This window comes from Chaetodon trifascialis, chromosome 1 (genome assembly GCF_039877785.1).
Source record: "Chaetodon trifascialis isolate fChaTrf1 chromosome 1, fChaTrf1.hap1, whole genome shotgun sequence".
Lineage (NCBI taxonomy): Eukaryota > Metazoa > Chordata > Actinopteri > Chaetodontiformes > Chaetodontidae > Chaetodon > Chaetodon trifascialis.
In genome coordinates this window covers 27,964,362-28,108,052 of record NC_092056.1, presented here as the reverse complement: position 1 = coordinate 28,108,052, position 143,691 = coordinate 27,964,362, and the positions used below count along the sequence as shown (strand labels likewise).

General features: G+C 42.2%; 9 protein-coding genes across 10 annotated transcripts in view; 5 read left to right on the top strand and 4 right to left on the bottom strand.

The window, feature by feature from the left end:
- Positions 1 to 42,787: 42,787 nt before the first annotated feature.
- LOC139331661 (matrix metalloproteinase-15-like) lies at positions 42,788 to 69,738 on the bottom strand. Its single transcript, XM_070963276.1, has 10 exons — positions 68,720 to 69,738; positions 59,117 to 59,265; positions 58,629 to 58,751; positions 57,972 to 58,279; positions 54,225 to 54,386; positions 53,413 to 53,609; positions 49,454 to 49,592; positions 45,056 to 45,206; positions 43,939 to 44,057; positions 42,788 to 43,622 (listed from the first exon to the last, which is right to left on the bottom strand). The coding sequence occupies exons 1-10, from the start codon at positions 68,837 to 68,839 to the stop codon at positions 43,108 to 43,110; spliced, it is 1,983 nt and encodes a 660-aa protein (XP_070819377.1). The 5' UTR covers positions 68,840 to 69,738; the 3' UTR covers positions 42,788 to 43,107.
- Positions 69,422 to 79,147, top strand: LOC139331831 (adhesion G-protein coupled receptor G6-like; the record flags this gene model as incomplete). Its single annotated transcript, XM_070963469.1, has 11 exons — positions 69,422 to 69,438; positions 70,213 to 70,353; positions 74,209 to 74,534; positions 74,638 to 74,713; positions 74,955 to 75,096; positions 75,894 to 76,013; positions 77,265 to 77,390; positions 77,541 to 77,586; positions 77,682 to 77,776; positions 78,415 to 78,530; positions 78,907 to 79,147. Coding segments are annotated over exons 1-11 (1,446 nt in total), but the record flags the coding sequence as incomplete, so codon positions are not given.
- Positions 79,148 to 79,152: 5 nt separating this feature from the next.
- LOC139349476 (adhesion G-protein coupled receptor G5-like) lies at positions 79,153 to 81,261 on the top strand. The gene is made up of 5 exons (XM_070957569.1): positions 79,153 to 79,175; positions 79,284 to 79,380; positions 79,721 to 79,850; positions 80,239 to 80,395; positions 81,089 to 81,261. Exons 1-5 carry the CDS (start codon positions 79,163 to 79,165, stop codon positions 81,181 to 81,183), a joined length of 492 nt encoding a protein of 163 aa, XP_070813670.1. The 5' UTR covers positions 79,153 to 79,162; the 3' UTR covers positions 81,184 to 81,261.
- A 6,093-nt stretch (positions 81,262 to 87,354) lies between these two features.
- Positions 87,355 to 90,158, top strand: LOC139331822 (adhesion G-protein coupled receptor G2-like). The gene is made up of 6 exons (XM_070963458.1): positions 87,355 to 87,471; positions 87,668 to 87,783; positions 88,079 to 88,347; positions 88,653 to 88,758; positions 89,545 to 89,861; positions 89,991 to 90,158. The coding sequence occupies exons 1-6, from the start codon at positions 87,355 to 87,357 to the stop codon at positions 90,146 to 90,148; spliced, it is 1,083 nt and encodes a 360-aa protein (XP_070819559.1). The 3' UTR covers positions 90,149 to 90,158.
- A 762-nt stretch (positions 90,159 to 90,920) lies between these two features.
- LOC139332654 (adhesion G-protein coupled receptor G1-like) lies at positions 90,921 to 100,397 on the top strand. The gene is made up of 12 exons (XM_070964715.1): positions 90,921 to 91,055; positions 91,297 to 91,351; positions 92,520 to 92,607; positions 94,595 to 94,723; positions 95,143 to 95,301; positions 95,397 to 95,451; positions 95,554 to 95,645; positions 96,470 to 96,588; positions 97,483 to 97,763; positions 99,260 to 99,362; positions 99,483 to 99,787; positions 99,877 to 100,397. Exons 1-12 carry the CDS (start codon positions 90,998 to 91,000, stop codon positions 99,990 to 99,992), a joined length of 1,560 nt encoding a protein of 519 aa, XP_070820816.1. The 5' UTR covers positions 90,921 to 90,997; the 3' UTR covers positions 99,993 to 100,397.
- Positions 100,398 to 102,602: 2,205 nt separating this feature from the next.
- Positions 102,603 to 108,242, top strand: slc7a6os (solute carrier family 7 member 6 opposite strand). Its single transcript, XM_070969948.1, has 5 exons — positions 102,603 to 102,876; positions 103,613 to 103,942; positions 105,233 to 105,439; positions 105,984 to 106,116; positions 107,260 to 108,242. The coding sequence occupies exons 1-5, from the start codon at positions 102,688 to 102,690 to the stop codon at positions 107,397 to 107,399; spliced, it is 999 nt and encodes a 332-aa protein (XP_070826049.1). The 5' UTR covers positions 102,603 to 102,687; the 3' UTR covers positions 107,400 to 108,242.
- An 822-nt stretch (positions 108,243 to 109,064) lies between these two features.
- slc7a6 (solute carrier family 7 member 6) lies at positions 109,065 to 116,235 on the bottom strand. 2 transcript variants are annotated; one of them, XM_070959192.1, is made up of 10 exons: positions 116,116 to 116,235; positions 112,743 to 113,329; positions 112,528 to 112,653; positions 112,138 to 112,282; positions 111,923 to 112,046; positions 111,737 to 111,840; positions 111,532 to 111,628; positions 111,145 to 111,294; positions 110,127 to 110,310; positions 109,065 to 110,035 (listed from the first exon to the last, which is right to left on the bottom strand). In XM_070959192.1, the coding sequence occupies exons 2-10, from the start codon at positions 113,233 to 113,235 to the stop codon at positions 109,968 to 109,970; spliced, it is 1,491 nt and encodes a 496-aa protein (XP_070815293.1). In that variant the 5' UTR covers positions 113,236 to 113,329; positions 116,116 to 116,235; the 3' UTR covers positions 109,065 to 109,967. The 2 variants fall into 2 exon arrangements, with proteins under 2 accessions (XP_070815293.1, XP_070815302.1); XM_070959201.1 differs by having other exon boundaries at positions 109,066 to 110,035; positions 112,743 to 113,317; positions 116,116 to 116,225.
- Positions 116,236 to 118,231: 1,996 nt separating this feature from the next.
- LOC139336423 (adhesion G-protein coupled receptor G5-like) lies at positions 118,232 to 135,759 on the bottom strand. Its single transcript, XM_070970540.1, has 15 exons — positions 135,369 to 135,759; positions 128,090 to 128,162; positions 127,249 to 127,511; positions 126,486 to 126,672; positions 126,125 to 126,170; positions 125,780 to 125,873; positions 124,391 to 124,513; positions 124,103 to 124,219; positions 123,229 to 123,271; positions 123,017 to 123,123; positions 122,779 to 122,894; positions 122,417 to 122,679; positions 122,220 to 122,319; positions 121,724 to 121,998; positions 118,232 to 119,825 (listed from the first exon to the last, which is right to left on the bottom strand). The coding sequence occupies exons 2-15, from the start codon at positions 128,127 to 128,129 to the stop codon at positions 119,698 to 119,700; spliced, it is 1,902 nt and encodes a 633-aa protein (XP_070826641.1). The 5' UTR covers positions 128,130 to 128,162; positions 135,369 to 135,759; the 3' UTR covers positions 118,232 to 119,697.
- Positions 135,760 to 143,301: 7,542 nt separating this feature from the next.
- LOC139335599 (synapse-associated protein 1-like) overlaps positions 143,302 to 143,691 on the bottom strand; it is an 8,127-nt gene continuing 7,737 nt past the window's right edge. The window contains exon 9 of the mRNA XM_070969274.1: positions 143,302 to 143,691. This exon is cut by the window's right edge and continues 213 nt beyond it. The gene's annotated coding sequence lies outside the window, so the exon portion shown is untranslated.

Sequence of the window (143,691 nt, the reverse complement as noted above, 5' to 3'; positions counted from 1 at the left end):
GAGACGCCAGCCACCCTCCTGAGGAAACCCATTTCAGCCACTTGTATCCACGATCTAGTTCTTTTGGTCATGATCCAGCCCTCATGACCATAAGTGAGAGTCAGAACGAAGACTGACCGGTAGATCGAGAGCTTTGCCTTCTGGCTCAGCTCTCTTTCCTCACAATGGTGCGGTTCTCAGCAGGAAACCGATGGATTGCCTACTCCGGGTAGGGAATGAGTCCTTGCCCCAAGTGAAGGAGTTCAAGTACCTCGGGGTCTTGTTCACGAGTGAGGGGACAATTGAACGTGAGATTGGTCGGAGAATCGGAGCAGCGGGGGCGGTTTTACGCGATCATTAATTTGACCTTTATCGACGACCCTGTTAGGCCAGCCAAGTGCTGAAACACAGAGGCGCACTGTGTTTGGATGAAATTGGATCATAATTTTGACTTTAAATTAATACCCTTTTTTTAGGCCAATCAGTGATCTTTTTTTTAAATGTCAGAGTCCAACAGTTCAATTTTTGTTGGCAATAGTACATTAGTTAAAAGCACACGTTCTGACATTTCAATAATTGCTACGGTTTTCTAGTCTAGTTTTATTCAACACAAGCCAAAGCTCTTCTTTTCTTTTCTTTTCTTTTCTTTTCTTTTCTTTTCTTTTCTTTTCTTTTCTTTTCTTTTCTTTTCTTTTCTAATTTTGAAGTCTTCTAGGCACTCAGAGGAAACAGCTGTCGCCATCTTGGATGTACAGTTAGGCCCAAAAATATTTGGACAGTGACATAAGTTTTGTTATTTTAGCTGTTTACGAAAACATATTCAAGATACAATTATATAATCAATATGGGCTTAAAGTGCAGACTCTCAGCTGTAATTTGAGAGTATTCACATCCAAATTGGAGCAAGGGTTTAGGAATTACAGCTCTGTAACATATAGCCGCCTCTTTTTCAAGGGACCAAAAGTAATTGGACAATTGACTCAGAAGGCTGCAAAAAAAATTAACAAGGCTGCATGGGCTCTTCCCTCATTAACCTGTCATCAATTAAGCAGTTAAAAGGTCTGGAGTTGATTCCAGGTGTGGCGTTTGCATTTGGAAGCTGTTGCTCTGAACACACAACATGCGGTCAAAGGAGCTCTCAATGGAGGTGAAACAGACCATCCTGAGGCTGAAAAACAAGAAGAAATCCATCAGAGAGATAGCAGAAATGTTAGGATTGGCCAAATCAACAGTTTGGTACATTCTAAGAAAAAAAGAGTGCACTGGTGAGCTTGGGAACTCAAAAAGGCCTGGACGTCCACGGAAGACAACAGTGGTGGATGATCGCAGAATCCTTTCAATGGTGAAGAAAAACCCATTCACAACATCCACTTATGTCAAGAACACTCTCCAGGAAGTAGGTGTATAAGTATCTAAGTCTACCATAAAGAGAAGACTTCATGAGAGTAAATACAAAGGATTCACCACAAGGTGCAAACCATTAATCATCCTCAAAAATAAAAAGGCCAGAATTGACTTTGCCAAAAAACACCTGAAGAAGCCAGCCCAGTTCTGGAACAGCATTCTTTGGACAGATGAGACTAAGATCAACCTGTACTGTACCAGAATGATGGAAAGAAGAAAGTTTGGAGAAGAATTGGAACAGCTCATGATCCAAAGCACACCACATCTTCTGTAAAACATGGTGGAGGCAGTGTGATGGCATGAGCATGCATGGCTTCCAATGGCACTGGGTCACTTGTGTTTATTGATGATGTGACAAAAGACAGAAGCAGTCGGATGAATTCTTAAGTGTATAGGGATATACTTTCTGCTCAGATTCAGCCAAATGCAGCAAAGTTGATTGGATGGCGCTTCACAGTACAGATGGACAATGATCCAAAACATACTGCAAAAGCAACCCAGGAGTTTTTTAAAGTAAAGTGGAATATTCTGCAATGGCCGAGTCAATCACCAGATCTCAACCCAATCGAGCATGCATTTCACTTGCTCAAGACAAAACTTAAGGCAGAAAGACCCACAAACAAGCAACAACTGAAGACAGCTGCAGTAAAGGCCTGGCAAAACATCACAGAGAAGGAAACCCAGCGTTTGGTGATGTCCATGGGTTCCAGACTTCAGGCAGTCATTGCCTGCAAAGGATTCTCAACAAAATATTGAAAAGTAACATTTTACTTAGGGTTATGTTTATTTGTCTAATTACTTTTGAGCCCCTGAAATGAGGAGTGTTTGTATAAAAATAGCTACAATTTCTAAATGTTTAATCATATATTTTTGTTCAACCCCTTGAATTAAACCGTAAAGTCTGCACTTCAATTCCGTTGTATATCCGTTCATATCAAATCCAATGTGGTGGCATGCAGAGGCCAAATCATGAAGGTTGTGTCACTGTCCAAATATTTCTGGGCCTAACTGTGGACTGCACGGTTGCAGAGATTACAGGTGTTGTTCTCGTCTATCACAAGGTTAGTGGCCATGGGAATGTTTCAACTAGACTGCCACAGATTAATTCATGCACGCACGCACGTGCACACACACACACACACACACACACACACACACACACACACACACACACACACACACACACAATGCCAATGCCACTCTGCCTGAAAAACCCAATTTAACTCTGCACTAATGCAGTAAACATGAAGGATAGCTGACTGAAAGTAACATGAGGGCTACCTCCACAGCCCTCCATAATGTTATATTAACCTTTTCTTTTTTCTGTGTGACACATCAGTGCACTGGCCTCCCTATTGTTCCAGATTTTGCTGCAGCTCCTTGTCTAATTTTCAGTGGGATTGCAGATGAGGTTAGGCCACATATGCTACTGGCAGAGACATCACCTTACTGAAACACATGTTGCTCCTCATTCAAAAGGTTAAGCAGCCATATCAGCTTCTGAGTAGTGGATGATACTGCTGAAGCAATGACATACATCCACAGATGCTTTGATGACCTCCTGACTGTTTATGTAGCGTCCATTCCATCGTTTCAATGACCTCCTGAGCTTGACACCAGTTTTACCAACAGACAGTTACTGGATTATACTAAATGTGTATTGTAATGTTTACAAAATGGACAGACAGATGGGGAAAGCCTGTGCCTTCTGGGAAAAGAGTTTTTTTTTTTTTTTCTTTAGATTAGTGTTAAAAGTGGCCACTTACATCCACTGTGGAGTTTGTATAAACACCCAAATCAAATGTCAGGCTGCTTAGCTATTCTAGGCCAGCTGTCTAATGCATTTTTTATTGTTGCACGAAAACTTCAGACATGAGTCTATTCAAGTCTCGTCTCAAGGCTTCAGTTTTGTGACTTAAGTCTGACTCAAGCCTGAATTCTACATCCCAGTCAATTCCTCAACATTAACCTGGAGGTTTTAACTGCTTTAACCTCAAAGGAATCACTTGATAGATGTAATTCTTCCTCCTAGAAAAGCAAGGGAAATATGTTTCATGCTACCTAATTTGTTTTTATGTGGATTGTTGAGTCTTGATTAGAGATGGCAAGAAATAAAGCTGAAAGATTATTTGGTGGTATAAAATAAAGACATTGATTGCATCCGGATCATTTGCTGCTCACGCTGATTTCCGTTGTAGTTTGTAGAGGGTTACTCAGACTTTGATAATTTGTCTCATTACAGTCACAAACTGGAGGAAACGGGATGACAGGGAAGCATGTGCAGAACAATCTATCGTATTTTCAGGAACGGGGATGTCTGTAAGGAAGCAGGAGAAGAAAAGAGGGAGAACAGGAGAGAGCGAGAGGAGTAAGAGCCATACAGCCCAAGGACATGTCCTCTTTGTACTTTTTGTCACTTGTCCAAATTTCCGCACTTGAGAGTGTAAGTGGAAATAAATCAGCTGACAGGCCTGTATGAGAATGAGAATCAGTAGTGTTTGTGTGTAGGAGATAGCTGGAGAAGAAGTACATACTCATTTATTTCTGTTGTGCCAGACAGATTGTGAGTGAAAACCCATCCATCAACCCCCACCCCCCCACCCCCCTCAACCTGACTCCACCTCCTCAGTCTCCATTCACGTTGTCCCAGCCTCAACAAGGACCAAAAGCCTGCCCAGCCATAATTGGCGAACTGTCTGCACTGGGTGACGGTCACATCAGTCGTCTGTCCGCCTCGCTTTGTGCTTTGTTCCCTCTAATTTGGAGGCCTGTTTGTTTTTCTTCTAACATCTATCTTAAAGTATCATTTCATTTTTCTTCTCCACCAGTCCATCTATCACATTCATTGGTTTATCCTCCTCTTTCAACCTCTCATGTCCCCTCTCTTCATTTAACTCTGTGGCCCGATGTATTGTGGTGAATGCTAATAGGTTCCCACGCTCACAAGGTACAATATAGTGAAGAGTAAATGACTGTGTGCGTGTGTGTGTGTGTGTGTGTGTGTGTGTGTGTGTGTGTGTGTGTGTGTGTGTGTGTGTGTGTGTGTGTGTGTGTGGGAAGCTGGGCGGTCACTCCACAGTTCCATTAGCCTGATGGAGTTTCTATTAAATTAGAAACTCTCTCTCTCTTCCTTTATCTCTCTCTCCCCCTCTCTCTCTCCCTCTCTGTGTCTCTGCCTCTCTCTCCCAATCACATTAGGGCTCTTATCTCATTTGTGGAAGCTCTGCAGGTAGTGAGGGGTGGGGGGAGTGAAGGGGTGGAGTTATGATCGAGAAGCAGACAGGAAAAAGGACAAGCCCTCATGAATAGACAGAGAAGCAGGGAGGGCAATTGATGTGTATCTACAGTATGCATGTGCATAGAATGACACTGTGTGTGTGCGTGTGTGTGTGTGATTGGTACATGTGGAATCATTTGTAATAAGTCTGATTTTTCAATTGTCAGGGATGTTTAAAATGAAATTGGTCCATCAACAATTCTGGCAGACAGAGCAGCCTTTAATGCGGCCCGATGACAAAATGCAGAGAGGGTGGGACGACGACTGTGTGTGTGACCGTCATTCTAAAGAGCAGATGTGAAACAGTAAGACACACAATGTGGACACTTTGTTGAGTCTTTCTTCTGTGGTGAGATTGAGTTTGGGATTGAGGTTAGAATGGATGAGATCAGACAAGTTTGGGGTCAGGAACAACAACATTTTCAGGAATATGTGTGTTTGTTTTCTCACCAAGAGTTAGATGAGAAAATCGATAGCAATCGATAGAGAGAGAGAGAGAGAGAGAGAGAGAGAGAGGCATCAGTTGATCTAACTCTCAGCAAGAAACAAAGGGAAAGCCATTAAAGACAGATTATTTCCCAAAATGTCAAACTATTCCTTCAAAGAAAATATTATTTTTCACCTAAATTAGCCTACTATTCCCCTATTTGTGCAATGCATGATGGTTGTAGTGGTCAGTGGGTGAATGATGCATTATGGGATTATTTCCATTATAAGTCCATTATAAAGGGTATAAACATTCTCAGTCCACATTGGGACGAAACTAAGAAAGAGCGAACACACCATGTAGTGGACTGTATACTGTGAACTATTTAAGACACAGCCAGTGTGTGTCTGTAAGACAAATCCCAAAACAGTGGAGAGAACAAGATATCCCAAAAACATGGACACACAAAGGTCAGAGTAAGCGTATGGTTAGTGTTGAGGCAATGGGTGTAATCTGATACTGTCATTAGAAAGTACAGTATTTTATACATGCGTGTGTGTGTGTGTGTGTGTGCGCACGCACGCATATTCACCATCTAGGGGAGCCGAGCCCAGATAAAAGAAGCAACGGCTTTGTGGAAACTTAACGAGAGATGTAGTGAGACAGGATGGATGGACACATGGAGACAGACTGGCATGGAGACCCGCCGTGCTGAGACAATGTGTCCCTGGAATGTATAATTATCAGTGTGTAAGTGTGCGTATATGTGGGTGTGCACAGGCGACAGTGAGCCATTAGCCCTGTTTAAATGAAGGTCTGCATCAACAGCCACTATTCTAATAATGACGGCCTTGGTCACAGACAAACTAATGTAGTGGTGGCGTCTGCTATGTCCTGTGTGTGTGTGTGTGTGTGTGTGTGTGTGTGTGTGTGTGTGCACGCGCGCGCGTGCGCGCACCTGTATATGACTGAGTAAGGAACCATACCTCTTAAATTGTCCAAGGTGACACTTGGTGTCTATGTGCAGACATCTCTCATAATGCACTTCTGGCAGCGGTTGGGTTTCTCTGTTTTGCTGAGCGCTACGTTACACACACATTTAAGACAAACAGCATCGGTCACAAAGTAACTGACTTAATACATGTCAAACGCTGACTGCGTCATTTTCTATACATAATTATATGTTGTGCTGTCAGACTTTCAAAGAAGAACTTTGATATTTCTGATAAATGGCTCCTCGTTAAAGTAATGCCTCCCTACAAACATATGAGTCAAGCATACACACACTCTTGCACTTATGCAAACACACACACACACACACACACACACACACACACACACACACACACACACACACACACACACACACACACACACACACACACTTGCACATGGTTTCAGGGAACAGTCCCTCGCCTCTAAATCACTCAAGCACAGAGATTAAATTCCAAACTGAAGAGGTTACAGGTAGTGACCTTGCTGCTTACCTCATTTTAACCTCTGTGATTGGTTAATGGTTAACGTGTGCCATTTGGTGCCATCTGTCTCAGTAATTAACCTGCTTTCTTTGTTCCCCCTTTTCCTAAAGCCCTTTATTTGTTGTTTAACAGCCGTCATCTTCTCCAGCCTTTCTTCTTGTCACCTGTTTTTGATCATTTTCCCTGTTATTATATTCAGAATGCCTTCTCTTTTACAGCAGATACAGATACAATGTTCAGAGGCCAGTTTCATTCAACATGCCATAAGGAGGGAGCAGTTTTAGTTTTAAGGTCCAATTGTGTTTGTCCACTATGCACTAATAGCGTAATTTAGTGAGATTTTCTTCTGGCCTCTTCGTGGATGACAGTTATTTAGGTGCTAGGTCTGTCAATTCGATGTTATAACAATTAACAAGTAAAGCAACAGAGGCAGAGCTCTCCTCAGGTGGTTCATTTCAGTGCAGCAGTTTATGCTCTTTTGCTTTCTGTGGCACCACATTTCCTCCTTTAATTGATTTCTATTGTGTTTGTGTGTTTATACTTTATCTTTAATTCATCCTGAACATCCTCTCACGCTTCTGCTGCACTAGTCTAAATTTCAAATGAGAATTATTTATAACTAATCTAATCTAATCTGCAATGTTTGCTCTGTACATGACGCATTTCTCGTCCCCGCCCCAAGCAGTTTGTGAAATTGATGCTGAGGAGAAAAGCAATACCACGGGGTGGCAGCTTGAGAAACGTCTGGCTTACAGGCAGGAACAGAGTCTGATGAAGATAAAACACAAGTTGTCTGTCACAAGACCGTCATACTCTGTTTTTACTTGCACATTTTGGAAACACATTTTAAAATGGAAACAGGCTAAAACATTTGTTTTTAATAAACATGCTGGCTTTTCTTTCATTATGCTTATGGGCAGAGGGAGATCTGTTCCTCAGATGTCACCAAATAATCCATCGCTCTCTTCCCGGAAGCACAAAGACTTTATTATCACAACTACTGTGCAGATCGATTGGCCCTATCTGTCCTGGCCTCCGGTCATCCATCCATCCATCCAGACTGTAATGTGTGTGTGTGTGTGTGTGTGTGTGTGTGTGTGTGTGTGTGTGTGTGTGTGTGTGTGTGTGTGTGTGTGTGTGTGTGTGTGTGTGTTTTGTTTCTCCCAGGATCTCCTGTCTGTAGGTCCTGGGAATCAAGCACAGTAGCAGTCAGTAAACACAGCTGGGCTCACGTGGGAGGGGGGATATATAGATTTTATGTGGTCAGATGAGCTGAGAGTGACTTCACCGTGAGATCCAGACAGAAGAAAGTTCCATAGGGTGTATCACTCACAGAGGACATCAGTGGAGACTAAACCTGTGATGCAAAATTGGCTTTGTTCCTACATATTCACCTGGCTTCAGGCTGACCACCGTTAAATATCACACTCATGATGGCCTTTTATTACACGTCAACTATTCAGCAGTTTTTGTTGCCAACCAAAACTGTAAACTTAAGTCGTATTAATTTACATTCCATTCATTTTGAACCTGTCTCCTAGAAATTACATTACCTTACCTCATACATTCAGTGAGACACATTATGTATCAACACAATGAAGAAACATCTTTAGCAAGCGACTGAAGCATGACTGAAGTTTTCTATGGCTTTGTTGACACATTCACAACAAGGATTTGATGCATGACAAACACACTTATTGGCTTTCTGCAGAAGAATTAGACGTGAAGATTGATATCACTGTCACATCTTTGCATCAAATATAAGGCTATACATAACAACTGAGCCAGAGCCAAGCTATTTTCTTTGTGCAAGGCTAAGCCAACTGCCTCCTGGCTGCTGTGGCAGGCTACAGGTCAACAATGTCATGTCCACGTCCTAAACTGATGGAGTCTGAGCGGTCTGCTGTTTGTTATCTGCTCTTCAAAAACATATGTATTCTTCTGAGAGAATTGTATCAGTCTTGGAAACACGTGAGACTTGTGCCTGTTTTTTGTACTAGGGCCTGTGTCATGTGTGTGGATGCATATTTGCCTTGAACAAGAGCTGCTGGGAAGAGACCGTGAATCTATAGACTGTTTCAGATTGGACAGCCTCATATTGAAAAGACATTTATGAAAATGTTTTATCAGCAACAAGGATGGTAGATTCCTGAATGCTGAAGTTATGTAGTTCTAACATGTCAGCGATATCTGTCATGTTACCATCCGCTGTCTGTGGGGTTAAAGATCAAGGACCTGCGAGTGAATATGATGAGTTGTCCTCTGAAGCAGATATGTTTGACAGACCAAACTGTCTCTCTGATGGATGCCTCCTCATTACACTCTCCAGCACAGGCCATGGATATGTGCTTCACATAAAAGCAGCAGCTCGCTCTCTGCCTCGCGTCATGTCCCAAAACACATGTCAAAACAGCATTAACTATATCTATACCATCTGGATTCGCTGAGCAAGCGAAAACACCAGGAACACAGAGACGGCAATAATTCAGTTAAAGTGAAATTAATGAGGAGTAAAAATGGAAAACGCAGTTCCAGTTCATTCTACTTCGGACCAATAAAATGACATGCTGGGGAAAATTATAGGAAAATAAAAGTTTCAAATATTTCAAAGTCAACGTTTGCGCTGATGATGAATTTCATCAAAGACACCCATTTAGCAGATTTCTGAACTTGAGATGAAACACTTTATATTTGGAATTGTGGGCTCCCACTGCATTCAGTCACCAAAACACTTTAGTCATTATCTCCAGTATTCAGTTTGATAAAGCACACACACGGTTTCCAGCATGTGTGCCAGCAGCATTCAAAACCTTATCAAGTTCGCTGAATGTAGAGTTAATTCATTTGTGTTTGTACTGATTAGGTGTTTTGACTGGATCAAGCTAGTTTAACTGATATCCAGGTGGACCTTCACAGTCTTGTATTGTGAGCATGTTTTCCTCAACAAATGAAATTTCACATCACCACAAACTTTGATCAGAGCCAGGCTTGCTGATCTCCCTGCTGGCTCTGGCTTCATATTTAGCAAACAGACATGAGAGTAAGGTCCTAAACCTACAGTAGAAAAGTAAATAAGCCAATTTTCTAAAATGTTGCACTGTTCCTGAAAGTCTGCGAAATGTCACTTTTCTGAAAGAAAGTTTATCTAAATGAGTAAAACAGTGAGAGAGCAGCTCTCACAGATAAACTAATGATTCTGTCCTTTCCGTGTGGCTGCTGTTGCCAATCAGAAGTGCGGCCAAGAAAAAAAAACAAAAAAAAACTTGGTCACAGGCCACTTGGTTAACATTTCTGGTAAACTTGGTTTCATGGGAGTGGATATTTACTGGACATTGTGGTTATGTTTGACTGTGTTACAGTGTTTGGCGTCATCAAGGTGTGAGAAATGAGAGGCAGGGTGGTGACTCACGATTGTCACATATTATCCTGTCTCACCACAGCCCATCCTCAAGACACACACATACACACACAGGTACTGTACATGCTGATCCCTTTTAGCTCACAGTCATACAGAAAAAATATCCAAGTATATCACACACACACACACACACACACGCACACACACGCGCACACACACGCACACACACACGCACACACACACACACACACACACACACACACACACACACACACACACACACGCACACACACACACACACACGCACACAGATGCTATGCTTGCACCACTTCCCTCAGTTGCAGCACGTAGTCACAAACACAGTTGTAACAGGAAGGAGGTGATGTCACCTGAATCTCTTCCTCCTCTCCTCTGCTCCACCTCTCCACACTTCCACCACCGCTCTCCATCTTCCGACCAAAGCGTCGTAAAGGAAAAATACTTCTCCACCCAGAGCTTCACTTTAACAACCGCTAGAAAAGACAGCAACTTGTGTTTGGATTATTTGTGTCTCGACAGAGGAAAAAGGAAGGGAGGAATTAACTCCATGCTGAACGAACAAACAATTAAGAAAAGAAGAAAAGGGCGAGTGTGACAACATGAAAACCAGCTTCAGCTGTTAAGAGCATCTACCTCGGTGTGAACTCGTGGCGCTCACATTATTATAGAGTTAGCACAGGTTCCTTACTGAGCAAGCAAGCGTGACATTAAAGAGATACCGCTGTGTGTGTGCACATATGTGTATGTTTGCATGTGTGTGTGTTGCGCCATCATGTACCTCACTCCACCTGGCTATGATGAATTGGTATGACCAGTGACCCTCCATCTGAGTAAATGACAGAGGGAATCTCTGTAGGTGAAGCAACTGCTGGCAAAATACTACAGGAATGGCCTATATCATGGGGTAGAAATTAATGTGAATTTCCCTTGGGGAATAATAATAATAAATAAATAATGAATAAAGTATCTATCTATCTATCTATCTATCTATCTATCTATCTATCTATCTATCTATCTATCTATCTATCTATCTATCTATCTATCTATCTATCTAGCACTTTTCATACAAGCATCATTTTCAAAGACACAAAATCTAGATTGTGATCAGCAACTCACAGTTCACAGTTCAGTTTCATCAAAGAACAGTGAATAACATAACTGTTAAAGAAGCATGAAAATAACACATTTCGTTTGCTGTTTAAGAACATAAATCTTCTTTATTCATTGTCACAAAACCTTTTTTTAATATTTAGCTAAACTCAATAATATAATTTACACATAGTGATGACAACAGAATATTAACTACATACGTTATTGTTCTTATTGTTGCTCCATGGATTCTGGGGTTATATACCAAGTTTCCCAACATACTACCAAGAATAAATAAAGCCTTTGTTCTTGTTTTCAGGAGGTCCGCTCCTCACCTTTGTAGCTATGCTAGCAGTCATTAAACTTCACAATTTTTAAATGGAGTTTGGTGTGCAGTTCCCTTTGAATACAGCGGCTATATGGGGAAGGTAGCTGCTCACCCTCTTGGCATATTCTGTTGGTGCAATATGAGACACACATGTTTTAATAAGCACTGTAATGCATACAGTGTGACTTTCATACTGGCTCTACCCAGTGCTGTAAAAGAAAGAAAATAACCTTTTAAGGATTTGACTCAGCATAGAGATCTCTGCTTTGAACAGTAGATGACTACTACTGTCACAGATGTGACAGAAATATAGTACATGAAACATGTATATCATTGCAGGATAAAATGCCACTAAAGGTCCACAACACAAATACAGACTACAAATCTGACCTGTCTTTTGTACAAGCCCGGTCTCATTCAAAAGGTGTCAAATATTAAAGGCTCACAACCACTGAGTGCTACCAAAGTAGTAGAAAGAGCAAGTCTGTAGGGGAGTGGAGGTTGGGTGATGCCTCACACACAGGACCTTCATCCATTAGACTGGTGTTTATGTCCTGTGTGAGTGTGAAGCAAAAGGTGAAAAGTGAATGAATTTTTCCTAACCAACTAGTTTTGGGTCCAAAACTGAACCAAACGAGTGTTTCACAGCAGACTTTCTAGTAGAAAGGCTTTGTGTGTTGTACACAGACGCTAAAGGTTATTGCATGCTTCTTTATGAGTGTGACAAAGAGGCGTCGGTATTCGACGACCTGGGATGAGAGCACGTTTGCAGACATGCATCATTGTCACGAGAACAATTTTGTAAGCTCAGCAATATGTGCCCTTAAAGGGATATTCTAGCAATTTACTATGGTACTTTAGTGGGGTTAGGGGAGTTGTAAGAGTTGAAATTAAAGCACCTGACACCAAGACAGCCTGACTTCCATTTTGAAAGTAGAAATAAGACATTTTTGCTCTTAAAAAAAAGTTGAATAAAAATCAATAAAGAAAGACCTTTGCTCATTTAACAACAATCATTGTTACAATTTTGATGCTATGGCTTTACCTGGTCTGGTATGACCAGTAGTTTATGATGTTCATGTTTGCTAACAAGATAAATGATGTATAAGTAGCAGTACTGAGTCAGGCCATTGACCTTACAGCTTCTCTCTACTTTTGCTCTTATTACACTGCATTCTAGCGTTTGGTATTATCCCATAAATCCCATCCTGCTATCCATCAAAAGTTGCATAGTCTTGCTTTAACCTCCAACAACACTGAATCCTACACATGTCCACCTTCCCTGACCCTGACCTGCCTGTTTCAGACTGCATGCCACCAGTTCATAAGGCCGGCTTTCTGCTAAAAATCTCAAGCCCAGTGCAGAATGACTCTGATGACATCATCAAGGCTTTCTTTTCAGAAGTGACAAAGCTTCCAGAGCCACCAAAGTCCCGATGAAGCTGTTTTCACAGGCTGAGTGGTGCTCCTCATGATGAGTCAACTGATCTTTATGTGTAAAATGCGTGGAGTGCCCCTCCAATGCAGCAAGTCGGCTCCAGTTAGATCTGCACACTGGAAGTCGTATGTTTCACACCATATTTGTATTTTAGTGCAGTTAAATTCATCTCATCTATTTTGAACCTGTACTGACCCCAAGTCCTGTCAGAACTCATTTAGAAACTCATCAGAATCCAGTCTAGATTTGACTGATGTGGGGGCTGCAGAGACAGACAGACAGACAGACAGACAGACAGACAGACAGACAGACAGACAGACAGACAGACAGACAGACAGACAGACAGACAACTGTTGTTATTTGGGCTTGAATACAGGGGAGCTGATGAAAATGAAGGCCAAAACAGAACCAAGACAGGGACAGAGGTCATCGTCAGAGCACGTCGCCTAATCGGGATCATTAAAGTGGACTGGAACCATTATTCACTTTGCTTGGGGACCTCCACTTTGAGAGCTACTGGTCCGGAACCATGGTGGTCACATAATAAGCCACTGTTTCCCCCTCCTTTTTCTTCTGTCTCCCCCAGTTCCTCTCCTCCTTTTCTGCTCCAGGCTCTTCTCCTCTTTCTCACCCTCCAATCCATCATGGTTTTGCTCGTTGCCCTCGTGGCTATCAGGGGGGAAAGAATGGTCAAGGAGGGGGGTGGACTATGTTTCCTTATTCCGTACTAAAACACCCATAAAAACCTACCCAAATATACCAATTACAATACCCCTTGACAAAGACAGCAATAAACACACAGCAATGAAAATAGTCCAGCGAGGCTGGTTATTATATCTATTGAAGTGCCAAAGGTGATGAACATCAAAGTTAAAGCAATCAATAAGTAAATCAATGGGGCTTGTGATTTATGCATCCTGGCATCCCTGGAGTTCAATAAGTAATGCACTTCCTTTATGCTACTTGTTGTGATGAATCAAAGACATCCTGTCGTTGAAAGCGCTAACTGTTCTTCCAAAGGATGAGACAACATGCCAGAGAGAGAGAGGTGCTCATGGACGCCATCACATGCTTCGTACGGTGAACAAGTGTGTAATGCAAACTCAGACTATGCACTTCACCTCTGAGAATTCGCCCGTCAGTCAAAGAGTGCAGCCGCTATTGCTTATTTTATCTTTTTGTGCGTTTTTGTCCCAGTTTTCACTCCATTTGGAACAACAACTTGTCTTTGTGCTGCAGTTCTTGTCACTGCTGTCTCTACTGCAGGCCTGGATGTGGCTGCAGACAGTGTGTCACTGCCACAACTCGTAGTTTTGCTTGCTGCTTCTCAGCAGGGGTTGCAAGTGCAGCAGCATTGATAAGAAGCCAATCTGTCTTCCAACCTACTAATAAATATGAAATTGGATAAAATTAAATTACTGTATCAAACACAGTTGCATGTTCATTAAGCATACACAAATCAGTCCAATAGTCATGCAGTGACTATGCAAATCATTTTTGGTGTTGTAATAACTACAGTTGTTACTTTTGTATAATATAAAAAATATAACAACACACAGGGATAGAGTGGAAATAAATAGCAGCAGCAGAATTTGCTGTCAAGCAACCCCAATGTGATCAGCCAAATTCAAACCGTTATATTTGTCCAACCTTGACATAAGCTAATGCATCTGTGGTGTATAAAGCAACATACTTCATTAACATTCTATTTCTTGCAGTCCAACAATAAATAAATTGAATGAACTAGTCCAACCTGATCATATGAATTATGTATTGTGCTCTAATCTACTTCAAAAAAACATTCAATTATGCACCTCTAATTGGGTCTGTGCTGGTTCCTGCTGCCTCCTCCTCCATCCTTTGCCTTATTCTCTTGTTCAGAGCCATGTTCACCTGTACAGATTTTTTGATCTTTACCTTAAACTTCTCGAAAGCTTTGTGCACTGTTGAACTTTACAAAAGGTCAAACCTCCAGCGGGATTCTAGCAGTAGACCCAACGTGAACGAAAACACTTATTATATTTAATAATATATTATTTAGTTCATTCATTCAGCTAGTTCACAGTACAAAGCTTAAGAAAGCATCGACTCCCCGCTCACTCTTTGGTGTTTCTGCCTCTTCGCCACCTGCAGACATCTTCAATAAATTAGCTTAGCCCACTTTGTGGTGTTTTTTTGGCACACCACCACCCACAGGTTTTCTTTTTCTTGTTTCAACAATTGAATGAAACTTTTACGGCATGCTAGATAGTAACTTAAGTGCAAGACACTTTAAAGTTTCAGTTGTAATGGGAATTGCTACCTACTGTTAAACATTGCGCCAGCCATGTGGCTGCAGCAATAACCTATTGAATATATGTAGAGGCTATATAATCCCAGGGTCCATTGGGAAAAGTCCTGAACTCCCCAATGGCTAATGAACACCTGTCAATATGTATTTGTGACTCTATGTCACCATGGAGTCGAGTCCTTCAGCATCCACAAGTGAACATATTTATTGCAGGGCTGTAGAATTGGATTTCTTTTGATCAGTGGCTCCCAGTCTGGGGGTTAGGACTCCCTATGGAGTCCCAACATAATTCATAAAGATAGAATGATTGGTAAGACACCAAAACCTAGTATGATTAAACATAAAAGCAACATCTCTCAGTGATTGAACTGCTTACAGCTTATAGATGTTGAGCCTGTGACGAGGGGTCATGGCTGAGTGCTGCTGGTTACGAAGAGTGACAAGTTTAAAAAGCTGACAACCAGTACAGTAATTAATCGTACCAGTTTATGAACTGGTAACTCCATACATATCGATGTTTGTCACAGATAGAGTAAGCAAATAGGCAATTATTTGTATGAAAATGTCACAGTGTGCCTTATAGTGGTAACTGACTGGAGATCCCCCCGTGGTTTGCCCACGTTTTTATTTACCACTACATGAATAGCTGTAGCTGCTAAGTGATTACTGATTTTCCAGACAGATGTAAGTCTCCAGCAGGTCCTCTTCATCTAAAGCTCATGGTCCCAACCCCCTAGTATTTACCTGCAGTCCTCTCAAATGACAAAGTGACAAATAGTCCCTGAATTGTGGCATCGATCCCTTTAGAGGAAATAGCCATTGAATTATACTGTGAGGTCAGTAACAATGATGGTGACTCTCACTCTTCACTTAACTCATGGGAATTGACCAATTTTCTTAAAAGTGGCTCTGTATGGTTTAGTATGAAGCTCAGCTCTTCATGGCCACAGACACACAACGTACAGCAACGGACATGCTCATAAGCAGAGCAGGCAGCAGGAATGTATGAAACAAGATAGGCCTGTTTACTTGTTGACCTTTTAATGAACTGCGGTCGTTCTACCACCCATCGCGCAGTGTCCCTGTGCGTAGGCCGAATAGCTAGACGTAATTATCCGACTCATATGAAACACAAGAGAATCACAACAGTCAGGCAGGGTAGGCAGACTCAATCTGATGAAGCCCAGTAATTTACATAAATGGGGATGAGAGACATGAAAGGATAAAATGAAATGTGAAAAGCCTTGTGTTTATTGTCTCATTTGTGTGTGTTTGTGTGTGTGAACGTACATGTGCGTATGCGTGTGAGAGATGGAGTAGGAGAGAGTAATTACTGGAACGCCAACCCACACCACAGATGGAGATTGAGATGAAGGATGAATAAGAGATCAGAGAATAAGGGTAGGACCAAATAGGTGGGCTTCACAATTAGGTGTTACGAGTCATTTTTAGTACGTTTATTGTAGATGGCGGCCTCTAGTGGCAGTCGTAAAAAGAACGGGAGTCAAGGAGGATGAGAACTCTGGTACGACAAATGTCCGCCTTCGTTGTGCTAGCTTGTCGCTAGCTCTTCAACAGTGATACATGGAGTCATGTAGCAACGATGGTTTTAGTTGGGTTGCTGATGTTATTTTTATATGTTTATAATGTATAGAAACGTACACACACACACACACACACACACACACACACACACACACACACACACACACACATACACACACACACACACATACACATATAGATGCATTGTAAAAACCTTGGAAATCTGACCAGCACTTGCCATTTTGACTGATTCTGTCGTTTCATTTTGTATTTCTTGTTGCTTGTTTTGTAAACATGGGTTCACTTTTTATTGACGACCATGAATTTTTCACGTCAGTGTTTGTTTGGAACAGCACAGCCACAACTTGTTCAGTGTAAACAGGCTTTACTCTCACTTCTGTATTAAATATTGAAGCAGCTGTGTTGGGTTTACCTGACATTGCCAGCCAATTTAATCAACCAATTGCTATAAAGACATTTGTCTGACATTTACTTTAAATAGTTTAAGATATTGCTGACTGCCGTCACATCGCCCCCTCCATGTTGAAGCAGGTGCACTGAGACAGAAAATATAAAGAATTCAACTTTCTTCAGTTGTCACTCTCTTGTGTTACTAATATTTACGATCCTTGTTTATACACGTGTGTGTGTGTGTGTGTGTGTGTGTGTGTGTGTGTGTGTGTGTGTGTGTGTGTGTGTGTGTGTGTGTGTGTGTGTGTGTGTGTGTGTGTGTGTGTGTCTCTCTGCATGCTTCAGAGCAGTCCTCTGTGCCCCTGCATTTAGTGACCCTGGAAACCGGTCTCCTTGGTAACACTGACTCATTTCCTGATTAGTGTGAGTGGATGATGTGGGCCCACCGATGTTTCCTTTGGGATCTTCATAATGAACTCTGGCAATCTCTGACACTGTGGGACTAAACAGAATGAGAAAATGGCAGATATTAAATAAATAAACATGACAACACATGAACAATTATTGATATGTGAGTAATACAGTAAATATACAAAGAAATTCTGAAATGATTTAATAACTTTAAAGCCAACTCATGGTTATCAGCCTTATGTTTGCACTTATCTTGGTGTAGACGTGTATTTTTCGTCTAATTTTGTAGTGACACTTTTATTTTATAATGCCACTGTTCATAACACACTTGTTGTGGCCAATTTTCAGCCCCTCACCTTTCAACCAATCACATGCTGCATGCTGACATTTCAAAATAATGGGCTAACCTTTAATAATAAAGATCACTCACACGTCACCATGCACAGTCCTCATCAGATGCACAAATGGATTTCATGCTCTGTGGTTTTCGGCTGGTCTGAGATCATTCAATCAGTATTTCCACCGTTTTTTTGTTTCCTGAAATACAATAATTGAGGTCTGGTTTTAATGCGAACCCTTCTTTGTTATTCTGTGTGTATGGTAAACATGGCATGTACAGATTCATACCCACTCTCCCTCTATCCCCTCTGGATCAGCCGAGCTCACTTTAAACAAGTGTGTGTGCTCCGGGCTATGTGGTTTGACTAATTGGTCTCTAAATAATTAAAGAGTTTCATTCCAAAATGAAATATCCGCCTTTTGTACAAAAGTGACACCTACTTTTACAGAAAGATTGATAGGGCCATTTAAAACAAATTATGGCACTTTGCAAGTCCTTGACTGACAACATTACAATAGTTTCCCAGACTTCACATGGATACCATGTTAGATATACTAAATGATGAAAATGGATCAGTGTGGATTGAGGGGAGTCTGTGATGGCAGACGTTTGGACATGAAAAGAGAGCGCTCCAGTGACAGACAGACAGGTCAAGATCAAGCTTCCAGCTTCCCCACGAATCACATTCCACACTTCTTTCTGTTTGTTTTTATTGGATAGAGTGAAGCAAGGATCAAGGCACAAATATCTTTCCATTTAGCATGAAGGACGACTCTTTGGCTCACCTCCCACAATGCCCGGTGCCAGTGGAGAGGGGCAGTGGATCGGGTAACCTCATGACTTTCATTCTCTCTCACACACAAACATGCACTGGCAACCTCAGACAGCAGAGGCGCTAAAGTGGTGCTAAATCACACGTGCACGCTAATTAGCCTTCTAATGGAGTGGTCATATGAAATGTGGTAAAAGAGAGATGCACAGACTGCAGCTTGATCCAGTATTTCAGAAGTCAGACCAGTTTCTTCATTGGTCTGAACAAACTGTCAGTGATCTTTAGGATCAATCTGCGTACTTATGAACACAAACAATGTGACTCCCCAGTTTACTTCAACAAAAAGAGATGATTGTGATGACCAGGTGTAATTTCATCCACACAACTGGAGTGATAAATCCTCGTTGACAGGCCAGGCTGGAATTTCATAAGGTAACCAGGCTCATGCACTGACACACTGTGCTACTACTGTTACAGAGATGCATAGTTTTCTTGCTGATGCAACAAACAGTCAGGGGAATGTCAATTAAGGGCTGTACTGATATGAGGTCTAATCAGGCAATGACAATTAAAATCACTCATGTAGGGTTGCTATGTGTATGCGTGGCCTTTCAACCCGCATTTATTGCTTTTTTGCCTTTTGAAGGCAACACAACAAGCACACAACACTGATATTTTATCACTGTGAATAGTTGGTCTGGAAAACATAGTGACACACACTTTTATTTGAAGTTGTGTCTCAGGCGACTTAACAAATGTTAATCCAATATTCAGTCTCCTCTTATTTAAAACATGGTGAAGCTGGAGTCTGGTAGTCTTGGATAGTGTTCTGATCACCATTTAAAACAGCCAGGATTTTCCATTACACTGTGGTAAGGTGTCTAATGACTGCACTTAGGGTGCATGATTTATTTCATATCGCCTGTATATAATAAATCATCCTTCCTTGATATTACCATGTTACCACTGCATCGACTTGTTTAATCCTCTTTTGAAATATTCTTACTTATTCTTACTCCTGTAAACCTGCAGAGACCTGAGGTAGTAGCTCCATTGACAAAATTCTGAGTTTCCAGCATTAAATCTGCTCTTTGAGGGAAGACAGAAGAAGAAGAAATGGGAAATGTGAGGGAAATGTTTCTGTGTGTGTGGTCATGAGGTGGTCTGTGTAATGCTGTTTAAAAGGTGGCCAGATGGGTTTGGACCACAGAACGAAGTGTCCAGCAGCTGGTTGTCTGTAGCCACAGAAGGTGTTCAGATCAAATGGTCCTGACTGGTAATGTGGTTTCCCTTCCGAATGCCACCTGTGGTTAAAGCAGCCATGTGTCTAATTCAGAAAGCTTGATGGAATATCCAATTGCACGGAAGAGAATATTGCCACTGGCATGAGCCCCTCCATAAAAATACCTTACTGAAAACAGATCAGTCTGACATGAAGCTAATTGGTCTCTAAGATACACCAGGCACGATTCTTCTATAAAATACATCCACGTTGACTCCCTAAATCAGACAGGGTTGAAAATCAGGACAGCATCCAGTTTCCACTAAATCAATTCACTGTTTGCTCAAATTGAGTTGCTGTGTTTTAACATCGGAGGGATTCCTCAGGGGAAATGAGGAATCAAAAAGAACCTAGAAATGAATTTAAATTAATAATTCAAATTAATACCTAAATATAAATGAATAAGCTAATGACCTTAAAGCTTATGTTAAGCCTTAAAACAGGGGTGGGGAATATTCAAGGGCCATTTCCCTTCAAGGGACATGCTCAGTGACGCAGTTGTATCAGGGTGGTCTTGGTGCCCCTGGCAGCACCCCTGGCCATACTAAATTATTCAGCACATAAATCACACTAACCTCTGTGTTGACTGGAACTGCTTCTGTTTGATGATGATGATGATGATGATGACTTCTGTTCTTGCAGAGGAGGAAAATGTTCATTGTTTCCTCTCTCCAGTTGAGCTTCCACAGCTTTAATTTCACTTTCAATGATTTCACATTTGAAAGCAGAGAGCTGAGCAGCTGCTGGAGCTTGAGGTTCAGCTCTGAGAGCTTCTTCTAATGTCCACCATGAAGGTCAAATCACATACATGCTCGCTATCACTGAGTTTCCTCATCATGATTTCCTTCATCTCTCTGAATTATTCCAGACAAACACTTTGGAACAACTTGTCTTTGTCTGGTTCTAGCAGCCCCACAGAAACAACAAGGCCTCCACAGATTCTCCTTCTTGATGAGTTTTCAGCCTCTTAACTATTAGCTCGCTCACCACAAAACTTGTCTACATAACACTGTTTCTGTCAGCATGTGGCCTGGTAAAAGCTGCTTGTTGGGCACTCAAACTCCAGTAAAGACTGGACTTTATCCAAGCACATTTGTCCTTGCAGATTATGCAGTTTAGCCTGTTTGTAGCTGTAATGAGATTTGTCTTTTTCATCACTGCAAGTGCATCCTCATAAACTAACTTACACGCACTGGTTTGCCTTTTAGTTCAACAAAAAAATAGCCAGATGTGTGGTGGTTTGGGAAATTCAGTAATTTGTGAGTGCTGTGGAGAGGTGTGGGGTTTTGTTCCCTGTGTGCCGTTTTGTGGCAGAGGCTGGGCATGGTTCTCTAGGAGCTGGCTCCAACAGCTGGGACGCATCACAATCAAGCACAGCATAGACTGTGGACTGCAGAGGACTCACTGCCAGATTGTTTCCGCTGCCTGGTGATAGAGTTGGCTGCTTTACTCGGGCTACTTTGAGTTGAAGTCTATATTTAGTTTTTGTTTCTCTCGTGTTGATTACCAGTGCTTGATCTCTTGTGTCTTTTTCTCCTGTGCCAATCTCCAGCTCCAGCATCTCTGCCACCGCACCACCCAGCCTCTTGCCTTCACCTGCCTTCAGCCCTCAACCACAACCACCTTGCTTCACCTGTGCTTCCATCACCACATGCCCTCAACACTGTACTCACACCACCTGAGCTCTGTGTGCTCCAGTGTATCTCTGAGCTGCTCTCCACCTCAGTGCCTCGTACCTCATTATTCCCAGGACTTCCCAGCTATGGGTTTCCTGCATACCTGAGGCCTGTACCATAAAGCTTGATTAACCTAGCCGGGCTTCCTCTTACTTATCGGGCTTCACTTAACGAGACATCCGCCCTCCGGATTTTCGGTACCATAAAGCCGGCCATCAACTCACTAATTCAATTCAGGCTTGTCCAATCTAGATCTGTGCACGCTCACATAAAAAGGGCGGAGTTTGCTGCATGCGACCAATCGCAAACATGGAAAAATTAGCCCGAGCCGCATATTTCACTACGGAGGAGCAAAAAATAATGATTAATAAATACGAGGAATACAAATCAATAATCCAGGCAAAAAGCAACACAGTTGCAGCTGCCAAACGGCGCAAGGATTGCTGGCAAAAAATCGCCGACTGTGTCAATGCGTAAGTTAGTGCCATATAACAACATATAATATTACTTCCCCACTATGACTGCACTTGTATATCTGACTACAGTAACATTTGTGTGTTCCATAAATATATGTGTGTATGAAATTTTTCGTTATGGCATGGGATTGTAGCCTTATTATTTCAGATGCAACCCGAGTGGAGCAAATCAAACATAAGTATAAAAATATACTTCAAAGTGGTCAGTACGCTTGCTATATCTTATACATGTAGCATATGTATATGTAGGCCTACATGTTGGAGGCTATATACAATACAATATACAACGGCAAACATCCCAGGGCTTAGTCTACATTATGCAAATTACACATCAACCTTGCTTACCTGCGATGTCATAAAAGCCCTCTTTGATGCATTGCGTGGGCAGGTGGCCGGGAAACACCACGAATGCATCGACAAGCTCAGTCAGGGCCCCCGCGACTTTATGAATAGCTCTACATACTGTGTTTTCCCGAGGTTTTCGGCATCGCCAAACGGAATACATAAAAGTACCTATAAATGAATGAATCAATCCATGATTTACTTAAACAAATAATTGATTAATGGCATTTTATCTGTGGCTTGCTTGTAACCCATCCAACGAGGGATTTAAAGACATCATAATAATTACAAACATCACTAAGAAATATATTACCTGTGGCAAAAAACCTCAGTGCAATGCACACTGTCTGTGGGACTGTCAGCGCGTGGTTGTGGTGCGTTACATTACTGATGTAAGGCTCCAGCAGCTGACAGATGTATTGTAACCCCTCTCCCGAAAACCTGTACCTTTCGTACAGTGATTGTTCAGACAATTCGAACGGATTACAGCGATCTCTAAATATTCTCTCGCGCCTGAGTGCTCTTCGCACAAGCTGTGCACCAAGATCCACCGGGTTCTCATAAAACGGACAGGCCATTTTCCAAGAGAACTGATTGGTCAGTAGGTGGGGCTTTTATACCTGCTGAGCTCTTATCCTGAAATTATCCTGCTCCGGAGCAGGTTAGGTGTTCAGCATAGGTTACCACGGCAACGTAGCCCGATAGAAAGTAAGCCACCTTTATGGTACCGACAAGCCAGGGTTAAGCCTGAAGTTATCTCGCTAAGACGTAATCCAGCTTTATGGTACAGGCCTCTGGAGTCTCCCTTTATTATTCACTCAATGAATTCCTGTTTTACCCTTGCCTCCTGTCTGCACGTCTGCTATTGGGTCCAAATCCTGCCCAAACACAACAATTTGTCTGTTTCTTCTGGAAATTGTGACACTCTGCAACCACTTACATTTTGCTGGCAGGCACCATGATGCACTATCATGATATCAACATTCTGTGTGTTTCATTTAAAGAACTCAGGGGCCACTTGGAACAACGTGTTACTCTGCAAACCATGCTATCATCAACCTTGTTCTGTCAGCTTGAGAAAACAGTTTTCAGCAACAAACCAAAAAAAAGGGGCGACCCTCTGTTAAACCTTCTGTACTCTGCCAGCACCGTCTGTGACGAGTAAACACATTGTGGAGCATTTAGCAGCTGAAGATAGAAAGGAGTTGTTGGGGACTTCAACACATGTAAAAGGAGAGTGAATTTTTGAAAGAAACGTGATTTCAAATGAATGCTAATGTTTCTCCGTGTCTGTCGAATGTGTAAGTAGACAACTGGTTGGTAACATGATAACCATAAGAACTAAAGCTGAATTTTAGCATTTATTTTTACACAGAACCAGGACGAAGGATTTTGTCCTCCTTCTCTTTTACAGTGTAGTCAAACTGTGCTCAATGCTTTATGTATGTTTATGGTGATTAAGACAACAGCTATGGCCATGGTTGTGTTGGGCTTTGTGTTGCTTAAAAGCCTCCGCTCAGGGAACCAAAATTATTAATGCACAAATCCCTGAGTGTATCTTAAAAAGGGAAAGAAGTGTGAGCAAATATTGTCTTTGACAGTCTGTCTTCAAATCAGCCTCATTATTTTCTTATTAATGCCTGAATTGTGACAAATGAACAAATGAAGCTGAACAAGTATAATAAGAGCACTTAATTCACATTAGATCAATGTGACACCCAAGTCGTGTCTGTGACGCTCACCGAAACTGCAAAAAGCTACAGAACTACATTTCTGTGTCTTGTATTTGTCAGTGCAAGTTACCTTACACTGAGACACAGGAAAAAATCAGAGAGAATTATTCATATAGAGAACTCTTTAAAGTGGCAAGAGCGTCCTTCAGTCCCTTTTTGACTGAAGTCAGAGACACGATGTTGTACCGGCAGTTTCTGGTGCATGCAGTACGTATATGTGTCACTGTCAGACTGCAACTTGTAACCAGCAGGGAAAACATCACATGAGCTCAAAGCAAACATGCACACACTCACACAAACACAGACTCCCACACACACAAGTCATTGTCTAAAATGCACAATATCCCATGTCCTAAGGGATATAGGCTTCATTGTAATTCCCCTGATGAGGCAGAAGTATTATTTTCCTGCCTCCTCGCCCACCTCTTGTCTGCTTGTGGTTGAGGTTCATTACATCCTCAGGCTCATTTTTGACATTCTTAGGTCGCCTTCTCATTTTGTGCCTTATGTTGTTTTGATGTAGTTATTTTAAAACCACAAATGTGCTGGTTATGCATGTTATGGGGTAATGGGGGAGTATGAAGATGTAACAACATGACATACTGCAGCATCCCACTTGTTGCTTCTATTGCAAATTGCCATACCTACCACACCTGCCACACAATCTCCAGAGCTTGAAAACATACTATTTTTAGGTAGCTATTGCTTCACTGCGCCAGATCATACACAGAGGGAAGAAAACAAAGTGGTAGAGAAGTTGACACACGAGGAAGGTCATGAACCAGACAGTGCAATGTGCCTCTTATAGCCTGCTGTCCCCCGAGGGAACCCAAAAAAGACAATTTCCCATGAATTGTCTCCAGTTGCTTCAGCATGTGCAGTGGTTGCACCACACGGAACACGACACTCAGTTCCTAATATTTTCAGCCAGGTCTAGCCGCATAGCATTTAAATAGCATCTATTCTCATTAAGTGAGATGTAGGCTACTTGTGGTGCACATCATCCAGGAAGAGGTTTAATCCACACCTACACAGCTGCATGACAAGAATAGATGAGGACTAGACAGGCAGTCGACTGGCACGATAAATAGCCCTATAAATCTGCAGAGCTGCCGACTGTCTGTGTGTGCGTGTGAGTGTGTACGTGTGTGCATCACCCCAGGGATGTAAGTTAGCGGTCAAAACAGAGGTGGTTGCTAACTTACTATCTGTCTGCATTCCTGAGACAGATCAAATAACAAGACAGCACAATAGAAATACCAATGCAAGCACAGCCCATGCAACAGGGAGTAACTGGGGTGGCAGAGATGGCAAAGTGGCAGTAGCCTCATTGAATTTTCACCCAGCATGCTCTCTGTTGTCTCCTGGTGCTGATACTTCCTTTACTTATTGTCTCTCTGCTACATCTGATCCTATTCTGCATTCTTGAATGGGAATACAATGAAATTATAGTTTTTTTTTAAGAGCTGAGTATGATTTTAAGAGTATCATTCTACCACCATAACATTAGAATATCCATCCATCCATCCATTTTCTATACCGCCTATCCCTTTCAGGGTTGCGGGGGTGCTGGAGCCTATCCCAGCCCCAACGGGCGAGAGGCGGGGTACACCCCTGACCGGTCGCCAGCCGATTGCAGACATTAGAATATAATAGATGGTAATAGTTGTGTTTCTGCAGAGGTTCATAATGATGTTGCTGAATACTGAGACCTCAATAGTGAACTGCAAAAATTTCTGGCTTTTTAAACCTCTCTGAAAAAGTTTTATTCCTAAAGTAAAACAAACACTTAGATTAATGATTACCAGTGATGGGAATTCTCCTCAGTCCTCAGTGTGTGTGCGTGTGTGTGCACTGTGTCTGTAATGCCTGCCTTTCCCCCTCCTGCTCAGTGCGTACACACAGAAGCCAGCTCCGATCGTTCACTTCAAAGAGCCGGCTCTGAGAGCCGTTTCGTTCGCGACCGACACTTCACGACTGATTCCTGTGTAGCAACATCTACACTTGTTCTCATCTCACTTTCTGATAAATATCTTTTTCATGTTTCAGAAGCTTTGCAGAAGCATAGCTCATTTTTGAAGGAAGCTCCTGCACAGAGCAGTTTCTTAATGTATGAGGCTAAATCATGGATTAACATATGGAGTGCTGAGGTAACAAATGGGCCTTGCTATTCAGCCTGCTTAGCCCACAGACTTGTGGTATTGATCTTCTCATCTAACTCCTGGCACAAAACGAAAAAGCTTATTTCCCAAAATGTTGAACTTTTCCTTTAAGTACTACTTAAAGATAATTAGCATTGGAGCTCTCCATCAGCTCAATGGCTACAGCTACTTCAGTCTGGATTTAATGCACAATCAGTGTGATACCCGGTAAACTAATGGGCCTATGGACAGTGAATTCCACTTTTAAATGTTTCAAACATGCCCACACAGCTCCGTTCTACTTCATAGCTGAACTTTATATTGCTCTTCACTCATTTTTGGAGAGACTTGTTCATGTTTACATTCCAGCTGGACTGCGTCAGGTGTTTAATATACATATCATATGGGATGGTATTCCCCGACAGCTGTTCTCCAGCTCCGCTGCCAACATGGCCTGGCGATCTCAAGGATGCAATTTGGATAGGTCATAGTTCGTGGACAATGCTCCCATTCAACCAGGCAGCAGTCAGCGGGTCAGACAGACAGCCAGCAGGGCAAACAGCCAGCCAGCTAGTCGTCATCAAGGGCCTGATTCAGAATGTACCAAATCATGTATGCCCTCTGTGAGCTGAAATAAATAAATACAAACTGTTGTGGTGAAATAATAAGCTACAGCATTAAAAAAAAAAAAAAAAAAAAGATTTTGAACATGTCATAATCAGCTAGACGTACTAGTCGCCCTCCACAGCATGATACCGGCCATTTGTTCTGAGACTACCAGTTGGACACAGTGTTAACATTTGTAATTAAGAAGCCCACCCAAAGTAACTGTGGCCCACCCAAAACTGAAATCCTGGCCCCGTGCCTGTGTTATGGATATAAAATAAGATCAGTTTGACAATTAGGTTGATGACTTCAGCACATACAGCAGATAATAAAGTGGTTAGGGACATTCTACAGTCTGAAACAGGGGCCAAATATTGTTCGTACCTCCATACACTTGTGATGAAATGAATCTTGATTGTTGAGACATTTTGCTATCGTTGATTATATATATATATCTATATATATATGGCAATGTGTAATATCGAAGTTTGGAGCTCTAAGCAATATTAGGCCTGTATTTTAGGCTGTGCGATATCCCTTAACACTTTAGCTAGTACTGAAATGACAAATTATAAAATGCTGGCATTGGTCCACATCCTGGCTCTGCACAGCCGTGTAATGCTGACATTTTCTTCTGGAGACTGTGTTGCTCTCAGTGCGTCCTGGTAGGCCTGTCTCCTTAATTCATCACTACAAATAGCTGTTGAAAGCTGTTAAACAGCCTGACACGTCTGTACTGTTTCAAATAGTCATAGCAGTCATCTGCATTGCTCAGACAATTTCACTTTCTTCCATAATAGCCTGGTGAATGTGCTTTTCTTTATAGATATCGTGATTTTTTTTCATACCAAGTGGCAGCATGAGCTCCATCATTTCCTGTACACCAGACACTGGGTATGTCAAACATTAGAGTAGCACTCCAACCAAACTCTATTTTAAGTATCAAACATCGACTCTTGTTGGCTTGAAAGTCAAGTCCATTTATTTATATAAGCCAGACTGACAAATCACTATTTGCCTCAGGGGGCTTTACAGTCTGTCTAGCATACATCACCCTCTGTCCTCAGAGCCACCATTCAGATGAGGAAAAAAGGAAGAAACCTGAGGAAGAGCAACAGATGAAGGATCCCTCTCCCAGGACAGACAGGCATGCAATAGATGTCATTTGTGCAGAATACATTAACAAAGAAAGTCATAAAATATTGATATTGGTTGCATAAAGGCAGACATAGATTGGAAACATAAGTGAAGAGGATGGATCCAGGAGGACGTTGAGCAGACAGTCGAATGCTGACAAGGTTTCACCTTCAAGTAGCAAAAGCAGAGACTTGTCAGATCGCTCCAGCAGCATACTCCACTTCACCACTCTCTGTTTGATTTGCCAAACATCTAAATGCACTCACAGGAGCAAAGCAAAATCAGAAATTCTTCAACTCAGAAACGCAAGATGACACATAGCCCACCACAGGTCTTGTTTTTTCCATTAGCCGCCTTACATGCACATTTTGCTGAAGGCCGAACTCTGGGTTGGACTCAGAGGAGCTGGATGCATGTAAAACTCAGAGGCTGTGTACAATTGAGATGGGGCTGGTGTCAGACACTCAGCAAGCAGAAATCTGAACTCCATATAACACCCACTCTTAGCTGGCTATCAACCCCGTCATCCAGGCAGACTGCAGATAGACAAGAGCCCACCTCCTCAGCCCACTCAGCCAGCCAGGAGAGCATCAAGACTGAAGCCATTGCCCTGGGCTGAGATGAGACGGAGGCTGGAATGCATGTAGAGGCGAGAGCCAGGCCAGCCCGCTCTCGCTCTGCACAAGAATCCTTTCTTCTGAGGCAGACATGAGAGAAAGGCACAGTAGTTATTAGGGGGGAGAGGGTGAGAAGAGACTGATAACCAGGCAGAATATGAGTGAAGTTGCAAACATCAAAACAGCGAAGGACATCAGTGAGGCAGGGTTTGACTGTATTGCCTTCAATTAAAATTCAGGAAATGGAAATTCAAAAAGCCGACTACATTCCCAGACTTCTTTTTTTTCCCCTTTCCAATCTATAATTACATGACAAAAAAGAGAATCCTTTTCCATTACGATGCAATTTGCAGTTTTAAATCAAACAAATTGAAACTGAACTGCCAACAGGGACCTGACACTTCAAGTCTCTGTGCGTCAGACGTTGACTTTCCCAGGCTGACTTACAGCCTTTCCTCCTCTCTTTCATGTGTGCCAGTGTGCAGGCATATCTGAACTTTGATGACGCTATCACAGGAGTCCTTCTGGCCCCAGGCGGGATCTGACGGAGGAGCTGAAACGTAGACAGAACAGACTCGTCTCGACAGTGCGATGAATGAGCTGCAGCGATAGCGGGAGATGAAGCGAGAGGAGAAGTTACTCTGGCGTGAAAAAAGATGAAAATGGGGGAGAATGGGAGCTGAGATGTAGAGGACCAAGCTGAACAGATTTCTTGTCTCTGTCAGCATGATGGTGAGAGCCGTCAGACTATTGCATATGCAGCCCGAAGACGCCTTTCTTATAGAAGCTCTATTTCATTTGCTTTGGCATTAAACTTTCCTAATTAATTTAGATACCTCGGTGTCATCGCCATAAACAAATGGTCCAAATAATTCCTCTGTCATGGCAGGCAGCAGTGCTAATGCGAAAGTTTCTCTAAATAAAAGCATATTCTGTGAAAGCCATCCTTGTTAAAAACAGGATGTCTGCTCTTGGATCTATTTATGCAGAAAGTGCATTGCATCTTCCTGCTGCATGCCTTCAAGCATTCTTGCTCTGTGCCAGGCAGCAGTAGATACAGAGATCCACAATGTAAAATGAGTAGAATGGCATCTGATGACACTCCTCTGGTCTCTCTGTTCATTCACTGCACGACTAACTCTTGATGCAATGTGACACTTTGTTCCAGGAGATTTGGACTTAAGTTACAAGAGAGATTCGAATTTGATTGGATCATTCAAAGTAATGTTCTGGACCTGTAGATGACTGTTAGCCTGCATGAAACGAATACTTCAGAATATAAATATAAATATATTCATTTATAGCATAATCACACTTATTTGGAAATGTTAACGTTTTTGCCAACTGGCATCCAAACACCTGCTCTGCTAGCTAACCCAGTAAAGACTGGTTTTATGTGATGGTGGGGTTAGCTAGTCGCTCCTATACTCAGGTTTGATTGGATAAAGTTATGTGTATGTCCCTGAGTTCATATTAATATAATATGTGAGAGAAGATTTTTCTATACTCAGAAATGATGATTACTTTTACATATTTTTGCCATATAAGAAGTGATAACTGAAGAATTACCACAGGGAGAAGTGAATTTCTTATTTCACTGTGTCTTTATCAGGGAATTACGTAATTGAACTGTTTTGAGGGGAACAACATTTAGCTGCTTCTGGTCCTTATGCCAAGGTTGACTCCCTCCTGGCTCCATGCTTCGGCTTGGACCTGTGTGGATCTTCTTATCTAACTCTTGGTAATGACGTGAACAAGTGTATTTCCTAAATGTTCAACTATTCCTTTAAATAAAGGCAGATGTCTTTTTCATGTATATAAGGTGCTGTTGAGCTAAGGGAACTTTTCTTTTGTCCAAAAGTGTTTTGTTCCATCTTATTCCATTGAGCTGCTCTTCATGAAGGCTCCTCACCATCAGTGATCATTATTGATTTGTCAATTCTGGATATTTCTTATAACCAGCATTGGCAGATATCCAGTTTTTTTTTTCCCTAGAACAGAATTAGGGCAGTGGGAATCCACCTGGCGCATAAAAGTTTTTCCTTTCCTCACACACACAGACACACACATGCACTTGTGTGCCTTTCATTCCATTCTCTGTTTGGCATCTGTTTGTTTTCTGTTAGTTAGGCAGTAGCCCGCCTCACCATTCCTGCTCCAGCTGCCTGGAAAACATGACGGCATTTCCAGAGCCTCTCCATGACCAGGGGCTCCCCTCCTGCTGTGTGGCCCACTAAGGCTGCCTGTTGCTGGACTCTGCCAGCTCCAGATGTCCCTGCCCTGATGGAGGCAGAGTTTCTCCAGATGAAGGTATTGTGTGTCTGTAGATGTGTGTGCATGTGTGTGTGTGTGTGTGTGTGTGTGTGTGTGTGTGTGTGTGCAACCTTAACAGCTGTTAGACTGCCTGAATTCATGGGTAGAAAATGTTTGACTAATCTTGTATCCAGATGCTCAGTGTATCTGTGTGCATGTGTGCATGTGTGTGTGCGTGTGTGTGTGTGTGTGTGTGTGTGTGTGTGTGTGTGTGTGTGTGTGTGTGTGTGTGTGTGTGTGTGTGTGTGTGTGTGTGTGTGTGTTTCTGCAATATCAGCAGAATAACCTGCAATAAACGCAGTCATCACACATACCCCCACAATAAATGCATGCATCCAAATAAAGGAAAATACGTTCACAAGAGGTCATAACTAAGCAGATATAGGCCTGTAGATGAGATATTTTGGAGCAGGTCTTTGTATTTTCTTTTGCATAGCACATCTCATGTGGATGTAATCTATTTTGTGCCTGCATATACAGAACCTTGTCCTTTCTCATGTTGCCCATTAGCTTGATGAGGACCCAGGAGGGTTGGAACATCCTTTTTAGTCCAATAAAGTTTTAATAAGTTTCAACCCAATGTGAAGATATTCTCCATTTGTTCTGCAAGACAGTAAACAACCCAACCTACCAAACTGCTGAATTAACAAAGCGTTACTGGGATAACACTACACACCATTACGCCTCTGTTGCATGTCTCCGACACAAACAGAGCACATCTTCATGGCTTTTTCTCTCTGCACTCACACACATACACACACACACAGCTGCAGATGCACACGCCATGTGTCCCTTGTGATGTTTTGCTCATTAACTTTATTACATCCCATAATTTTATGAGCTTTCTTGCCGGTTGTTATAATAATAGCTTTAACATCAGCGTGAAACCAGACTTCACATTCTAATGCATGCACACAAGAGTGTAAACACATACTCATACAGATACAGGTTTTATTGTGCAGATGGGAAAAGCAGGTATCTTAATAAAACACTCGGACACAGCAGGTTTTTAAATTTGGGTTCTCTGAAATGTACATCAATGCACAGTGCATGACATCAAGCACTGTACAGAGTTGATGTAGGACGTAATAAAAGTTTAGGGACAGCAGTATAAAGACAGAAGAACACTCTGTGGTTTTTAATGTGTGAGCTGAGTGTGGAGTTTGAGTCCTCGTCTTTTCAGGCTGCAGATGTTGCCCACCGGCTGAGGGATGTTCTGAATGTTTTCATTCATCTAGGACGCAGTGATGTAAGGGTATAAAATAATAAAGACCTGTGAGAGAAGAAATAGATTTGCACCGCACAGTTTCATCAAAACAGAGCTAATCTGTTTTGATCCTGCAGTTATGTAGCGACTATGAAAAGAGTCATTTAAAAATGCTGACTTGCTAAATTGTAAATTGCACAACATTTCGTAATTTTGCTAATGCTAGACTAGAGGGGATTCATCTTGAGCGTACACCTCCCGCTATTGTGTCTTGTCTCTCCCGGGTCTGTGGAGGTCAGAGCTTCGTATTGCATGGGGTTGTGGGAAGTGAAGGGTTTGCTTGTCTTTGGGATTGAGCAGCTGTGGAGACGAGGTCAGGACTTTCTCTAAGGACAAGGAGGACAATTTGTGGGACACTTCCTGAGCAACTGGACCAACACAAATCCATACACTCCAACACTTAAACATGTACATGTGCAGTATCTGGAATGCTCTTTGTTTTCACTTTTTACAGATTTGTACCTGCATTTTATGTCTCCTCACAGCCTCTGGCTGTTATTTTTGCTGCTGTGAGATGACACTAATCATCATAATTTAGAGTAAACACTGTCCTTGTGCAATGTTGGCAGCTCATAAAATGCTTTTGATACTAGAAAGCGAAGCAAATGAGCAGTTAATTATGCAGCAGACTCAATTTAAGTAAGTACAAATAAATATGTTAACAGATGGTAAAAGCAATTTGTGCTGCAAATATTATATCATTGTCGCTCAGATCTTTGGACTTTCATACTTTGGGTTTGTTAATAAACAAAATAAACAGGTATGAGCACTCAGGGTCTGCTATCATTTATCATGCTGCGTTCTATCGACGCCACTTGTGCATGTGTGTATATCTAAGGTAATCATGCACATTTTAACTCAAGCATTCTTTGCATGTTTGTGTGTCCAGATGCAATGTGTGAGCACATCCAGGTGTTGTTTGTGCTTCCATGGAGTCAAGCTGGACCTCCTTAACTAGACTCCTCAACACAAGGTCAGGCAGGGATTTGATCTATAGTTTGAGCTTCAGTTTTGACTTACAAGTTACCTTTGGCTAAATGATTGTAATTACATAAATGAGCGCCAATGGGCCTCCCCATCAGGAGAATGACATAGAAACATGACGTTCAGGTGATCATCCATGTCTGTCTGATTGATTCCTTAACACATTAATGATCCACCTTGATGCGAGCATAATTATAAGTGGTGCAGCCATAAAACTGCAAGCAGGGCTTCTGACCTCTATGTTGCTCTCTACATTTAAGTACAATTCATTCTGATTTTTAAGCGACTTTTTCATCATAGAAATGTTCTTCATGTTTTGGAAGTGATTCCCTGTTGTTAACTTTATATGTAGCGGTATAATTCTGAAAGCTTCGTGTTGATTTTTAGCTTGAAATTACACTAAAGCAGGAAACAGATCTGCTTCCAAGATGTCTCTCTCTCTCCATCCTGGAAGGCAACACCCAACCTGGTTTTATTTGGTTTAATTGTGTTTAATTTATCCTTTGTTCATGCCACATGGACTCTCAGGCTAGCACCTGCAGTTTCATAGCACCCAACACCCAAACTTTATCCTGTAGTCATCCTTCATAAATTACTTGCTTAATGACACTGTTACCCTTCTTTATTATGGCCTGACCCAGTCAGGCATAACAAGTATCACTGTGTCGTAGCTATGACCTCCACATCTGCCCAGCCAGCATTTTACAAGCATCAGGAGTATCACAGCATTGACCAAAACACTGGTAATCCCACTACTAAACCTGCGCTGCCCTGCAGCAGTGTGTCCACACCCTCTGCTATGCTGATGTGTGCCAAAGTTTGCACCAAAACACACTGAATCAAGCTCTATTACAGCTCCAGATGTTACCTCAGCATTACCTCACTCTCAAACAGTAAAAGTGAAGCAGGGAAGGGGTGTGTGACAGAGAACATAAGAGGAAAAATGGCCACACACAATACCTGTCCAAGGACCCTCAGCTCATGGTGCATAGTTTCAAATGACAAATACTGTTCATGTTCTTATTTTCTATTATTTGTCTTTTGGTAATTCTCTACATCCCAGACTGCTTTGTTCTATTTAGATGTTGCACTGTGCTGAAATTGTTTTACTGAGTCGATGGACGCTCATCTGCTCTATTCTTATTTGCTGTATCCTCTTATGTGCTGCCTCAGATCACCTGCAGCACTCATTAAAGTTTCATCTCATCTAATCAACTCATCCAAATCAGTTATGTCACACGTAGAGAAAAGTGAGATAAAAGAACATCGGAGGCCTTTGTGTTCATTGCACTTTTCCTCTTGTCTACATCTCTTTCACATTTCTCCAAATTGCTTTATAATGCATGCTGTATGTTATCACATTTAGATGTTAAAAAAAAAAGGCAAATCAAACCAGAAAAGTTTCATCTGGCTCAGTTTTGCTGCATCCACCTGTGAAATGTCTGACATCCCTAAATACTCCCGTGACTCTGAGGAGAAACAGAGACACTGTGGTGTTTTGAGCTAAATGCTGAAATCACCGTGATGACATGCTCACAATAAACATGCCAAGATGCTGATAGGCAGGTATGATGTTTACCATATTCAGCATGGTTTGATATGTCAGCATGCTCACATTTGCTAAGTACCATTAAACACAAGATGCAGCTGTGGCTGACAGGAACAGTCATCCAGTCAACCTCTTGCTTGAGTTCATGTCCTGGTTTCTCTGAATAATCCACAGACCTGGTCATTTTCATGGAGATTATTTCTTTGATTTCTTTGAAGTTACAGTGAAAACAAACTAAATGTAAAATCTACCAGCCATTTACATGGAAATCCCTGCCTGTTTATAAAGAGGGCACAGGATGTCTAACAGGTGTATTAGCCCACTGGAAAAGTATCCTTTAATGAGGTTCAACTTAACCACATTCAGACATTTGCAGCTAGTGATTAACCTGCTCTCTCTCTCTTTCTGTGTGTGTGTGTGTGTGTGTGTGTGTGTGTGTGTGTGTGTGTGTGTGTGTGTGTGTGTGTGTGTGTGTGTGTGTTGTGGCGATAAAAGTGAGTTCATTTTCTACCCGGCAGAAAGATGACTGCAAGCCATTACTGCGCTCCACAGGGTGTACCTGGTGATAACTGTAGCAGATAGATTAACAAGCAATGATCCTGGCCAGACTCAGGCTTCACATAAACACACGTACACAGCAGGAAAGCATTAAAAGCATGTAAACACAGTGCAGAGCAGACCAACATGCTCAAGTAACGTGTACGCACGACACACACTGTTTAAGTTGTTTGTTTACAAAGTGCGTAGAGGTATGTCCAAGTTTTAACGGTCAAAAGTGCATCTTAAAGTAGGTCATTCCGGAGGACAGCTTATACTGGTTATGCATCCATCCTCCTGGACTATCATAACAGACTTGTCCCTGATTATAAAATCTGACACGGGATCAGCAAAGCACAATTTTCATATTGGTGGTTATCGATCGTTCTAAGAAGTTACAGAACAAATAGTATGTTTGTCAGATAGGCTAAAGTCTGTAGCAGCCCTCGAGGACAGGTCATGGACATTAAAACTGTTAGAAGCAATATTTTATATTAACAATGGTTGAAATTACATAACAGATAAAGACAACTATCACCCAACTCTGCACTTCCCACAGCTTTTACAGCGTTTTAGCAAAGCAAGCTGTTCTGTTGAATGGCTGTTTCCAGGTTGGCAGGGGATTGTGGTGAAAAAGCTCTGCACAGTGGAACCAGCTGGACGATGTAGCAGTTCACAACTAGCTGGTGAAGAAAGTGGAGCATTTAACAGCCAAAAAGCTGGAAATTCCCCTCAAGAGTTGGTGGAGACCAAAATAGAGAAAAAAGGAGTGTGAACATTAAAGTTACGTTGATCAGGTGACTAAAAAAACAGGTGAATGCTTACGATGCTGTGTGTTAGCTGGATGTGCAACTGTCTGCTGACATCATTTGTCAATGCTGTGTGTATGACCCACGTGGCCACAAATGAATGAATGAATGGAGATTTTGAGATCAAAACTGGCTTTGTCAAATTTTTGCACACAACTTGAGCAAGTTTAGTTATGCTGAAAGTTAATAGTTAATCACAGCAGATTCTGAAAACAGCCTTTCAGTGGAGTATTTCTTGAAGAGTTGGGATAGCTGGAACATGTGACCTGCTGGTGGCATCAGGAGCAAAGTAAGAAAATCATCAGTCGGAGGTGAAGAATACACCAAGTGCAATCCTACAGGTGCCTCTTTCAACATATCTCACTGGAACACCCAAATCAGAGCTGGATGGTCGCAGCCGTGGCTGGCTTGATTCCTTCATCAAATGTTAACCTTCACATCGCAGTTCATTGATTCCAGTGCCGTCTGTGGAAGCCTGAGCTGATTCCTCTGTGCCACATTGTCCAAAAACTATTCAAAACACATCAGTGAGCTGTACTGCTGCACTGGGTGCTCCATCTTATTATGAGTCAGGTCCACATAGCCACATATGTGTTACCTGGTTTTTAATATTTCTGTCTTCAGTAGGAACAAATTGGCAGGGTGGTGGTTGTGTGTGTGTGTGTGTGTGTGGGGGGGGGGGGGGGGGGGGGGGGGGGGGGCTTGTAAAGTATTGAGACATGGACTGATGTATGATTGGTTTTGGTATGTATGGAATCTCTTTACATTATGTATGTCGTGAGGTTCATATTCTGGGGTTCATTGTTATCTCTACGACATCTCAACTGTGCCTCAAACTGCTGGTGAGATGTTTCACTCTGGACTGATGTGTCAGACACTGTTAGCCCTCTGGCATGCCTTCTTTCTTTTTCCTCATCCCAGTGATAAATCGTTTTTATTTCTATTTCAAGCCTGCAGCCCTCAGCTAGGCTCCTCCATTAATTGATCAGGAGGACTCCGATGAAAACAAAATAACTATCATTTGGTGTCAGTTTTGGCCAATTACGCCTCCGACGGGATGTGAGATGGTGCCGTTTCATTTTTTTGGTCTTGGAAACATCTTACTCCGAGTCACAAAAACATCTCATTACAGTCTGCCATCAATCCCTGCTCTCTAATTTGGTGTTTGTATAAAATCCATCGCAAAAAAAAGCATTGTGGTGCTGTGAACAATGAACTTCCTCTCAGTGTGATGACACCATTGGCTGCTTGGTTTCTTACAGGCTCTACAAGCTGCCTGCTAACTTCCTCCCTGCTCATGTGCTTTCCTGGCAAACAGCCAGACCCCTCTCTCCCCACCTCTTGTGGCCCATAAAGCCGCTGCGCTGCCTGTCCCGTGTGAGACAGGAAGCAAGGCCCTATGGACAGTGACCTCACCGCAGGAAGAGAGTTGAGGGTGTGTGTTCTGTATGTGTGCATGGGTGTGTGGAATTGTGATTCTGTATTCTCTTCAGAAAGCACTGTGCTTCACCAGTCACTGTGAAACAAGCTTCAAAACACGGCATACTTTCGGAGCAATTTTTAATGTGTACATGTCCAGCATGGCTTGTTAACACACTCAACTAGAGGTGAACACACAACACAAACGTATAAAATCTTACATTTTCTACAGAGAAAAAACAAAACGCTAACAACCAATCAAAAAAACTAATTGGAATGTTATTAACCAAAAAAAATGTCATATCAAGTTTGGAGAGAAAAAAATGCACAGAATCAAAATAAGACAAAAGATCAAATACAAACAATAACCTCATCTGTCCGGATCGACTGCTGCTTTCTTCTTTATTTTTAACCCCATCTCATCCCAGCCGGGGACGTTTTTTTCAGAAACTGAAGAAACCATTACCGAAGAGAGAAGTTCAAGTGTGAGACGCCAAGTTCCTCTATTGATGGTCAGTGCAGAACCGACTGAATCCAACAACATCTACTCTCTACTGTAGCTGCAGTTAGTGGATGAAAGCAGCTTTCTTCAGCTCGACAGTCGACGGCAGTCTGAAGCTCGTCTGACAACACAGACGCTCAGTCATTTGTCAGCCATCTTTTCCGTTTCATCCCTGCGGTGAGTAGCTGAGTTAGTCAAGTGGTGATTTGAAATGAGTGGTTTCAGAGTGGATGGGCTCAGTGAGCAAGGTGAGATGCACTCTGGGAAAAGAGCAACTGGACAACCCACAATTGTCTGCCTTTCGAGGCATCGTGAGCCACAGAGCTGACCCGAGATTTACTGCTGCCTGTCACATCAGACAGGTTTGTTCCTTTCTGCTTTGATCTTCTCAGTTTGTTCTTTATTCATCTGCTTTTCCCCGGCAGTGTTCGGGCTTTGCGCAGGGTTGATGCAATGACTTTTGAAGCTAGTGGCTTTTAGGAAGTGCAGTGATACACAGTGACCGCAGGAAGCCAAAACACAAAGAGTGCTCAGAGTGGAGAACAAAGACACAGCTAGAGGAATACCTGCCTCCTGAAAGACTGTGGAGGTTTGAACAGAGGTGCTCATTGAAATAAAAGACCAAAAAAAGAAAGGTCTAAAGCCCAGAGCCAATCCAGCAGGGCTGCACGAGGAACGCTTAACATGCAGTGTTTACAGAAACACATCCTGAGAGAGATGAAAGCTCAGACAAGCTCAGCGATGTCCTCACCTTACCTAGACTTTGCATCAAGGCCCTGGGCTTCAAAACCAACACGGCATTAACATAAAAGACCTTCAGCCTTTGCAACTTTACATCTGAGTATGACATCCTGTTGCCAAGTCGGCATTCACCAAACTCAAGAGCTGACAGGTACGGTGCTTTTAAAGTGAGATCCTCCCCAGTGTTAAATGTTGCTGAACAAGGAGGTGGATCTAAAAACAGGCTCTGCTGTGTGAGGCTGGACCTTGGCCTGGACTACTTTCCTAAGGGGGGAGAGGAAGAGGGGAGGGGGGAGGAAGGTGAGGTTGGGGAAGACAATAATGTGTTTATGTGTGTGTATTAGGGAGAGAAAATAGGGGGAGGAGAGAGAGAGCGAGAGAGAGAAGGCCATTGTTGTTATTATGATTCCTCTGGGCTTCGAGGGTTGGGCTGAGTGTGCAGGGGGGAGTGTGGGAGATTTACAGTCAGAGAACAAGCCTCGCTTATGGAGAGCAGAGCTGATTAACTGAACACCTCGACACACACACAAACACAAACACATGCATCAATCAGCCTGGACAGAGTCTGCTTGGTGTCCTGAGACGGTTCCATCCCTGTCAGTGTCACTGCCCACAACCTCTCAAACTGCTGAGTCACCAGGACTGCGACGCGAACTCAGGTGCACTCGACTTTTTTTGACTTTGAAGTGCTTATTTTAGCTTTGAAGTGGTTCATTCCCTGTGGACTCTGTGTGGAGGTTACAGAGGAGAGAAAAGGAGGGTTGAGGCAGAAGAACTACGAACACAACGATGGGTCTGCCGCGATGATTCAGCGTTTTCAGAGCCTGTCCAGACGCTACGCTGTCTAAGCACTCACTGATGTTCCTGTAGAACCGATGGACAGGAGAGAGGAGAGGGGGTTGGGGTGCTTTTAACGCTGATTAGCCTCGCCTGCCTAAGCCCCCCACCCCCAACCCTGAGGATGAGGAGGTGAGCAATGGACACAGGGCACTGTTTCCTGGCAACCACTATCGACCGGCCACAATCAATCTCCAGACTTCTGGTGACGACTGACGATGCTCCTCCTGCTCTTCCTTTCAGTACAGGTGTCCTGTTAGCTTTCCGTCTGTCTGCGTGGGTGTCTCCCCTCAGCCTGTCTTCACCCAGCTGCAGGCCTACCACAGCAGCACTATTATGAATATGTGCCGTCAACGTACGGTCTGTGAGACAGACAGACAAAGACAACCTGCTACTGCTTGTGGAATTAAAGGAGTCAGGGGGCACATACACAACTATGAGCAAAGCACTTAGAGCAAGCTTTCCTAAAAAAGCCTGTCACCCACTGTAAGTTAAAGTTTCCTCTTTGGCCAGCGCTGCTTTCGAGCGAGCAGGAGAATTTGGGTCACATGAGCTGCTGCCAGTGGAATAGAGCCATCAAAGTCCTCTCTCTCTCTCTCTCTCTCTCTCTCTCTCTCTCTCCATTCCCACCCCTCCTTATTCCTGAGATCCAAACTTTGCAAGCTCAGGGAGACAAGGTCAGCCTCCCTCCCCCTCCCCCTTTCCTTGTCTCAGCTGCAGGAAGTCTCTCCTCACCCTCCCCGTCCACATCTGTGTAACCTGAGCCCCCTCTGGTCAGACAGGCAGCTCACTTCTTAATGCTACCTCAGATAAGCCTTCCTCCCATTCATTTTTTAAGTTGCACTCTGACGTCGTCCACTCCTACTCTCTCTAATTTTAGCCGGGCTTGTGGACTCAGAATCTTATTTTTCTGATAAAACTAGCTATGGCGAGATCATTTCACATTTTCCATTGCTGCTACACTTGCTGAAGATTTTGAAATAGGACAGCTCATTCTGCAAATATGATAGGAAATTCTTGATATTGTTTGATATCATATTGTTTCTCTTCTTGAAAGACAAAAGGGTGATTTTAAAGGACAACACCGCTGGTTTTGCACAACTTAGCACCTTCACCACTCTAACAATGTGATTTTACAAATCTTGCTGTTCCATGGCAGCCACTGGTTTCCATTCATTTCTGTACAATATAAAAATATAAAATCAGCAAGCAGAATCAAACAACCTTGCTTGAGTTGTACAATCGATCCAAGTGAACATCAAGCCTGCAAGTTTGGTCAAAGGTACATTCATTCTCACTTCACATAATCTGCTCGGTGATTCTCATCCTCTTTGAAAATAAATGGAAACCACTAGCTGTGAGGAACAGCATGAAAAATCCAAGCTCAAATGTAAAACGACATGGCTCTCTAATACAGGCATAGTGAGGATTTAAGATTTTCTGACATCTCTGTTGTTGCGAGCTGAAAGTGGGAGCTGTGTGTTTTGGTTCTGAGAGTTCAAAGTTTACTTTCGGGTCACATGAGGTCAACAGCATCTCCACACACCTGCTGTTTTTTAATGAAGAGGATTAGTCCGTGTTCACATGAGTCTGCATGGCCCGAGCCCACCCTGCTGCTTCCAGCTCCGCTATATTTGCAGCAGATAGACCACAGGGTCATCAGCGTTTCTAAAAGTGTCCTTTCAAAAGAGCACTAGCTGTAAAAAGTCCATCATAACCCGCACGGTTCATTAGCTGCACCCTGCCACTGCTGCGCTGCATTTGTGGTGTTCCATCCTGCTCTGGAGCTAAAGGCCGTGGCTTTGCTTTGTCTTTCCCTTGTTTTATGTCTCTCTCACACACACAAATGCTGTTATTTCACAGTGAACTGACTTTTTAACTTAACCATTAGTCTGTCTCCTCTGTTGCACAAAGACAGGGCCTTACTGTTGACAGAAAGGAGGCCACATACATGAAAGCTAGAGGAAGAGTCCCCTTTAAAGTCTGTTTACCCTTTCAGTCAAAGAGGTCTTTAAATGGTTTCCAAATAAGGAAGAGCAAGGTAAAGCTACGAGAGCTCAAGATAAAGAAGGAAAACAGAGCAGTAGTAGTTTGGATTAGGATTAAGGATAATTACTATTTATTACAACCTTGGTCTAATTCTCACAGCCATCACCTCTATCTGCTCCACATTTTGAGATACTCTCTAATTTTTATCCAAAGATTCAACAAGCTTAAACAAGCAATGTACAGTATAGTGTGTCAATTGAGAGAATTCAGAGGTGCTGGTGGAGCCAGACTAAATGATCTCCCCTTCTTTCAGTCCTGATGCTAACACAGGCTAATTCCCTGCTGCCTGTAGCTTCATGTTTAGCATATGGACATGAGATCTCACTGTTAAAAAAGGGGTATTTATTTCTCAAAATGTCAAGCCATTCCTTGAAACAAACCCCCTGTTAAACAGATCTAATCTGGAGGTGAAGCCTGGATGATCCACATCTTCTTAGCAACATGGCCACACGACGAGACCTCAGGGGTTAACCTGACAAGAATGGTGTTATTATTACTATTCAAGTTAAGATCAAAAACAACATCTAAATGGTAATAAACTGGAATTATCCTTTAAAACAAAAGCAGTGCCCAACCCATAAGCTCAACTCTGATCCAACCTCAGCCACAGAGGGAGTCAAAGGGAGGATGATACCTGGACTAAACACAGGCCTCTAAATACCTCTTAATGTAAACTACAGTGAAATGTTTCTCTCCGCCTCACCTCCACCCCACGACAGGCTGCACTGCAGGGAACAGGGGAAGAGATGGAGCAACATAAAGATGAGGATGATGAAGGGAGGAAGTAACACGACTAAACCCGACATGAAGCACAATGGCCTGTCATCAAATCGCTCTTTCTTTTCTAACCCTTTGCATTTTGTCCGTGTCTCGCGACTGTGATAGCATGAGCAGATGTCAAGTTATCAGTGAGGAAAAAGCTCCCACTGAGATTAGGGGAAGAGGGAGGGCGGTGCAGAGAGAGAATAGAAGGGCCTTCCTGGTTTAGAAATAATAATAAAAACAAAAAGTCACACAAAATGAACCAAAACAAAAATAACAAGAAAAAAAAACAATGTGCAAACTTCTCTCATATAAATAGACTGCAGTCACTGCATTGTAGAGCACCATGGGAGGCAGGAGGAGGTTAGGGTGGTGTGTGTGTGTGTGTGTGTGTGTGTGTGTGTGTGTGTGTGTGTGTGTGTGTGTGTGTGTGTGTGTGTGTGTGTGTTTGAGTTAGAGGGTATGTATATGTAAGACATAATTTGTGTTTACTTCTAGTTTGTTTGTGTGTGTGTGTGTGTGTGTGTGTGTGTGTGTGTGTGTGTGTGTGTGTGTGTGTGTGTGTGTGTGTGTGTGTGTCAGTACAATATTGGATCTACTACCACATGTACTACGAGTTGCAGGAGCCACTGAGCACAGAGACTTGAGACCGATGGATCACTGGGAAGAGGGTTTGATTAGAGGAGGGTGGTGTCTAAGACCCAATTGGAGTTCAAAGTTCAGTTTCCCCTCATGTCAAGGGTCAGACCCAGTCCTGCAGCGAGCGCTTGCAGTGCACCAGCAGCCGCGGTGCACCTTTGCTCTGCAGCGTGTTGATGATGGCGTAGATCAGCCCCAGGATGCACAGCACCAGGACCAGTGGGATGGTTACCATCAGGATGTTCATGGTCCGTTCCTCGCTGTCGTCCACCTTCAGCACCACGTCCACCTCGTTGGTGTCTTCTTCACGACCCTCACGGTAGTCTTCGTCTTTGTCGTTGTCTGACCCTCTGCCCGCGTCTTTGTCCGTTCCACTGCGATCCGTTCCATCCCGGTCTTTGCCCTTGTCGCCGTCACGTCCTGCATCCGGGTTGAACGGTGGGCGGTTCACGTCTGGGTACTTGCGTCCTGAGTCTGTGTCCGTGTCTCTGTCTGGGTCCAGGTCCACGCTGCAGCCCATGAAGTCTCTCAGAATGGACTTAGGGTAGCCGGGTTCGCTCTTCATGCGGTGGTTGTCAAACTTCCAGTACTTTGATCCTTTGTAGAAGAAGGTGTATGCTGAAGAAGGAAAGAGAGCAGAAGATGTCAGCCAACATAACAGTATGAAAATATGCTTATAAAATAAAGAATTAAATTTTGACTCAAAATTGTTTCATTTATTGAAAAATAACTTCCCCTCTCTCCTGATGGTTTCTTGACCACACCCTGAGTCTTTGTTTCATATGTGAACCTGTCTGTCCCAGCCCCTCCTTGCCCCCTTTCACACACACACACACACACACACACACACACACACACACACACACACACACACACACACACACACACACACACACACACACACACTCAGAAACCACTCTTCTTCTCAGCTCACCCCCATCATCGCTGAGGAAGGCCCCCTTGGGAGTAGAAGGCACTGACGAATCCCAGACGCTGATTGGTTTCGGGTAGCCTCTGTCAGCCAAGCGTGACTGCTCGTTGAAGCGCCAGTACCTGCAGACAGCAGTGGAGGAGAGGGTTGTTACTGTTTATCAAGTGTCCAAACAAGACAAGAACAGACTTCTCACACAGCACAGTACACGCTGGGCCTACAGGGTGTGTATAAAACAACACGCTTTCCACAGAACATTCAAATCTGTTCTGACTGTAAATTCACTGGTAAAGAGGAAGTCAGTTAGTCACACTGTGCCCACAGCCAGGGCTTATTGAATCTGTAGACCTACAGTGTCATTATTTTTCTAGGAGTGTTTTCATAAATGTGTTACCCTGGCATATACTTATGTTTGTTCTGTATGTTTTTATTGTTCACAGAACTTTCTAACTTTGTTATCAAGGAGCTGTGCAAGTACAGCTGCTGTCTACTCTTGCATAGCTTAATACTTCCAGGGCGATGATGGACATTCCTAACATGAATTATTCATGTGAGCTCAGTCTTTTAGTCCATACACTGGAAGCAAAAAGAGAAACCTCCAGGTGGATGGATGTTAAACCTTCATACTGTATTGTACTCATTATTTTCTGCCTCTATTTAATTAAAGCCATATTTGAAAAATACAAATTCTTTGAGGGTAAAATCACAAACCAATCACTCAATCAATCTGATATGTTAAGACTGGACCAGTTTGAGCAGCTTAAGGATAACGTTACACTTCCAAAGCAACAAAAATACAAGGAGAAGAGCTCCAGCTTGTATTGCATTTGCGGTGAAGTAATGTGACAAAAACACTTCTGAATCTGGTTCCTTCCAATCGTCAGATAGGTGTCACCCATTATTTATAAAAAAAGCATATATCTGAGCATTTACAAGTCATATTGATTTTATTTCATGGAATGACAGCAGCTGAGATCAAGCTCAGTCTGTAACATGCTAACTTGACGTTCATATCTAATTAATCTATTGACACAGTAATAGATAATATACTGATATAGTGGGAACTTAGATTAGACAGAAAAGGTTTCATGTGATGCTGACAGGTCATAGGACACGTTACCAATCTCCTTGAAAGATGTAAGTGTAGCCAGATGGCTCCCACCAGATAGCTGTGTCTATTCGGTCATAGGGAATATCGCGACCATAGTCAACCAGCTCCATAGGATAGCTTGGTTCCAGGTTAGCCTCCCTGAAAAGCCAAAATCTGTTTCCTGAGGAGAGGAGAGGAGAGGAGAGGAGAGGAGAGGAGAGGAGAGGAGAGGAGAGGAGAGGAGAGGAGAGGAGAGTGAAAAATCACTTAATGATCCTCTCTGGTGCATACATCTGCACATGCCCTATCCACTCCCACTCGTAACCCTTATGGATTTCGGAAAAAACAACTCACACAAGATCATACACACTTATGAAACTTACACACGTCCACATACATTACAAGAACAGACGTACCAACCCACATTCTGCTCACAGTTACTTTGCTGGCACAGAATATGCTAAATGACTGAAACTGAATGAGGTATAAAAAGAGCACAATCAGAGAAACCAAAACCAGCATTTACACACACTTGTGAATTATGTGAATGCAATAATGATGTGTTGGCAAGCAATCAAAAAACAGAGTACAACATCAGCGACTCAGGAGTTTGGGTTTTGCTTGTAATTATCCATTAGGAGCAGCTTGTCTTATGTCAGGCTGAAGGGAAGGTTTTATTGTTTTGACTGTGTAAGACTGGGGGACTCCAGTCCTCCTGGCACCATTACATATCTCCTCTTGGCTTCAATCTGCATTCACGCACACCCACCCGCCTACCCACCCATCCACCCACCCACCTCCGGCCCCTTTGCTCCTCATTTAAAATGAAAGTTCTACACTCAGCATCTGGAGAGAACGAGTGGTTGACGCAATGCTTCCCAGGGTTCCTGCAGAGCACGGCCCTGATGCAAAATCCCATGACTTGTTCCATGACTTTCCATAAGTACAGAGGAGTGCCTCCGTGACCGAAACATTTGATTCCTTCATGCTGTGCAATTGCTGTTATTCTGAAGAGATAAAAACTGTGGTTTTTACAGTTGGGCTTGTTTGGGCTAAAAACAGCTGTCAGACCTCTGGGTAATACAACAGCTGTGTAGTGGATTAATTTATTTTTGCATGTTAAAGTTTCTGATGTTGACCTGCTATCCATGTCCAATCCATCCATCCATTCATCCATTCATCCATTATATATATATATATTTTCCCCCCAGTACCTTTCTTAGTACTTGACAAGTTCCACAAGTTTGAGTTTGACCTCTCTTTCCTGGAGGTTGGTAAATTGAACTCAGGACTCCAAAGTTCCCAGAATACAACAATGCAGTCCACTCAATTTACAATAGATACAAGAGCTTTCTTGTTGACTTGACAGCTCACAACATGCTTCATGTCCTCACTCTTATGTACTGCATATTTGCAACAAAATGAAATCTGCTCACATAGCACTGCACTGCCTCTGCACGCTCACTGAGGACGCTGTTTTCAGTGGAAATAACTATGGATGTAGATGGTCATCTTAGGAGGTGGAGAGGCCTGCTCTCTAGAGCTAGATTGTCTTGCTAGCTAGCCCACAGAAGGCCATACAAAAACAATTTGACAATTTCACCACATTAGGACACATTTACCACACTAAATTAAATTATGGAAACAACAGTTCAGTCAACCAACATGCATGGAAAGGGTTATGTTGTCAATGTATAATATGTACAGTGTGGTGTCTGAACTTTGGCCTGGTCACAATTACTTCCTCAATAGGTTAACACAGGCTGTGATAGGTGTGGGTTTTGTTGTCCGTCACTGCTGATAGGATGTCATGTATACGCTGGGATACTTGTCTACCTCAAAATCTCAGCTCCCAAAGCCATGAAAACACAAGTGCATACAAAATCTCAGATACAGAAGGGCCTGCCGTCTTCAGGCTGACAGGAAGTCAGGTTGGCTACTAATCTGATTGGTCTATCAGACATTCAGACACTCAGGTCTGCCAGTCTTTCCTAACCTGACATGCCAGATGGTTTGTTACACAGAACCATCTGTGAAGTCATCCTTGGACACTGTTTGGAATAGGGCAAAAAATACTTGGCAAGTGATTGGATGAACCATCTGTCTATCGCGATCTATCACAGGCTAACTTTGACCAATCACATCAACAAAGCATATGATGTTGTAGTTGAACTCCTGCTGGTGCCAATTGGGAGAAGAGTGAAAACACATTTTCAGTGGAGGAAAGCCTTCAGTGCTTCTTTGCTTTTCAATGAAGAAATACTCTCCAGTTCTGATGTGACTGATGTTACAGCAGCATCTACGCCATTCTTCATTCTGAAATAATTCATAGAGATGAAGGAAACTTGATGTGGAAACTCAGTGATATCAAGTGCTTGTGTGTGTGTGATTTGGCCTTCATGGTGGACATTCTTTTCTTCATCCATCCATCCATTGTCTACACCCAACTATCCCTTTTGGGGTTGCGGGGGGGGTGGAGCCTATCCCAGCTGTCAACGGGCAAGAGGCGGGGTACACCCTGAACCGGTCGCCAGACGATCGCAGGGCATCATTCACGCTCACACTCACACCTAAGGACAATTTAAAGTCACCAATTAACCTAATGAGCATGTTTTTGGTCTTTGGGAGGAAGCCGGAGTGCCCGGAGAGAACCCACGCATGCACGGGAAGAACAAGCAAACTTCACATAGAAAGGCCCCGCCCGACCCGGGGATTGAACCGGCGACCTTCTTGCTGTGAGACATGCGCACTACCCGCTGCCCACCGTGCCGTCATTCTCTTTCTTTCAAATGTGGAATCATTTGAAGGCAAATTAAAGCTGTGGCAAGTTCAAATGCAATGAGGCAACACACCACTGAGCATGGCCATCGAAGGATGTTGTAAAAACTCAAATCGCCCTCAATATGAAAAAGGTTCCCCACCCCTGATCTATGCTAACTCTTCAGGAGCCACAACTGTTTCGAAATAGTCACTTCCCTCACTGTCGTCTAACCATGCCTGTAGCTGCCAGTAGCTCTTCATAGGATGCTGACTGTTACAAAACCAATGTGTGTTTGGTCACACGGATAACTCTAAGCCTGGTAAGATTTTCAGATTGCATGGTCTAGTGTGGTCTCGTGATCTCGTGAATCCAGCTGCCTCACAAGGTTAAATCTTTCCTTCCTTCCTTTTTTCTTTCTTTGCTAATGGCTTGCAGCCAAATTTCACACTGAGAGGCTTGCTGATGATATCATCCTCCTCCTCATCATCATCAACAGCTGCCCCAAAGCCTGGATCTCCCAGAGTCAAGCTGCATTATAGACAGAGTTCTTTCTTTTTCATTCAACATCTTTAAAGCTCCCCTCAGTGACTCACAGTATAAATAATGACCTGTGCTAACGCAGATTTATACTCTGCATGTAGAATACATTATGTATCCCTGCTTTCTCCAGGCTGGCGTTAGGAGTATGTACAGTAAATCTTCAACATTATCTGCAGAAGATGAAGGAAGTTCCAGAATCATTTTTACTGTTAAAATATGAAAGCATTAAGACATGGAGCAATCTAACAGTATTCAGGCTGTACAGGAGAAACCAGATGGTGGACTGTTTTCTATGCAGCAGAGTGTATGGTATACAGGGTAGAGTTATGTTCCATATGCTCCTGAAAACTGCACTTACATCCATCCTTATCCATAAAGATGAGGACAAAGGAATATTTTACCTTAAAGGGCAGGCATGACTTCTACATATGCAAGAACGACTGACTTCAGACTGAATCCAACTATGATTGTGTATTGGTCTGGCAGAGTACACTGCACTGCTTCACTGGAAACTGAATCCAAACACGAGTGTTGATGCCACTGAAGCACAGCAGTGTTGTGACACAAAGTTTCTGTCTTTTTTTTCTTGCATGCTGTAAGGCAGCTTGTACCCCAATTTCAAAATTGGGCATATTCTCAAAGGCTTTTGTTGCTCCTGGACATCTGTCATGCTCTAAGTGACAGCTAATAATACCAGAAGAAGTTTATTTAGAACAGGGTCGGGCCTTTTTTTATGGCAACAATAATCAGAAATGTAGATGGTTTGCTAATTCCTTAAAGGAGATGGAGTGGAGCAATTGCTATTCGCTGACAACAGAAAAGGATTATGGATGAATGAATGTGTGATGATCTTTTACGAAAAGTCCCCCCCCCATTGCCAAAAATACTGCAAAAAAAAATCATCTATGATTTCTTCATCACAGCAGCAGCCAGAAACATTTCTTGAATAAAGCATGTTGTTCTGGATAAGAGTTGTTAGGGGTGTTGTATACCCGCCATATTGCCTTAAAATGTAAATGTAGTTTTGGACCACTGTCAACTGTTGGTCCTTGTAAGGACTAATCACATACTGGGAGCTGTGTGTTGAGCAGCATGCATCCATCAGTATTTGTGTGTTCGCTGCTTACCTTTAAAGAAGACGAACCTGCCGTCGTGTCTCTCATAGGCAGCATCTATGTCTCCAGGCAGACCCCTCCAGAAGTGACTGATAGGCATGGGGTAGTTATCCAGAACCCTGTTCTTGCGCACCCGCCAGAACCAACGGCCCTGAGGGGGACAAAATTAAGAAGTGTGTTTGAGTGGGCGCCATTTCTTATTGTCAGTTAAACACAGTTTGAAAAATTCAATCGTTTCTCCTGTCCTCTGTCTTTCTAAACTCCTGGCTAAGACTCAAAGCCGACCAGCACATCCAAAGTAAACCAATGCCCAGATAAGTTCAAAAAATTCCTGTGTGCATACAGGACAGGAAGGATGCACAGCTAGTGCAAGACAGAAATTCATTTTCATTTGTCAACTGAGTTTAACTATTTGTCCCACTGAGGACAGACAGCACTGCCATAATGCTTAATGGTCCTTATGTCAAGCAAACCGAGCTCTGCAGGATAAGTAGACCAGAACGTACAATAAACTAACAACAGCGGAACCCTAGCAGGCTAATAATAGTCAGTCTCCGCTCTGGTGGCTTTATCACGTTCCCTTATTGCACTCTCCCTGTTGACCGCAGCCTGCTGCAAGATCACTTTTAGAAAGAACACTTTGATTTCACTGGCAAGGCAGCAAGACAAAACAATGGAAATCACAAGAAGACACATGGCTTGTGAACATTTTATCTACTGTATGCTGCACATACCACCCAGCAGACAGATTTACACCAGGAGCTCTCAGACTCATTCATAAGTGGTGAGTCAGTAGCCCTGCTCGTCCTGGATAATGTAACGGTAAAATGCTCAGTGCTGCTTCTTTCTGGCAAGCACACCTAGTTTCGTCCTTCACACAGGACACAGTGGTAGACAGGATGGCGCGGCACGCTATGGAACGGAACAGAATGGAGATGGGTTGGCCTGAGCTGAGAGAGAAGAACAGGGCTGGACTGCATGTTCTTCAATTTGTGTGGTCTGACAGCTCCTTGGGATTAAGACTGAACAGACCATATTAGTCCTCAGAAGAACAGACAAGATCTCAGTGTGAGAGCTTCGATACTGAAAGCGGCTCAACGTGCTCTGCTGGTTGTCTTTAAGCCCAGCCCTCTGCTGTGAACAAGTACAATTGAATCAGAGAAAGGAGAAATGTTCTTCCAAAATGACAGCTGCTTTCTTCTTTTAAAGCAAAAGACTCTGAGTGCTGCTGATGTGCTGCAGATTACTCCCACTCATTCACGACATACAGTAGGTAGTTTTGCCTATGCAGAATAATAGCAAGGGAGAATAATGTCTACCACTAATGACTATAATTTTTGACGAGTGGAGGCGTAACATGAGGACAAGTCGAATATGAACAGCATATTCAGTTGGAAATCAATCTGAAGCCAAGAGAGACAGTAATATCTGGCGAGAGCATGCAACTTGTCAATCTTTGTCCTTTTTGACCGCTGCATGGTGCCTACAATGAGAAGTTCAATGTTTACTGTACATGTGCTCATATAAAGCAAGCAATCTAGCTCTGAGAGCTTTAAGTTAAACGCTAACATGCAGATGTTTCGCAGATATAATGTTTACCATGTTCACCATCTTGGTTTAGCGTGTTAGCACTACGCACAAAGTACAGCTGAGGCTCATGGGACTGTCATTAGTTTTGCAGGTATTTGGTCACAAATAAAATTATTGGAGAAATGCTGACCCATGTAAAGAAATGATAACGACATAACAAAACGGCAAACCTTTGATTTAATCATGAATGTGGATTTTGCCATAGATGGTTGCTTTAATTTTTCACACAGTGAATTATGCTAATTATGTTCACAAAATTGATTGATCTGTAAAAGCACACTAATGGCTTCAGGTCAATGGTTTTAAAATGTTTGGACACTGGTTAACACTTGCTGTCCAGATGACTTTCATGACTGTGGATGAAACCCAAGAAGACAGACATTACTGTCTGAGATGAAACCCAAGAGCACAGATATAACTGTTTGACCATGTGCAGCACATGTCCAGGCAGCTAAAATCCAAGTCTTAAAATGACTGGTCAGTGTCAGACATTTACTGTCCTAGATAGGACATATTCATGGACTGACCTTTACACGTCTGGAATAGGGCTGTCAGCGAATTCTCTAATTTGAATATATAATTGATTTGTAAAAAAATCCAGAAATTCAATTGTGAAAATGAATTGATTATGGAAAAAAAGTCACAAGACCAGAGTTTCCTTTATCGGGGAATCAGAGAAATCAGTTCAAGTCTGAACGCTCTCCATGCTGTTTTCCTCTGCTGCTCGTCTGGTGACCTTTCTCTCGCTCCTCTCCTGATTCAGTGAATTAAGGGTTTATTTTGACCAGTTGTGCTGGTGATGATAACCATGAAAGATAAGACGGGTTTGGTGCGTTACATTTCATTTGAAAGTGTGTTTTACGATGAGAAAATGTTGTGTGAATGGAGTCTGGTGGCGCTGACATGAGCAATACAGCAGCTCTTTAACAAAAAGGTCTGCTTCTGTTGGGATCAGACACTTAGAACAACAATCTGAGCCTGTCAGTTGCAAAAGCAAACACTTTTCGTGGATGTACACTGATGGCGCACAGACATCCAGAGGCATTACACTGCAGCCTGTGTTGCAACTGACGGCTGCAGTTACAACCACGTTGAAAGTAAGGGAAAACAGGGTCGGTCATCACAGACGTCACACAAAGACACTTTGCTTGACTGAAAATGTAATGTAGGTCGAACTTATTTTCCTTGTTTATGTTGTCATGTGTAGGTATGCAGATCTTTTAAAAGTCATGTTTATGTTGAAATGATATAGTAGTATGTCTCTCATTGCACTGGCTTGCCCTTTTATGGATATAATGCATAAAAATGTATGCTCTGGCTTTTTGGCCACTTTTGACAGAGTAAACAAAAAGTCCATCCAGTAATGCTCCAGTTTTCATAATAAACATCTGCAACAGTTACTTTTTCAGCTCAAAGAAGTTTTATATTTCACCCTTGACGCAGTCAAAAGGTTTACTGGGATCCAGTTAAAGATGTGTTGATAGCTTGATACTGTTGGATACCTTCAGCTGTTTGACTGCCTACTGCTGCAGTTGACAATTTCAGACAGCATGACGACATCTCTGGAAGTGAAGCCGAGGCTCCTTTACAGTAACGCCTGGGTGTCCTCTGTCCAGCGCTGTCTAATATCTGCAAACCTCTTCAGTGTACAACGCTGCCAGCACCGGACGCCTCCTCTGACCTCTCCCACTGAAACACGTCTTACTTATCTTTGTACAGCTGTGCTATGCATAGAGTGTCAGGAAGAACAGGAGTCCTTTTTGCTGCTGAAGCTTCAGTTAATTTAAATCTGAGAATCAATTTCTTGCTTCATTGACACGATAGGTGGAAAGACAGATGGATAATAACTAATGACCACATGGCTGAGTTGCATAATACGAATATCAAGACTTCAAATCATTAAGTCAATAATAAAACCCAGCTGACAGCAAAATGACCGGTACTGCAGACAGTTTTCTACAACATATCTCTTAAAGGTAAAGTCCCAGCTAATGGCTCTCTGCTGCTTCAGCCCTTGTGAATATTTGTGTGGGTCCAGAGGCTCTTTAAGGCAAACACCTGACCACACCCCACCCTTTTAACAGTGGTCCGTCTCATAAAAAACACCGGCCCTGTTGTTTTACAATCCACAAGGACCTGAGTGAAAACAGACCCTTGTTGGGCGTGCACACGCCATTTGTCTCGAACTGAGTCTCCAGAAAGGAATAACTATTCATTGACAGAGCTAACTTGTCAGGACAGCTCCTCTGCTGGAAGCTGAATTTCCAAGCACGGACATGTAATAAACCACTGTGAAGGGAAGTATAGCTCTTTTTCTCTTTTATGCTCCTAACTTAAATCAAGCTAGCAGCAGGCTGTGGATCCTATTTAAGACCATTTACCTTGAAAACAAACATCTCTCCTCGGAGCATAGCAACCGTGTCAAAGTTCCCTTCACAGATATTGGGTCCATAGTGATCTGGTCTCTCCGTGGTCCTGGGGCGGTCTGGGTGCCGTGGAGGTGTTTGAGGGGGCCTGGGCTCCGGGCGACGGGGAGTCACAGTGGGCAGTGCCTGGGTGGGGCTGCTGTCTGGTAGACCTTCAGGCAGAAAGAAACAGAAAGCTTAAACCTATTTTACCACTTTCTGCATGATGACAACATTCAACATCATTTTCAAATGAGCTCTGCTGACCGACAACAGTTTCACAAAGTGTTCCTGAGCTCATGTAGTGATGTCCTTTATCCAATCATGTGTTCACAAAGTGGTGAACCTCCCTCCATCCTTGCTTGTGAATGACTGAGTCTTTCCAGGATGCCCCTTTCATACCCAACCATGATACTATCACCTGCTACCAATCAACCTGTTCACCTGTGGAATGATCTAAGCAGGTGTTTCTGGAGCGTTCCACAACAGTTGCTCCTGTCCAAACTTGTTTGGAATGTGATACTGCCATCAAATTCAGAATAAGCAGATATAAAACAATGAAGCTCATAACTCAAACATTAAATATATTGTCTTTGTACTGTTTTCAATTGACAGAATGTCAAAAAGGATCAGCAAGAGATCACGTTCTGTTTTATTTACGTTTTGCATACAGTCAAAACTTTTTTGGAATCTGGGCTGTAGGACAGCTGACTGAGAAATCAGAAGACACATTAAAGTACAATGTAAAGACAATACACAATAGACCACAAGAGCCATAAAAAACCTACCATAGATCTGTTGTATGCCCCGCCGGTCATCCTCGGGCAACTGGAAGTCGTCAGTCTCCATCCATTGGTAAAAGGGAGCCATGATGGCCAGGGGGTTGTTGGAGTGCTCTAAACCAAGGGCGTGGCCCAGCTCATGGACTGCCACCAGGAAGAGGTCATTACCTGAATGGATATGATAAAGGGAGGGAGGAAGGTTGGATGACGTGCACTTCATTGTTTACACATAATCGTGAGAGAGGGAGAGATAATACATGTGTCCTGCTGCATTCATACATGTGTGCCTTCTGAAAAACACACACAAACGGCTTCAGCTGCAAGCCACAGAGACCAGAAAGTCCAAATAAATGCATGCAGTCAATGTATAAGAATGGCTGTTCATTGTTCTCTCTCAATATTGATCTCCACAGACGAGACACATAAATCACACACTGGCAGGCGAATGACTGCTGATATCAATCAGGATACATTTCAAACATTTCTAACTCATCAAGGGACACTGCTGTCCACTGCCACTGAGACAATTACACACTGACAAGGCCACAACAAGGCTGTGACACTCTGACCACTGCATCAACTTCCTCTCTACACAAAAGACTTCTTACAGACTTTTTCAGGGAAGTAAAACCAAAGAAAACCTGGTTCAGAATAGACCAACAGATCTCTATAAGCTCATCACTGAAGTGAAGCCAGGACACATGTGGGCACTTCCCCTCTGTCAATACCTCTTTGTTGAGCGGCCATGCTCTCAGTGAACTTTGAACTTATTAGGTCTGGGCCGATGGGCCGTGCTGACTGATCACATTTGTGCCAGTGACATCATGCTGTGGGGGGACTGAGACTTGGTGATGTCACTGCTGTGCATGCAAGAGAAGGGGAGCTGCTGTGGATTCCTGTCCTTGTGCATTTCTTCATTTCCTCTTTGCAAAACACACACACACACACGCGCGCGCGCACACACACACACACACACACACACACAGAGTATACACAGTTCATCTCCCCCACGATCTATAATTTCAGAGTCACATGAATGTCCTCACGGCAAATTAAGCTGCAGCTAACACTCAAGGAGAGAAAACAGCAGAGGGCAAGACTAGAGTGGAAGAGAGAGCTGAGGATGAAAAGAGAGAGAGCGAGAGAGCGAGAAAGAGAAAGAGAGAGAGAGAGAGAGAGAGAGCACTGGGAGCAGATAAAGAGGCTTTTGTGAGGTAACTGTGACAACCATTCAGTTCGACAGAGAAAAGGAAGAGTAAACTTCACAAAGTCAGAAGTTCAGCCAACGCATCTATTGCTAATTCTGACTGTCCTCCACACACACACGCACATTTGTCATTCAATCTCAACACTCTTTACCGCATCTCACACCTCGTTCATCAGCAGTGAAGGGGACTCCCAGCAAAGAGAAGGCACACTAAAGCAGCACCCGGACAACCGAAATGCACTCTGCAAGTTTGCTCTGCCCTCTGCCAGAGCCTGCCTCACATTCGGCTCATCTGACCACAAAGAGCCACAAAAGCTTCTGACCTTTTCCCGCTACTAGCCTGCATGTTTCAGTGTGTGAGTCAGCAAGTGATTTGGATATAGCGTCAAATCTGTTTTTGTTAGGGCATCAGCGCCAGAATGGCTGATTAATCACAAGGTTTACGCCGAAAGTGTTTGGCCCCACAGAACTGTTTCTCACTGAAACATGAAACTGAGGTCCTGGCAAGTGAGAGAGAACATCATCACTGCAAAGAATGGAATGTTACCTGAGGCTTCAGCATGGCTCTCCAAACCTTACTTTGGTTTCAACCACCATAAAGACAGTGGTAGCTCTGCAGGAATATCCCTATTCTTCATCAGTCTAGAAAAAATACATTATTTAGAGGTTGGTATCTTAATGCTTTGGTTAAATCACATATTTTCCCGATTCATTGAGTAGTTGTTTTCTCTATAAAATGTCAGAGAACGCTAAAAAAAACTATTTTCTAGATCCCCAGGTGATATTTTCACATAGCTTTTGTGAGACATTTAACATATTTAATTTGCAATGATGTAAGACAGTGAAAAGCAGCAGATCTTTATGGAAGAGAGGCGAGAGTCAAAGAATGTTTGCCTGATTTCTGACTTAAATTGACTCAATTCACTGAATTAAGCAAAACTGTTGTCGTGGCAGCTCTGAATGCTGTGTAACAGGACACAAAAAAGATACTCTTCATTGTATTACACATGATCACACCAACAGCAATTTGATGGATCAACCCACATGAGTTTTGCCTCTTGAAAAATTTCAAATTTCGGGTGGTGGCTACGTTTCAGCACTGGTGCGACTGGGAGGCAGTAAAAATGCCGAAGCTAAATGAAGACTACATCTGTAATTGGACATGCGTCTGACTAAAGTCCGACAGGATTGCAATTTGTTTGTACTTTGCTTTTAAGCTGTGTAAGTAGCGTGGTGCAACAAAGGGCCCAGTCTACAGATCTCCCCGAGTGGAACACACTCCCACTTACTGTGGCATTCCACCATCCCTGTGATCTGTCCTGCAACACATCCCACACACAGCTGATCACACAGATACAGACGCACACGCACACGGTCAAACATGCACACACACAAAGTGGAGCCGCCTGTGCCTGCTGTGTGTATGTAGATAACAGGGCAGGGAAGTCCATTGTTACAAAAAATCCCTCTCTTGTCAGCAGGGTTAATGGGTGCACAGCAAGGAGAAGAGCTCTGAAGACTTCTCAAAGATTCTTAAAATGAACGTTAATCCTCACTGCTGCATGATTAGTTTGGTGCTCGACATGTGTGTCAAGAGTTGTTGAATTGGGTTAGGGTTCATCTTAAGGAAAGTGGAAAGGTTACACAAGAAGGGATGAGGTAAGGTTTAGGCAACGACTGCAGCAAACTGAAGCCCTCAAAAGCACAGAAGTACAAATATCTTGTGTGTGTGTATCTATGTGCACATGCCCATGTGTTACTCACATTGTGGGGACTTAAATCTGTTTACACAGTCACAATGTGGGGACTCGCCTTACTTATAGGGACAAAATGCAAGTCCTCATAATGTAAATCATTAAAATTTAGGGTGAAGACTTGGTTTAAGGTTATGGTTATGAATGTAAGTCTATGTAATGTCCCCGAATGTGTGGTTGTGTGTGTGTGTGCCTTGTGCAGCTTGTGCAGACCATGGTGCATAGATCACAGAGTTCATGGATTAGCGTATGGCAGCTACATAATTGGGGTTAAACTTGAGAACTATAAGGAGGCACAGTTGGGGCACAGACTGTGTTTCACCTTTGAACTTTTACCGAGGTAAACGGAGCAGCGGAGCCTGACAAATCAGAGATGATGTCGCTGCCGGAGCCGTGCTGACTCTCGTTAGATGTGGAGGAAAGTGATAGGACAGCTGTTTGCGATCTATTACATCCATAGATCCATTATGACCTATATAACGTGACGTGACTACAGTTCTGCAAACTGCTCATCAGCTGAGTGGTCACAGAAATGGTCAACAACCTGATAGCACCCCAATCCTCCATTTCCACCTGAAAGTTGAAAGCAGTGACTCCCTTGCATCATCCAAGCCTTCAAGAAAAAGCGTCACAACACAGCAAGCGGCAGCCTGCCGCACATACGCAAACACCACCATAGTACACATCACCTCAACTCAGCACCTGAAGCCACACAAGACTGTTGTTATTTATGCTTTAAGTATTTTCTCTAAGAGCATTCGGCTACAAATCACACTGAGAGTAAGCATTTACCTTGTACATTCTGGTTTCCTATGGTCCATGGCTCATCAGAATCAAAGTGTGTGTCCCCACCCATTCCAGGCCCAGGGAAGTAGGCATGAGCTAGGAAGCCTCCCTCCCCATCAAAAGGAGAGCTGTCTCCATGAAAACCTGAAGCAAAGAAGATCATGATGTCGGGCTCCTTGCGGCGTCCATATTTGATCTCCTGGTAGGGGATTTCATCAAAGGTCAATGGGGTCACTCCCTCCCAGACTTTAAATGCCCGCCGGATGGCTTCGTATGAGTTATACTCTCCAATCTTGGGAGTGTAGTTCTGGATACTATGGGAACAGCAAGGGGAAGAGGAAGGGAATCTTAGAAAGGCTTTTGTCTATACAAGTCTAAAGTAAAACTTATCCTTTGTTGATTCATGAGCAATAAAAGAAATGAAAAACATTAAAGCAGACCTCAATTCAAACGTTTTACAGCAGCCAAATGTTGGACCAGGTTACAAAAGATTACTTAAATCAGTTATCGCAAATGAATGTTTCTCCAAAGAAGTTCAAAGAAATTCTTTTGATCAAGCTTTATTAGAAAAAACTGGATTGATATGTGTATTCACAACAAAGTCAGACTTTTGTTCTTTTGTGGCAGGTTAGATTTTCTTCTCAAACAGTCTTTTTTTGTTACCTGTAAGTCAGGTGGCTCTTGTTCCATTTATGTCCAGTGAGGGCATAGCGTTTCCGCCGCACATTGGTTTTGATCTGCCCTCCAAACTTGTCAGGAACACCACAGCGGGGTCTCCTCATGGCGCTGAAGGAGTTGAAAGACGTCAGGAGCAGGCGAGAGATATGTGTGTGTTGAAAGGAAGGTGCACCCGAGAGAAGAGATGAAGGCGAGAATGATGATAAAACCCCTACGTAGGTTTTCCTCTTGATGTCTGTGTACTTTTCTGTTGTTTAATTTAAAGCATACCTCTGAGCTGCCAAGTGCAACCAGGAAACTGAGCAGAAGGTGCTCAACAGCAGTTACTGAGAAAGGCAAAACATTCCCCATTTGTAGGGAGGATCTGACCAGCAAATCATCCTTCCAAATCAGGTTTCAGAACACTGTTTCATGGGCTTGTCCATATTCAAGTGTGTGTAGGTGTACAAAAGCATCAAAAACACAGTGCTGACCTAATGGTTTGGGGGTCCATCTGTCCTGTGACCTCCAGGCCGTAGAATCTCTGCATGTCGCTGACGGCATTGGACAGGATCTGAGCTGATCGCATGGTTGACATCTGTCTGCTGGCCTGGGGCAGGTAACCGTACATCCTCAGCCATGACTGGACACGCACAGGAAGACAAACGTAAAGGAAACTGTTATAAAAAAGCAGAATCTATTCCTATAAAGCCGTGTCGACTGAATAAGTGCTCATTAGGTTTACATTACTGCAATTGCAGCGGCAACAAAATAAAGATTTAGCCTAAACCTAAAAAAGATCACATTAAGCTTTTAATCCTCCACTGCTTACTCTACACAGACATGATCACATCTCAGACGCAAGACGTTCAAAAGGTGAACTACGACAAGAGAAAGGAAACATGAATTATGGAAAGAGCAGCAGCTGTTTGGGCAATTTGTGTTGTTCAGAGCAATGAACTGTCTCTTCAGCTTCTGTAACATGATGACGTGACATTCTGCGTTGGTACCCAGATTTGCTATTTGATCTTGAATAAAAAGTGATATTATAATGCAACATTATTGTTGTGCATTGCATTCTGCTGTGCTCTGGGGCGGGCCTGAATGAGAACACTGTGAGGCCTTCGGGACCTGACTGTTCTAGGAGTATGTGACTGGGAGGGCTGGGGGGTGGGGGTTAATGACAGACTTGAGGGAGAAAACGTGATACTTGACCCAATCACAGATGACGCAAAGTCTGTCCCACCTGCTATGCAGAAACCTCACACCACACGCACACACTCACACACAAGCAAGCTGTGGCATATTGGGTAGTCTGAGATCCTAGATACAGTTACATGTGGACACACTCGGCATGGTGGTGTGGGGAACGTGGGAGGGTGTGTGTCTGATTGTGCCTGTGTGTTCATGAGCGTCTGTGTGTGCAGGTCTAAAGTCTGAGTGCATCTTTCACAACGTCCAACATTACTTAGTAATCTGTGTTTACTTACCCACCCCTGTACAGCCATAAAAAACCAACTCACCCCTTTCAGTCTTCCTCTGCCCCCCCCCCACACACATACAGTCCACACATAAATATGAAATGCAGTAAATAATAAGCCCTATGATAACATACATGTACTGCCCATCAAATCGGTTGGTGAAGGTGGTCACCACCCAACCAGAAGAGGGTTTATTTGCTGTACGTGTGTCCAATGAAAAACAGACCTTTACTGATTTACTGTTAACCCTGTGAGTGTCCTGCGTTTTCCACACAAATACAATATGACTAGATGTAATTAAAAGGTGTGTGTACCTGTGCTCCTCTTTGAAATCACCCTCTGATGAGAGGATACGATAACAAGAAGGATATCATGCCTGCATGTGTCCTTCCTTCACTGTTAGACCAGTCCTTACAGTGCCGCTGTGATGAATCGCCCTGAAGTGAATGCATATTGCTTGATCCATCAATCACTGTCCACTGCTGAGCTGAGTCTGACAGATCCTGACAGCATTTCAGCCTTGTGATCAGTTAAGGTAGCAGATGACTACAGTCGGCCCTTAAATACATGCCCTTTGTTGAGGCAGCACCTTTTCTCCTTTTCCCTGAAGGTTCCGCTTTTCTATCATGAAAGTGTATTAAGCTCTTCTGACAGCAGTAAAAAAACTGCAGGAAATCAATCAGCTGTCGCCAGAAAATACACAAAATTACAATATTATCAACTGTTAAAAGTAAAAGCAGATTCTCTGTATAAGTGAAATCATCTATGAAGCTGAACTGGTTGTTTCAGTGAGAGACGCTATCAGTTTACTGGCCTCCAGCAGAACAAGCCACTGGTCTTGTCATGCTTGCTCTTGCTCTCTTCTCTTAAAGTTCAGACACATATTCATAAAACATATATTCAAGCAAATTCAAACATCTGTAGTGATGTACACAAGTAACTGAAAAATAGAGTGAGAGCAGTGAGACAGAGTCCTTTGTTACACATGTCTTCAAAGGTCATCCACTGTCCATCAGCAGGTCTGCGGCCTCAGGCTTTAGAGCACTCGGTCTGAGGAGCTCAAACCTTCAAAACCATCTTTCATCTTTAGTTCACACCCCCAAACACATTTGTGGTCTGTTGTTCCATCAGTTTTTGCCATTTTCACTCACAGTAGTTTTGAACTCTTTCTGTGTTACTTGTATGTCTACTTGTGATCATGTACTGATGAGAGGACATCACACATCGTCCATACCTCAAGCATTACTGTGCAACAAGAGAGCATAATCCACCTCTTCTATGGAAACATGAAGGGGGCAAACAGCTCCTCTGCCCTTCCCCCATTCGGTGGATCAGACCACTACCATTAGCAGTAGCTGTTGTTGTGAAGCAACAGGTGGCCATAACAGACTGTAAGGGTTTTTTTATATCATGCTCTATTATACCAGTCCTTTCTCAGCAATAAGACAAGCTGCACTATGCACATATAGCTCACTATTGCACATTAAGAATACTTCTATACAATACAATGCTGTATACAGCCGTGTATTTCAGCTGTTCAGTTTGTTCTCAACTGACTGCATTTTATCTCCACCAGCCAGGCATAAGCCTGGAGGAGATCATACATTTGTGTCGTGTGTGAGTGTGTTGGGGTGTGTGTGTGTGTTGGTGTGCGTGTGTATCTGCAGCTAATCTCATACTACTGGACCCTTCAGCCTAATATTTTTGGAGCAAATTTATGAGTGTACGCTCCTGCAGTTTTGGTGATTTACAGTTGTAGAAAAACCTCCTTCACGTTTTTACATTTCAGCAGGATCTGCCACTTAACAATGTGTTATGACTGATTTCCTGCAATCAGCTAGGCTCAAAATTACACTTTGCTTGTCTGCTGCAGGTTACATTTTGGCCTCTGCTGTGGCTCAAAAACAAAGTTTGCCTCAACACTAAAGTATACAGATAAATTCCACATCTGTATGTCATGATCCACTAAACTAAGGCACCATGCAAGATGAATCTCTTTTGTCACCATCTTGACTACAAGGGACGGTGGGATAACTGACTTAGACTGTTCTTCTCTGAGTGCACTCCTCTAGTTCATTCATTATTAATTGAATTTTTATTTAAAGGTAGTTTTTGTCATTTTTATTAGGCTTAATACTTATTATGTTGAAGACTTCAAGTGTCTGTTATTTACACCTTATTATTTTCTTTTGTGGATGTGTAGCTACAAAAACAACTCGTCTACTATTTTACAATTACTCGCTCTCTGTGCTTCATCTTTATCCTTCTGTTTCGGGCAGTGGGTGTACTGGCTGTATCAGCTCTGTGAGTGTGTGTATGTGTGTGCATGTGTAGGACCAGGAAGAGATGTGGACAGGGCAGAAGTGGACGTGACCCTGACCCACCTCTGCCTCTAGATAAGAAAGCTTCAAACACATTGACACACAGTTGCCCTCCCACACACACAAACACACACTTCCTGAAACACTATCTAAACACTCTCTCAGTCACGGTCCAGGCGAGGGAAACAGGTGGCAGAGTTCAGATCACTCCTTTCATCTCAAATAACTTCAGCATACACTGCTTCACTGCTACACGATAACTAAGACACCGCAAACAACATCAGTATATCAGGTGAACATTAGTTCAGCACATTTAACACAATGCATCTCTAAGACCCGCCCTCCTTAGTGACTAAGATTTATGTTGCTAAAAAGTGAATGTTGGTTTCAGTAAAAAGACGGCGCCTTCCAAACTCTTTGGATGCACAGTATTGTCCTACAGCCACATGTTTGCCACTGTGGCATGCAGAGGAATCCACAGCTTGACAGGAAATTGCTAAGATACGATTGGACAATTGCCGTTTGGGGGTGGATTTTGGTAAAAGGCCAACTAGTCAGCATCAAATGCCCAGAGAGCACCTTACTGAAGCGTTTGATTTCATCACAACATCTGTATGTGCATTCAGCTTTTGAACAAAAGGGGGGGGGGGGGGGGGGGTAGCAAAATGCCAATTCCACTTGGTTCACTTCCACTGGGTGGGTTGAAGAAAATAAATGAATTTCCTAAATGACTAAAAACATGGCCACAAAAGACAGAAAGTCTTTCAAGAGCTGATTAGTAATGAGCAGTATTGATTGTTGTTCCATGTATGCTGTTCATAAAACAAAGCACTTGCTGTAATGTACCCACTAAAGCTTGTCTAACCACAGCAGACTCTGTGGGAGAAACAGTGGAGCAAAACGGCGACTCCCATCAAGATTCCAATAAAAGTCACCTAAAGAAAAACCCGAGCTCTTGTCCTGCATTATCTCCAGCATGTATACCCGCTCCCTGCTCCTCTGTGATCAGCCTCTCCACATGGCTGTCATTGCTGAAGTGATGGCACACGAGCAAAAAGGGAAATGCCTTCATGTCTGTTGACATTTGGATCTTTGTGGTGTGTGTTGGGATTTAATCCTGTGAAACGGGATTCCCGAGGATGCCCAACAACAGCAACAGCTGTGCCAGTGGTACACACTGAAAGCTTACTGTAATTAATAAACATCCTCAACAGTATGGCCAAATGCGCTTGTATCACTGCCACTAAACAATACACTACAGCAGTCAGGCTGGAAACCCATAGCTTTATACATATTTTATACCTACTGTGCAGTTCCAGGGTTCCCAGGCTATCATGTGTCAGGATAGAACAGGAAAGTACTGATAAGATACAAGAGCAGGTTAGAAAATGTCTAATTTTAGGGAAAGACATGAATCCCTTGTGTGTGTCTTTGTGGTGCATGTCGGTGTGTACATCCAGGCATGTGATGTTGTCTCTACACACTCTTTCTCTGTCTTTCCTAGCAAGTATTTACAACAGGCTGTAGTTGGGTACAAGGGCAGAGACGCAGTGCTGTTGGGAAGATGTATGGACGCATATGAACCCCTGGCACCCCTCACCCCATCATCTAAAACAGTAAAGTACTTCAGTCTGGCCACTCACCGTCCCTCATCAGCTGGGCTGAATACAAAACAAGCCTTAGACAACAGAAGGAATAAGGGAGTGCTTGTGTGCTGTGTGTGTGTGTGTGTGTGTGTGTGTGTGTGTGTGTGTGTGTGTGTGTGTGTGTGTGTGTGTGTGTGTGTGTGTGTGTCTGGGTACGTGCGCATGTACGCTTGGCCTCGTCAATTAAATGGTCTTTCAAAGAGTCCTTGAGGTTACCTGCCAAAACCAGACCCAGCAATATACAAGGAGTTGTAAAACCTGCCAGGAGTGTGTGTGTCTGTGTGTGTGTGTGTGTCCCACAATGTCAGCCAAGATACTAACAGAGCTTTTATTCCAAGGCTTGGTCTGCTGCCATCTCTTACCCCCCAAAGTCCTACCAAGAGGATGGATAAGTAAATGGAGTAGTGAGAAAGAAAGAGACGCGGACAGATAGGAGGAGGAGAATTTAAAGAGGCCATGTAATGATTTGGGGTTTTCTCTCTCCTTTAGTGTGTTATATAGCTTTGTTGTGCATGCCGCAAAACCCAAAGTCTGCGCCAAAGGGAGCTATTCTCTCCCACAGAAAGCACTGCTCCTGAATCACCTGGAACACCTTGTCTGTGGTCCAGCCTTTTCATCTGTCATCTGTCAGCTTGTCTACATCAGCCTGTAACGCAGCACCACCTGCAGCTCGGTGACCAGCCTCCCAGGTGGCCGTGCTGTTTGCCGTTGTTATACAAAGATGTAGAGGGTAACGTTACGGACAAAGCAGCCAATTTCTCTGCTGTTGGGTGCAAGAACTAACGCAAGTCTTCATTGGATTACTTTTTTAGCGTAATCTTTGGGAAGAATTTGTTTTTTTTGCTAGTGCACCTGATTCTTTCTTTTTGATCATCAAAGCATGTTAAATTCTAGTAGATACCTAAAATAAAAGTATGAGCTTGAAATTGAGCATAATATGGCCTCTTTAATGTGCTCAACATCTATGAAGCACATGTGGAGTTAGAGAGGCTCTTTTTCTGCACGTAATTCAATAATGCACACATCTGGACAGATGCGTGAAAGGACGCAAACGCAAGATTTTACGAAGCACAGGAAATACCCAAAAACATATGAATAGATGCACACTAAGAACTAGCTCCCATCTAACGGCATTCCCCTGCCTCTTAAGCAACGTGATTCTCTGAGGACATGGTGATAGCCAATCACAGGGAAGCAGGGGGGAAGTGGCTGGAATGTGAAGAGACGGCATGCTGCAGATTAAATAGATAGAAGGAGGATACGGAGTGCGGAAGTTGTTTAGTTACGTGCTGAAATAAGTCACTTATTTCGCCACTCCTCGCTACAATGACTCTGCCTTGGATACAACTTGCTGTTGCACACTTCTAACATTCTCTCTGTACAGCCTGTCTTCTCGTGTTCGTGATGCCTTCACTGCTCTCTCAGCCTCTTTCTCTCCTATTCACAAGTTTTCTCTCACAGCTCTCTCTCTTCAGACAAGAGGGTCCATTGTATTTCCTAAGATGCCTTGGAGTCCCAGCCCAGCATGCCTGTGCACAGTGTGTGTGTATGTGTGTGCATGTATGTGTGTGTGTCCCACTTAGAAAACAGCTGTCACATTCAGCCATCACATGCTGCACAGCTGAGACTGACCGCTACCGTCAACTTGCTCCATCTTTGTCCCTCTTTCATGAATACCTCCACACCAGATTTTTCTTGGCCATTGCTGTGACATTTTGGTACTTACCTTTTTCAATCAAACTTTCTCAGATTCTTGGACACTCCTAATCATCTCCTCCCACGTCATCCTTTTTGTCAAGACAGTGTAGGAGTTGAGGTCTCAGACCAACTGCTAAATACATGAATCAAACTACATCTGAAGAGTAAGATTCAACTGTATTTCAGTTACGTGAATAAACCATAGTGAAGGTGTTTAATGCAGTTTCAACACAACATGTGCCTAGTCCACACATACGCAGTTTTTTTTTTTTTTTTTAACATCGTTTTTTTTTTATGCATTTTGCACAGCTTTAGTTCACTGAAAGCGGACGTTTCGGAAAACTCCTTCCAGGGTGAAGATATTCAGATACTCCATTTGCAATGTTGACACAGAAAACAGAGTTTCGGGCTTGTGACATCAGAGTGTGCAGCGTTATCTTGTTTGTTAACACAAGGCATTTTTGAGCAGTGTTGTGAATGGCCCGGTGAGTAATGCTGTGTTTGGCATGGCCTGTCTTGAACTGGCTATTAAATTAAGTTGCAGACTTCCTCATTTAAAACTACATGCGATGTAGCAAATAAACAAACTCAAGTTTCCCAGCATCTCTGTCATCATGCTGGACATCAACAGGAGCACAAGCCTTCTCCCACTCTGGAAACAACGAACTAACCTGCTAGCTAACAATGAATGTTATGTGGTAAGCACAAGCAGCTCAACACAGTACAGTGTACATATTAACACACATGTGATTTGAAGTTTACACGCATATTGCTGCATAGTGTAGCACAGTACCGCTATGTGTACTACTAAGTTGCTGTGAGATCCGATCTTGCAACTTATCTGCATACGGCATTCAGTGATATTCACTTTCCTGTGATGTTGATAGGTGTGTATCTTGCGTTAAAATCTGAAAAGGTGGAGTAAACTCACTATGGTAGGTGCTGAGGTGGCAGAATCTGTAAAAGTTTGTATGGAAATGCAGTTTATCTTTATGGATTATATTGATGCTGAATTGACAAGAAGACTGTCGACATGGCGCTTTTTATCTTGTGTTTCTAAGTAATGTGTTTTAAGGAATTGTTAATATGTCATATAAAGGGAGTTTGGTATAATATTTTCCCTGTAGAGTGCAGAGAGCTTTCATTTAATTCAAGCACTGTATGTGTGTTTTTTAACGTTTTGTCACCTCAGCAGAGACAGCAGGTAACTGTTACAGTATGACATGGTTGTCTGACGTTAATTGGCTGCTGTTAGTTATTGGTTCGATGATGGTTTACAGTCTAATAATGCATGTTGGTATTGATTACTGATGATGGCTGATCAGGCTAATTATCAGCTAATTGTACTCAGCAGTATACACTCCTCTCCTTTGTGTGCGTATGTACATTTGTGTAACTACTTTCCTAAACATTGTGTGCTCGATGGTGACACTAATGACTCCTGATGAACTTCAAAAGCTCAGCATTCTTTTTGATTTTTAGCTTCCCTTCTGTAAATAGCATTAACATTTATTCACCCAGAAACAGATAATATTTCTCTGTATAATATGACCTCCTCTTTCTGTCGGCTGCTGTGTGCCTGCAGTGTATCTTGTGACAAAATAGACTAGCACTCTCGCCTTGAGAAGTTTCTCATCAGTGTCACCAGGTTTGCACATTACTTCTGTGAGAGCACTGCTGTTTCTATGCTTAGCAATCAGTGCACTGGGCATTTCACATATCCTCATATAAATGTTATGAAAAATGAGCTGAAAGCAGTTGTGACCCAAAAGTAAAAGTGAAGTCCTGAAACTCTTACACTGTTTCATAATTTAACTTTAAATGCAAACAGCAGTGTGCATACTGGTTTCCAAGACAATACTGAACTGTCAGAGATGTGTGCCTGTATGGATGCTGAATTTTAAAGATACGACATGAATTAACACCACAGCTACCATTTCAGCTGACACACACACACACACACACACACACACACACACACACAAACAAACAAACAAACAAACACACACACACACATTTTGCAACAAGTGCTTAGGAATTTCTCATCAGTTCACACATTGTGTAAAGCCTCTGTCTTTTGTCTTAGTAAGATACTTTTAGTACAGACCTGCACACACGTGCTCACATGTGAACCCACACACACACACACACACACACACACACACACACACACACACACACACACACACACACGCATGCATGCATGCACCCACCCACACACACAGCTATGTTAATACCCCATCAGGATGTGTTGTAACCTGACTAACAACCTGAACCCCTGGTCACTGAGTTTGGTAATGTAAGCTCACCTCAAATGACTAGGTGGTCTGTCTGTCTGTCTGTCTGTCTGTCTGTCTGTCTGTCTGTCTGTCTGTCTGTCTGTCAGTGTCTCCGTCTGTCTCTCTGTCTGTCTCTGACAATGAACACATGCACAGTGTTCCGAAATTCTATGTTTAATTTTTGTACACCTGCCACTCAAAATATTTTTGTACCCAAAATAACCACATGGGAAATAAAAGTGCGTTCAGAGTTTTATAATAATGTCTTAGTATAATAATGTAGTCAATATCAGTAACATAAACCTGGTTTTGTGCACTGAATAGTCATCGATCAGTTCTGTCTTACTGGGTCGTGTTTGAAGCTAGTACACAGCTAAATATCATGTCCTCATATTAGCTGATTAAAATGAGGCACACAAAAATAATCATCACTTGTAAATAATTAATAAACAAATCATGAACTTTTTTTTTATAAAGAATTGTCAAGGTATGTTGCTTACCAGAGGAGTAAGCTCAATAGCAGTGTTGGTGTGGTTATTTTATCTGACTTGAGAAAGAAATTAGTTTATAATTTAAGGCCGTCTCTAACCTCTTCTGCTTCTGGCCTCATCGCTTCAATGAAGCAGTATTACTCAGTGAGCCTTGTCAGTACTAACGCTGCTGTGTTCTTACCTCTGCGTTGAAGGTGTTGTCATCCTCCGCTCCACGAGCCCCAAGCGCACACATGGACAGCGCGAGGAGGGTCCGTCTCCAGAGCAACCAGAAGAAGCTGTTCCGCGAGGTGGAGGCCATGGTTGGGGCGCGATGAGAATCAGTCTGCGGTCGTCGTGGTGCTGTCTCGGCGGTGTGCTACGACGTTTTCGACGAGTTTTAGTCGGTTTATTGTTAGTTTATGCGGTTAAAGCCCCAATAGAGAAAGTGTAGCGAACTATTCCCTAGCAAGAATGCCACAGTAGTCTTCAACAGTGCACTTGCATGCTGGAAAAGAGCTCCATTCCAGATTCACAGTCAGAGCCGTATTACAATCTGACCCTCCATAAATGCCGATGAATCGTTCACTCATATGTGAGCTTGAGAGTCCATTCAGCTTTCTCCTTCAAGTTTTTTGCACCGCAAACAGGACAACTCACCTTTCTTTGAGTGCTGTGCTCTGTTTTTTGCTGGGGGAGTTGCCCACGAGAGCGCACGTCTCATTTAATTAACATCAAAGTCGTGGCCTAATCAGTAACCTTGAGAGTGCACTTCACAAAAGAGCCACAACGTCTCCAGCAATGCCCACTATCAGCACAGTGGGTCTGCCGCACAAATGCTTCATTAAATCAAATACTGCCAACATGTTCAACTTCAGTAGGTCGACAACATCCTCTCGAGATAATGCCCACTGAGGCGCGGTTAGTTTTACCCTGAGAAACTTTTCAACAAGAAAACAACAACCAAATGATAAGCCCAAAGTTCAAAGCACTTGACCGACTCCTTCAGCAGTAACGTTAGCATCAAATCGCAGCAGTAAGCGAACACGGCTGTTTCAGATCGCGACCTCTCTTGTAAAAATATATATTTATATATTTGACGGTTTCTTTGCCCTCGACAACCAGTTTTTCCCTTTTTACAGAGGAAATGCTTTCGGAAGCCGGTACTTAGCTAGTTGCTGTCAGTCATGTCCCGAGTCAGCGGCTGTGTGGTCTCTCTACCGGCGCTGGACGGACAGTGGTTCGCTGTGCGTGGTGTTTCGGTACCTAACGAGCAGATGCCAGCGTCAAGTTTACACGGGAACGAGTTGTCCCCGTCAGGACTTTCAAAATAAAAGACGACTAGTCTGACTTGGTCTGGGAGCTCTGATTTTAATGGAAATAAAGTCAAGACATAAATTTAGAATTTATGCTAAACTAGATGATTTGCTTCCACGAAAATCCTCTGTTATTTTTTCTTCTCACATCTTGTTAGTAACAGCATGAATAGTCAAAAACTCGTAACAGTTAAAAGTTAATGTGAGGTCATGGAACATATATTAACTTATTTGATCAATGTGATTTCATTTGACAAAGGCAGTAAGCCATAATGTGAGTGCATGTCTTTCTTAAAATAGGGAGCTGTTTCCTCGCTTGTGATTACTTTTTGACTTTTATTTTGAAAACAACATATTTCCGGTATTGTCTTGTCTTTAGGATTGACTATGATTGTGCTGACCGCTACTACAATGCTCTTATCAACAGGACGGATGGAGGTGGAAGTGGGGAGGGAGCAGAGAAAGAGCCCCCGACGCCAGCAGACATGACCCTCCCCCCTGTGTTTTATAGTTCAGCAAGGTGATCCGACGACATCGCTCGCGCGCGCGCGCACACACACACACGCACGCACGCACGCACGCACTCACGCACGCACGCACACACACACACACACACACACACACACACACACACACACACACACACATCTGAATATAACAGAAAAGTACATATAAAACACTAGACTAACCCCCTAACCCTGTAAGCAGTAATAAGCAACTGCACCAATCAATCAATCAATTTTTTAGATATATTTATATAAATCTGTAACTTTGAGGTCCTTATAAAGAATCAGGTAGTCATGTTATGTTTGGGAGAAGCAAAGTAAGTATGAATGTTCCCAGGTGAGAAGGAAGCACCTGTCATCACTGCAGATGTGTTAATAGGACAGCAGAGAATGATCTTAGTTCCTCAGGCAGTTCCTGTCAGTGTGACAAGACTGTGGAGACATGTCTATATAACGGGCTCCATATGAATAGATCTGATCTAAGAAAAAGACACTGGCTACTTCCAGATAAAATAATAATGTCTGTGTCTGTTAGTCATATTTTGGTATTTCCCAGTCATTGAGGATTCACAAAAAGAGTAGGCTATTAAAGAGGGTGAGAGAGCACACCATGATATGAGAAAGGTTTCATGCATTCAATCCCAGGACATGATGCATGCAGTCAGGACGACCAGAAGATGCATTCTGAAGAGATTTTTTGTCAGCTTGCTCACTGTTGCTTTGTCTTGCAGGGCAACATGTCCAAAACATTGAGTAATGTTAGTGGCCTGAGGTCATTACAGGGGACGAGGTGCCATAGTCAAGCAAGCACACTCAATGGTCACTGGTAAAGCCTCCCTAAAGCACTTTTCCTCAGTATATGCCTCAGTGCACCTAGTAAGTTGTTGTTGTGTCAGCTTGTGTTTCAGATGTAGTTTGATGTAAGTTTGTACAAACAAAAAAAAGGCTTGAAATTTTAAAGCAGTTCAACTTGGGAAGGTGGCAAATAGCAGCAGTTTTAGCACCTTGGAAATCCCCATCCCTATTGTATACTGTGTAGTCATGATTGCTGACAATTCAAAATGCTATGTTTAAGTACAAATAGAGAGTGTGTTTTTTATCAGCCAGGTTTTTCCAGTTAGTCATAATGAGGATCGTCATCTGCTGTGCGTGAGTCTGTCTGTTTCACTGGTCTCTTTTCATCCAGGTGAGCAGTCTATGATGGTTTGTCACAGATAGGATCAAACCCCAGAGGCTGACATCAGTCAAACCCTGCTCACATACCAGAGATCTCAACTGTCTTAGCATGAACCAACCGAACACAGGGAAATCCCCCCCTAACAGACCCCACCCTGAATGATTTTTGAAACAGTTATTCAGTGTTTTCCTTTGTAAACTCTGACAACATTTGCCTCCCAACAAGACTCAACACAATGACCTATATGTGCAGTATATACATACAATCGTACTAAAGCTATGTCTTTGGAATAGCTTTGAATGGTAGAATGTTACCTCTTTACTTCCAGGATTTTGCTACCTTGCAGTATATGTTACAGATATGAATCAGAAATGCTGTAATGTGCTTCAGCAGCCTTTATTTTATTCTGTTATGTTCTATACTGCTCTGTTCTATTCTCATCAAGTGTAGTTTCATCTTTTTTTGTTGTCTCTATGACGTGCTGGCCACCTGGCAGAAAAGCCACCTGCATGCCCAGCCAGTAAACTTACTGATGGACAAAACACAATGTGTAAGACACACACACACACACACACACACACACACACACACACACACACACACACACACACACACACACACACACACACACAAAGCCATGGAATGTATGCACAGTGTCACAAGCTACAGGTGCGTCCATAAACATGTATGGGTTTGTATTTGAATTAAACTGGTGGCTTAAATTCAGGTTCTTACAATGACAATACCAGCTCCAAATGCCATCACATCACTTTACCAAGTCATTGTCAGTGAGCCCGACAGCTAAGGACCTCCAAATTGTTCAATATTAAATAAATAGATAATCAATCAATGATCAAATCATATGAATAAATTGTGAAAAATATTTAAATGAAACAATAATTTGTGAAATATTTAAGAAATAACTTTCATAATGTCATAATGAATTTAGTCTGTAAGAAAGAACGCTCCCATTGGTCCTTCATCCTAACAGCAGCTGTCACACTGTTTAACACCAGCATCATGTAATGTAGCTCTGTGTTGATGCTGTTTTTCCCAACTCTATATCATAAACCTACTTTCTTTTTCTTATTGTACAAACACTATTTTATTTTCCATATTGGCAATAGTATTTTTTATAAACTGTACATATTGTATATGTACTTTTGAGTCATTCGGTGCAATTCAATGTTTATGCAACAGCATTTTTCAAGTGCAATTCAACATATGGCATTGGTAGTTTTTCTCATAGGAGTAATAGCAATAGTATTTTATGGCAACTAATATTTTTATAATCTGTACATTATATATATACAATGTATGTGTGTGTGTGTGTGTGTGTGTGTGTGTGTGTGTGTGTGTGTGTGTGTGTGTGTGTGTGTGTGTGTGTGTGTGTGTGTGTGTGTTATGTATGTATGTATATAGTTGACTTTTATTCTTTATCCTGTATCCTCCTTATCTTGACCCTATCTATGCCACTGTTTTTGCTGTTTTTGCTATTTAATACTTGCTGGCTGTAATGACTTAATTTCCCCTGTGTGGGATCATTAAGGTTTTATTTTGTATTATCTTATCTTAATGAAATCAAAATAAACTTTTGAAAAAGAGCAATACAGAAAATACAGAAAAAATAAAAATGACATTCAACAGAATTAGGCTATTATGAAAATGAATGATTAAAAAAACCTTTCAACTCATTACTATGAAATGCTGCTTTTTAACAATTTGTCATTCAAACTTTCAAAATATTCAATTATTTCACAGTGTACTGATTCTATATTTTACCCCATTTATTCATATTATTATCTGTTCTATTTGCTCCGTTGAATGTTACAACACAGAGAGAGAAAGTCTGGAAGTAAGAATTGCATGACTTACAAATACAGGCTCAGGTCTACATGTGGACCCACCCCAACCCTAACCCAAGCAAACAGAAGAGAAACAGTTACATTTTAAGTAATGCATTTGTGCATTCGTTCATCACAACATATACACATGAAATGCTTGCAGTCAACGCTCTGCACCTGTTTCATGTGATTTTTTGATGTGCTACTCCCCTCTGCTGGTGGGAGTAGTGACATGCAGCCATAAATCAAGTGATTTGCATTAGAACAGAATGTGTAGTGTCAAGTGTTGAACATAATCTTTTTTAGTTATTTAATCTGAGCCCACATTCACAGCTGATTCAGTGGCTACAGAGGAAAGAGATACAGAAGGCATTTTTAGCTTTCAGTCCGTTGCTGCTTCCTCTTTTTATCTCAGAATGTCATTTACATGTTTTCTTTGCCTTTTTTTTTTCAACTTCCCTTGAAGCTCTTCGATTTCACCAGGTTTCCTCACTTGCTCTTGCCCCGCTGTCACATCAGCTGCACTCTGTTGTACTCTCGTCAGTTGAAATAATTTTTACAGGCATTCAGCAACATGAAGAGGTAGGTTATGTTTTGATTCTCTTTAGGTCAGAGCCACTTAATTCTATACCGATGTTACTATTAGGCCTGAGGAATATCTGTTGGTTATTTAACATAGCGTATGGGTATGGTTGTGAAAAGAAACTTGCTGCTGTTGTCCCAGTTAAGAGCAATAAATGCAAATGTTGAATGATTGTGTTTGTTCCTCCCTCAGTTTGGATGTGTCTGTGTTTGTTATTAAAACACAGATAGGTTTTTGTTCTCAATGAATCCTGTTCGCTTGACAGGTTGAAGTGGTGGCTCTTCTGTTGGCTGGTCCTGTCTTTGGTGTCTCATGAAATCACCTGCAAAATTCCTGGTCAAAATCAAAGTTCAGATCAGGGTAAAGACCCAGATGAGGATGAGGATCAGCACCAAGGTTCAGATCAGGGTAAAGACCCAGATTCAGATGAGGATCAGCACCAAGGTTCAGATCAGGGTAAAGACCCAGATGAGGATGAGGATCAGCACCAAGGTTCAGATCAGGGTAAAGACCCAGAGTCAGATGAGGATCAGTGCCAAGGTTCAGGTCAGGGTAAACATTTTTGCAAGATGTTCAATGGAAATAAACCAGGTGAGAAACTTTACTATATGAATGTCTTTGTTGTATTGTTGTTGTTTTTTGAATACACTATGTATATACTGAATATCAACAAAGCATTAATTTAAACCTACAGGGGTTTCAGATGCCAGATCTTGTATGGAAGATGTAAACAACATGTTGACAAATGGAAACAGCCTCGACACTATCAAGTAAACATTTTAATTCTGTTTGCAATTTGATATTTGGTGTTTTAATGTTTGTGTGAACGTCTTTGTTTGTGTGGTTGCATATAAGTAACCAAATATGTACATGAGAGTGAAAAGCAGAGCAACGTGAAGAATGTCTAATTAGATTTAAGGTTTAGGCATTCTGTATTCCAGAATTCATCATAGGTTTTAAGGAAACTGTATGATTGATCGATGTTTATAACTTCTTGTCCTTTCCCATAAGAGCCATAGAGAGTCTAGAACAAATTCTAGAGGAAACAGAGGTGACTGAGACCACTTCCCTGTTTGCCAACCGCTTAGTGGCCCTCCTGCACAGACCCAAAGGTCGCTTTGCAGGCCTTGAAATTTATGCCAGTGAGAATGAGGTAAGTATACATTTAATCTGAAATGGAGACTGAGTCAAAGACAAAATCACAGTTTTTAACCTGCCCGTAGCCATACTAGCAGCATAGCTCAAGAGATGGCAATGTCAGCAGTGTCCACCGCTTCGGTCAGACATTCATGTCTCTAATATTGCCATGAATGGGTTTACACTTGAGTCAGTTGAAAACCTGGTTGAAAACCTGGTGTATCTTATGCAGGCACACAAGGTCTCCTTACCATCCAGAGACACTGAGGGGCATGACAAAGCTCCAGCATCTGACTGTCTGGGAATGAGACAGGCTCAAATATCTAGAAAACACACAGTGCTAATTAGCAAATGTTAGCACGCTAACATATTAAGCTAGGATGGTGAACATGGTAAACATTATACCTGCTTATATCAGCATTTCAGTTTTGTCATTGTGAGCATGTTAACATGCTGACATTGGCATTTAGCTCAATGCACCGCTGTGCCTTAGGCCAGTCTCAATGACCTGCTGCCATGGCTTTAGTCTCATTTAATGTTCAGCTTCCTTGTTTTGCAACGAATACTTTACATGCATTTATATGGTTATCTATCCTGCATGCCTAGAAGCAGTTCGTAATAAAATACAGGCTGGCAGGACTTCAATTGCTCTTTTTTTATGGTGTCGGGTATGTCTGAATTTCTGAACAGGATGACGTTATATCATGTCGTGTGCTTGGATACAAATGTGGCTGTGAGAGTTGCATTATTGTTTTACAAGTATTTACATAGAATGTTTATCTTCCTGTTTTTGGCTCTGTGGCTCTGTTTTAGGCAACTCCAGAGAAGGCTGTTACTAACAGCAAAGTGAGTGTTCGACTGCCGAAAGAGTTGGATCTTGGACCAGACAACACTGTTGTGTTCTGCATGCTTACCTGGCCTGAATCAAACGGGGTCAGAGACTACATTCCTTTATGTAGAACTTTGTAGAAAAGAAGAGCTATAGTCCAATAGACTATATATATATGTGTATACACACACACACACACACACGCACACACACGCACACACACACACACACACACACATACACACACACACACATACACACACACACACACACACACACACACACACACACACACACACACACACTGTTAAATTTTTAAATTATTTCTACGGTACTCTAAACGTAAATGAAAGAACCAGTCTTAGCCTTAGCCTTAAGATTTACAAAAATTCAATTTTTTTAATGGGCCCAGCCTTGGTGTTAGTGTTTCCCATTGGCTATGACTTTTGTCACTCAGTTGGCACTTGCTGCCAGTCTCTACTAGCTGCATGGTTTGGTAAATGGAGTGGGTGTGTCTCATGGAGGGGTGAACAGGGTTTGTGTTGTGTTCGTAAGAAGAGGAACAATGTTGCAATGTCACAAATCTGCCTTCATACCTGCCATGTGATCATATTTGAAACTAAATGACTTACTTGATATGTTCCAAGTTCATAGATCATGGAATGACCACAATGTTTCTCCTCCAGCTGTCCACCAGCTCCTCATTTTAGCCTCAGGAGGACAAATGGTGTCAAGTTAAGTGAGATAAATAGGGCATAAGTTGATTAATTTCAAAATGCTGATGCTGTGACCAGCATTGTTGTAGTTCATCAATTTATTTTAGCTGGTAGAGCTACTAAAACATTTTCATATTGCATTTCTTGGAACATTCACTATGTGGTGTTGAGTTGTTTTATCGTTTGTTTTCTTTTGTTTCGTTTCATCTTTTCCAAATCTGGCCAGATTTACAATGTGGGCCTCACTGTCACAAAGTAAAGATCTCTAAGGGTAGCATTTTATACAAATGTTCAACAGTGACAGAGGCAGAAATATTTAGCAAAAACAGGAAGCGATGTCAATTTCTGACTAAATATATCCTCAGATGCAGAAGACCTGTTGCTTTTCATAACAACTGAAACTGAGAAGTTGTTGCTCTTTTGCTCTTCGTGACTGATGTCTGCAGTAACATGCAAAACATTACTTTAAAAGTTCCCATGAAGGCCAGCGGCTACACCAATAAAGGTCACAGCATTTCTGTGAGAATGGGGACCACTGGCATTTTCCTTTAGTAAATGTACGTCAGATAGTGATCAAATTTTAGACAATAAGCATCTTGAATACAATGTCCGACTAACTGATTGTATGTTGTACTGAAGACCGCATGGGGAGCCTCGGGTGTATTATATGAGAGCAGACTGGTTGGTCTGAGTGTGCGGGGCAAGACTGTTTCAGGACTCCAGGAGCGAGTCAACATCACAATGAATCTCACTATGTACAGAAATGTAAGTACAGCTTCATTTCACAGACCATTCACCATGACCCTGACACAATTGTAGAATTGTGTGTTTTTCCAGACAAAAGTCTGTTCAAGTGATGAATGCACATAAACCTAATCTAAACCTAATGTAAACCTGGTATATTGTTGCTTCCAGGAAACCCAAGAACCCCGATGTGTGTTCTTTAATTTTTCAACACAAGGTGAGTAACTCAGCAGATCATGAGTTGGATCCATTGTTGTTATAATGATTATAATGTGTGATGTATAATGTCTGTCTGTTTGTTTCATTTACCAGCATATAGCAATGATGGCTGCGAAACCCTGTGGGAACCCGGCCAGAGTTACGTCACCTGTTCCTGTGACCACCTCACGTACTTTGGTGTGCTCATGGTAGGCGAGAATGACAGAGAGACAATTGCATCAAAGTGATCAGTTAATCAAAACTGTATTTTCAGTAGAAGAGGATCTGAACAGCTTTCATGTATGGGCGATGCTTTGCTTATAGTAGAAATAAAAAAATAATAAATCAATAAAATAAGATTTTTATATTACAAAATACAGCACAAATATTCTGTAATGGACCCTTTTTACAGCACACTGACTTGTCACAGTAGGAAAAGCACATGTGTTACTAATAGCATAACAATGGCTAAGATCTATACTGATAGACGTGTCATTAATAATATTAGTATCATTGGCAGAATATCCTGCTATATTGAAGGATAAGTAATCAAACTAGAAGCAGTTCCTATGCACAAGGGTTTCATAATTCTATTTATTATTATACTATTATTAGTATATACTGATGCATTATCATACTGATTCATTAGAATAAGGTAATTAATTCTAAAGCTGGTGAGAGTGGAGCAGTGGACATTATATGTATTTTCAGATTTTAATTTCTAACTCTGCATCATAAGCTTGTCATTCTTTAAGTTTTTATGTAAATCCTAATCTGCTTCACCAGTAAATATCAAATAAATGTATTGAAAAATGGCATTTCCTGTATCTTTGTACTTTCTCCACAGGTGTCTGCTTCCCTCTCACCGACAGACCTAAAGATTCTGACATACATCACTCTGATTGGCTGTAGTCTTTCTCTTTTTTCCCTGGTCCTCACTGTCCTGCTCTTCATCACAAAAAGGTCATTTATTCTTCCCTTTTGGATTATTGTCTGTCCTTCCTCCTTACCTTCAATCTATCTTCCCCTCTTGCATATTTTCAGGTACAGCAGCCTTCTTCTATCCTCACTCCCATGACTCCTCCAACTCCTCTGCTCTTCTTTATGCCTTTATCCTGTTTTATTTCTTTACTTCTTCTGCAATGTCCTCTCCTTTCTTCCTCATCACATTCTGTCATCCATCCTTCCTTCCTTCTCTATTTACTTTCACTGTTTCATCTTTCCTTTCTTCCTCAACTTTCTATGGCCTAATTTCATTGCCACCACGATATCACCATGAAATCTGCACAATGTATGCAACTGAACACTTACCACAGATCATTTCTCCTTTGTGTGACAGAAAAGTCAGGGCAGATGTCTCCATGAAGGTCCACATCAACCTCGCCATGGCCCTGATCCTCCTCAACCTGCACTTCCTCCCCAGTCACACGGTGGCAGCACTGTCCTCCACTGGGCTTTGCCTTTACGTGGCCCTTTCTCTGCACTATTTCCTGCTGGCCACTTTCAGCTGGATGGCCCTGGAGGGATTCCACCTCTATCTTCTCCTCGTCAAAGTCTTCAACATCTACGTCAGGAGATACTTGCTGAAAATCAGCATGGTGGGATGGGGTGAGTAGAGTCACCAAGGCCAGGGACCTGCAAGTTGCCATCTGGAGTCTGGAGTCATCCAACCCTTAAGTGAAAGGATCAACCTCTTGCCTAATACGTATGTTTCAGGTATCCCAGCTGTCATTGTGTCCCTGGTGGTCATCATAGACAGGGACACGTATGGTCCTGTCCCTCTGGACTTCTCTAACTCCAACAGCACTACAATGTAAGGGAGAAGCAGCAGCCAAGTTGCAGTCATGTACAATCTAGGGCTAATAAGTAATTTGTATTTATTTATTTAGTGTTTTGCATGTGCATTAGGATATCTGTGCATTTGAATGTTTTGGGAATTGGTGCACCAACCCCATTCACAGTAAAAAAAAAAAAAAAAAGTTATTAGAGATGATTAGAAGAAATAGTTGGGATGTACTGTTGAGACACTGACTCCCTTCTAGCTTCAGGGATATTTTTTACTGCATATTACAGAATCTTTTTCTCATCATTTTTATCACATTTCATTTTGCAGTGTGAGATTAAATCCTTATCGATTCTCCCTCTCTTTGCAGATGCTATATCGGAAACAACACAGTGAAGATAGTGACGACAGTGGGAGTGTTTGGCCTGGTGTTTGTCTTTAACGTGGCCATGCTAGGGGTGACAATCAGACGCGTTGTGAGTCTCCATCAGAGCAAAGAGGTGCGAGTGAATCAACACTCTATGCAGTCTGCTCATAAAAAGCAAAATATAGATTATCACCAGTCTTATCCTCTTTGTTTCTTTCTTTATTTCTACCTTCTGATATTTAAGGCTTCATGTCTAGTCAATATGTTAAATAAACAGTCAATGAAACCACAGTGGCCTCCCTGACACATACAGCCTGTGTAAAAACACTTAAAATGGTGATGACATAATATTGACAGTATGACTCCTGAGAGCACAGTTTTATACAAATTCATGAAGATAGATCTGCTTCAACTGGTGTTACGTCCTCAAACACAGGTTTGGTTTTTTAGTATTTTCACGCCTGATCACTGATTGTCCATGACCTGCTCATGTGTCATTTACACTGTGTTTTGTAAGTCAGTCTGGGCAGAGGGACCGTGACAGAGCCAAGCGAGACACCTGCACCCTGCTGGGGATCACCACTCTGCTCGGCATAACGTGGGGCCTGGTTTTCTTCTCATTTGGCTACCTGACTGTTCCTGGCCTCTACGCCTTCTGCATCCTGAGCTCACTGCAAGGTACAACCTGCACAACCTGCCTCCACAGGTTCACGTCTGTCTTGCGGTCGTGTAACCGTAAATATGACAGGATGGGTCATTGGAGACGAATATCTAAACTGTTGTATAGAAATGAATGGAGGACTTCATGTGCGTTGGTTGTATATGTCAATTACAGCTGTTGTGGTTGTAAATGCAAAGCTGATCCTTTGGTTTGACACTGAGGCACAACACGGTTTACAACTGAAGGCTGAACACAACATAGTCTTTACATGGCTACACATGTTTATGCTCAATGTCACGTTGTAAAGAGCAGAACCTATCGAGCTTTGTCCATGCCAGACCTGAATGTGTAAAGGAAAGACAAATTTAGAGCTTTCTATATCACAATTAATGTTCTAAGTCTCTGGATTTTTAACCATGACACAGGATTTTTATTCCTGTTGCAAACTGAAAAGATTACTCAAATACCAGGAGACCAAGAGAATTTTAGAGAGTTGGACACTTCATGCCAAGAATAAAAGGTGTATAATATTAAAAAAGTGACCCTTATGGACAGTGGACATTGACCTGACTATTTGTATATTGATAAACAGTCATGTGACATAGCCAAATTGTTTGTTTGTCGCAGTCGCATTTGCATGATAGGCGAGATCCTCTCCTCCTAAACTCTCTAACAACCCTTTATTTGTCTCTTTCTCTCTTTCCACTCAGGTTTCTTCATCTTCCTGTGGTTTGTGATGTCTTTGAGAAAGATAGGAAACTCAGCTACCAAGACGAGTAGTGTAACACGTAGTGTCAACAGCTAAGTTTGAAGCCGACAAGAGACTTCTCTTTTCTTTTGTGTGCATGCGTGCTGCGTGAGTTTATGCAGAAATGTTGTAAAGTTAGCCATTACTACCTCTGCTTTAGATCATGATGTTTTCATGTACAGCAATGTAGCAGAGAAGCAAGCATGTTAGCCAGAGCTAACTCATGCAAACCCTTTTAAATGACTCTAATATTGAAATACAAAATGCTTTTACAACTCACGGTTTTAGTGCTGTTTTTCTAGCTTTGTTGTTAATCTTGTACCCTTTGTGGAAAAAAGTTTATTTATCCTCTATACCTACCAGTTATTCTACGTCACCCATTCTTTGCACAGCTGTAGGAACATGAGAAGCAAGAATTAGGGGGCATTGTGAGACAGGTTTACACCATCTCGCTCCCATTAGTTAAAGTTTTAAGAGAGAACGATGCAGGTAGGAGATCCCAGAATGAAAATGCATCCCCTACCACTGGAGTTGCAAATAGTATTTCTGCCTCAAGGTTCACACCTGCTTTTCTGTCCAGACTCGATATGAGTTTTTAACTGCAAGGCACCACACCGTCATTCTCTGAGGGCGTAGGTTCACTGGCCTCCACCTACAACACTGAACATGCATCTATTACATAACGCATTTGAAATATTGATTTGTGTGTGTGTGTGTGTGTGTGTGTGTGTGTGTGTGTGTGTGTGTGTGTGTGTGTGTGTGTGTGTGTGTGTGTGTGTGCGTGTGTGTTAATGTCAAGCTTACATAGTTGACTGACTGACTTAATTTGTTGTCTGTGGTTTTCCAAACGATGGGGTTATTGTTCACGGTAGCGGTGAACTTTAGACTGTGACGTCAGTTTCTCACATATACACATGAAACAGACTCATCTGCAATCATTTTAGCATTCAGTGATAAAAAAAAAATATATTTGCATAAAACAAATACCTCCAGCACAGCAAACATAGGTGCTATTGTATTTATTTATTTTTTTTATCAATCATAAGTTCAAACCAGCACAGCTCTCTGGTTCATCACATTCTCTTCAGAGGTGAGAAGAGAGTGTCTCTGTGTTCGCTGTGTATTAATGTAAGTATCTGTTTTAAATATTCTGCTTTTATCAGGATGTACTTTGTATTTATTACTATGATCGCATTGTGGAATTAGATGGCAAAGAGTCATTTTGAAGAGAGTCATTTAGTTTTAAGGATCTAGCTTTGGAAGAAATCTTGTGATGCTGCTTGTACACATTTCCCTTTAGGTGGAGCTGTATGAAAGATTTTCTATTTGGGCAACGATATGTTGAAAAGCCACAGCAGGTATGTTTGTTTTCTGCTTTTGGAGTTCTGAATGCTTTTGAGTTTTGGATTTTAGATTGAGTCACCATGAGGAGAATTGACTGCTGTGTCCACAGGAGATCAACTAAATAACAACAGACACACGAGAAAAGAAAAACTTCAGTCAGTCATTGCTTAAGTGAAATTATTCAAATCATCACATCAAACTGACGTGGCACTGTTATAACCATGATGGCTGTCATGAATATGAAGGAGTCTCTGTAAGCAATTATGGTCAATTATGTCCTTTTATTGCAAAGCTGTTGAGTTTCTTTGTTTGATAATTAGGCTGCATGCTACGGCATGTTTAGAACGGTTATGTTGTCTCATCTCAACGTCAGCTTTGCATTAAAAATGTCACAAATGACCAAATGACAATGATAACAGTCATAATCATTCATAAAGTCTCCTTCATGTTCCTTATGGTGTCATGTCAGTCTTATGCACACTTTCAAATTAAGTGTTACCAAAACTTTGAGTTTTTCAAAAGAAAAGAAAATCAAGTTCAATTCTTTGCTTATGCCATTTATATTTGGATGTGTTTGATTTGCTATTACTTAAAAAAACTTGTCCATGTCCAGGAAAAGGATAAGCATTTGATTGTTACCTGATGCAGATTGCAGACACACTGAATATATCTGCACTAAAATATGGTTTTATTTCTTACTTTTTGTTTGTTCCATCAGTGACACATCCAGAGGAAGCACTATGGTTCCCTTCCTGCTGTTACTGCTGCTCCTGGAGTCACAGGCTGAGAACGGTACCGTCAGTTTTATTAGTTAAGGTTTTGTTCACCAAACAAAGAAGAAGTTCAGAAAGGAAAAATACTACATCAGCATCTCTTAGATTTCCCCCAGTCAAGGCAATCACCCAACCATTACAGAAGTCTTGCCATTTTTTATGTTTCATACACCGAGAAACATCAGTAAAATCCTGATGCATTCACTTATTTTTACTTCAGAGAGAGCAAAAGTCAGCTTTTGTTGAAAGTAGATTTTTTAGCTACTTGATTTGAACCCGAGCAGCTGAGCTTCTTGGGCTCAAAAGTATGTCAGCGTACAGTATGTTTGTCGAAATTATGCCTTGTACTCCATCCCATGTAATCATGGTCCTGAGTCAGTAAAAATCAGAAAATGCTTAAACGGGATTTTTCATGCAGTGAAACATGCAGTGTTTAATGTTGTAATTCTTTCTTGTCTTCTGTGTCTGTCTTCAGTTTGTTTCAACATTTCAGATGGTGACATTAATTTTAACTTGACCAATGCTTCCATTACTGAGGACAAATTGGGCAATGTGAACTGCTCTGTGACTGCTACACAAACCTGCACCTTTCAATGCCCCACAACGAAGAATGGATCATTTTCTTGCCTCACTGTGTTTTATGTTACTGCAGAGGTTGTGGAAAACATGTTACAATGTAAGTACGCTGTCTCTCAAACAGTCCCATGCAGTGTGAAACACACATTATCACTGATGGGGTCAGACATTGTTCGGAGATGCTGTGGCTGCTTTGTCTCCATAAACAGGTTGATGACATGTCTGCATCTTAAGTCTGTTTCCTCTCTCACTTCTCAGTTAGATATTGCACTTTGTACTTATGCAAACCCCAAGAAATCTCGCAACTGATTCATTCAATGGACAATAACAACTCTTACCAGACAGAAATGATGCAATTGTTCTACATGAGGGATGCATGCACATACCTCTTCAATAGCAACAATGACATTAAAAAAAGCGCTGCAAGGTAAGTGTCAGTCCTGCTGCTGGTACTCATTCATACTGTTTTCTGTAGGACCGCTGCTAGTCATGAAAGTGGCATACCTCTGCCGGTTGGTCAGTCGCTTGTGTCCAGACTCAAATATCTCAGCAACTATTGGGTGGATTGGTTGGTACAGATATTCATGGTTCCCAGAGGGTAAAAAAGAATTTCACACTGCTGTCAGAAATCAGCAGAGAAAAACATGATAAGCTCAGCAGTATCACTACAGATATTAGATTTAATTTGAAGTATTTTCTTAACAATTAGAATATTGATTATACAGTTGCTGATGATATGTCATCATAGCAGGGCTATACTGGTCGCTTCCCATTTGATTAACATGGCTTCTTGTTTCCCTCACTCACAATGTCTCACTGGCATCTCAGCTCGTCTCAGTGGGGATGCGAGAAAGAGAGACGTGAGGATGGAGGAGTTTTGTTCACCAGACGGGATATTTATTTCATTCCCATTGTCTTCCTGCAGGGTGGAAAAACGCATAATCCTTAACATCATGAGAATATCCCAGCTAGAGCCTGGAGGCTCCATAACCTACGACCTGAGGGATTTGTCGCTGCATGTCGTCAATGTCAGTGAGGTTAACCTGACAGGAAACAGCTCCAGAATGCAGATAGAAGCTCCACAGGTACACAAGCTGTGATGAACACCGCGCTGATGAATTTAGAAGGAACAGTGAAGATTAAGATCACGTGATAGAGAATATGTCCGTGTTTTGGTTACGATGGTCTGACACAACTTCAGGCAGTGTTTGATGAATTTTGTTTTGAGTGCAAACCTCAAACTGCCCTCGCTTGACATAATCTACTTACATCCACCGTCAGCTGCTGCCTCAGAACACGACATTTGTCCCTCGCATTTGGTTGCCAGTGAACGCCCTGCGTACCATCCCACAAGAGGAGAGGATTATTGGTTTGGTCAGCTACATGTCGCACAGCCACTTCCAAGTATATCCTTTGCCCTACTTCTTCTCGCATCATTAATTCAATCCAGTCCTGACACTCTCGTGTTTCGGACTGTAATTGATGGGTTTTGCATAAAAACTACATGCACACTGTGTTATAGTGCTCTGTGTTTCCTCTCATGGCTGTACTGAAACTGTCTCCTCATTAGTTTAAACAGGAAGATATCTCATCAATGGTTATCAGGATAGAGCTACTGGAGGGACATTATCTTCATAATCTGACGACATCCATCAAGATGACTTTCAAAACTGTTCCCCTCACAGATATTAATGTAAGTCTGTTTGTGCATGCATGATTTAATGTTTTCAACTCTGATCTCTTTTTAATTGTCAACCGTGGGTCTAAAAATAGAGGGTGCTGACCTTAGCTATTGTCTAATCACAGGTTAGTAATTGTAACAAGGGCTGTCAGGCCTGTCAAGTTTCAACATGTTGACGGGTTGTGTATGAGGTTGTATCTCATCAGTTTGGGGGGTGGCCTCTTTTTTAACATTAGAATTCCAAAGCAACAGAAATACCAGGAAGACTAGCTCCAACTCACGTTACATTTGCAGTGAAGTGATACAACAAAACAGGTCAGGTAAATGTTCATCTTCTGGAAAATTGGGAAATCCACATAAATAATTTTAGTTTTTTAGACCATAAGGGGGGGCTGCACAGTATTCATGGTTTGCCATTAGTCATTTTTATTGGCTTTCCAAAACCGGAAGCCTAGCCTAACATACTGCAAAATAAATGTGTTGTTGGTTGCAGCGTGTTTGTCCTTGATGACCACCCTATCATACAGCACACCCCTATGAAGAAACATTTGAAACCACTGATGCATTCTCAGTGGTCTGTAGTCAGCAGTTCCAAAGTCGTGTACAGCCTTTGTCTTCAACTGCTCTCATGTAAGCAGTAAATGTTAACGTATCCAACTTATCAGTAGTAACTAAGCATTACACCCAAAGGCAATGGGCATGTTATTGCTATTATTGGGGTTACATTCAAAATACCTGTTCAGGACCGACATATCCACTGTTTGTGGATACGTCTGTGAGCTGAGAAGAAGTTCTATCAGTATTTATAGTCATAGCAGCTCAGTCCTGCTCTGTTTGTTTTGGGGAAGTTCACACGGCGTTAGATGCCATCACATTTTCCACTCATGGCTTATTCCTCATATCCTCAAATCATTTCTCTTGTAAAAGTGAAGCACGTTGTTTATTTTAATACCGTGCTATGGGACGAACGACGGTCACACACTTTATGCCTGGGACATGCAGCTTTAGCGTCAGTCTTTTAGCATTATGTCATGGATGCAGCCATCAAGTACATATTTAAGACCGTTTTGCGGGGTTCTCGTTTTAAAATGTGTCACATGGAAACGTCAGCTGGAGACAGACCTCTAGGCTGACTCAGAGTTTACACATTAACATTCAACTTGACTCTATTTTGGTCATGACATGTGGCCCTCACTGCTAAAGTGGCATTTTTGAAGTTTGAGCATTATTTCCATGCTTGTTCCTTTAAATTAGTAACTTCAAGGGAGTGAACTGATTTAACTTGATTTGTCGTACTATTGTGCCACTGTTCAGTTTTTATTTTTTATTTTGTTGAGTCTTCTGAGATGACTTCAGCTTCTTTAATGAGGCAGGATGTATCGATGTGTGGATGTTTCATTGCCTCAGCATAGTTCTATGTTTTTGTATTCTTACAGAATGCCTCATGGTTACAGTGTCACTATTTTGACGACTGTGGTAGGTATATATCAATTCTTGCTTACAGCACGATAAACAGAAAAACATGAGTATTATTCTTGTTACTATGTTTTAAGTCACTGACAAATTGATGAAAGCATGTTTTCAGTATGTTTTAGATTTCCAACAAAAATCTACAAGGTTGTCCAAGATTAGCAAATCATCAAAAGAAAAACTATGATTAACTTTGTCATAGTCTATTTTTGCCTAATAGTTGTGTGAGCATGTTTTAAAACATGTGCCATTAACTGATTTAAGAGAAGATTTCTGTGTAAGTTTAAGGGTGATGTTATGTGCACCTTGTTGATCTTGCAACTTAGAGAGTTAGGAGCCGGAGAATTAGCAGAATTAGACCTCGTTGAAGTGAACTAAGTAAGAATGTTCACATCCCCAGATTGGCAGTGGAAAACAGATGGCTGTGAGACTTATGGAATGAGCAATGAAATGAACATTGCTTGTGAATGTGACCATGCAACACCATTTGCCGTCTTGCTGGTAAGGAGACACACTTGTCTGTCTGATGATATATTCACCAATTAATCAAGCTTTTATTCATTTGACATCTTTCACACAGAAAGTAAAGAATACAACAGATAGTCAAAACAATAGTATTGCCGATCATCTTTATTCAGCACTGCTACAGTGCTGGTATGAACCCAGTTTCATTACCACTTTTCTGTCTTTTGTGCAGATGAGAGAACCAATTGCAGAAGTCCACTGGGAAGTACTGTCATACATCAGTTACATTGGCTGTGGCCTGTCTGCCTTCTTCACGTCTTTGTCCATTGTGATATACGTCTTTAGTCGGTAGGTATACATGTATTCTACACATTCCATGCAGCCCGTCTAAGAAACAACTTCTACTTCTGGCTGTCTCTGTGTTATTTTTCTCACATTAGGGATTTCTGTTTTGTTTTTATTTTTATTTTATTTTTGCTCTGTGCAGCTCTGTAAGCGAGGATTCATTATCTTCTAAAATATTTCTTTGTATTTTGTGTTATATGATCATAATGCAGTTACGTAGTGAGAAATGGCGCAACCAAACACTGTGTCTTTGTGATTGTCATATGCCCTGTGGACTGTTCTCCTTTCTCTTCCTCAGAAACCACGGAACAGATTACTCCATGTCAATCCATGTGTCTCTGAGCGGGGCCTTGTTTCTGCTCAATTCAACCTTCATGATGAACGAGTGGGGGGCCACGGTGAAGCCAGACTGGGTGTGCGTGTTTGTCGCAGCGCTCATTCATTACTCCCTGCTCTGCTGTTTCACCTGGATGGCCATAGAGGCACTTCACCTCTATCTACTGCTGATAAAAGTGTTCAACACCTACTACAAACACTACATGCTCAAACTGTCTCTTGCTGGATGGGGTGAGTGCTGCAGGAGCTTCAGCTGTATTTACTACATACTGATGTGGTGTGTGATGACTCACATGATGACACCAGTGTAACTTAGAACAGGAAACCCCAGGAACATCTTTCAGTGTTGAAGAAATGCTATTCAAAGAAGCCTTTTGCAAGGAAGTCCTGTGAGGCAGCGCTGCACAGAAAGCTGCTGAAACAGAGGCTAGCCTGACCATGACCGGAGCATGGTTATTGCATGTGGATAGCATATGATGCTTTTCTTGTTGTTTCTTCTCGTGTTCTTCGTGTGTCTGTGCATGCGTGATTCTCAGGGATCCCTTGTGTAATCGTGGCAGTCTCTTTGGGAGTGACAGACTTAAAACAGTTTTATGGACCTAAACAAGTGACCATGGCCAATACTAACCACACTAATGCCATGTAAGTAACTCCTAACTGGTTTCAGTGAGACAACGGACACGATCCATTTCAACAATCGGAATCCAAAAACCAAACAATTCCTTTTTTTTTACATCAAGATCTGGTCAATCAAAGAGAAAAGGAAAATGTGTCATTTATATACTTTCTACATGATCACCCTTTGTTTATTTGCCTTAAAGATCATTTCAGTACAGTTTTAGTGGAAGTTGTTCTTTCACTTCATATAGATGATATGTGTACAGATTATTCTGCCCATGACAAGCATGCGTACATATATACATGGACATCATGTACATGATCAAACCCCTGAATTATACGATGTGCTGTATATCACACAAAAACTTAAATGTAAGCACAAATTTGTGTGAAAAGACCATCAAATTATAGTCTTGGTTCATTTGGTGATGCTCCTTGGTACGGATGGTGACATCAAGTGCAGTTTACTGCAATAAGAAACAGTAAATGTGCATGTAAAGACAAACTGAATCCTGCAAGGACAGGCAGACTCTGCCAACAATGAAGGCTGTTATACAAAGAGGTAAATACAGAGTGGAAATACACTGAATGGCTCCTGCTGAAAATATACCAACAATGAAGAGAATCGAAAACAGGGTTTGATTTCATAAAAATCTCAAGAATTGTAACTTAAAACATTTCTGATAATGCTCTGAATCTTTGTATGTACTGGTCTGTATGAACCCTGTATGTACGGAGATGATATGTCTTTTCTGCTATGTCGTGAAACTATGTGCTGAGAGTCCTTTCGGTGTCCTGCCTGTCCCACAGCTGCTGGATCACAGATGACACCTTCTTCTACTCCTTGAACTTGGTGTATTTCACCCTTATGTTCATCTTCAATACCGGCATATTGATAGCAGTGGCCTCGGGCATCTTTAAAATGAAACAAGTGTCAAAGCTTGGGGCAGTGTCTGAGGGAAAGACCACGAGGGACCTGGTGAGGTTCAGTGAGTCCTGCAGGAGTAGCCTCACTGTGTTAGGTCTTACCTGCCTGTTGGGGACCACCTGGGGCCTGGCCTTCCTGGGCTCAGGATATGTCAACTACCCCATCCTCTACCTTTTCTGCATCCTCAACTCCATGCAAGGTCTGCCGTCCGTTCTGACTACTGTCTGTCTCTGAAGTGTTTTTAACCTGTTTATTTGTCCAGGTTTATCTCTACGTCCCTTCAAATTCTTTTTTACTTGCTTCTAACTCACATTGTCTCTTTGTCAAGGTTTCTTTATCTTCCTGTGGATCTGTCTGTCAGCCCAGAAGCAGAGGAAGAGAAATATGGATGACAGAATGACTTCAACTCCTGTGAAGACCTCAGGAATCAGTTCTGATTCGACCGCCTTGCCTGCCATTAGTCTGGACGATAAAGCCCAGAAGTAATCATTGATAGAAACCCCCTTCATGTATCATAGCATCTTTAATGAAAACATTGTTCTCTGTTAAACTGTCCTCACACTCTTTAGCTTCAGATTTCAGCTGTTTCCTTCACTAACGTACTGTTGAATATTGTACACCTTCTTAAATAAAGTCACGTACCATCCTTGAATATGCATAGCTTTGAATAATTCAGACATATAATAAAGAATCTACAGATAATCTGAGGGTGAATTACATTTTCCTTTCCTTCTAAGTGCTGCCAACTTCAGAGGACTGTGCCGCTCTGAGTTTCACTTCCAGTTGTGTCAGTTGACCATTGTGACTTGACGTTTTTTCTTGCGTCTGTTGGGAAGCTGTAACATTTGGCCAAGTTCCCCTTTTCTTAAAGCTCTCATCTAACGGAGATTTAGTCATAGTAAAATATTCACATCGTTTCATTTCTATGAACACCCAGAGTCACATAGTGAGTGGTGGAGTTTCCTTTTTTCACTAATAACTTTAAAATAAATAAATGATGAGAGCCTGGCTTCAGAGGGCTCTCCCACAGCAATCTATAAATACACAATGTGACATTTTAATCTCTCATGGGCACATCAGATATATCAAGGAGATCACTATGAAAACCAAATTCAGCAGCTCAAAAGAAGTGGATCATTAAAGCACCCTTTGAAACACATCTAATATGAATCACTTCCTGTCTGTCAGTAACTCACCCCCGCTCCACCATTATGATGTTACGTATGTAGATGTGAAACTCCCTCCTCACCTCATTAAGCAAACTTCCATTCAGCAGAGCAATGCTGTCCACAGGACTGTAACAGCGTTGAGGAGTTTGAAGAACAGCGAGGCACCATGTGGATTACTCTGTCTGTTGTCACGCTCGTCTGGTTATCTAAGACCCAAGCTCATGGTGAGTTCACTTGTGTTTATTGTTAATACATCCTCTGCTAGGGATTCTTACCAGCTGTGCAACACTAAAACCCACAGAGTAAGTGATGGTCTAAGAGTTATGGAAAAAACAGAAAATCCTGTCTCTGCTGACATCAGTCATTTGTAGTTTTCTCTCATTCCGCTGACCTCTATCCAGTCTGTCCATCCATACCTTGTAGTATCTTTGACTGCGTCACTTTCTTTTTCCGGTACTCTGACAGACTTCTGTGAAGATGTCATCTATGAGTGTAAACAAGGCAATGTCTCCTGGACCAGGTGAGTCATTCAGTGGATTATAAGCTGATGCTGTAGACCTTAATATCTCTTTTTGAAGGGGAATACATCTTTGTCCTATACTGACGAATAACTGTGGTTTTTCCCTGCGGTCTCTCTGACATGATTGTGAGACCCTGAAACAAAAGAAGCACAGGTTCCAGGTCAATTTTGACCCAGCCCAAAAATCCTATTACACCGACATTTAATCACACATCTCTTTAGAATGTATAAATAGCCTATGACATTAACAAATGGGCAATAATCCTTAATTAGCTTTTTAGAGAGCACAGAGAGTTTATTTTTGTCACTCGTTTTTGGAGAAAAGCATCTACTATTACACAATATCATGTCCTGCCTATTTTACCTAAGACATGAAAAACATAACAGTCATAATGATTTGAATATATTTGGTGAAAACAAAATAGGAAGAGCATTTTGAGAACTGTGGGCTTGATTATGTAACCATTTATAATGTTACAAACACCAAACATTGTCCTCGCTGTGATATCATGTTATCTAATTATAACTATTAACTATTGATTCAACATGAACATTTCACAAACAACTAGTCTGGAAAACTAGTCTTTGTAAAACTTGTAGCAGTGGGAGGAAAATGTCCAACTGTGTTGGGAACGCAGGCAGTTCTGGTGACAGTGACAGGGTCCCCCCTCAGCTCACTACTGCCGATACAGTCCCATAAAGATATACACAGGAATTAGGGATTCCCTCCAAACACCATTTTCCTCACTGTAGGATCTAACATCCATTTCAGTAGATATCAGAGTAATTTGTCTTTTTCAAGCAAAAAGAATAATATTTAGGATGTTTTTACTGCTGTCAAATGTCAGGAGCCAAAGGAGCCAAATTTGACCTGAACAGTGTGTAAGGGTTAGGAGCTAAATGCACGTGACTGTGCATTTCATTTTATTTCTCTTTACAAACAGTGTTTTGAAATGGCTTTGCTAGCCGAAATGGTGTACAACTGTCTCAATCCATAAATAAATGACTTTGTAAAATAATCATTAAAATGTCAGTTGTGCTATTGAAAATCCCCTAAAGACAGCTTAGTAGTGTTTGTTCAGCTAAAACTAATACTTATTAAAGTAGTTACAGTATACTGTATGACTCTCATAACTTGGATTGGTGAAATACTGAAATGTGTTGGTAGGTGTTATGAGGACAGAATTGCAACCTGTGGACTCAGAGGCCGTTTTGCACCAAACTTCATTCGTCTGAGGGTGACTTCGTCTCAAGAGGTGAGGCCATATTTTATTTTTTCAACCAGTTCTCGGTAAAATAAAATTATTTTTGTTGTCTCCATCATGTACATACATGTACACTTCTTTTCAGGATGTTAGTCTCACTGTCAAAGAAGATTCTCAGTCATCCAGATCATGGTCTTCCAAGGAGGGTTGAACAAAGGCAACTGGACTTGGTTGTAGAGACTTGAAAATGTTTCGCCTCTTATCCAAGAGGTTTCTTCAGCTCTAACTGACTGGTGGGGAGTCCCAGGTGTTTAACCTCTGCTGGGTCATTATCAAAGTCATTGATACCTCTTGGCTGGTAATAGAATAATAGAAGTTGTTGGAGTCATCTGGGGCAGGGTATGAGCAACAGTCATTAGAGCTGTCACATGAAGCCAAGTCTGAATGTTTGTCACGTCTCCTGTGAGGGGGTGCATTGTAGGTGTGGGACAAGTGGTGTCATAGACCTCCTCCACTGTTGACGGACTGTTGGTTTCTCTATTTTTCCGTTAATAGTCTCCTTTACTTATCTTTCAAACTATCTCTCCTCCCTATCCAAAATAAGTACAGTATTGTCCTCAACTGAGTGTCCCTTTCAGGTGTAGGTAAGCTGTCTTGACCTGAGGTGTTGGCCCTGCTGTCCTGAGCCATGCTGTTGTTTAATGGTTGTTTAGTTTCCCTGATATACAAGTCTGTGCATTCCTTACTGGATTGGACTGGATACACTAGATTGCTTTTCATGTGTTTGGGAGTGTGGACTTTCAGGTGGAGCAGTGTCAGTGGGGTTTTTTTTTTTGTTTGTTTGTTTGTTTTTGGCCCAAAATTCTTCACCACCTGCAGTGTTGGTGTTCTGGTGTTGTAGCTGTTTTCACAAAAGCTCACTTAGGGTATCCACAACCTTTAAATGTATCCTCAGGTGTTTGTGCTCCTTCTCTTGACTCTAGACTTGCATCTCCTGGTTCTGAGTTTGTCATCCACATATCTGAACCGGTGGCTTGGTGTTCTTGTGAAGGAGTTCAGGGCTCTGCTGTCTGCATCTTCCATGTAGAGGTTGGCCACAATACGAGATGCTGGTGACGTGAGCTGGAGAGTTAGCTGTTTTGGTTAATTTTGTTTTAGCCCAGCAGCTTTTAACCGGCAACTATCTGGTTAATTCTGTGCTGAGGAGCATGTGTCTCCTGACAGATTTCAATGTCGTTGACAAATGGGAAAAATTCCAGCCCAGTTGTGACGCAGCTTTGGTTTGTGAGAGCTGTCTAGCAGTTGATGGTCTAAGCTAGCTTGTCTGCCCTTGTTAGCTTGACTTTTAGCTCATCCTTCTTCTCAAAGTCTTTTAAACATGTTTAGTCACAGTAGCTCTCAGTGGCATAACGTACTCAGGCTCAAGGTACTAAACTAGCTGGTTGAATCCCTCACTCGCTACCACACTGTTTGGCAGCATCTGGGTCTCAGTTACATGGCACACGAACTGGGTGGGTGGCATCAGACTGAAGTGCAAATGAACTAATCAACAGGTATATGTGCATACATTTGTAGTTCACAAATTAACAGTTAAACACAGATATCCCGAAACATGGGCTGCACGGTGGCGCAGCAGGTAGTGCGCGTGCCTCACAGCAAGAAGGTTGCCGGTTCGATCCCTGGATCAGGCGGGGCCTTTCTGTGTGAAGTTTGCATGTTCTTCCCGTGCATGCGTGGGTTCTCTCCGGGTACTCCGGCTTCCTCCCACAGACCAAAAACATGCTCATTAGGTTAATTGATGACTCTAAATTGTCCGTAGGTGTGAGTGTGAGTGTGAATGTTTGTTTGTCCTTGCATGTGGCCCTGCAATCGGCTGGCGACCGGTTCAGGGTGTACCCCGCCTCTCGCCCATTGTAGCTGGGATAGGCTCCAGCCCCCCGCAACCCCGAAAGGGATAGGCGGTATAGATAATGGATGGATGGATCCCGAAACATGAGTAAATGTTTTGCATGTGTTTGTGTGTACTTGTGGTTTTTAGGCTGAAGTGAGTCCCACTCTTCATCACAGGGTTCACATCCCACCCTCAGCTCTCCAAAGAAGCAGAGGAGCTGTGTCTGAGGACGAGGTACTGCTGGTGGCCACTGTGATCAACAGCACTTTCTTCCAGGTCAGTAGTTCCAGTGGTATACAATCTGGGATCTCTTGCCCTTATTAATTCAATACTAGTTACAATGGACACGTAGATAAAGGGAAGTAGGAGCGTTTTTAGCTTTTGGAAATCTGACTGTGCAAAAGGATCTGCAATTCAGGAGGAAGTATATGGATGAGGACCTTAATGTTTTTGTACATGACACTGGCTTCTACTCCAAGTTAGCTACCTCTGTGTAATAATGTGCAGCACTTTCCTCTGATTTGCATTGATTTCCATGAACTCTGCATGCTCGCAGTCATCCCTTGTAAACTATGAAAATCAAGGAAAGCTTGATACTGTAACTAATGTTGCAATTCTTCTACATGTTTTGGAATTGGACTAACCTCAACCCAACCCAATGTCATGTGTCCCTTCTGAAACCTCTGTCATTACAGCTGAGTCCCCCTCCAGGAAGAGGAAGGGGAAGAGCAGCCTTGCCTGTTCACAGGCAAGGCACTATTCTGGGAGAGGCTGTCCTGGCAGTGAGGGCAGGGAACCACCCTGTTACAAACCTCTCAAAACCTGTCAAATTAACCTTCAAACACAACAAACAGGTAGAATGATAAAACCAGCTTTGCTCATATTTCACTTTAAAAAAGTAACAATCTGCTTTCCTCTGATTTTGAACATGCTTTTGAATATGTTTCAGGTGGAAGATGGGACTTGTGTGTTTTGGCAGGAGTCCTGGCTGGAGGATGGAACAGGTGGGCTACATACAGCGTGCCAGCCCGCAGTATTTTTGTTCCCTCAAAAAGAAAAAACCCCAAACAGATTAACTGAGATTTATCCACTTTATGTGTTTTTAGGACATTGGAGCACAGATGGATGTGATACCAATGACACTGGAACTGAATTTATCTGCAGCTGCAACCACCTGAGCTTCTTTGCTGTGCTTGTGGTAAAAATCTTTCTACAGAACATTTTCTTTCAGTATTCTTTGAACAGCCACATGCCAAATGATAATAAATGATCAAATAATTTGCCCTTACAGGATGTTTTCACTCAAACAGGCTCACAATGGGCCATAGTGGGCCTTTCCAACAGCAATACACAACAGCAGAAGTAAAAAGAACAGATTAAACACAGTGTTTATCCTCCCTAATGTAAGCTGCAAACGTTAGCATGCATGTCTAATCACTTTACTGCCTACCAACCAAGCCTTACTTCCAAAGCCAAGCAGTGTATAATTTGCTAACTGAGTTTACAGGATTACAGGGTCCATTTTTAAAAAGCCAGACCAGCACAATCACTGTGTGGTTCTTCCCTGATGTGTGGAAGCTGGTCCTGGATAATATCAGATAGCACCTGTGCCCTAGTCTTTATTTTTGTTTCTTCTGCCTGGATAGGCAGGTGAGATGCTGCCTGGCTACAACATGCAACTTTAGCTTCATCTTCCAGCACAGTAGCCATCAAGTGCATACTTGATGAACAGTAAGCTTGACAGGCATAGCAGCATACGTCAGTGGAAAGATGAGGCTTGATGAGTGGTCAGTTCAGCCTGACATAGCACACAGACTGCAGCTCAACAGTTCTTACAGGTCATTGTTAACACTGAAGGTACATTTTGTCACTTGGGTACATAATTGGTTTACAAAATTAAGAATTTCAGGCATTTGTCTTACGCACTTTGACAAGACTTAAAATGTGCATAAAACCTGTTAAACTTGGTAAAATACATTTTATTGTTTTTGAATTTTTGTTCCATCTTTTTTTCTCTTGCAGAACCCTGTGTTATCAGTTGGGAAAAGTAATGCTGTGACCCTCACCTACATCACCTACATTGGATCAGCTCTCTCCGTCTTCTTCACGATCAACAGCTTGATCATCTGTATATTTCTACAGTGAGTTTTCTGGTTGACTTGAAATAATTATTTCCACTAGTCTGGGGTGAATTATTTTAAAATATCATAAAATATCTTTTATATTATTCTTAACAAAGATGACATGTTCAGTCGTTTTTTCGTCAAGTGACTGAACAAGCCGCAAATTATTTGTTTCATTTCATCGAACAGCAGTGTTTTCTTCCTGTACAAGTTAAACCACAGGGCAGACATATTTATACACAGCTTGAGAATCAGCTTTCTTGTTTTTCTCATAATGATAATGATCTGCGACCAAGTTGACCCTGTTTCTCTTTATACATCTGGGACATTTTAGTTGTTCCAGTGTGGCACCCCACAGTCATGTGGATCAAAAGTTATTTACAAGTTGCATGCAAACATGATGACATTCATTCTGGTTAAAAGCCAGTGGTGTTGAAAACTAATTCTTAACTCTTGCGTTGTTGTCTGTGTTCACACGGCTGCAGTTTGATGTGCCGCATGTAAGACTGGCATGTGGCAAGAACCACAGTCAACATAACTCACTCTACACATTTGCAGGCAAAGCATGAGGTTAACCTCCTATCGGGGGTAAGCTTCAAAACAGTAAAGAGAAAAATGATGTTCAGGTACTTACACATCCAGAGAAAATGCCTACCCCTCCCTTTATGCTTTCCTTCACTATAAATACTATATGATAGAAAAATCAATGAAAGCAGAATCAGGACAAAGTCTGAAGTCACTGTGGCACAAAGCCAGTCAGCCTGCACAGAATGAACAAAGCAGTGTTAACCAGAAGCCACGGCAACATCAAAACTGATTGGATGAGATGTGTTTGACTGACAGATGTGATATTGTATCAGATAAACGGGCAAGACCAATAACATAATATCCTGTATGCTGTTTCTCTCTCAGACGGCGGCGTCCAGAGAAGGCCATCGGTGTGCATATGCAACTAACAGGGGCGCTGCTCTGCCTCCACCTGAGCTTCCTGCTGTGCAGCCTCTGGGAGTGGCTGCTGAAGGAGAGTGAGGAAGGCTGGATTTGTCAGGGTCTGGGTCTCTGTTTACACTGGTCCCTGTTGGCCACCTTCACCTGGATGGCTCTGGAAGGATTCCACCTCTACCTCCTCCTAGTCAGAGTCTTCAACATCTACGTCAGGAAATACTTGCTCAAACTCAGCTTGGTGGGATGGGGTGAGTGGACTGAGACAGTGTTTCTGTCAAATTAAAAAGTCTTCAATTATTTTTGAATTGTGGGAACATTAGTGGCTAACAGCAATGTAAATGTAAATGTTTTTATATTGTAATACTCTCTTTTTCTCCCCCGTTCTGTGGTTCCAGTATTAGTTTGCTTGCAGATACAGAGGCATCACGATGAAGCAGGCACCAGGCCACACACCCTGAAGGCCCAACATTCATTGTGTCTCAGTGTGTCTGTGGTCATTTTATTGGCTTCAGATTTGTTTGGTCATATGCTCCACCAATCCTCAACATCAACTGAAGTCTGAAGGGCTTTAAACCTGCAATATATCTTTTGGCCACTTGGGGCAGCAGAAGCAAACTGTAAACTGACCAACCTGATAGCAAACAGGTTGCTTAAAATACATCCAGCAGACCAGGAAGGACATCATCATTCATTTGGAGTCACATTTTTGTCCTGATACTCACTCCCTTCCACTAACTCTGGAGGGAAATGTTTGCTTGTTGTTAACTTTTGTCTCTGTGACGTTTACTGCTCGACAGGTAGCGTATAATGAGTGAAATCAGCTGCCTGCTGAGCCGAGAGGTGAGAGTGAAACAGTGAAGTTACAGGCCTCAAAACCTAACAATGAGCACTCTATAGAGCTAAGAGGAAGTGCAGCATTGGTGGTAATCCCTGTGGGTTCATCGCTATGAGCGACAGTTTTCACATACAAGCAGTCCTGCGGTCTCTGCTTAAGAATAAAACTTGAAGCGACTGCTCTGTGGGGGCTCCTGCATCATTACCTACAGAATCTTATCCACCTCTCCTGTAGTGGGGCCCTGTGGACTGTGTACACAGTGCACATCCCTGAAAATGTGTCTTTAAAGGATAAGGCTGCCAATATTCTCCATCTTCTTTCTTGTTGTTGATGTCTTGACATTATTGTCAAGAATGTCAAACCAACAATACATTAGTCTGTCTCAGTGCTTTGTGACTCCCCTACGCTGTGGCTCTCAGACCCCTCGGTCCCTAATGAAGCTGTAAATCATTTCCTAAAAGAGCTGTGTGCTGTAGTTTTTAGCAAGCCTTACTCAAAGGAGGAAGTAGCGTGCTGGTGTATGTGGGGTCAGGTCCAAATTAATGACAGATGGTTGTGTAATGAAGAAATATGTGACCTGGCGCTCTGGTGTGGCTCCTTGATGCATTTTGAATTGTTTTTCTTTTTGTTGCTGAGGCTCCGTCTCACAGACAAACACACTATATCAGGCTTTGGCGATGCAGTCAGTAACTTTTGGCAGGATCAATTCACTGTTGGTGTTGATCGTAATGGGGTTTGTTGACAAAATGAAAAATACAGAATGTCACCAGTCTTACCCTTTAAACAAAGACACCATCAATGGCACCAGCAGCTTATTTTTTGACAGCAGTGTAACAAAGTGCTCCCACCGGCAGCTTTGACCAGAGTCAGGACGTGTTGAAGTGAATTCTCTGTCTTGTCTTTATGCAGGTCTCCCTACATTGACTGTAATGGTTTGTGGGATTGTTGGCGTTTATGGCAAATTCAGCCTGGACCTGAGGGATGGCAACAACCACAATTCAACAGTGCAGATGTAAGAAACCAAGATGTGTTGTTAGGATTTTAACCGTTCAGCCACACAGACTGATTCTAACTGTACTCTGTTTTATTGATTCCCATTTCAATTTTTGCTTTGTGTTTCATTAACCTGCAGGTGCTGGATGAGCAGCCAGTTCCCACAGAGGCTTTTAGTCAGCTACATCACTACCGTGGCCTTCCCGTGCCTGGTGATACTGTATAATTCCTGCATGCTGGGGCTGGTGGTGTTCAAGCTCTGGGAGGTAAGGAGAGACAGTGGCTGGAAGAAGATGGACAAAGAGAAAGGGAGCAGGTTGTGGAAAGACTGTGCCACAGTGCTGGGCCTCAGCTGTGTGCTGGGCTTGCCTTGGGGGTTAACAAGCACCACCTACATCTCCCTCACTGGGATCTATGTATTCACGATACTAAACTCCTTGCAGGGTCAGTATGTGCATGATCCTCACATACAGTACAAGCTGTGCATTTATGATTTCCTGGAAGAGTTCACATCCTTTCTTCTTTCATCTCAGGTGTATTTATGTTCCTGTGGTCCTTGGCTTTGACCTGCAAGTCTCAATCTGACAACAACTCCTCCGTCAGAGACCCTTCCTCTCAGAAAATGATGATGACCAGTTTCAATAATTGATATCACAGCAAAAAGAAATGTGTTATCCATTGCCTATATTAGGTGTTTACTGGACTCTGGTATGCAGTTAAATAATAACTAACAAGGATTTAATTTTCTAATATCTTGCACCTTCTTTTAATAAAGAAAAATCATGCATCATGAACAGTAAATGTGCTGCTGGTGCACTGCAACCTGGATGTGGCACATGAGTGCCATCTGCTGGCTATCCAAGGTCCAAGGTTCAATTTATTCAGCCATAAAAACGGAAATGACTGCACTTTCTTCCTAATAAACCAACACTGATTACCAAAACATAGGAAATAAATACTCATACAGTAGAAACCAGAGATAGAACAACACAGAAACTTTGTACCAAAAAAAAAAAAGATTAAATTTAAATAAATTGAAGTCACATACTTCCAGACATCTGATTGTGTTATTGTATGTCCCCTGGATTAACATGCAGTATATGTTTACAGTATGTCTACCTCATGTCAATCAACTATTACATGGATTAAAAAACATAAATGAGATTAGATTTGAATGAGGGCACAGCTGGCCTGCATATTTATCCATATGCAGGATAAACCGGTAAAGATGCATAGATTAAATAAACTTGAACAAATGAGCATGGGTAAAGTGATGCACTCCAGCTGTAACAAGCATCAATGGAAATATGACTGAAAATGAAAACCAAGAGTGGCTCTATAACCAAAAGAATCATTTCCCACTTGAATGGAAACTGAAGCACAGTATGTCCTGTGCGTTACCACATCTGAGACTTTATCTTTATTGCCAAGAAACATGTGGGAACATTATGTAGCAGCTCAACTAATTAAAAAAGCAGCAACGGTAGAAAGGTAAAGAGAAATGATGAAATTATCCACTGCTGTTAACACCTGAACACCATGTCCTGACTGAGAGTCTGAGAAATCTAGGGGAAGGAAGTCCAAACAGTTAGCTAACAGCAGGGGATAAATGATTGAAAGTGAGGTAGATAAGTCTTGCAGAACAGCTCTATGAGTTCATTGTGCTTTGTACACATCCTCAGGCTCAGTGAGCACCTTTTTACACGAGTGCTGATCCCAGCACAGATGTCACAGGGATCCTCTCCTGGCTCTGCTTCGTCTGAGGCTTCCTTTTCAGCTGAGTGTCTGAACTGAAAATTCAGCAATGAAAGCACTAAAATGTTTTTACAAACAGGGCTCTTCTGGCATCTTCTACTGATTCTCCAGCTTTCAGTGCTGCCCTTTTTGCAGAAGTTGTGTCCACAGTATGGTGACAGGAGAGCTGAACACATCCAGACAGAGGGAGCAGAGTGTTGACAAAGCTAAAACTGAAGCTGTGAAATAACAATGTCAACACCGAATTCTTGAATGCTTTCAGAAAAATGTTCATGTTGGATTATTAGAATATTAGCTAAACTTATTTGGAGTGATTGTCCACAGGTGTTTATTTCTCATTGGAAATGTTTCATTGAAATATGATACAGCTGGTTGTTTATAAAGAGTGAAACACACTCTGCTGTGTGTGTGCAGAGCTGTCATCCACTATTCCTGAAAATTTCCAGACAAGTTTCAGTTTTTCTTCATATATTTCTTATACCTGTGTTGACTGCAGCCCGGCTGTCGTTCTGAGGAATTTCTAATAACATGTGAGTGCTCTTGTCAGTGTGGCTCCACGTGTTCACACAGTTAAACTGGTCATATGAGAACACCCTGAGAGCAAGAGGCACACAATCTTTTTCTCCTATCGATACAGTGACTAGTCGTTGGGCCCTGTTGCCTTCTGATATACACAGAATGTGGACAGAGCATTTTAAAACCACTGCAGCTGTTTGGCAAGACTAGGTCAGTTCATTAAGTTTCCCTCCTGTCACATCCAGCTGTAATATGGTGATTAGTCTGTTTCCTCATTTAATTAACAGGCCATGAAATGAACGAATCCCCTTAAACTGACATTAAAGGTGTCTGAAATGAAGTTATGGGCTGTTGTGCCTGTCAGCTGGGTTTGGCATACTAAAATGAAATGATACTCTCAAAATATTGTTTAAAAAGATCATATACTATAAATAATAATCATCATCATCATCATCATCATCATCTTGATTATATTGTTGTCAAATTGTAAGTCATTGTATTAAATTGTATTGTATTGTATGTAAATGAGTCATAAATTGATTTTTAAATTAAATTTAACATATGTACTTTCTGGGCTGCACGGTGGCGCAGCAGGTAGTGCGCGTGCCTCACAGCAAGAAGGTTGCCGGTTTGATCCCCGGGTCAGGCGGGGCCTTTCTGTGTGAAGTTTGCATGTTCATAGGCGGTATAGATAATGGATGGATGGATGGATATGTACTTTCTTTCTTTCTTTTTATTGTTTTTTCATTATTGTAGTGCTACAATTTAATTGGTTAGAATGATCCACTAAAAAAGTGTATTATTGCTATGGCACAAGGCAAACTCCAAAAAATGAGCTTTAGGCACATATTAAATGATAAATGATAAGGTAGTTTGAGATCAATAATATTTTGACCAAACGCGTGAGCTAAAAAGGAATTATTTCATTCAGCACAGTGTTTCCCGACATCTCCCACAGCTCCGCCATACTGTGACGTGTGTGGTACCCGGAAATAAAGGCGGAGTTAGCGATCTCCAGTTTTCCTCCTTTCTGTCTGCCAGACAAGCCAGGCAAACTCAGACAGAGGGACAACATGGATCCTAACACGACGATTCTGCGAGTTAAGAGAAAAAGGGGGACCGACCCCGCAGATGCGTTGCTGCTGGCGTGCAAACGTATCCGCCCAGAGACGTCCCAGAGCTCAGGCGAAACGGTACCGGAGCCCAACGAAGCCGAGGTGGAAAACTCTGTCTTCAAACTCGTGGCGACAGTCGCGACACAGGTGAGAGGCCCGCTGGCTCAGGCACCGTGTGAGCTAACCAAGCTGCGGGCTAACGTCAACGCAGCCGGTGGTGGAAACGGCAAATATACGTTAGCTAGCGTCTCGGCCAAGACGTTTATGTTAAGCTGGTGAAGTCGACTGGCTGATAGTACTCCTTAAAATGACGGCAGTCCCTGGAAAACTACGCGCCTTATGTGCTAGGTGTTGTTAGCATAGCATTCAGGCTAGTCAACGCTGTTAGCGGTTAACATTAGCCGTAACTCGCGTCAGCCAAATAGCCCGTGATGTCGTAAGCTCATTTTGTTGATGTAAAACGTAGTTGTGACGTGTTGCAGGCCTCAAAAATGATTTGTCTTGAACCAAGATAAAAGCCGTCGTAGTTTTAACATGTATTTAGATACACACCGAACATCGAAGTGTCATCCATCATGCAAGCCAGCTAATTGTCTTATCCGGTAAACATGTTCTGGCATGACACCAGTATTCAAGGTCTTCACTTTTTCGCTTCACTGTTATTGCAAGCGACTCCATCTGCCTTTACATGAGCCTTCATACGCTTTGAATGTGTTCCTGCTCACTGTTGCGTTAAAGGGAAGTGTGTGCTTTCCAGAGGCTCTGAGAGTTGGGTCCAAAAGTAAATCACACGTTTGATTTCCTTCAAGGTACAGGCGTCAGTTATCTTGTCTTGTCCGTGTTTGAGCCTTATAGATTCAAACCTTTGTCTTCTCATCACCAGGATGCTCCTGTCCAGACACAGGTTCGACAGGCTTTGGCTCGGCCTCGCACGGCCCACGCACTGCGCCCCTCTGCCGCCAGTTCACAGCGGATCATTGGAGACCTCCGGAGCACAAAGTGGAGCACCCGCAGGGAGGAACGCTACAGAATACTCTCCAGCCACCGCACAGGGCTGTCGAGCCCACCCGAGCGGCAGGACCCCAAGACAGATGCTTCCGAGCGTGTAGAGGAAGCTGGGAAAGAGGCGGACAAATGTTGGGGTCTTGGTGAAATCCAGGTGGTTGATCTCGTTCATGAGAATGTAGAGGATCAGGACAAGTCTTCTGGCAAGGTGAGCTGAACATAGCTGTTGTAGCTGGTTAATATGTGTTGTTAGGATTTTGTACTTAATGGTGTCAATTACACTTCTTATTGAAATGGATACTTACAAATAGTGTAATTTATTAAAAAACAACAACAACAAAAAACCATTGTCACTACTTCAGAAAGTAACAAAAATAGACACATACAGCTCAAAAACAAGTGGGCTTACATCTTTCTTGACAGTAATGTTCTACAGCTGGTATGAGAAATTTATCCAACAGCAGATAAACAAGTAACATAAATTAGCAAAAATGTGACAACTCGCTCACAATCAGCTCCGGGCAACACCTTCATCCATAGCCAGTATGTCTCACATAGCCATCTAGAACCGTTGAGGTAATCAAACAATTTCCTCCAGGATCAATAAAGTATGTCTGATCTGATCTGATTACATTGATATCACATCACATGAAAGCTAACAGTGTCAGGTTTGCTTGTGTAAGCTGATTTCTCCCGTACTAGTCATACCTGCTAAGCAGCAAACTCTTCCTCATATATTTTTATTCTGTTGTGAACTTCTTTTTCTGGCACAGCAATCCAAAGGGACCAGTAAACAGTACTGATAAGAGGAGCTAAGATTTTGTAGATATGGGTTATTTGTAAGACAAGCAAGCATGTTTTTTATAGCAGTGCAAAGCAGGCAACTGTTTTTGGAAAGAGCATCTTAAGGAAGTCCCAAAATCAGAGTATCTGTACCATTACTGCTATCTAAATGTGGGAAAAGCCCTGAGTGAGTGGCGACACTTTGGGGGTCAGGGGTGACTGAGCTGACGTTGCTGTAGCAGCTCTCTTTATGCTGTCCAAAATAAATAATACTGCATGTCTATGACACACTGTCCTTTTTAGGTTGCTGGTTTTACTCCCTTTGCATGTAGCTGTTGTGTAGATGCAGTGAGCGTTTACTGTGTTTCCATTCACTTTGCCAAAGGGAGCGTCCAACACTCAGCGTTTGAACCTGTCCCCATAACAGAACACTTGGCTCCCTCATCATAGTCCAAAATCCTGGCCCCTATGTGGAATGAAAGTTTAGAATTAAGACCACAGAATAATGCATTCCTCTTAAATTGGAGGTAATCACAGTACACATACTGGACATTTTCTTTCCTTTTGTCACCAAAGGTTTTCAACAGAGTCAACAGTAAATATTCATTATCTTATTAATTAACTGTTGAAGAAGGGTTATTAATCTGTTAGAGGCTGTAAGTCCAGGCATCAGTCAACACGTCTTCATATATTCTCTGGCTTTATTTTTCTAAAGACGCTGTCCTCAGACCCAGAAGTGATCCTGTGTAACAGCACCAAGATGCTGCGGGAGCATCTGAGCATATCTGGGGAACGACTGGGGGAAGAGCACCGGGAGCAGGACGCCGACTACGTCTACGATCTTTACTACCAGGAAACGTTGACACCGGGGTGGATCCAGGACATCCTGTCTGTCAGGGCCTACGCCGATGAGGGAGAACTGGTGTGTGTGGATGGATGGACGGACAGATGAATGAGTGCTGAAATCGGAGTGAGTGAATGAAGACATGGGTGAAGTAGAGAGTAGACGTGGGGGAAACAAGGGTGCTTAACTGCCTGTGAAATTTGTAATGAGAGAAATTGGTCGTCAGCTGACGTGCAGCTGGTCTTTGCCTACCTGTACATTTCTTTTTGTGTGGTTTCTCCTCACGTTACTGTTCTGGTGTGGCACATGAGACCACCCTATGGATAAGTTGTATTTACCTCAGTAATATTGCCTAATTCTATATTGAAAACAGGGACAGATATTTCATGCAGTCCTCAAATTTCACCCAAAGCCATTTCCAACAGGATCATTTGTCTGGCATATTTTAAAGTGAATCAAAGTGATTTTCCAAAAGTGTTAATTCAGATTCATGACTGAAATGATGAGGCTGACTTTATTATACATTTATAGTTACTATAAACAGTGTCTCCCAGGACACTAAAACCAATAAAGACGCAACAAAAACAAGGCTCTCAGATAAATGGGTTGTTGTTTGTCCCAGGTGCCTGACCTCGTGGTTCATGAAGAGGAGGTGTACGAAGATGAGGATGATGAAAACGATGAATCAAACTGGAGGAATGACTACCCCGATGAGAACAGTGATGGAGACAGTGACAGAGAGGAGCGCTATGGTGGTACGCATTTATGGATTTATGAAGGTGTTATTCAAGTCTGTGTTGGTTTGGTCACAAACTGTGTTTTTGTTTTTGTTTTGTTTGAAGTCAGTATTACGCTGTGTGGGCAGAAACTTGAGCAGTGCTGTAATCGGAGTGTTTGGCAGGACATTGTAGTCGAACCAGTTTAAAAATTGTCCAAAGTCTGGGTCCTCTTCAGTCACACTATTCAGAAGTCACTGCTCCAGTCTGCTTTTGTTGGACTGGCTCTGGTTTCTGTCATTTTAGGTTTAAAGTGTTATTTGACACGATAAAAAGGAGGTGTCACATCATGATTGACAGCTAACACTAAGAGTTAGGTGGGTGTATGACTGCAGCTCCACATGACATTGCCATGATGGCTGCGCCTGTGGCTGGTGGAGCTGGAGACATGTCGTTCATCTTTATTTACAATCATCAGAGAACACACACCTGAAGTTTGGTTCTGGAAGAAGAAAAACACATCCTTTATTGTCACACCACACAGTACATGCACACACACACACTCTCACACACACCCCATGCTTGGAGAAATTTCTTCTCCGCTTTTAACACATCCTGGTAGTCGTTCCTCCACGGCAGACCAGGAGCGGTGAGCTGCCATCCAGCCGGCGCCCGGGGACCCAGTTCCTTTTTCGTCACATTGATCAGGTGGTGATCTTCATGCATGTTTTTTTTAGAGGGGGGTTTCATTTTATGGAGGATACCCCCAGGTGAACACGGGGAGAACATGCAAACTCTACAAACTCCTGCGGTTCCCTCTGTGGGCTCTGCAGCCTGCTTTGCCACACCTCTCCACCCAGGATGACGCCCAAACTCTGCACTTTGCCCTCCGTTTTTATGCATCACACATGGATGTAACCTGCAGCTTGACCGGTTGGTGGAGGGATACTACCCAAGGCAGATTTTCCTGGGTCTTCCACCACCACAGCTCCAGTCATTGCTGACCAGTTGCACAGTTGGGAGGTTTACGCTGCTTCCTGACTGCCAAAGGCTAAAAAAAATCTGCACGCTTGTAGAGTCACTCTTTATATGGTCTCTGGTTGGTCTATCTCGACTCAACCCTGTCCTCCTACAAGACTTGAACTTCACATGAATCAATCTTTGGCCCTGTGTGTTTTTCAGGTTACTGGGAGGAGGAGCACTCGTACAGCCGGAGGAGCTGGCAGCGCTACCAGAGGGAAGTGCTGCACGAGCTGGGCTGCCGTGGTGAAGATGACGACGATGAGGAGGAGGAAGATGGAGACAAATACGATTCCGATTGATCTGTCCTTAACCCACACCTGTCAGTGAATATTCCCAATGCCCTCACAAATAACCCCATACTCCATAGACCTCTGTAGGGGAGAGTGGAGGAAAACTACTGCGAGAGTGACATATAACCGAAACATCTCTGGAATAATGTACTATAGAAATCAAAGTGTAGCAGCTCATGTGTAGCAGTCAACAGATTTTTCCAACAGTTTAAGTGAATTTGTTTTGAGAAACATCCCGTTCTTGAGTTAACACACTAGTCTAGATCTTCAAAAGGTGAACTTTATGTTTGTCAACCACTATTGGTTGAGAAAACAGATGGTTTTATGGTGAAATCCATCCCCCTCTCTCCTGCACAGGTGATGGAGTAGATGTTATTTCCAGAAGGATCCAGAGTGTCTTTTTTTTTTCTTTCTTTTTTAACCTGTGGTGGAGTGAACTTTGTGTGGGTGTGGGTGTGTGTGTTTGTGTGTGTGTGGGTGGGTGGTTGTGTGTGTGGGTGTGTGTTTGTTTGTTCGAAGTGGATGTGTGTTAGAAATGTCGCATATTAGTGTCACATGCCTGGTATGCTTTGTGCTGTTAATACTGTTAGTGAGGCGTCTTGGGCCGCGTGTGGTTGCAATTTAGGGTGTTTGCATTTTGTGCATGGTAGTGTGTGTAGGTACAATTGTGCGTGTTAAGATTTTTGCATATGTGAAAGCGTGGTGCATTATTATCGTTGTGATGTGTGTGAGTTTGGTTCAATTCCCCTTTGAAGTTCAGATGTTTCTCTTGAATGCTTGTTTTATTCAACTTTTTGTAAATATGTAGATGTGTATAAAAAAAAGCTTTCAAAATAAACTTCAAACATCTCACTGTCAATTTGTCCTACGTGATAAATACTCCAGTTTAAAAAGCTTTAAAAAACGCTTTTACAGTGGACCTGAAAGTCCCCATGTAGTCCAGTGACATTGAACCAAAGATGTGTTAACAATCAGTGAAGGAAGCTTTCTCTTACTGCTGGGTGAAGGAAAAGTAGACGAGCAGGAAACACACTGAACCTGCCTGTTTCGGGGTTTGATCTGATAAGCTGATGGGCACGACTACTTCCTGAGGTGATGGTGTTTTTACAAAACAGGTCAGTGTACAAAGTTAGTCCCAGTTGATCTGAAATACCCAACGTCATGTTTCGCATTGTCTGTTTAGGGGCCAAATGTTATCGTGTGATCAGCTTTTTTCACTTTGGAAGTGAAGTTATCCAGGATTTATGTAAAGCTCATCCCTGTCGGGTTCTCACAAGGTGGCCATAAGGCACCGCTGGACCAGGAGTGCCAAAGGATGATCAAATTAAAGGCACAAGATGAAGCACCAGACTGAAACCAAGAGGTGCCATTTAAGATGAAATTGGATTTTTCTTAACTTTATCAGTTAAGTGAATGTGATCTTCAGCCCTGTGCACATTGACCTTATACAAATGACACATTGCATGTAGTTTTTCTACATCAAATTTATCTGTCCGTCTTTGACTTCATGGATTTAGACAGTTGTGACTGGCAAAAGCTCAACATGTTTGTAATTCTATTTTTCAAAGTGTTGAAAAATGGTGCTTTCATGCCCTCTCAGCCTGAGAGTCTCAGGTGAAAATGTACTGCTTTGTGTGTGTGTGGCTGCATGAATAACTTCCAGAACCTCGTGAATAAGAGGGTTTTTGGTTTAATTGGAATACTTTAAAAAGTAACATTCTGAGATACAGTCTTTTTGAAGCATAGTTTGCTTGAGACCATTTAGAAGAGAGTGTGCAAATATGACACAACTTGACATGAAGACAGAGCACTACAATGTAAAGTAACAAAATTGCTTTTTTGACCAAAGTCTGAACATCTGTTGACATCTTGAATACGGCACAATGACCACTAAAGAACTAAACTGATGTAACAAGCACGAAGAACAGAAAAGGTGCAGCTTCCCCCAATGCTCCACAGTTAACCCAGTTCAGCCAACATGGACAAGCCATGAAATGAAAAGCCAATGTTCCACTTCAACATATAGAGACAAGAGTTAAAATGAAAAAACAAAGTACATAAAGGCAATGCCATTAAGATGATAAACCCAAATCTTCACATAGCAGCAGACAGAAAACATTGTCTTCCCTTTTTTCCAGTGAGGAAATGAACAAGACACACAATTTATGACACTTTAATTCCCAGACGAGCTCACATATATAATAACATTTACCTGCTTCATCATGGAGTCCCTGTGGTCATGAGCAGCACCTCTGAAATCTCACAGGCACAAACTACAGGCATCTATACGATTACCTGTAGAGCTAACAAGGCATCTCTGTTATAATAGAGGTCATTAAATAGTGTGATGAAGAAATAAAACTAACAATATCAACAATATGCAGTATAACAGTACTGTCTATCCATATGGATCCTTGAATGTCCTGGAATTCCAGGATAATCAATCAAGTGAACTTGTGCATCATGTGGCAGCATTTCGGTGTAAACAAGTCAGTGAAGCCCTGGATTTGCCGCCTGGTGGCTGTCAGCTGTGAGGCTGCTGAGGCTGCTGGGTAAAGTTTCGAAGTGTATTGAATGCTATTCGCTTTTGTCCATCTCTGTCAGCACACAGTAGCAGGTGTACTGGGTGAAGTGAGTCAGAGAACCTGCCGTAAGAGACAACAATGTGTTAGTCCCGACGTTTATACGGGTGAAATGACAAGTGTGTCTGCTGTGCGGGGTGTGTGGCAAACTCACGCAGCAGCTTTGTGATCACAGGCGGTCGTTTGGACTCTGGTAGATGGACACCCAGGAAGTAGACGGGAACCCCTGACAGGGCGATGGCAATGCCAATCAGAGAGTTGACGGTGTCACTGTAGAGAGGAACTGCCACCAGGAAAACAGCACACAGGCAGAACACCACCGGGTACAGTAACGTCAGCTGTAGAGACAGACATCAGGAGGGAGACTGTGAGCTACAAACACAACAAAAGCACTGAGTGCTGTTGGTCATCAAAAGTGCATCTTCAAAACAAGACATCGGCCATTTTTTGACAGCAGTTCAGTTTGAAATACTGCAGGGAGGAGAAACCCCAGCAAGCTGCAGGAGGAAGAGCTGCAGGCAACAGGCTGCACAACTGCGACTTCTCAGCAGGGTAACAAACTGTCACTGTGCTCTGCTGCTCAGACTCATGCTGTGCGCAGCACAGAATCACATAACGGAATGACGGAAAAAAGCCTGACTTCTTCACTCAAATGACAATAGTTCGTTTTGTCGCCACCACAGCAATGTGACCTGTAGTACTACACTGCATTTACTGTTCCCATCAGTAACTACAGGTGCTGCCAAATCAACTAGGATTGAGATTACTACACGACAAAGGCCTACCTGCCAGATATCAATCATCATCATCCAAATACTGCAACTTAACTTTGGCAGCCAGCCCTCACATCACACATCCACTGACAACACTTTTGTTAATACAGAAACGAATGTGCACATGTTGGTGTTTGTTTTGGCAGGTACAAGTGCACACAGCGATTTTCTTTCCCTTTTTGCTGTCATTTTAACCAGCAGCCCAAACCAGTATGGACCAATAAAGTACAACAAGCTGCTAGAAGAAGGTACACATGATGTTCCATTCACTCAGCAAAGGAATACTATGACTGACAGCAGGATGTTCTTATACACTAATTAATGCAGTCTGTTCACAAGGTTAGGCTTAGAAATGGAATGGATGCATTGGCTCCCACAGGTGTGCTGAACTGCTCTCACCTTGAGAGGTCTGGGCCTGTCCGGCTCTTTCCAGCGGAGGTAGATCTGCCCGGCGATGGACAGACCCATGAAGAACCAGTAGCTAAAGCTGTAATAGTTGATGAGCTGGAAGACGTCCTCCACTGTCAGGTAGATCAGAGACATGATGCACTGCACAGAGGAAGAGAGGGAGGAGGAATGTCAGTGAACGTTACAGTATTTACTGCAATATGACGATTGCTTGACTTCAATTCTTAAATGGTCAACATTTTCAGGTGGACAAGTGGTTTAGAGAAAGGAGTGTCATAGTTATTAACAGGCAAATAACTGCCAGATACTTTCAGTTTCATTAGTTCCACAATCATGTTCTTGTACTTCTTCAGGAATTTACATGATACATTTTCCTACATTGAAGATCAGAGCGGGGATGGGAGTGAATCTCTGTATGTGGATCATGGACAGAGCGTCCGGAAGGTGACCCTCACGAGAGCCCACAAAGAACAACCTGGACACAGCAAACAAGAATTAAGACGGATAACGTGACACCTGCGGAGATAATAATTCTAAGATAAGCACTGCAGGTGTTTGCAGTGCTGAGTGTGTGTGGTCCTACCTGGATGCAGCTATAATGGAGGCGTTGAGGCCTCCATAGCAGGACAGAGCCACAGCAATGGGGATGGTCCAGCTCATCACACCAAGAGTGTGATCTGCAAAAGTCTGGAGCGGAGAGCAGTTTCAGTTCATACACGTGTTTTATTCTCCATCTCATCAGCTTTGTTTGTTTCGTTTGTTTACTCACCACTGCCACTGCATCACTGGCCAGTATAGCACTAACATCCAGAACAGCGTAATAGGCCACATTGGTGAGGATGTAGATGATGGTGACAATGGGCATGGAGATGGCGATGGCCAGAGGCAGGTTCCTGGAACAACAGGACGCTGGATCGTTACCAGACCGGTTCAATGATTTGGACTTGTCTCTGCTCACACTTTCTACTGAGAAGGAAATGTTACCTCTCAGGGTTTTTGATCTCTTCAGTAACAAAGTTGAGGGTGTCCCAGCCAGAATAGGAGAAGAGGGCAGAGTAGAGCGCCAGCGCAATATCACCAGGGTCTGTAGACGATCCGTGAAAGGAAGATTCCAAGTTGCTGGTGTAACCTAAGACAGAGACAAAACAATTCAAGTAAAAATCTGTGATGCTGTATTGCAGTTATGCAAGTATGCCACCAAAATGAGACTTTTATGACTGAATAGAGTTCAGCAGATATTTCACTTAAGGCTGGCAGTTATTCCTTCACTGTATAATGCAATACACTGAGGTCACGATTACAAAATACCCAAGTGATCTTAAGCATAGTGAGACTGTAGAGGAACAACGTGAGCTCTGCAGTGACACCACTCACCCTGGCACAGCTTGACGATGCCAGTGATGATGATGACGATGAGGGCTGCCACCTTGGCGTAGGTGAAGACGTCCTGCACGCGGGTGCCCCACTTCACATATGCAGAGTTGATGAACGTCAGTAGGCCTGAGGAGAGAGGAAAATGTCACACATTCTCGGTACAGTGTCCACTCCTGCAGCTACAGTGGGACAAAGCGTGGAGCGGAGGTACTCACAGATACACGCTGCAGCGATGAGCCTGGCTGCTGCGTATGGTGGTTCACATGTTGGAAAGAGCGGCTGCACCAGGTAGTTTGCAAACGTAATGGCAATGACCGCCTGACTGGTGGGCTCAATGATCAGCAACGAAGTCCACAGACGAATGAATGCGATGAAGCCACCGAATGACTCCAGGATGTATGCATAAGATGCCCCTGACTTGGTGATGGTGGTGCCCAGCTCAGCGTAGCAGAGGGCCCCCACCACAGAAAACAGGCCCCCAATGACCCAGATGACTAGCGACAGCCCATAAGAGGCGCTGTAGATGAGCACACCCTTGGGGGAGACGAAAATGCCAGAGCCGATCATGTTTCCTACGATCAGGCTGACTCCGTTGAGCAGCGAGATCTCCTTTTTAAGCTGCATGCTCTCTTTGGGCGGCTCCAAAAGATGGGAGGAGTGACCAGCAGCACTGCCGTTCATCCTTTTGGATTCCTCGTGGTCAGCCATGGCGCTGTCGTCCCGGGGCTGAACCAGCGGGAGCTGAGGACCAGCTGTGGACACTACAGGCCCTTGTCCCTTTTCTGGCAATCTCTGAAACAACCTGTCACACAGATTCAGATGTAGCAAGTCATTTTTGGTGACAAAATAGGAGCTCAATTAGAAATGGTGAGTCAGAAGAGGGTCTTGAGGTTGGCTTTAATCTCTAACCTATAATGGTGGAAGAAAGCTTCTGACTTGATGAGAGACATAACATCATGAGAGGATGAGACACATAACATAATGGCCTGAGTTGGACACTTCTCTTTACAGTGATTTAATGGACCATGATATGGCCATACCACCATGCTGCAGTTTCAGACTGAACTTAAAGCAAGATAAAAAAATTTAAGCCCTTCACAACACAACTGACCTGTTTGTTAAAATTCAATGAAGTGTCTAAGAAAACACTCCAGTGGCAGAGGTGGTGCTCTTTGTTATGTAGGTGTGCAAAAACTACTCATCAGAGCGACGGGTTGGTTATGACCGTGGGCTGGTGCTTGTGTGTTGCGTCTGTGTGCGTGTGAGGTGCGTGCTTCATTCAGTCATTAGGCATGTGTTCCACATGTGCAAACTCACCACTACACCACCTGCTTTTCTGACGATAACAGACCATTCAGGGACTCACACACCCCACACTGCTGTTAACTTGAACCTCATTGCTCAACAGCAGACACTGTGGCACACACAGCAGTGTCCTCCTGCACACTGACTGCCAGAACCCCACGTCAAAGCATGCCTCACGCTTCATTCAAGCTGGGAGCTGAAGGTGTTGGTGGTGGTGTGAGACTTTATGTGTGTGTGTGTGAACTTGTGGGTCGGCCTGCGAAATGCTTCAAGCAGTATGCAACTCTGAGGACGATGCAATATAGGGGTGATGCACAGCAGCACAGTAAGCCCTGTGATCCTTTATCCAGCGCTACAGTGAGGGGCACATCGAAGGAAGCATCGACATTCAACACTGCTATCACTCTGCTGCTTCATCTGACATGTTGCTTTGAGAGGTTATTAAATCAGAGATTCCTCTGCTTTCCATGTGACTGTGGTGTCCTGGGTTTGAATTTGGGCCGGGACCTTTGCCACATGAGGGACATGTGTCTCTGTCTCTCTTAGGTTTTCTGTATCTCCTAATAAAGGCTTAGGGCCAGCATTGTGGAGGAGACTGCTGTCCATGGAGTGCTTCGTTGGCTGGCCACTCACAGACAGAGAGAGGTACAGTGTCTTCTCTCCACATGATTCAAGAAATTCAGCCAAAATAATCCAAATCATTAACAATTTGCTGAAAAAAAGCTGAAAAAATAACCAGCAGCTATTTGATGATCAGTAAATTGTTGAAGTCATGTTGTGTGCTTCCAGACTGTCTCGTGAGGATTTGCTTCTGTTGAGTGATCATCTCCATCACCAGGCAATTAATCAATGACCGAATATAATAAGGAAAATAATAGTTATCTGTGGCCAAAGCACACTGTAGACTAGTGTCTGTGTGTAGGTGAGCATGTACAGTCAATAGCTGGAGAATAGAGGATCATTATTTTCTTTGGTTGCAAGCCATTTCAGAATTAATTTGACTCGGAGTAACCGCGGAGCGTCTCAATGTAGGACGAGCTCAAGTCTAAGTCAAGGAGCTCCTCAAAATGAAACCTGTTCAGCTACTCCACAGCTCTTTTTCACAACATTGACATAGACACAACAGACTTCATACAGCTTCTTGCTGCAGGCCATCACTCTAACCAGCTGTCATATAGTGCCAATAACCACGTAACACTGAAACTTGTGTTCTGATAGACATCTTATTGCTGGCCCTGTCGCGAATGCTATATTCTGACATGTGTGCTAAAAAGGTGGATCTATACTTTCCTCACGCGCGGTCGATGAATAGTCTCCGCTGCTACCACAGCTCTGATCATTTACACCAGGCTTGGGTTGGCCAATTTCACTTCTAAAGCCAGATCAGTGTGGATCGGTGTATTTACTGACATGATATTAGATATGTATATATTGGTAGACCCAGGTCTACCACATAATAAGGATATATACAGTATATCCTCACAGGTTACACAGCATCCACTGACAGCGTCTTCTCTCCCTAAAATAGCCGGTGTCAAGACTGAAATCCTATAGCTGACTTCCGCTACTGACTTTCAAAGTAAAGTTACAATATATTAAACTTTAGATGAAGATTTTTTTTTTTCTCTCACCACTTCTTTACTCATGTCAAGTCAAGTATTTTTGTGTAGACCACATCGACATATGGCACATATGGGCTTTACAGTCCACGAGGCAAACGGAAAATAATGATGGGAATTCAGCTCCACGCAAAACAATGAGAAAAATATAAACTTGCTGTTATTAGATAGCCATAGATAAGTCTAAAAGCAGGCTTGAAAGCCCTTAATAATAACAGGCCTATTTCTGTACCTACTGTAACATTGTTAGAGCATTAACGTACTAGCTAGCATACACTAACATTAACGGTATCTGCCTTGGCTAGGTTAGCTTATTCTTTGATCTGTTTCACTGCACATCACGTCTTTAAATCCTACTGGGTTAGCCCAAACGAAAAATGTTTGCCCTCACCTCTTATTGATGAAACAACACAGCCCCGTCACAGAAATACACTATTATAAGCAATAAATTGCTAACGTTGGCTTTCATTTTGAATGTGAAACTCCGATCACCTCCGGTTGTATCTCGGCTCTCTGCGGTGCGCTTGTCGCGATTCCACAATGACTTCCCTTTTGTCCCGTTAATGTGTCTTAATTCAGACACAGTTCGGTCTATCTTTGGCCAAAACGCGGACACGGTCTCTCTCTAACAGAAACTATTTACCGGGGCATTTTCCAGTCTTACCTGTGCTAGTTTGCCGCCTGTCCAGAGGTTTTGACAGCCAGCCAACACGGTGTCCGTTCACAGATGCATCAGCCCCGTAAACAACAGGCTGCCGCTGCTCGCGCTGGGACGTCATGTGACGCTGCTGCATGGACACTGTATACAGTACGTTCCCACTGCTCCCCATCCACTCTGACGTACCCTTTTTTGCGATATTGTACATATAATGAGTCAGGAAAGTCACTTTGTGAGACATGTTATTTGTTTGTATAATAGATGAGATAAAAACAGTAAGAAACGTTTGAAACGGTGATGCTGCTGTGGGAGGAACGTAATGACATAACATGTAATTAGAGCAGAGCTGCCAGGAGCATGGGGCACCGGGCCGGGCCTTTCAACGGCATGTGCCATTATCGTGTGAGGGAGGTGGAGATGATGTTTGAACATGCACGCACACACCCGTTGGAATAACTGTGCTTTGGGCTGCTTTTACACAGCGTAACGCTTTATAACAAAAAGGTCTTAGGCGACAAAGGGGCAGGGTCCTAGATCAGAAGTCCAGTGCAGCTGGCATGCTGTTATTACCAACTAACATCAAATGAACCGTGTGTGTGAGGATGGGATGGTGGGAGCTCGTGTGGAACCAGGACCCAGGAGTCTAGAGACAGGGGACAGAAGCTCACCTGGGCCAATGTTCCTGCACTGAGACGAACCTGACAGAGCAGCTTTTGCCAGTCTGTGTGAGGTGTTTCACTTGATCAGCATGAGCACTACTTTGGCTTCCTGTGAGTCAAAGAATAGACTTTAAAATCTTACTGTTGGTCTACAAAGCATTAAATGGTCTAGGACCAAAATATATTCTAGATTTATTAACTCCATATGAAGTATCCAGACCCCTCAGGTCATCAGGGACAGGTCTACTGTGTGTTCCCAGAATGAGAACCAAACAAAGTGAAGCAGCTTTCAGTTATTATGCTCCTCACCTGTGGAACATTCTCCCTGCACACCTGAGGTCTGCACCAAGTGTCAGCTCATTTAAATCAGGGTTGAAAACATTATTATTTGCTACAGCTTTTACTTAAAGTAAATTTATTTACTCAATGGTTTTAATCATTCTAAATGCTAAATTATTGTCTTTTACTGGCTTCTGTTTTTAATTTTCCTTTAATTGTATTTTTTCTATTCTTTCTTTCTTTCTTTCTTGCTTTCTTTGAAATGTATGATTTTAATGTATTTTAATTCTGTAAAGCACTTTGAATTACCTAGTGTGCTATACAAATAAATTTGCTTTTCCTTGCCTTGATCAAATATGTTTAAATGACAGTTTTTGTTTGCAAAACATGTCTTATTTGTTAGATTCTTTATGTTTGGTGAAGGAGTAAAACTTGGAGTGAATTCTTTGGCACATCAGATAAAAACGCAAGTTTAAAGGAGATTTATGTCTTTCATGTCATGCATTGTGAATAAACTGTACTTTTGGTATTGCAGTGTGGCTCCAGTTTATTGATTATTCCCTGGTCTCATTCAGAGCTTACAGTCACTAAGGCTGGACAGATGTAGAAAGAGTGCCACCTGCAGACACTGAAGCACCACTGCAGTGAGCCCCTGTTTGCACAGCACCAATCACAAAGGTTGAACAGTGAAGCACAGAACCATCCATCCATCCATTATCTATACCGCCTATCCCTTTCGGGGTTGCGGGGGGCTGGAGCCTATCCCAGCTACAATGGGCGAGAGGCGGGGTACACCCTGAACCGGTCGCCAGCCGATTGCAGGGCAAGCACAGAACCATGGAAAGCTTTTACAAATGTTCAATAGATTTTCTGGCCACACTGGTGGAGACGCCTTGTGATCTGCCTGTTGAACAGCACACCTCTGGGTTTGGTACAGGCTTTGACCTGCCATGCCTGCATCGGGTGGCTGTGTAGAGCAGTCAAGTGGGAGCGTAAAAAAGGCTCTTTCAAGTTTTTCTGGTGGCTGTTAAGTCTGCTTCTTCCAAAACTGCAGGCATACATGGTGGCACAGACCCTGAGAATTTCAGTGGCAAAGAAGCAGCATGTTTGTGAAGAGAACAACAAATCTAAAACCTCCAGGGAGGAAGCACACACAAAGATAAGGAGGGACGACTGAGCAGGAAAACAGCAAGCCTCAAATGTGTTTACTTTGCACTGGTACAGTCCCATTTAGACAACATACCCAACATTTAGTTTGATAAGGAAGATTTACATCCACAAAAACTCACATATACAGAATCTGAATGACATAAAAGTTCACTTTAGAAAATAAAGTGCAAGTATCACAGCATCTATGGATTCACTTGTGTTGTGCTGGGGATGAAAGAAATGTTTAAACTAAGTTCAGTTTCAAATAACAAACACATGTTGGTCCATTTTGAAGGCAAAGACCTGAGAATTACTACAGTGTGTATGATGTTTTTTTGGTTTTTTTTGATGGTCTCAAAATGGCCATCCTGGAGTCTATTATAAAACATTCAGCTATTTTACAATGCAATACATACTGGATCTGGATTACTATGTGTATTAGAACAATAGAAATGACAACTGTGAGGTTCTAAAAGTAAACCTAAAAAAAAAGACAATCCAAAGTGCTACTTTACAGAATGAATATTCTATACGAAAGAAATGCTTACAGTACAAAATCACAAATTAAAAAGCTTATCTAAGGTTCAAGGGGAGCTTCAGTTATATATCATTTTTCTGTACAGACAATGGAAATCACAGAACAATTATCTGCAATCATTTAACTTCCCTGACTGGAAAAAAGCCTCATTTTATCCCAAGCTGACAACTGAAAATCTCAAATTCTTTCCCTTCTTTAATTAGAGTCAGTCTAAGTATTCTGCAAAGAAAGGCTCCAGGCCTGTACAATGAGTTCCTGAGTGATGGTGTCATTAATTCTTCACTGTCCCAGAGAAGAAAAAGCAACCTGTTTGACTGCAAAGTGGATGGGGTTGATTGAGATACTTCAGGCAAGGTGATTATATTTAGCTAAGTCCAAGCCAAATGCTTTATACTTGAGTGCCATCTGTAGCTTGAACAAAAAAAAACCCCTCTCTTCTCAACACAACTTACATTCACCAGAATGACTGATGAAGCCCATTTAAGCTGATAAGCTGGTGCTGACAGACTGTCTCATGGCAGAAGTCTAACCTAGCATTTCGTTACCTCGACAGGGAAAACAAATTAATGCCACTTACAGCTGCAAAGCAAGCACTGGGTCTGAACAGCACCAAAAGCCGATAATGTTTATTTCACCCAGAGTGCTTGTGTTCACCAGCCCAGCTGGTTCGCAGCACTAAATACTAAAGCATGGCAGAAGAATGAGAGGTGGAGGAGGTGGAGAGTTCACGCACTGCTTTTTGGAGGCACTCTTGTGGGTTGTCGCTCAAATTTGGCAGCAGTTACCACAGCAAACAGCAGAGTTTTATCTGACTAAACTGTCAATCTACAGTGTGGCAGTCAGTGGTTGAACATTCTTCTCCAGTTTGTCATTCAAGAAAACTGGATTTTTACAAAAAAGGTTTGATCGCTACAGCATTGACTTTTCCACTGTCTTATGTGCCACATGTTCTTTTCGGTCCATCTAACTCTTCTCCTGGGCCTGCAGCATGTGTTGTCGGGTAGATCCGGTGCTGGTGCTGCCGAGAGCAGAGCCACCGGCCTGTTTCCGCATCCAGTCCAGCATGTAGAACCGCAGCATCAGGAGGAAGCCTGGAGGAACAGAGCAGAACCAAGGTTCAATCACCCACTTCTTTTCTCTGTCTGTGATCACTTCTCTGGATCGCTGGGCCAAAAGCTGGCATGGACGGCACAGACACATCCAAGGAAGGCCAAGACATGTCCCAAATACACACACACACACACACACACACACACACACACACACACACACACACACACACACACACACACACACACACACACACACACACACACACTCAAGACACTGTTCTGGTGGGAACAGCTAACTTCACCTGTTCAAAGGCTGGAAGTATTTTCCTAAATCAGAATATTTGACTGTAGGATATTGTCACTTGTTTTATGGGATTCTTGAAACAGATGAACGTGCCACCTAAAGATGTGAAATCTGAATACAGAATCTACTCCTTTGGCTTCATTCACTGTTACAGGGTGTTGGTATGTGAATCGTCAATATTTTAAAAGGATTTCAGCTGCATTTTAGTTTGATGAGAGAAATGTTTTGGTCCTGATTGAGTCAATAAAAAAACAGTTTTGTTGCAGCTCATCACTTTAGGCTTGTTTTTAGTTGTGTCTATAGCTGTGTCACAGACCTAGACCCAAGTTTACAAGACTTAATCTGAGACAAACTGATTACTGTCACAGTGTATTGTCTGTGACCATCTATATCCTCCTTACAGCACACATAGAATATCTGCTTTCTATATACTACTTACTGGTGTGTGAATGTACGGCGCAGAAGATACTTTTGCTTTGCTTCAGATTTAGTTTAAGAACAGCCACTGTTTAAGAGATGTGGAAATGCAGCTTCACTGCAATAAATGGGAGAGAAGTGTCTAATCATTGTATCTGTGAAGATTTGGTTTAAAGATGATGAAATATGAAGAGATGTGCCTATACGGTTTGTTTAAATCAATACCACTCTACCTATCCATATCTGTCTGTATCTATATAGATATCTATCAAAAGCTACATCCCGGCCACAACTTGTTTTTTTCACACTTTAGTTTTTGTATGGATTAAATGAACTAAATATAATGTGTTGATTACTGAGCTTTACAGCTGCAGAAAGGGCGATTTTGTTACCTGTGGACAGAGCCAAGAGAGCTGTTACTGCTATTTCTAGTTGAGCTGAGTGAATCTAGCCCGCTCCTGGCTGCAGCTTCATATGTAGTGTACATAAGAGCGATATCAATCTTCTTCTAATACAACATCCACCTAATTTAAAATCCCAAAGGATCAATTGTGTATATAGGGCCATGCATACTATTGATGAAGGCCTAAACTGTTGTATCACTAAACTGTCACATTAGCCACTTGGTGCAGAACATTATCCTATTGAACTACCAATGGGCAGCAAAAATGGGGTTAATAAGTTGAGCTTTTGGACCTGAATCAAAAGCATGTGAGAGGAAACAGGCTTTATTCTGATATGCACCAGTAACAGTCAGCCTTGATTAAGCATGGCCATTGTCTCATTCCCACACTGATACAATGGACCAATGGCTCCAGGCACACAGTCACCAATCTCTGAGGCAACAATGAAAATAACCCTGTCCAAAGGCTGACTATATATAGTTAAACGTTCTGTGAAGGTGGAATAATGCAGTAAACTACACAAACACGAAGCCTGAATTGGTTCAAATCCTTTTTTCCTTTGGATCACTATATTTGCTTTGGTGACAGTGATGCCATATTAAGACTCTGTATAATACCTGAAAATGCAAGTCTCCGTCCTGTTGCGATAGTTCTGTGGTATGGTCTATTATTAATGACAAAACATACAAAATAGTCCACAGAAGTTGATAGATACCGACAGCCATGCTTTCCTCCTCATAGTGTAAACCTCACGTAGACTGACTGAAGTCTGTAACTGTGTTTGACTGGCACAATATACTGCAAGTACAAACCTTGGAAAGAGTTGAGGATGCAGGAGAGGAAGAGAACAAATTCAGAGAGAGTTCCAAAGTCTAGGAAAGTCAGACCCCAAGTTGTCCCAAAGAGGCAGCTCAGGCCCCAGATGCTGAGAAAAGCCACCCGGTTCTGCCTCCATTCGTCCCTCGTGCGGATCTCCCTATAGACCAGGAAGAGCATCACAAAGCCCGAGCACACCAGGATGACCAGGATTACCATAGTGGTGAAGTAGTGGCCCAGCAAGGCCTTCTGGGTGTCTTTCATCCAGCACCTGGAAACACCAAATACACTCAGAGAAGGAAAAGCAAGTAATGCCAAAAATGACAAATAAAATGGCGAGTTTTCTGAAACTGACATTAGACTGAAGACTTTAAAAACATGGGCTGTGTGACTTTGTGATTTACTGTGCTAGCTTTTATTTGTACAGCATCCAGGGATTATCTGCACATGTTTGTCCACAGCAAATATCTTTATCCAGGTAGTGCTGCTTACATCAGATAAGGATCAGCTTTGACATCACATGACCGCACCGCTCTCACTCCATAAATGTCACCTACTGCCATCAGGATGATGACAGGAACAGCAGGGAGAACTGGAAAACAGGTTTAAAGGTCATACGTTAATAACATCTTTACCTGAATGTGCCATGAAGTAGTTTTCTTTTTGGAAATGTTGCTTCAAACACTCACCAAAGCCGACCAGGTTCCATATGTAGGGCTTTGGGGAGGGTTTGAAAACCACGCGCACCAACCAGAAGGTGTGGAAAACTTCAATGCCCATCCAGGTAAAGGAGCTGAGCAGGGTGTAGTGGAGGGTTGCCCCCACCCAGGCACACACACTCTCCCCTCCCACATTGGCCAGGATCGCAGTTAAGAAGAAGATCAGATTGAGGAAGGCCAACGAGACAGCTAAGCCCAAGTGGATGGGCATGGACTGCTCCTTAGCTCGCCTGCTAGAGGGAGAGAGCAATGGAAATCAGTGGAATACTTAATTGTCCCAAATGACTGATCTTTTTTAATAAACTAGATCAGACCTAAAAAAGTCCTATTACCTCTTCTTGCAGAGAAAAATGATGAGAGCTATACAGCTGACCACAGACACTGCACAGCCCAGAGATGTAATGACAGTCAGGGCCAGCAGGTGGCACACTGGGCGAGGCTCTAGTTGCTGTCAGGGGACACAAAGCAATCAGCAAAGTTACACTATAACACCAAAATCTGAGAGTGTACGCGTTTCTGTGTATTTTTTGTATGTTTTGTCACCATAAATTGATCTGCTGTGTGTCTCACCACTAGTACTGAGAAGAAAGTCAGATGGTTACAGAGGCACTCGGTGTATTTTGCTCCCTGTTGACGTGTCTCACATCCATCCACCAGCCAATTAACCTGCAATGGATCTGCACAGAGAAGGTACAGATTTAAACATACATCATACAAATAAACGGGGAAACACATGTATGTGTTGAATGAATATTGGCTTTATGGTTTTAAAGGGTTCAAACCTTTCCTGGTGTCCCATGAAACACATTTCCTTGAATGCATTTTCTGAAATGAAGAGGAGGCAGAGATGTGAGCAGTAATCATTTCTCGTCTAGATGAACACATTTTTATTCATATTAACAAAGTTTCGGGTGCTTTGAAGCAACCACCGCATCCTTTGATTCAGCAGTGCATGAAAGAGCAGCTACTGTAAATAGCTGCATTCATTACTTCTGTCCGACGAGCAAAATCTACTGCCTGTCCCCCCCATCACCACACATAGTTCAGTGTAACAGAGATCAGCTATGACACTAAATGGTAGGTTTATGGGGATGTGTGCATTGCAGAAAGGAAGCAACAGACAGTACAAACAGCACCACCTGTTTTCGCAAGATGTGATGTAAGAAAAGAAACCTTCAAGTGGTTTCCATGTATTCTCTGTGTGGAGGTAGACAGCGAGAAGACGCCATGAAACTGAAACAACAGCATCCGCAGCAAGCCCACATTTGAGAAGTCTGTGTGTCAACTGACACGTATACTGTAAACATTATGGGAACAAAAAGAACATTTGCTCCAGTGTTTCACTTTTAGGATAAAACTGTGTTCTGCAACCTTTCAGGACAACATTTGATTCTGTGTCAACTGTTCGTAAAAGCAATATATTTCTGTGGCTACTGTCACACAACCAAACATTAGTACCACACTAGTAACCAAATCATTAAATCCTCTGTATGTAGCATCAAATGACTTGTTGCAGTTTGGATAGGGGGCCTTTTTCCAGTGTTCATCACCTACGACTGACTTGTCAAACATTTGAAAGTATGGATTGAGACAATGTAAAGAGGACAGTGATGACACTGACACAGACCAAAAGGCAGAACAAGCACACAAACTTACAGGTATGACATCATGGTGAAAGCCAATCCTGATTGGCTCAGACAGATCGGTGATGATCTCGTTCTCCACTGTGATTCCCACGACATCATCAAGAATCCTGGCTTTCTTGAAACCCTCCTGGAATACAAACACACGCACACTTCTTTACCTGTCCTCTCATGCCTTAATATTAAGTATGATCAGTACTAAGAATGAAGTATTTCAGTCTTTTAGCATTTCTGTCAGTAGAAATGGTGTATTGTGTATCAAGAAAGAGTAGAATTACTGCCTCAGCCTCAGGGGAAATACCTGGAACAGAGAGTTGTTTTTGAAGAAAGTGCAGACTACTTTGTTGGTCTTTTTTGCAGCTTGCTTCAGAGCGGGGGGGATCTGGATGGTGATAGTGGACTCTGCAGATACACCTTGAGCAACCTGGAAAACAGAATATGTACAGAGAAAATGACCACAACGTTGCACAGGGTTCGAGTCAATTCACTTTCAAGTCACTGTGAAAAATGAACACAGGAACCACTATCCGTAAACCAGGTAATCATTTCACTATCGATTCTTAATCAGGAACAACGTCAATGTTTTCACATTTTCAAATTTTGAGTTAAATGAGAGACAGGACTTGTACCACCCTGCAGCTTTCTTGTGAGTGTGCATCACAACCCCATGCTGTACACAGCTGTAATTAGTAGATGTGCGTGCGGATTGCTGGGTACTTACACAAATGGCCCTATTTTAAGATAGTTTGGAGGACAAATGTCAGCTTTCTACTCTACTTGTCAGTAAAATGCTACTATCACTCACTTTCATGTGGTTAACCTGTCACCTTTTTTCTCAACTAAATCACCACCTCCCTCGACTTGAATGAAAATGTTACAGCAGTTACTCAATCGCTGGGATAAAAACCTGCTATGAACTAAGCCCCTGATTTAAAACGGATGCACACAGTCACTGGAGAGAAGCAGCCTACCCAGCTGAGCTGTATTATTCTGTCGAATAGAGAAAAGGGAGTGCAGTCTGTCCACCATGGCAAAAATGGACTTTGAGTGAAGAAATGAACACATAAATGAGTTTATTTCTGAATCAACAGGTTTCTTTGAATGTGAACTGCAAGACTCTCAACCCATGGCAACCACTGAAGAAGAAACGTTAACATGTTATATCATTTTTTTGGAGTGGTTGCCATCTTTCTTATACAAAACTAAGAATGAATAGCATTAAATGATCAAGTCACATAGTCAGTGTTAGGAGTGACTACTGCATGCTGAAAAATTCCTATTCCATGGTTCCAAACAGACATAAGAGCACAAATAATGGATGTGTTTCTGTTTCTGTTGGTGTCAGAGAGGAAATGTGCTTCATTTTTGAATATGCAGCTAAAACACAACTAGACTAGTGCGGTTACAATCTTGCTGATGCGGCCTGTGCATACTGCAGCATAGGTTGACACATGACCTGAGACAATTCAGACTCAACTCTGTAGATCAAAGTTTATTCTTGACCCAAGAAACCCACAACGAGCTTTATCTGCTGAGGAAGATCATATCAAATGTTGGAAAGTTCCAGTTGTTGCTACATAGACCTCGTGGTGAGATTCTCTGCCGGATCTTACTGTAAATATTGCTTTTAGTTCTGGTATCCTAACTGTGATAATGAGGCACATTTGAACTCTTTTTGTGTGTGTCTTACAGGCGATGTCAGGTTGTAGCCTCTGAAATCCTCCTTCATCTCCACCTCAGAGCTGTGAGCGCAGGGATGCTCAGGAACCTGTGCAGCCTGGGATCTGCACACATTAACACACACCACCATAATATTAAGTTAAAAGCTGTGCACATGGCCTTTTCAAAGAAGTAGTGTTCATTTTGTAAGCCCCACCCTAACACAGTACAAAGCTTAGCTTCCTGTTTGTAGTCAAAAGCTTCATAACAGTGGCCTTAGCAATTAACACAAAGCTGTATGAGAAGGAGGATGTTGACAAAAACACCCTATTATGCTACTTCAACAACAAATGTGAGGAAAAAAAGAGGAAATTACATGTTGACTCGGGTGGATCCAAGGTCCACTTGATCACATAATTTTTCTGGGAAAAAAAAGAAGAGTTTGACATACTACAGACAAACGATACATACGTACTCTGAACTGTGACACTTAAACAGAATCTGATTCTCAATCCATTTGTATCATCTTTGGATTTTGAGATGAATGAAGTTTTGAGAATTTCTATTTTAAAGATGATTCTTCCATAGACACGTTTGACTGCACAAAAAGAAATTTTAAGAACTGAAAAACTGACTTAACCTAAAACCTTTCAGTTATCTCAAATCAGTTAAAGCTTCATCTTGCTAAATATATTCCATTTACAGATTTAATGCAGATAACACCCATTCTCCCTTACTGCAGTCAATCATCTGTCCCTTGAACTCGTAGGCTGTCCGTATTTTGTCTGTGATTGCATCATTATTGATCGTTCCGTTCCTGATGCCGTGGCGTGCTTCGGGTTTGTTGGGGCCCTGGGACAGATCTGTGCAGCATGACGTCTGCAGGCTGGCAGGCCAGCACAGCGTAATGTTCTTTCCTTTGATCTGTGCGACAAAATAAGACAAACAAAACAAAAACAAACAACCCTCATTAACATCCTCAATGAGGAGGCTGCTGGAGCATATACACTCAATCTGAGTCTCACTTCACCTACATGCAGTTTAGCACGACACAGTACCATTTCACTTTCAGAGCTGATACCACACTTTGCATAAGTTGGTTATGTTTTGACACCTTCCACTTTCTACAGTCCTGATTCCAAAGAAATCAGAATGTGATCACTTGCTAATCCTTTCTGACATATACTCAACTGAAAACAGTACAAAGACAATATATTTAATGTCTGAGCTCATCAGCTTCATTGATTTTTAATATCTGCATATTCTGAATTTGATGCAGCAATACATTTCAAGTCGGGACAGGAGCAACTACAGACTGGGAAAGATGGTAAACAGGTTGATTGGTAGTATCAGGTTGGGTATGAAAGGGGCATCCTGGAAAGGCTCAGTCGTTCACAAGCGAGAACGGAGTGAGTTCACCACTTTGTGAACACATGAGTGGATAAAGGAAACTCAGGGACACTTTATCATTTTGTCTATTCCTTCCTGTTTCTGGTTTACCTGCAGCTTCAACTGGTCCAGCAATGGCTCCCAGTACAGACAGAAGTGACTTTCCCCCGGTGAATCAAGTCCAAACTGCTTGAGGGGAATGACATCAGACCGCCTGCACTTGGCTGTGATCTCCCCATCGATGGACAGAGAGCTCTCACTGGCTGAGATTAAGATCCTTTCACAGCCTGTGGAGATGTTGACAGCCAGGTTCAGGTCCTTGCCATGGTGCCAAATGCCACAAAAGTTCAAGCCCAGGTCATTTTCACTTGAACCTGAGGGAGACAGAAAGGCACATGCAGAAAAAAAAAGTTTAGTTTCCTATTAAGTGTTACAAAACTGTTGTGAATGCAATACTGAAACAAACACTGAAGTTTTACACACAAACCCAAAGAAAAACAGACGAGCTCACGCTGTGTTCAACACAAAAAAGGGATTTCATCAATTTCTGAGTGTTATTTTCCTGATAATTAGCAAAGTCTGCTTGTTCCAAGAGTTTTTTGGAAACCACATTCTTACTAGCTCAAATGGTGGTCATTAAGATTTTGGAAAAACCCCCCAAAGCCTGAGGTCATTAATTGTAATTATTTAGAACTTATATTTACACACTGAGCAGTTACATCTGTTTAAAGTTGCTGTGTCATTCGCAAACATGCAAATGGGCACAGCAAACGCCCCAAAATCTAACCAGATCATCTACCGCACCAAGGAAACATGTTGCATATGCTGTTTTTGAATGTCTCTTGAATATCACTGCACATGACTACATAGTGTATACCACAGAGGACCACACAGGAGCTACAGTGTGTACGAGGCTAAAAGAAATGATCTGTTTCCAGTGTGGGTACCATACCTGTGGAAAGGAGGATGATCAAGATGAACGCAGCTCTCATATTATCTGTCAGTCAGGGCTCCACTGGTAACAACTGCCACAGGAAACAAAGGAAGCAAAATGTAGTTGGAAAAGAGGAACAAATCTATGGTTTATTTCTGCATAGGCAGATCAGAACAGTCAGTCAGCAAATTAAAAACCCCGCCACTGAAACCTGTCTCATAAAGTGGAGGATTAAATGAAAACGCACTGTGTGCATTTGCTGCCAGTTTAGAAGTGTAAAGGGCAAAACCATGAATATATCTGTCATGTAACTTTCTCTCACTCAATACTTTCTGTGTGCAAACACACAGAAAAACACACATAAAACAAAAAGTCCCTTTCCAGAGGTTTTTTTTAAAGATACTATTCTTATCCAGATGCCTGGCTTGGTATCTACACTATACTCTTATCAATTAATACAAATGAGCTCAGGCTCAAAATACACACAGGGACCTTTCTGTGCTGTTATCAATGGAAACAGTCTTTCCGTTTAACTGGCACACACACACACACACACCAATTCAGTCTTTCCATCATCCAATAGCAATCTGATTTTTCTTGTTCCATGTACAAAAGTACCATGCTTGCAATATCAATATGCTACAGACATTACAGAATTTACAGTAGTAGAGGAGAATATAATGCAAAAATAATTTCTACATTTTGCATCATTGTTAAACTTCCTGAGAATCATGTGAGTATTACTGGACACATATGTGTCAATCAACCACACACACGCACACACAGCTGTGTCATTTTCGATTTCGGCCAAACACCGACTCATCCCAGACAGTTTTCATCATATGGACTTTGAAGCTTTACTTGTTGCCCACATGATCACCCACTTGCCAGCTTTGTCACAGCATTGGCACAGTCACCCATGGTCACACTTTGCAATTTAAAATACAACAAATAAAGACTGCATCTCCGACTGTGTGGTGTTACTGTATAGTACGTGTGACAGACAGAACTTGAGCAGCTGCACATTTTGGAGGGGAAACAGAGCAGTCATGGTCGTCCTCAACACCACAAGACAGACAGGAACAAGCTGAACCACAGACAATTCAGAAAGACAGCAAAAGAAGAAATTTTGTTTCAGTCCTCTAATACTCCATAAACACACACCTGTGACCGCAATCAGTATGACTGCTCCAAACAGATTGCTTCAAAATGTCAGATTTTGTTGAGAAATTTGATTTATGAATGAATGAATGAGTGGTGGAAAGAGATGCACCACAATTGAGGGTGATATTCAGATAAATATTAATTGTACCTCCAAACTTTAAGCATGCTTTCCACTCCATCTGTGTGTGTCTTGGCAACCATTCTGCTAAAGTCACTGAAGAGCTACATTGCTTGGCAGAAAAATAATTATTTGTTGTCACTAAATTTGCTATGTTTTTATTTCATGAAACCTATCCAGGCATATGCAGTAACCATTATATAACAGCAATAAGCCACGCTAGGTCATTGTTTACAGTGATTTTAGAACAGTTAAGGGCCATTCTGAGGCACAGGATATTGTATAGTTGGGGGTAAGATAGCTCTTTATAACGCTGAGACACACACCTGATACTCAAAAAGGACATAAGCCTTGGTCAACCACACAGCGATGCACAGACAAACACACACAGAGAGGGATGTTTAAGCGATACAGAGCAACAAGCTGCAATGGGTTTTTGGGCTATGAAACAATTCAACACTTTCACAAACGACTGTGGCTTCCATTTAATTTAAAAGTTTAATCTCTCAGCAGCATCATTGACTGGTACTGACTTTTTACTGGAATTGAATTAATTCAGGCACCTATGTAACATGTTGCTTCAAAGTCAAAATTGACCAGTACACCAGTGTGTGAGGCTGTACAGATGGACAAACTAAGCTCCAAATTATGACTGCATGTGTTATGAGGAGGGTAAGTCTTAAATGAGGAACAGTTAACAGGCAGTTAATAGTCTATTGCACCCTATAATATACCTTTCATACAAATGTAATTTCATAGATTTCATCAAAACAATTATGTACTGTTCTAAATATGATACATACTACCTTCCCACAGCTTTCAAGTTTCTCTGTGGTTTTGACACTTCCCTTTTGTGACAATTCAAGAATAACATTAAAAGTTTTGTGGAAAATGTGCTAGGGTTTGACTTCACAGTGGTTTTATGATAAGGAACTATGTTTTACACGCACCCTCTTGCAGAGAGAGGCAGAGCAGTGTCGAGGTTCATCAAGCTGCAGTGGATTTAAATTGTGATGTATAAACAAGTAACACCACCACAGTAAATGAAGCTGCACCCTATTTCCTTTGTTTCTGGAAAGGTGACAGTTTGGACAGGTTTTTCACATATCATCAGACATTTTAAATAAAAAGCATGTAAAGCTACAGAACTTCTGCAGTTATGAACACAATAATCTAATATTATGCCTTAGCAGCTCTGAAAGATCAGTAAAAATCAACAGATCAACAGAGGCAACAGAGTACACAGTCAAGCAGCCTTTTGGTGGTAGTGGATGTACAAATGTGGCAGCGGTCTACCTTGCTGTAGTTTTACCATGGCCCACACAGTCCACAGAGACCACCTCTTCCTCTACAATCTGTTATACTCAACGCAAGTCTGGTCATACTGCACCATTTTCTGGAAATACAATCGAGTAACTTGAGTGAGTTGTGTGAATGCATTCTCGAACTAGGACATAGTACTATGACGATAAAAAAACAAAACAAAACAAAAAAAACACATCTCATGGTCTTTTATGAGCAGATACAGTAAAAGCTAGTAAGTGGTCCTCTTATCTATTTCATTTTTTAGCCAATCCAGTTAAACCCACTGAAGACCCTGCTGTTCTATCAATAAACTACATTATTACGCTATATACAATGCTAACAATCATAAACAAAGCTAAGGATAACGTTGTAAAATGCATTGCCTTATAATAACTGTATCTTGTCACTTGAAAACGGCAGCAGAGGCACTGCAAACATATTTTAGAAGACAGACATATTTTAAACAACATTCAATTAAGAATGTTGTCTCAGATCCTCCAAGACGAAGACAATAAATGTAAAAAATGTAAAAATGGGATGTTTTCACTAAGTAATCAGAAATCATGTTAAGCTGCCAACGTTTGGTGATAGCTAAACATAAAACATCCAAAATGGCTAAATTTAGACTGAATAAGGAGCATATAATCATGCTTTTGGGTGAAATGATGACACACAGCTCAGCAACAAGATTCTACAACAGTCTTTCAGTATCACACTGGTGGCCAATTCACACACAGCATTAATGTGTGACTCACATCAGCCTCCACCAGATCCTGTGCATTACGGCTCTCTGACTACAGACAGTTTATTGATAAAGAAGGCATCTAGTTGCACTGTGGGAAACAGTGAACCAGTGTCAACTCACCCAAAGACAGCTAGCTACAATTGTGAAGACACAGCGGACAGCTCAGTTCTCTAGAAATGTTGTCTTCCACTGACACCCTAAATATCTTTTGAGCATGTGCATGTGTTCCTTATATGCAATGTCACGTTTTCAAAGTGTTAATACTACATTACATAGTGCTATTTTTGCACAGGGTATAAGCTGTCCATGCATGAGTGCTTTAACATAAAAAGTGACATTTCCCTTGTATGGAGCTTGATAACAGAGAAATGATGTACTTTTTCTCAGCTCAAACCACCATAATTCCCCTCTTACACGTTTCAACTTGCTGAACTGGCATGACATGTAAACTAACTCTCACTCCCACCCACCCCCACACCCTCTCTATTCTCCCCGCATGGCGCCCAGGCATCAATTCAGCACAAGAATTTCCCCTTTCTTTCACTTCCCAGCTCTTGTGTGTGTGTAAGAGTGAGAGGCACTGACCAAAGACTGGCATAAATGGAAGTGTGTGTGAGATGCAGACTGGAACACTGCTCACATACCGCAGACCTAGCATTTCTCATTTTCAGTAGCAGGCCCACATTAATCCTGAAACTTGTTGCTTCGCTGCGTTCGTCACTCCTACACACATGCAGGATGAGATGAAGTTGTGCGTGAATGCATGCATATCCAGCAACCCACACATGTCTGAATGAGGCAAGTCACTATAACCCACTGACCTAGTCTGTCGCTTTGTGTTTTCCAGTAAAATGTGTCTTCTCATCTCTACATCGTATAGGGGTCTGACTCACACTGTCACACCCAGATAAACATTAATCATCTTCAAAAGTCACAAACAATGTGTGACGCAGACAGCAGATAGGGGTGACAGACAGACAGAGAGGGAGTAGGCAAGAAATCAACTCCTCTCAGTATTGTCTGAGACATTTATTTATGGAGGTGCAGCATTTTCAGCTTCACCTTTAGCCATGCTAACAGCAACATCTGTCAGTCAGTCCACCACTTTGATCCAGACTGAAATATACCATTTTTATTTTTGGTTAAATATCTCAACATTCTATTATCTACAATTACAGTTAGTCATTTGGCAGACGCTTTTATCCAAAGCAACGTACATATGAATTCCAACACCGATGGCGCAGTATCGGGGCAGTTGTCAGGTTCAGTATCTTGGGTATCTCAGGATACTTCGGCATGTGGACTGCCAACGCAAGGAATTCTCCTCCTTCTGACTGGCAGACGACCACTCTACCACCTGAGCTCCTGGATGGATCTCCATGACATTTGGTTTCTACCTGAAAAACTAGACTGTGTCTAGTGCTACTTTTAGCATGTTAGCAAGGCCTAGTATACTAACATGCAAAACTCATATTAGCTTTTAGCTCAAAGCACTGCTGTGCATAAGCATAGCCTCACAGGACTGCTAGCATGTCACATAGTATGACTACAATACTGACAGGCTGCAGCTGGCCAAACTGTCTATTTTAGTGAAAGAGGTACTTGTCAGGTTTGACAGTGAATTCTATCAAAATGCTGACTTGGCTCTTAAGCTACAGCTGCACCTCAGATCTCGCTTTCAAATCCTATGATATACGGGACTTGTTTTCAGTATAGTTTCTCACCATCTCACATTTTCTGTGACTACTTTTCAAGTCTGTCCTTCAACATTTCTGAATGCTCACCTGAATTAATTTTATTTATTCATTTTCTTGTCCCTTTGTGTGTCTCAGCCTCTTCTGGTGTAAGCAAAACTTTATGTTCCGCTAACAAAGCCTGACAAAAAGACAAGGTTGCAGCCACATTTACAATACAGACAGCATTTGTGGTTTGAATTTTGTACTACAAGAGTTTCAGTTTGAGTTTTCCCCACTCCTCTGAAAGTGGCAGAGTGAGGGAGCAAAGAATGTGCATGGAAGAGTAATGCAAGGAACAAAAGCTTCTCTTTGTTGTCAGGACTTAGCGCTGAAGTGACAGCGAGCTTGAATAAGGGTCAAAGATCACTGGCTGGTTTGGAGGGTGTTTAAGCCATTGATTAAAAGACATATGCAGAAATATTCAAACACAAACAGCTTTCACTCTCTGCTTAACACAGTCAAGATGACGGCAACATGCAGATGCTAAAGACCACTTTGAACAACGATATTGTATAACTGTCGAATGATTTGGTTTATTTTCCAGTTCTTATGAGCTTTCCTTCAAGACTAAGGATGAAAACAAATCCATGGTGTTAGGTACAATGAAACACAAAAGTTCCATTAAGGAAAAAGTGATTACATCTTCTGAAGAAACACACTGACCTCATGTGTCTTCTTTATTTGTGTTTTTGCAGCAGCTGCTGCTGTGAGAAGAATGCACTTTGCTACCATGTCGTGCACTGCTGCCAGCATGACAACACGATAAGACTGTGGTTTGATTTTTTCAGCCACAATACCAAAAGCAACTGGCACGTGATGGCTGCTGTTTGACATGCCGACTGACAGCACATAGTACCAGCAGTTCAGGACTTGTGCATGAAAATGACTGAGTGAGTCACTGAGGAAGCTTCTGAAAGTGAGAATCATAACATGTAATTGAAAGTATTCTTAATAACTTTTTCATTCTCACCAGCTGTAACAAACAATAAAAAACTCAGCAGAGCTATGTCAAAGCAGGAATGAGTGCTGCACAGAAATGTTTCTAGTTGAAGTGGAAGACTAGATGGACGATGGCTGATGTGGAATGTTCCCTAGGCTACATTTGTGTCAGGACCTTGCATTCTTTGTGCTATCACCACTGTGACACAGTGTGCACATCTGCACGAGTGTTTATGTATCCCTTTATCTGTATCTTGACATCCTCTGTGAGGAAATTGGAGGAGCAGGTGGAATGCTGCAGATATTTCCTTCGGGGCTATGAATGAATCAATAAAACAACACATACACACACACACACAGACACACATAAACACACCCACACACACATGCACAGACAAAAGCCAGCATACTATTAAGCCTAAATAACCCCTAGTGTGGCCACAAGCTGCAGTTTGCCACCAGGGGCTTTCTTTTTCTCATTATGAAAAATGAAGTTAGCACAAAAGAGAAGGAGTTCCTGCAATGAGTCACACATCCACTGCAATATTTGCATGGCATTTTTCATTTGCAGTTTCAAACAAAAACAAAAAAAATTAGCATGTGCTGGATGACAAATACTTAAACTGGGGCAATGCCCTGGTTTCTCTTCTGTTTCTAGTTTTTTCACATGACAGGCTTTTTTTTACTGAGTGAAGACTTTTGATTATGCACCTTGGCATAGACAGGAAACCGCATACATGTGGCAAGAGCAGGATAGAGCATTGAAGTCCCTCCTGCTCGCCTTTGATATCAGCATTTCAATGTCAGCATGAACCAACACATCATCTTTCAGTAAGGGTCGGCTTGTGAGAGGAAAGAAAAACAGGCATAGCAGAACCCTGTTACTGCAAATAATTAAGAAGATGCCTTCCTGAGCCCCAGCGCCCAATACACACACACAGAAAAATAATGTCTGAATAAATGTCAAATAATTGAATAAATAAGTATTAACTATGGGAGTGCTGTAAACAAACAACAGAAAGATGCACGAGCTGGCATTATGTTCACCTCATTATCGCGTCTAATAAACAAAATATTTAACATTTACTTTCCAAAGAAACCATTTTAATACAATTTACTTTAACTTACTTAGTAACAGTGATAACACAAGAATATTTTGAACAAATCAAAAGGGTCATAATAGAGGTGCTAATGAATAGCAGACACGCTCAATGATTTTACAGCATTATAACGTCGTAGCTTAGCTTGTTTCCATAGCAATGTAAGATTCGTATTTTTCCTTCGGCTTACCCTGGGTAGTTTTTCCGTCAATAGTCGGTGTTTCTGGTCTCCTCTTGAAGACAGCAAGACTCTCTGACGCTCAGAGTCAGCAGTAAAATATTTCACTCTCTGGTCCTCACACAAACTGGACTGGAGAAAGAAATTAAGAAGTATCGTAATGTTACACACCGCAGCGACTACCTGGGATGGACGCGCACCTAGCTTCGGCCAGTCATACAAACCGACTAATGTTGTCCAGAGGCAGAAAAACAAAAATTGATTCGGTTACAGCTGCTGTTTTTCAGATCATTCCTGGAGTCTACAACACGCTTGAGACGGTTGAAGATACTTCAAAAACAAAAAGTCCGAAGAACAAGACGCCGGTCTGAGGCGGTGACGCATACAGACGCTCCGCTCATGCAGACTGCCAGCGCCAGCGAGGTAGCCACAGCAGCGACAGCGAAGGTTGCTGTTTCCGGTCATGACTTTCACAATACATCACATGGACAACCGCAACGTCCTACAAATAAACGTGTATTTAGAATGTACGTACAAATCTTTGCTCAAAGAAGCCTTCTTTTCCCCTCAACTTTTTATTTCCTCTGCCGGGACACATGTGTTTCTATTTATATATGTTCCAGTAAATGTTAATGTCAATCCTCAGTAGTTCCTTTTCTTATACAACTTTTTAAATGATTTTATTTTCATTTTAAGGAGGAAGTCCTTGAGGGAAGAGTGCCGGTTTTATGCTACTAGTCTCATTTCACTGCTGTCCAGCAACAATGTTCAAAAGGGAAGCCGGACAAGCTGCCTCTATCTGGGTGTGGGAGCACAGAGGAGGGTCTGCATAATTGAGGGTACAATCTGTCAGTTCCCTTTCCAAAGCCTCTCTCAATACAAGTAGTAGAAAATCCTCAAGCTTACATAGCTGTCGGTGTTTGTTTATTGAGGAAATAACCGTTTATTGTCATTGCTGTTGACCTATAGCTTGGTAATTATAATTAATATCATAAATGGGCCAGAAATGTAGACTATAATTTTTTTATATTGTTCACTGTGGAAGCATTCCCACATAAATTAGAGTACATTTTTGTAAACTACATTCTGTCCAGGCCTTGGGTCAAGGTCAGGTTAGAACTCAATTCAGGACACTGCATAACTTCCCAAATAAGTGGTGCAATATGTAGGAATTGTATACTGTATCAAACATAGATGTAGCCTCTGTGATGTCATCCATAGGTTTCTAAAGAGCCATAGTGAAGCCATGCACTAATTATACATAACTTTAAGCCGTAACTTAAGCGAATGAGTTATATAAAAATCCCTCACACAGATGGCAGAAAATTGTGTTTTTAAGGCTGTAAACATGTTAATTTGTGCAGTAATGTTGGTCATTTTGGGCGTAATATGGGGGTCTATAGGGATTGACTCACTTTTGGGACCAGCCTCAACTGGCCATTTGAGGAACTGCACTTCCTCAAATGGCGTCTGTTTTTGGCACTTGAGTGTGTGCTTCATTTTTCAGCCCTGGAAGTTGCCACTTGGTAAGATTCGACTGAAGGTCACTCCAAACAGTAGCTATAGCTACTGTCTGCCATCAGCTAGTTAGTTCAGTTAGCTAATGGCCCAATTAGCTGACCCTCAAGCTAAGAGATCGGAGCATCCGCACAGTGTTGTTGTTTACAACGTGGTCAATAGAACCAGCCTCAGCAGCCTCCATGAGGCCAGTTTGATGATGGTGAAATGGTCTCAGTCGATTTACAGCGGTTCCAACACAGACGGGGTGGGGACAGGAGAGGCAAGAACCTCAACATCCACCTCTGTGTATGGTGTACTCCTTTTTAACGAATTTGTTTAAAATAATTTGTTGATTTAATTTCAGTTTATTTACTGTAATGAATGTATTTAAATGAGATTGATATCAGGAAGCACGATAGTGTTGGACCTGTGCCACTGCGATGCCAGAGGCTGCTGGCACTGTTACAGGTTTCAGATGTTACCACATACCACAGCTTCATCTTCAGGAGGCTTTAAACATTGAAGAAAAACAACTGTCTTGATAACTGCTTAAAGACAGGCATAGCAAACATAAAACATGAAGTATGAAATCCATATAATCATTTTAAGTTGTCAGCTTTTAAGCTAAGCACAAAGGGCAAATGGCTTAACCTCCTAGGACCTGGCGTCCACATATGTGGACATCACATTTTGGGTTGTCTAGACCACAATACTAAATTTTTCTCTACAAAGGCCTGGTGTCCACATATGAGGACATTATACTGCTAATAATAATAATATATAGAATAATATATACAATATATAATATAGTATATTATACATATATAGTGATAATATATAAAAGTAGTAATAATACTATACTGATAATTCTTTGTTTTTACAATCATCAGGTCCAAATCAGCCCAAGTAGCAAAGAGAAATAAAAAATGCAAGAGTTCGGGTCTCAGGAGGTTAACTCAAGTCTCAGTGCAGTATTTTAACTGAACAGCTACAACAGAGAATTGAAACTGGCCATAAACTTCAACTAAGATTATTGCTTCCTGTCATGAAACAAAAAAAGGGTCATATTATGAGCATCTCTGGAACCTATGATGACCTTCACTACAAACAGATTAAATGACTGCAAAACAATTTTCCTTGTCTTCTATTTGACATTTTTTTCTGAATTAGCCTTAATTAAGTCGAGAAAAAGCAAACTGGGAGTCTTCAGGCTACAAAGTGTTCCAGTAAATGTTGCAGTTGACTTTGTGGCTCTGCTGTTCGTCCATAAAAGTTTGAATGGCACCACAATAAATCTCAAGCCATGTTAGAAGATATGACCCAACATGATGTCTCAGGTCTGCTGGTATTGGCCTGTTGAAGCGAACCAAACACTGAAGACAAAGGGCGAGAAACTTTTTGCACAACCTGTGCATATATCCATTTGTGCATGTCTAGAACCCCTTTGTGGCCAGTGTATTGTGTTTGTATGAATTATTTTCATGGTATTTCTCTACTCTCTGCAGTGTGGTGCTCTCATTGCTTTATGTTAAGCATGCAATGTTACCTTGTTAATGCAATTTGTCCTAAAGTTTGAATTAACCTGTCTTTGAGTTGTATGTGTATTCCGCTTTGCACAAAACTCTCCATGACACACCTGCAGCTGCAGGTGTTAAAGCAGGTTAATGTTTAAACCAACAGCAATATCTGATGTCATTGTTCATGCACAGTCAACAATTTAAAGGACATTGTCCATGAAAACCTAACCTTAAACTCTTCATTTCAATCTTATATCTGCTTTGTATGCAAAAGATAAAAAACAAGGAAAGAATCTGGGGAGAGAGGGGGGCTAGACTCAGCACCTGGCTCCCTCTGTTCAACGGTCTGCGTTAGTGGTTGAGGGTGTGTGTGTGTTTGTCTGGAGCAGGATTTGTCAGTTGAACTGTGTGGGGTAATAAAAGGCCCACTGTCCCAGTGATGACAGGTGTGCTTGGAATTACACACACACACACACACACACACACACACACACACACACACTAGACCAAAGAGACCAAAGTGACAATACGATTGTGACCCAAAATATCTGCTGTGGGTGGGCTTTGTGTGGACAGAGAGAGTGAAAGTGAAAGACAACGTATGAAAGAATGAGAGACAGAATAGAGAGACACAGCAGGAGACACAGAGACTGGGAGTTGGCAGACAGTCTCCAGCTTACGCAAGTTAGTTATCTTATCATCCATCTCCACGTCCAAGCCATAGCAGACGTCGTGTGAAAGTGAGCTCCTTTCTTAATAGATGAACCATTGTTGGTGCCAGCAGGGTAAGGTGCAGCAGAGCAGAAAGTGCTTGTGCCTGCTTGTCAGTAGAAAACAATGTCCTATAAATTAGAATATTGACCACTGAGTGTGGAATGCCAGCTCTTGTCAAGAGCTCCAAATATGGTCAAAAGAACAGTCTGAACTTGACAAATGATGAATGCTTTTGCGGTCTATCATGTGACAAGGTGGTCAAGTTGCAGGAGTGTGGGCCTGACAGGCAACAAGACAAAGCACTCTGTGAGTCACATAGTGGTTGATAAAACATCCTGCAATTATGGTTTCCCACCAGCAACAACTGAAGGATAATATCCAAAAGTAAATCTTCTTAAATCCGTCACGTGTTATTTTGGGATAATTTCACAAGCTGTTAATACGGGGTTCTGTCTGTGAAGGTGTGTTTTCTGTGTAACTGTGCAAATAAGCCTCACAGTGAGGGGAAGCACACACCCTCTTGCAGTGAGGTGCTGCCTGCCAGGTGTTTACAATGACACATTGTATACTGGTATACTAATACAGGCTGGTGTTGCTGCACTTGTATGAGCCAACACTGCACACTGCAGCACATGCAAGGCCTTGATGAGTTGTTGTTCTTTTTAACACAATCCAAATGTGAACTTTGATCTTAACCCATAAACTTCAGTCTTTCTGATGCCATTATCACACACATATATGCCTGTGCTATGGTGGCAGAGTGAACTCAGAGGAGCCCCGTCTTGTTAAAGTCACCAACAATAGGCTCAGAACCTTTTGGGGAGTCAGGGCTCCACCCTCTATAGTTCAAATGACACAGTATGGTCATAAAGACAAAAAGGCCTGCATTCCCTCTGAAAACAACAGCTTTACTGAGTCTTTAACCAGCTCTACACCTATCACAAGTTCAGCCATCCATCTCTACAGTTTGACTTTTGTGTTAAAGTATATTGTTCACTGATCTGTTGCAAGCCTTCACATCAGTCCAACATCAATGCAGTTTACCCTATGTTGTTGCCACATATTTCTGATCACTTTCTTTGGAGTGGGTGTCTGTGGGACCTATTTTTAGCCCCTTCATGACAAGAATCAGTGTAAAGGTTGTTGTCGTATGTGCACACACTGACCTGGTTGTAGGCAGACGGTGAGTCACAGGCGTCTGAAACACTCCTAACACAACCCCAAATGTATGTGTTTCTCTGTGTCTGCCGGATATGTAAATAGGCAACTGTTTGATAACAAATTCAAAAGGTGGCAATATGTCAGTGCTGTGGTACTCGCTTATTTCCATCTCCGAAATGATGAAACCTTGAGCAATTTTCAGACGGGGGAATTCAGACCTCATAAATTCAGATACAGGGTTTTCAAAGAATATTTCAGTATCATACATTTAAATGTCAAGATGAAATATTCTGCATATAAAATCAAAATTATTGTGGTCTCCTTATCATATAGTATAGCCCAAATTAGGTTCAAGTCTTTCTCTTCACCCTCTAGCAGAAATGCAAATGTTCCTGTGAACGGTAAGATCATCATTTATGGTAGTCTCAACTGGGAAGCAAAGCACCTCACATTTTAAGATTTCTGACATCTCTTTTTACATAGAATTGTACTGTGTTCAGTATTAAACCTCTAATGTTTCACCTGCTTCACTCCTCCCTGAGGGTGTGAGAGAGAATTATTCACACCCTCTCTCCCCTATATTTTCACTCTGATCCCTCATCCCTCACTCCAACACTATCATCCTTTCTGTCTTTTTTGTTCCACGCTTCATCCATGTATTTTTTTTTTTACACTCTCCAGCATTTTCAGAACATTCCTTCCCATTTGTATCCTGACGGGCTATAGGTACAGTAGCATTGCATTGATCTTTGCTGTAAAATAGCAAAAATGAAAAAACAAAACAAATTAAAAAAAAAACTGGTTGGAGAGTTTAGAAGATACTACATGCTCCACATGAAACACACACACACACACTGTGATGTGTGTCCCATGTGATTAGATCTTCTTTGTTTATTGTGTCTCTTTGTCTGGAATACAGACAAGAAAATCTGCAGGCTGTGTGGGCGAGACACACACACACACACACACACACACACACACACACACACACACACACACACACACACACACAGAAGCACACACACACAGCCCCGCCTTTATGCATTATTAAAAGATAGTTAAACCAGGCAATAAACACACACACGGGGCCTCATCTGCCGGGCTTTGTCACCATGGTAACAACTGTGTGTCCTGCCAGAGAGCAGCTGGTGGAACCTGACTGTGATGGGAGTGATGTGTGTGAGACAGCACAAAGAGGGGACACACCGTGCAGCGTTGACAATTAGTCTATTCATTGAGCTGTCTGCTTTTCACATTATATGCCCGGACACTCACCTGAAACCCAAGAAGAAGAGAGACGGCACAGCAGACATTAGCATATTGATCCTCGCATTGATCGCCAGTTGCAAATGAGTATTTATTCTCCAATTCATTCACTGGTATCTTTATTGTGGTGGAGCAGGGCTGACACTCCAGACAGCGTACCATCTGGTTCCACCACTTTTGCACAGAAACTTAGGAGCATGCAGAGACAAGTCTGGCTGTCTGGTTGGCACAAGCAGAGCTATGTGTTGGTCTCATTTAACATGATTACAGACTTTCTACTACCAAAACATCCAGGCATCATTCCACACTGAATTACTCACTCTCTCCACTGACTTTCTTCTCAGGCACCTCTGCACTCTGCCCTCTGCTCCACCTCGCACTCAGCTAGAATAGCATTGTTTGTTCATGGAAACCATATATTAAATGTCAAACTCTCAGAGTACATCAGTTCGGTTTGGAGAGCTCATACAGAGCGGGGCTTGATCACACGAGAAATGGCTGAACGCAGTGTGGCTTTCCGAAGCTGTGGCAGGAAGTTAGAGACAACATGATGTGAAGAGATGATCGTTTCCCTTCCTCATGAAGGGCTTAGAGAAGACTGAACATGAGAGTTTCACCACAAATCAACACTTTTTTCAAGTATTTTAGCCTTTAGTAGTACACAGGAAGTGAGGAGCAATAGAGATTGAAACATACAACATAGGTCCTGAGCCGGACTCAAACCAGGGATGTTGGATCTCTAAGCCATCAGGATGTCTCAGAAATCAAAGGCGTGATGATCAGTCGGGTACCATTGATTCATATGTCTATTAAATATCCGGCCAAAGCCAATAACCAGTGCGCTTAGCTTAGCCCGAAGACTAGAAACAAGACAGGTTTGGCATTTAACCCCGGAAAACCACAACTTGTTTTTATGAAATGATATGATCTCGACATCAAAACGTGAAGAAAGTAAGTATACTTCACAAAATTTCTAACCAATACTTTAAGGTTGAAATGACTAACCATTAACATTTGCCCTTTTCAACATGATCAGATGTCAGATCAACTTTTTAGTGTGACTAAATGAATAAACAAGGGAGGAAATGACTGGGTCACACATTTGTAGTCTGGATCACACATCTGAATGGCTTTCGCCTACCATACAGCTGTCATACTGCGCATTTGCTGGTGTTACTTGTCTCATGTGCCTGGGTTGCAATATAGTACACAAAATAAAAGTGGCCTCCACAGGAATGATCTCTTTGAACTCTTGGAACTTGAATAAAGGTCCTGCATTCACAACTGAAAACACATTTAGCAGCATCAAAAGTAGAGGCAGGCTACTCATCGTGCAGAAAAGTGGTCCTTAATGATGATGTAGATGTAGATCTATGCAGATGTGTCCTTTTTTACATGTCATGTGTCTAAAACTCATCTTCATTCTACATCAGTGAGAGGACTGGAAAATTAAATGTTGAAGGATGGCAAGTCTGCAATGCACCAGTATAAAAACGTGTTCCTGTCATGTGTTAAAGGCTTTTTTGCATTATTCAACAATCACAAAAAACATATTTTCCACCATTTTCAAGCCTAGTTCCCTTTGGCTTTGTGTCCACCTTAAAATGATGCATACCATCCATACAGATAAATATTTATTCAGGATGACAGATAACAGAAATAAGAACAGAAAATGTACAGTATTTCAGCTGCAGAGAAACAAAGTAAAGACAAGCACACAGGACTAAAAATACAATCGAGAATGTAAAAAGCCAAGCAGAGGTAATGAAAGGGAAATGAAACTTGAATTACAGTATTAGAATCCTCTTTATTTACAAAAATGTAACTTTACATTTGATTTGCCTGTACTGTAACTATACTAAGACTTCACTGTACAACCCACCAGAAAGCAGCAGTGCAAACATGAAATTTCAATTTTCCTTTCAAACCGCCTCTAAAATTCTTGGAAGTTGTGCTGCAGCCCCCTCTAGCAGCTTTTCCCTTCAAAGACAAAGAGGGCAGGGGATGCAAGTTAATAAAACTCATTTAGGAAGGATCAACAAAGTAAAACGCCTGAACATAACCACTGTTTGCAGCAGAGATGACACACTCTTGCTACTGGATCTACACCTTCATCAGTTACAGGAGAATGTTTACAAGATAGCAATCACAGTCGGGTGGGGCAGAGGATGCGGAGG

What these genes read in the sequence shown, in the direction of transcription:
- LOC139331661 (XM_070963276.1), bottom strand. Translation starts at nt 68,839, where the DNA reads ATGGCCTCCACCTCGCGGAACAGCTTCTTCTGGTTGCTCTGGAGACGG. An exon ending in AAGAGCCACCTGACTTACAG is followed by an intron (nt 58,280 to 58,628) that starts GTAACAAAAAAA and finishes CTGTTCCCATAG; the next exon opens with TATCCAGAACTACACTCCCA. An exon ending in TACATCTTTCAAGGAGATTG is followed by an intron (nt 44,058 to 45,055) that starts GTAACGTGTCCT and finishes TGCTGTCTGCAG; the next exon opens with GTACTGGCGCTTCAACGAGC.
- LOC139349476 (XM_070957569.1), top strand. An exon ending in AACTCCAACAGCACTACAAT is followed by an intron (nt 79,381 to 79,720) that starts GTAAGGGAGAAG and finishes CTCTCTTTGCAG; the next exon opens with ATGCTATATCGGAAACAACA. An exon ending in CATCCTGAGCTCACTGCAAG is followed by an intron (nt 80,396 to 81,088) that starts GTACAACCTGCA and finishes CTTTCCACTCAG; the next exon opens with GTTTCTTCATCTTCCTGTGG.
- LOC139331822 (XM_070963458.1), top strand. Translation starts at nt 87,355, where the DNA reads ATGTTCACATCCCCAGATTGGCAGTGGAAAACAGATGGCTGTGAGACT. An exon ending in ACTAACCACACTAATGCCAT is followed by an intron (nt 88,759 to 89,544) that starts GTAAGTAACTCC and finishes CCTGTCCCACAG; the next exon opens with CTGCTGGATCACAGATGACA. An exon ending in CATCCTCAACTCCATGCAAG is followed by an intron (nt 89,862 to 89,990) that starts GTCTGCCGTCCG and finishes CTCTTTGTCAAG; the next exon opens with GTTTCTTTATCTTCCTGTGG.
- LOC139332654 (XM_070964715.1), top strand. Translation starts at nt 90,998, where the DNA reads ATGTGGATTACTCTGTCTGTTGTCACGCTCGTCTGGTTATCTAAGACC. An exon ending in GGCAATGTCTCCTGGACCAG is followed by an intron (nt 91,352 to 92,519) that starts GTGAGTCATTCA and finishes ATGTGTTGGTAG; the next exon opens with GTGTTATGAGGACAGAATTG. An exon ending in ACTCAGCTTGGTGGGATGGG is followed by an intron (nt 97,764 to 99,259) that starts GTGAGTGGACTG and finishes GTCTTTATGCAG; the next exon opens with GTCTCCCTACATTGACTGTA.
- slc7a6os (XM_070969948.1), top strand. Translation starts at nt 102,688, where the DNA reads ATGGATCCTAACACGACGATTCTGCGAGTTAAGAGAAAAAGGGGGACC. An exon ending in ACGCCGATGAGGGAGAACTG is followed by an intron (nt 105,440 to 105,983) that starts GTGTGTGTGGAT and finishes TGTTTGTCCCAG; the next exon opens with GTGCCTGACCTCGTGGTTCA. An exon ending in CAGAGAGGAGCGCTATGGTG is followed by an intron (nt 106,117 to 107,259) that starts GTACGCATTTAT and finishes TGTGTTTTTCAG; the next exon opens with GTTACTGGGAGGAGGAGCAC.
- slc7a6 (XM_070959192.1), bottom strand. Translation starts at nt 113,235, where the DNA reads ATGGCTGACCACGAGGAATCCAAAAGGATGAACGGCAGTGCTGCTGGT. An exon ending in CCAGTGATGCAGTGGCAGTG is followed by an intron (nt 111,841 to 111,922) that starts GTGAGTAAACAA and finishes TCTCCGCTCCAG; the next exon opens with ACTTTTGCAGATCACACTCT. An exon ending in TCCATTATAGCTGCATCCAG is followed by an intron (nt 111,629 to 111,736) that starts GTAGGACCACAC and finishes TGCTGTGTCCAG; the next exon opens with GTTGTTCTTTGTGGGCTCTC.
- LOC139336423 (XM_070970540.1), bottom strand. Translation starts at nt 128,129, where the DNA reads ATGAGAGCTGCGTTCATCTTGATCATCCTCCTTTCCACAG. An exon ending in TGGACCAGTTGAAGCTGCAG is followed by an intron (nt 126,673 to 127,248) that starts GTAAACCAGAAA and finishes TTTGTCGCACAG; the next exon opens with ATCAAAGGAAAGAACATTAC. An exon ending in AAAGCTGATCCTTATCTGAT is followed by an intron (nt 121,999 to 122,219) that starts GTAAGCAGCACT and finishes TGGTGTTTCCAG; the next exon opens with GTGCTGGATGAAAGACACCC.